The sequence below is a fragment of the Jaculus jaculus genome, chromosome 1 (genome assembly GCF_020740685.1).
Source record: "Jaculus jaculus isolate mJacJac1 chromosome 1, mJacJac1.mat.Y.cur, whole genome shotgun sequence".
Lineage (NCBI taxonomy): Eukaryota > Metazoa > Chordata > Mammalia > Rodentia > Dipodidae > Jaculus > Jaculus jaculus.
In genome coordinates, this window is record NC_059102.1 from 279,675,692 (window position 1) to 279,819,870 (window position 144,179).

Consider the following 144,179-nt stretch of genomic DNA (forward strand, 5'->3'; position numbering starts at 1 on the left):
CACACACACACACAGTCACACTCATACACATATACATACATACACACATGAAAATAATTAAATAGATAACCAGTCTTATGTCAGGACATCACTTGACCACATGTCAATAGGCAGATAGCATTAAACTCATTTCTTTCTTTTTTTTTTTTTGAGAGTCATTTTTTTATTTTTTCTCAATTTTTATTAACATTTTCCATGATTATAAAACATATCCCATGGTAGTACCCTCTCCCCCCCCACTTTCCCCTTTGAAATTCCATTCTCTATAATATCCCCTTCCCATCTCAATCTAAACTCATTTCTTTATCCAATACTATTCTGTATTTAGCAAATTTATTTGTGTCTTGGCTTACTCACAGTTTAGACCTGCAAGATTTTTTGAAATCATGGGTAAATTAAAAAAAAAAAAAAAGCTTGAATGAGGCAGAGAAATATGGGTAAGGAGAATTTATTTAATGGGAAAGTGAAGACTAGAAATTTCATGATATTTTAAAATTACTGTAATGTAATACTTATTTTTACAGAATTTCTGAAATGCTTACTTCCAAATCCCAAGTTGCGTTTCATCCTTGCTTTAAAGCAGAATTCAGTATGATACCAGTATGTTATTAAAGTATTATTATACTGAATTTTCTGTTTGGCACATCCCCAAAAGGAAAGTCCTTTTCGCTCTTTGTACATGTGCCTCAGGAATGTGACATTTATGGTACTACATCAGGAGTTTCTCAGTTTGGAGCAGTAGTTTTGATGAAAGGGATCAATTGATAGAAGATTTGGAGTAATTGGTAGAAGATCAGAAGTGGGGAATGAAAGATCTGGCTGTTTCCTGCCGACCTTTCCAGTTTGGAGCCAGGTTTCTAACAGTGGATAGATCTTCAGGCTTGTAGCTTCTACCTTTTTGTTCTTACTTTACACACTAAAGTTCACTGGGTTCTGGTAATACAAGGTTAACCTTTTAGACCAGGAGATGATTAAGTCTTCTCACATTTATAAATCTTGTTGCTTCAACATACTTTGTTGATTATTTAGTTCACTCCAAACTGTTCATCAGAGTATCTTAAAATCTCATGTTTTATTTCATTTCCAGAATATTTCTGCTCTGCTTACTGGTTTCAAGATTATCTAAGGCTGATATAAACTTTCACCAAAATGCACTGGCAATTTATCTCCTTGCTCCCATAAGAGAGATAATTTTAATGTATTTAATTTATTTATGATCTGTGCAGAAATGTTAATAAGAATGAAGCCATAATCATTTATAGCATTTCTGAAATTATAATGACATCTTTCCTGAGACAAGCAAAAAATATGTGAGAGCATTTAAAAAAATGAATCATAATTTTAGCATAAATTTGTGCTTCCTACATTGCTTTTTCAGTGTTTAATTATAATATATTACATATGAGCATGAAAAGAAGACTCCACATACATTATTATCACTGTTCATATTCTAAAAATGTAAGTGATAATGTGAAATGCAAGCATTATCTATTATCTTAAAAACGATCCAAATTTGGTCTTCCTCCTCCTTCCCTTTCTTAGTCCTAAGGTTCAAACTCAGGACCTCAGACATGCCATGCAGGCAAGCATTCTTACAGTTGTGCTCTTCCTTTATCTCCTAGTAACAAACTCATAGAACATCTTGTGAAATGAAAGGAGTTACAAATAAGGAAAAATTTTCACCAAAGAAATGAAAATATTAATAGTAGAAATGAAAATTGCACTTCATGTTTCCAGATCTATGATGAAGTTTAGCATTAACATGTGAGTAGATAAAATGAGTAAATTGGGCAACTGAAGTCACATTCAGATTGACTGAGCATGTTGGTATACACCTGTGAGGCTAGTACTCAAAATCCAATGACAAAGGTCGTGGACTTTTGAAGCAGCCTGAACAAGATTGCAAAAGTTTGCTTGAAAATTATACCTGTGAAGATATCAAAGTGGGTAATATGCTTACTACACAGCATGAATAACTAAGTTCATGTCCTGAGACCCACAGAAAAAAGTGAGCACTGTAGCATGGGTCTGTAAATCCAGAACTCCTGCAGCAAAATGGAAGGCAGAGACAGGAGAATCTCTGAAAACCTGTGGGCCAAGCACATGGGGGATGCAATGGAGAACAGCAAAGAGATCCTGCCTCCTGTAAGATGGAAGGCAAGAATCAGAACTCATGGTAGTCCTCCAAACCCCACACATGTGCTATGGCTCACACACACACAGACAAACACACAAGGAACAGTTGGCGTACATATGCAAATAAATGTTGAAAATGAAATCATGTTCCATCTCATGCAACTGAATTCTTTACTAGTTAAACATTAAATGTGTAAAAATAATTTTAATATCTAACTATTAGGTATAAGTATATTGTATATTAACTGTGGTCAGTGACAGAATTTAAAATCTAGACAAGTACTAAATGAAACCTCAAAGGTAAGTATACAAAGCATCAAATCAAAGAACAGATGTTGTAATGTGATTTTTATTGACAGGAATACACAGTATTTTATAATTCCTATGGTGTAGAAAGATGCTATTGCCTGAAGTATATAATTGCTGACATGTGAAAAAGGATCAAAATAAGTCAAGAGAAGAAGAAAGAGTCTTTTCAATAAGATGTTCAAGAAGATCCCTCCAAGAAGCTAAAATTTAAACTGAAAAATGAAAGTAAGAAAGGACCGGCCTTCAATATAAAGAGCATTCTGCACAAGGACACCTGAACAAATAAAATCACCACAGGGAAATTTTAGCTCATTTGTGACTATGAAAGGTCAGTTGTCTAGACAGTAATAAGTAGGAGGGAAAGTGGCATAAGATGAACAGACAAATTCAGTCATGGACTTGAACATAAAGAACTCTTGAAGTCACAGATCTTATTATAGGTGCAAATGGAAGCCCTTCAAGTGCTATGATAAAGAGAAAACTGTGAATTGATTTACATTCAGGCCCTTAACTACGAAGTTTTGCGGGGAAGATATATAAAAAGCATGTCTGTCGTGAGGGAAGAAAGCTCAGTGGAGTCAACCAGGATGAGAGATTCACTGTGGCAAATGTTAAGTTTAATATTCCAGTGTGAGTTTAGTATAAGAAAACACTATCATTATCTGGCCACTGAATTAAATACTTATGCTTGACTTTGGGCCTGACACAGGTGTACTAAGTACAGTTTTCTTCCTAGCTAGAAGGGAAGACTACTCAGTTATTGAGTCCATCGACATAAGTGCAACTGACCATAGTTTATCCAATTTGTTCTCTACCACTTATAGTCTATTAGGCACTCTAGTTACATATTTTAATCATAACTTTGGCCTGTTTTTGCACTCATGTATGGATAGATCAAGCTTATTAAGCCTTAAAGCCTGATACTTCTCCTAGGTTAAGCCCACATATTGGGTCATATTTATTCCAACCATAGACCCTTAACTCTTTAGTCCTTTCTATTTTTCTAAGCTATATCCTGAGAGCAGAATTCTCATGTTTTCTACATCCATATAGAAGTGACTTGATAACACATTCAGAGTTTATCATTGAATTCTGAGCCAAATTTTGTGTTGTTGCAAGCTATACTCCCACGTAGGAAAACATGTACCTTAGCCTTGCACATCTTTGTATAGGTCAGCCTCTACTTCTCTGATTTCTCAAGTGCTCAAAGATTGTCTTTATCTTTTTTGTGGCTTTGAATGCCACCTAAATAAAGATTTATCTTTTTTTTTTTTTCTAGCCAGCAATTCTTCTGAGTGCCAGACTCATGGATCTCACTGGAATATCTCATAAATGCCTCATAAGCATCTAAAAATTCACACATTCATGTTTGATCTTACTTTCCTTCCAGCCCTGAACTAAAAAATAAATAAATAAATAAATAAATAAAAATGTCCTCCTCACTGAATCATTTGCTTCAGAAAATGACACCAGTACCACTGTGCAAAAGCCACTCTGACTCCTTTCTCAGGACCAGCTATCCTTTGAGTGAGTCCCCCATAAACGCCACATTTTGAACCTTAATCCTTCAATTAGAGAGTATTGTCAAATGGGCCAAGAAAGAAATATTTGGATTATAGGAGCAGGATCTTCATGAAAGGAATAATGTCTTCCTTACAGGAATTGGTTATCTATTGAGGAAGTTGTGACCCCTTTCAGTCTCACTTCTCATGCCTGTCCTTTCTCCTGTTCTAAATTCCATGTTACAGAGTAGCATGAAGCCTACCCACACTAGACATGGACACCCAGTTTTGAACCTCCCAGCTCCTAGCACTGGAGTTGAGTAGATATTTTTTCCTTTATAAATTATACAGTCTTGGATTTTTCAGTGGTTGTTACAGAAAATTAACTGAGATACTTCCTAAGTACAACTGGATAATTCTTTTGACAGTATTATGAGACATTATCTAGAATGTACACATCTTTACCCACACTCTGCTTTCCTTTTAAGTTATGCTTGCTTCTTTGCTACTACAATAACTTACTAATGGATTTACCTAATTATCCCACTACACCCCTCCACTTCATTGAAAGAAGAGAGTGAGCTCATGGTGCCTTATCTCCAGAGGCATAAGCAATTAAACACAGCGGGATTTCTGTTTACATGTGAACTTCTCTTCAGTTGATTCAGAATTTGTTTAATCCCCCAACTAATTCAGAGTGGACAGTACCATAAGTTTGAAATTTCCACCAAAGAGACAGGAACCTGTGGTCCTGTTTACATGTGACCACTTCAACTCTTATTTTTATTGCTTACTTGAAATCATGCAATTCTGCTTCCATCAGCTTCTAATTAAAGCATTAATAAACATTTCACAGGCTAGAGTGACGGCTCTTTGGTGAAAGGCACAATTCTCTAGTACACAAGTAAAGCCAGATGCAAAAGGTGATATATGCATCTGGAGTTTGTTTGTAGGGGCAAGAGACCCTGGCCACCCAGTCTAATTCTTCCTTCCTTCCTTTGCTCATTTCTTTCTTTCTTTTATCCTTCTTTCTTTCTTTCTTTCTTTCTTTCTTTCTTTCTTTCTTTCTTTCTTTCTTTCTTTCTTCCTTCCTCCCTCCCTCCCTCCCTCCCTCCCTCCCTCCCTCCCTCCCTCCCTCCCTTCCTTCCTTCCTTCCTTCCTTCCTTTCTCTCTCTTTCTTTCTTTTCCTCTCTAATTTCAAATTAATAAGTATTGAAAATGAAAATAAACTTTTATAATTAATCAATCTTCAAATTCCTTAAATGTTTATGTATTTTGGTAGAAGGAAGTGACAGAATATAGCCACTTCCTATTTCTGCTTCATTACACTGTGAAACAAGAATTTATATGAATTTCTATTGACAAAGAAGAGGATAAAATGTACATGAGGTCCTCTTTTGCAAAGATACAAAAAAATTTATATATTCCTTAGATGATCAGCCATAATCTCACAGCTTAGTATATTTAAAATTTCATCAACAAAGCTAAAATGCTATAAGTAAAAATTTACAGGGCAAATTTTATTTGGCTAAAAAGATATGAGGAAAGATGTGTTAGATGGAACCATATTATCATGTATTAAAATCAAATATCTTCGGGTATACTCTCCCCCAAAAAACAACTTAAGATGTTTTGAGGGAAATATGAAACATTGAAGTTTTTGTTAATATTTAAACCACAAATGCTAGGGTCCAACATGCATTACCACTAGGTAACTGGGTTTACATTAATTTTAGAACCGATTGTATTTACAAGTATTCACAAGTGTTTGAAAATTTCAAACATTAAAATTGCTATGACATTTTGAGGACCAGTGATTTGGCCTGTGAGCTACCGGGCAGATCCACATCCCAGCCTAATGCCTCCTATAGCTTAGCTCTTACATCATGGAAGGTAAGCTGTCACTCAGTGCTCCCTCTGACAAGTTTGCTCCAACCTAGTTTATAAGGGTTCTTTCCTATTTGTGTAATTCTTTATCCTTGTTCAACCTCTTCCAAGAATTCATTTATCACTGATATTTGGAATTCATGTCAAGTTTTCTAGTTTATAGCTTCAACAACATTTTCATTATTTGCCTTTCATAAAAATTTGAGTTATCATGTCTTTGCATTTGTTGGAAAACATTTCTGCTCTCCCTAAATTTCCCCCAGGTTTCTGGAGTCACAGTGAAGAACTGTTTCAGTGTCTTTATGTATAATTCTTTTGATCATAAAAGTTTGAATTCATTTAAACCAAGAAGAAATTCCTTTCATTTTGTCATAATACAATGAGAGATCCAATTTTCATTTTTCCCTAGAATTAAATTTTATTTCATACTGAAACATTCATATTGAAAAACATTTACATTTTCCCATGTTACAGCACAATTCAGTGGAGTATTTCTTGCTATAAATAAATACTTACTTATTTGCATAACTGAAAAATGTTTATGTTCTTCAAGATAAAACAAAGTGATTTATTAAATTATTTCCATTGTCAATTAGCTCCCATTCATAAAGATGCATTCTTAACATTGCTTTGGTCAGTTGAAATACAGCAAGAAAATTAACACAGTTAAACATCATCAACTGTTTCTGTTACCTATTATACCATGTGATAACTATTGTATTACGGTTCTGATTAATCTTTTTGTTGTTGTTGTTGTTTTGAGGTAGGGCCTCATTGTAGCCGAGGTTGACATGGAATTCACTATGCAGTCTTGAGATGACCTTGAACTTATGGTGATCCTCCTACCTCTGCCTCCCAAGTTCAGTTTTCTTTTCTTTAAGCAAAATATACAAAGATTATGTTCTCTTTCTTTCTTTCTTTCTTTCTTTCTTTCTTTCTTTCTTTCTTTCTTTCTTTCTTTCTTTCCTTCTTTCTTTCTTCATTTCTTTTTATGCTCAAAACCTCCTAAAAACAAAAACCTCTCAAACCAAATTCAACAACACATCCAAAACATTATCCACCTCGATTAAGTAGGCTTATCTCAGGAATGCAAGGTTCATTAAGCATATGGCAATCTGTCAATGTAATGTACCACATAAATAAGCTTAAATACAAAAACCACATGATCATTTCAATAGATGCCAAAAAAAGGCCTTTGACACAATACATCATCACTTCATCATCAAAACATTGGAAAAAATAGGCATGGTTTTTATCTCAATATAATAAAGTCTATATATAAAGTTCCTAAAACCCAAATCATATTTAATGGCTAGAGACTGAAAGAATTTCCACTGAGATCAGGAACAAGTCAGGGGTATTCACTCCCACCTCTGCTCTCCGACATAGTAATGGAAGTCCTAGCTCAAGCAATAAGATAGGAGAAAGAAATAAAGGGGATACAAATAGGAAAGGATAAAGTTAAGTTATCCCTATTCAAAGACAACATGATTCTATACATAAAAGATCCCAAAACCTCCATCTCAAAATACTTAGAGTTGATTAATTCCTTTATCAAAGTAGCAGGATACAAAAACAATCCACAAAAATCAGAAAATCAGTAGACTTTCTATATGCAAAGGACAAAGATACAGAGAAATAAATTAGTAACATTTTCCCTTTTTCGGTAGCAATGGAAAGAAAAAAAAATACCTTGAAATACCATTAACTAAGGATGTGAAAGACTTCTATAATGAAATCATAAAAACACTCAAGAAAGTAATTGAGGAGGACTAGAGAAAATGGAAAGACCTCCTATGCTTTTGGATAGGCAGAATTAATATTGTGAAAATGGCAATCTTACCAAAGGCAATACACAGATTTAATGAAACACCAACAAATATACCAACATTTTTCTTCACAGAGATAGAAAAATGATCTCAAAATTCATATGTAATGCCAGAAGGCCTCAGATATCCAAGCATATCCTCATCAAAAGAAACACATCTGAAGGCTCTGGAGACATTACTATATCTGATCTAAAGCTGGAAAAAAAGCCATAGTAATAGTAATAAAAACAACATGGTACTGGCATGAAAACAGGATTATAGAAATTGGACTTTGGGTCAAGTAACTACAGCTACTTGATGTTCAACCAAGGCCTTAACAATGAAGACTGGAAAAAACAACATTTTCAACAAATAGGGCTGGGAAAACTGGATAACTCTATGTAGGAAAATAAAACTAGATTCACACATTTTGTCATGCAGAAAAATCGAGTCCAAATGGATCAAAGATCTCAATATAAGACCAGAAACTCTTCTACTACTGGAAGAAAAAAGAAAACAGGAGGAACTTTCCATGATATAGGAGTGGGAAAAGACTTCCTGATCAAAACCCCAGCAGCTCAGGAACTTAAACAATCACTTAACCATTGGGATTTCATGAAATTGAAAAGTTTTTTTTTCACAGATAAACATATAATAAGCAGAGCCAATAGATTACCCACAGAATGGGAGAAAATTTTTGCAGGCTATACAACTGACAGAGCTCTATTTTCTAGAATTCACAAAGAACTCAAAAACCTAAACAATAAAAAATCAAATAACTCACAAAATGGGGCAGAGAACTCAACAAGGAATTCTCAGAGGAAGAAACACAAATGGCAAACACACACTTAAGAAAATATTCAACATACCTGACAATCAGGGAAATGAAAAGTAAAACAACTTTGAGATTTCACCTTATCCCAGTAAGGATGGCAAACATTAAAAAATAAAATGAGAACAAATCTTAGCAAGGATGTGGAGAAATAGAAACCCTCATTCACTGTTGGTGGGAATGTAAGATGGTACAACCACTACAGAAAGCAATTTTCTCTTAATGATATCCGTCAGCCCTTTCCAGATTAAAGATAAATGGAATTGGATAAGTATCAAATTCATTCAATTGAAAAAAAAAAAGCCTTTTATCAAAGTCTCTGTTTGAGTATTTTTTGCCCAGTTGAAATTTGAAATATCTTAATGACTTTTTACTATAATCTTATAAGATGCTTTCTTTGCTCATGTGCTCTTCATGGAAATTATTTAATACCACTGTATTCCAAGTAAAGATGACTCTTATCGTATATTGTTTTCCCCCAGAAATAAATATCTGATTTCATATATAAATTTTTGAAATTAATCTATGTTTACATGGCTTCAACTGTATACCACTAACAGAAAAAGGGAACACAGTATATATTCTACTCTTTAATGTGTGATTCTTTCCCATCCCCCACATAATGAGATCAGAAGAATTATATTCTTACAAGCTTATAAGAAGCAAGGCAAGTGGCACTGGGGAAGGGAAGGCTTGCAGTGAATGTTTCATAGCACTGGTTAGCAATGCTTCATGTTAAATTTAGCCACCTCATCTTCTTGGTACACTTACTACATGATAGAGTTTCAACAGCTCTTTTTATTTTTTTAACTTCTCTCTACTCATTACGGAGCAGATATTACAAGGGCTAAAAGGGGTCGTACATTAACTGGATGAGATCCAATTATGGGAAAAAGCAGAGCAGTACTCTTGGGCAAACTGAAAGCTGTACTGAAGTGATCACATGACTACACATTAAGAAGCCTGAAATATGTTCACTTTTTCAAGATAATTTAATTTATGTATGTCAGTAAATCTATGATTAAAGTCTGTACTCATCAGATATAGATACTAAGTGACTTCAATTTGTATAAAAATACATAATTTCTTCCACGATAAAAGCTATTTGATATTGGATATTTGCTAGTGTAATTATTATTTAAATTGCTATGTAAGAGTACAGTTGGGAAATGTGTAATTGAATTATTTATTTGAAAAATTCAAGGATTTTTTTTTTTTTGGCTCTCCACTTATATTTAATGTATGTTTGTATGTGAAGTTCCTGTCACTAGAATATCAGAGAGCCATGGTCTCACATAAGTTGTTGAGCAACCTGAATTCATAGACATTGGAGATTATAAAATTCAACTCACTTGGAAAGCTCATTATGTGAGTAGTTGTTTCATCTTCTTTGCTCCTTGCAGTGACCAAATGTTTGAATGAAACATGGGGCTAGTGGGAATGATAAGTAGGATTCTGACAAAACACTAAGGAAGTTAGTAGCTAAAAATGTGTCTGGTTGATATGCTGTTGAACCACAAATTCATAAAATAGTAGTCATGTGTGATGAATATATTTGCTTATAAACAAAATCAAAGTTAGTTTACAGAGTATTGTGTATCTAATATTTAGCCAGGTACATTTAGGGATTCATGTAAACTTGCAGATAGGATAATGCAGCTCCATTCAGACTTGGTTGATTTTGAGCAAATTGAGATTTTTGGGGTATGGATTTTCTTGTCTACTTGTCAGTTGGGCATAAATTTGTATGCATGTAAAGGGCATAATATATTTTATATAATTTGATGTTATGTAATGATAAAAATCAAGCTAATTTATAAATCATAACTTCATATAGTTGTGTGAGAACAAGGGGGATGTGTGGAGGGGCAATGAAAATTCTAAAGACTTATTCTCAGCAAATTTGAATATGTCACACATTTTTATAAAGGCATGCTCTCCAGAGCTTACTCATTTTTAAAAATTTTATTTATTTATTTATTTGAGAGCGACAGACACAGAGAGAAAGATAGATAGAGGGAGAAAAAGAGAATGGGCGCGGCAGGTCTTCCAGCCTCTGCAAACGAATTCCAGATACGTGAGCCCCCCTGTGCCTCTGGGTAACATGGGTCCTGGGGAATCAAGCCTCGAACAGGGGTCCTTAAGCTTCACAGGCAAGCGCTTAACCGTTAAGCCATCTCTCCAGCCCAGCTTACTCATTTTTATCTGGAAGTTTGCACCTCTTTCCAATGTCTCCTCCCATCCCCACCATGGGCCCATATCCAAACATAAGCCCACTCTCCATTATCAAGATACCACCAATCATGTTCTACAAGAGGGCCTACACCTGTTAAATTCTCTATAAAAAAAGTAAGGGTTATCCCATGTGCCTGGTGTTAACTTACTCTCAGTTGGAGAATCTGCTTCTCTTTTTCGGATAGATGTAGATCCTAAGGACAGAGCCACCCCGTCATACCTCAAAAGGACCCAGCTGAAAATAAGAATAATTGGTGAAACAAGCAAGGGTGCTGTTTTCTTGGTGAATTGGGTACCAGCACAAGGGTGAAGGAGATCAACACAGAGGAAAATCAACTTCTACCAAATCAGAGTGCCAGAGACCCAGAGGCCCCCAACACTTCATCACTGAAAATGCACCCAACATTGGTCAGGGAAATTTTGTGGAAGAGGGGGCCGAAAGAATGTCAGAGCCACATGTTGGGTCATGATATGCAGAGACATTTCTCCTACCCATAACTGTGGGCTAACTCCACAATGCATGACCCATATACCTCAACAAGGAGGACCCAGGGGGAGGGGATAGGACATGGGTGAGCTTAACAATGGTACCAAATTGACTGTATTCACTGAGTACAAAACTATTTAATAAAAAAATAAATAAAAATTTAAAAAGAGATGCTTCTTTTGCTAAAAATATATTTGGATATCTGAGGCCTTCTGCCTTTCCATATGAATTTTGAGAACATTTTAAAAAAATTTTGTTTATTTTTTATTTATTTACTTGAAAGTGACAGACAGAGAGAAGAAAAGGTAGATAGAAAGAGAGAGAGATAATGGGCACGCCAGGGCCTCCAGCCACTGCCAATGAACTCCAGACGTGTGCATGTGGTTGAGTCCTAAGGAATTGAGCCTCGAACCAGGGTCCTTAGGCTTCATAGGCAAGTGCTTAACTGCTAAGCCATCTCTCCAGCCCTTGAGATCATTTTTTTCCTATCTCTATGAAGAAAAATGTTGGGATATTTATTAGTATTGCATTAAATTTTGCCTTTGGTAAGATTGCCATTTTCACAATGTCAATTCTGTCTGTCCAGGAGCATGAAGGTCTTTCCAGTTTCTCAAGACCTCCTCAATTTCTTTTATGAGTTTTTTATGTTTTCATTGTATAGGTCTTTCACATCCTTGGTTAATGTTATTCCAAGATATTTTGCTGCTGTAATTGTTGTTGTTGGTATTAAAAATGGGAAGTCACTTATTTCTTTCTCTATATCTTTGACTTTTGCATATAGAAAGTCTAATGATTTTTGTACATTGATTATGTATCCTGCTACTATGCTGAAGGAGTTATTCAACTTTAAGTATTTTGAGATGGAGGTTCTTGGGTCTCTTATGTATGGAATCCTGTCATCTGAATAGGGCTAAATTAACTTCTTCCTTTCTAATTTGTATCCCTTTTATTTCTTTCTCCTGTCTCATTGCTTGAGTTAGGACTTCCAGTATTATATTGAAGAGCAGATGTGAGGGTGGACACCCCTGTCTTGTTCCTGATCTCAATGGGAATTCTTTTAGGCTCTTCCCATTATGTAATATTTGGGTTTTAGGAGCTTTATATATAGTCTTTATTATATTGAGATATAAACCATGCCTTTTTTATCCAATGTTTTGATCATGAAGTGATATTGTATTTTTTCAAAGGCCTTTTCAGCATCTATTGAAATGATCATGTGTTTTTTGTGTTTAAGCTTATTTGTTTCATGTATTACACTGACAGATTTCTGTATGTTGAACCATCCCTGCATTCCTGGGATGAGGCTTATTTGGTCAAGGTGGATAATGCTTTTGATTTGTTGTTGAATTTGGTTTGCGAGGACTTTCATTAGGATCTTTGTGTCTATATTCATCAGGGAAATAGGCCTATAGTTTTCTTTTCTTATGGCATCTCAGCCTGGTTTTGTTATGAGGGTGATGTTAGCATCATAGAAGGAGTTGGGCAGCCTTTTCTGTTCTCTGATTATGTGGCACAGTTTGAGAAAAATTGGTTTCACTTCTTCCATGAAGGTTTCATAGAATTCAGCTGAGAAGCTATCTGGTCCTTGACTCTTCTTTTGGGGGTGGATTTTCATTACATTTGCAATCTTGATGGGTGTGATAGGTTTGTTTAGGAGATTAATCTGCCCTGAGTTTAGCTTTGGTAGGTAGTATGTGTCCAGGAATTCATCCATTTCCTCCATATTACCCAGTTTTGTAGAGTAGAGGATTTTGAAATAACTCCCAGTTTCACTTATGTCTGTTTGGATCCCTCATTTTTCATTGCTAATTTTGTTAATTTGAAGTCTCTATCTCTCTCTCTCTCTCTCTCTCTCTTTTTTTTTTTTTTTTTTTTTTGCTTGATCAAATTGGCCAGGGGTTTCCCAATATTGTTTATTTTTTCAAGGAACCACCTCTTTGTTTCAACAATTTTCTTAGTTTCCAATTCATTAATTTCTGCTCTGATCAGAATTATTTCTTTCTATTTCGAGCTTTTTTGGTAGGATTCTTCTTGTTTTTTTCAGTGTCTTTAGGTGGGTGGTTAGGTTATTGATTTGGGATCTCTCTGTCATTTTTATGAAGTCACTTAGTGCTATGTATTTTCCGCTGAAGACTGCCTTCATTGCGCCCCATAAGTTTTTTTTTTTTTTTTTTTAAAGCTGGTCATGGTGGTGCATGCTTTTTTTTAAAATTTTTATTTATTTATTTATTTGAGTGCAACAGACACAGAGAGAAAGACAGATAGAGGGAGAGAGAGAGAATGGGTGCGCCAGGGCCTCCAGCCTCTGCAAACAAACTCCAGATGCGTGCGCCCCCTTGTGCATCTGGCTAACGTGGGACCTGGGGAACCGAGCCTTGAACTGGGGTCCTTAGGCTTCACAGGCAAGCGCTTAACCGCTAAGCCATCTCTCCAGCCCTCCCATAAGTTTTAGTATGCTGTGTTCTTATTGTCTGTCATACAGTTCTAGAAATTTTGCAATTTCATTTTTTTTTTATTTTGTCCACTACCCATTTATCGTTGAAAAGTGTGTTGTTCAGTTTCCAGGAGCTGATGGAATTCCTAGTATATCTTTTGTTATTAATTTCTAGCAATTCAACATTGTGATCTGATATCATGCAGGAAATTATGTCAATCTTCCTAAATATATGGAAGCATGCTTTATGTCCCAATATATGATCTATTTTAGAGAAGGTCCCATGGGCTGCTGAGAAGAATTTGTAGTCTGTGAATTTTGCGTAGAATGTTCTGTAGATGTCCATTAGGTCTAAGTGCTCTATGGTTTTGTTCAGCTCTCTCACTTCCCTGTTAATTTTCTGTTTGGATTTTCTATCTATTACTGATAATGGTATTTAAGTCCCCATCTATTATGGTGTTCATGCATGGTTATTTCTGTTTTGTTGTCAAGAGGGTTTTGTTTTATAAATTGTGTTGTCCTTGTGTTTGGTGCATAAAAATTGATAATTGTGGGCTGGAGAGATGGCTTAGCAGTTAAGCGCTTGCCTGTGAAGCCTAAGGACCCCAGATTGAGTCTCAATTCTCCAGGACCCACGTTAGCCAGATACACAAGGCATGAGTCTGGAATTCGTTTACAGTGGCTGGAGGCCCTGGTGTGCCCATTCTCTCTCACTCTCTGACTCTTTCTTTCTCTGTCACTGTCAAATAAGTAATAAAAATAAACAAAAAATTAAAATGATAATTGTGATATCCTCTTGTTGGATCATCCCTTGATAAGAAGTAGTCATCTTTGTTTTTTTTCATCACTTTTGGTTTGAAGTCTGTTTTATCCAATATCAGTATAACTACATCTGCTGATTTCTTATTTCTGTTTGCTTGGAATATCATTTTCCAACTTTTCACCCTGAGAAGGTATCTGTCTTTAGTTGTGAGGTGAAGACAGCAGATTGAGGGGGGTCTAATTTTCTGATCCTCCCTGTTAGCTTATGTCTCTTTATGGTTGAATTAAGGCCATTAATATTTAGGGTAATGACTGTGAGGTTTGATTTAATCCCTGCCATATTCTAGTGGCTTATGTAGTTTGGTTTTCACATAGAGGTTCCATGGCAGAATGCTAGTCTGCTGGCCTGCTCAAGGGGATGGGGAGGGTTGGCAGCAAGTGGGATGGTGTCCCCACATGAAGGTACCCTGGGGGAACACTAGCATGCTGACTTGAGTCCATGCACAGAGGTGAGTGGCAGCAAGAGGACATGTGAAGGTCCCCTGGGGAAATGCTAGCCTGCTGGTCTGGGTCCGCAAATGGGAGTGGGGGGTTCAGCAAGTGGGATCCTGTTCACGTCTTGAGCTCTTCAGTGGCAGGGCACCCTAGAGCAGGGGAGGGAGGAACTCTAGCTTGCTGGATAGGGTCTGCACACCATGGATGGGGTGGGGGGTTGCAGCGGCAAGTGGGAATGCATTCACGGGAGGAGCTATGGTAACCTGTGAGTCTGAATCCACTTAGCCTGTGGTGTCCAGGCAGAACCTGGGGCTGGGACTGCAACTAGGACAGCTGCTTGAGGGGACCGGAGGATTGGTGTTCTATCCACTATCCGGGAGGGGTGTGGGGGCAGGACGAGGGCATGGGATGGGGGGATAGATAGTATCTGATTGTGCATCTAATGTATATGGTAATGTATACTGTGAATATGCCATTATGAATAATGCTTTAATAAATAAGAGGGTGTGTTTGTCTAAGCTATTGATCATTTTTTCTATTACAAATTTATTCATATAAGTGTGTGTGTATGTGTTGTGTGGGTGTATGTGTGTGTAGTACAACAAATGGGACAGAAATGGAAATTTTGTATATTGATAGAAGAAATGTCAATTTGGATAGAAGTTCTGGAAAATAACATGTTTATTCATTCAAAAATTAAAAATAGATCTGACATGGCTAGAAATGTTGCTCAGTCATTAAGGTGCTTGCCTACAAAGCCCGGTGTACCCATACTCTCTATGCATCTTTATCTATGTGTCTGAATTTCTCTCCTTGCAAGTAGATAAACAAATTACTAAGAAAAAGATCTGATATATGATGCAACAATCCCTTTTGTATGTGTGTGAGAGAGAGAGAAAGAGAGAAAGAGAGAGAAAGAGAGAGAGAGAGAGAGAGATCTTGGCCATGTACCAATATGCCCATTTGTGGTACACAAGTGCTTTCATGTGCATGTGTGTACATGTCAGGAGCATCATCCACATCTTTTGAGATGAAGTCTCTGATTGGCCTGGAGCTAATCAATTACACTACATGTGCTGGCCATTATATCCTAGGGATCATCATCACTTTGGCTTGAATTACAAATGCACACAACCACACCATACCAGCATTTTTATTTTTTTATGGGCTCAGGTGATTGAATTCTGGTCCTCATTCTTGCAATGCCAGCACTTTACAGAGCTATCTTCCAGTCCTGTTCTTAATATTTTTTGTTGATATGATTACAGTGGAATGTTACATTTATTTTGATAAATTGTTGTTATTGTACAAAATGTGATTGCTTTTTATTTTTGTGTGGTGATTTTATATTGTGCAATTTTGCTAAATGTTCCTTGTTACCATTCTTGATGCAGGCTTTAGGTTTTCTACATAAGAACATGCCAGTTTCAGACAAATGTCAGTTTTCTGTAGTTGTTAAAATTGATGGAACACATTTTCTCACAAATCTGTAGGTCAGAAACTTACAATCAGAACTATCGGGCCAAGAGGCCACACAGCCCTGAAGTCAGCCTCAGGAAGCCCATTGCTGGTCTGTCTCTGTGGTTGCTGGACCCTTAATGTGTCCTTGTGTATTTCCAATCTCTACTGTCTTCACATTCAGTTCCTCTGTGGGTATCATCTCTTCTGTCTGGGTCAAATATCCCTGTGACACTCATATCTAAGGACACTTGTTATTATGTTGGATCCACATGGATAATCCAGGATTATCTTCTCATCTCAAAATCCTTTACCACATCTTTTACCAGAGAAGGAACTGTTCACAGGTTCCAGGTGTTATATCTCAAAATCAGTCCAATGCATCACATATCACCTTTAATAATAGTCCAAATATTTATAAAAATCTATCCTAAAAAATTTTAGGCATTTCAGCCCTCTTTTGGACATGGGAACAAAGCTTCTCAGTATTGCTAAGCAACCTCCAAAAACAGCTGCGAAGAAGATACAAAACAGCTTTCTTATTAATATTTATAGGTCATTTTGTGTATTTTTCAATTACACTTTATGTATCTATCATTTTAAAGTTTGATGCATACAAATGTCTTGTCTTTTCTTTAGGAATCTATAATACAATAAACTATTTTTTTTTGAACTGAGCTATTTATTCACGGACCATTTTTTCAGTACTCATTGTGAGTTGGGCACTTTCATTTTTTTTTACCTGAATGTTTTACAACAGATGTTCCCAATTATGTGCATTTTCATAAATTTCAGTATAAATGAATCAAATTGATTTGCCCAAATTCCTTACAGCTATGGTTTGAATTAGCACATCTCTACTGAAAATGTTTTATACCATGCTAAGTATGTCTTCAGTATTTTACTATTTTCTTTGAAAAATAAGTAAGCATAAAGTGTTGTTGATGAATTGAGAGATTTAAGGAAAGGGAGAGAAGTGATCTAGTTGGAACAGCCATGGAGTTTCAGCCAGCACAGCCAGTTTAAAGCAAAACATGCAGTCATGTGGTTCATATTATCGTGTCCTGCCAGTGTTTCATGTTTGCTCCCACATTCAATACATAGAATTCAACATGCAATGGAGAAATTACCCATACAACATAAGCAGCCTAACGGGGGTGAGGAGGCATGCACAACTGGTCTCTTGACAATGGCATCTATGTTATAGTAAACAAATCCTTGGCTTTGTATGTTATTTTTATCATGGGTATGCATAGAAAGTCTTTAGATATGTAATAATAGCTATAATAAATAAAGTAACCATAAGTAGAAAAATGTAAATGAAGCCTATGCTATGTGTTAGAAGCTGTGTGTATCTGTATGTGTTGGGAATTTTTAAATATGTCAAGAACTTATGTTTTTGAGAGTTTAGAGAAGTATTGAGAATAATTGGTCCTCAGTCATTAAAAATACAGAAAGAGGATTAATGAGAATGAAAGACATCACACAGACATATATCCAAGGTAGATAAGAAAGAGGGACAGGACGAATAAATATAACTACAGTGAATGAGACCAGCCTGCTACTTTTATATTATTAGCAGGGGAACTCCTGATTACACTGAAAAGAATATTATAAAAGACTAGAAAATAATATTGTATGTGTGGAGGAGGGCACCAAATCAAAGATGTTAAAAGTCATGTAAACTGGTTGTATGCAATATGGCAGGGGATAGGGATTTATGGAAGGACTTTAAGCAGAAGAGTGATCTGATAGCAGTTGTTGACAATTTGTAAATATTATGAAGGAGTTTAAAGGATATTCATTAATTAAAATTAGAAGCTGAAATTGTGAGTTTGGAAATAGACAATTTAATGAAAAATTCCAACAGTGAACAACTAAATGAAATAACAAGAAAAGTCTTTACAGAACACCAATCTAATATCTCAAACCTGTATTTCTTTGCACCTTTGGCAGCTTATCTACTTACTTTCCTCCAAAAGACAAGCACAGTCTTTACAAGAGCTGTTTGCTTATGATGTAAAGTATTTAACAGTATGATATACTGCAACGGAGATAATTCAGCACTTTTAGGAGTTAGGTATTCTTGAATATGCTATGGGTTGGAATATCATGAATAAAAATGACTGAAATTAAATTCAGACCAACAGCAGATAGCTTCCATCATCATCATTTGTTGAAAACTTATCACTGCCAAAGAAATCACTTCAACATGCACAAAAGTTTGTAAATTGCAATTTGACCCTATTGTATAAATTTCAATAGTCATCTGAAACATAGACAGAAGCCATTTAAAATAATTATGAGGATTCTAAATTGTGCAATCAAATGATATGTTCAGTTGAGTTTGGGCATATGACAAGAACATATGCCCAAAAACAAGATGGAAATTGAAGTTCATTATCTTGTTAATTTTAAGATGTAGGTAAAGAAATTTTACCTTTTTAAAAGCACTAAATTTTTAAGACGGAAATGATGTGATTATAGTACTATATTAGGTGTAAACTTAACCTACATTACAATGAAAGCCCTGTGGAACTCTTTTAGGATAAAGAAATAAATGTCATTTTCCATTAAAATGAAGCAAATGCCTAATTTGGGCAAGCAGCATGCATAATTTAATTAGATGCCCTAGTATTCTGGAAAATGGCATGAAAGGGCAACTCAAATGTGTTTAGTAGTTCTGGAATTTAGAGGCACGATCATTAAATGCTGTATTCTTATAGCATGATTCATGATCTCATTGCTTCTACTCATGACTACAAAAAGATCTCAGCAAATTTTTGTTCCTCTAACTGTAAAGCTCAATATATCAGGGGAACTATTAAGATGAGAGTTGAGAGACAGATGGTAAGATCCTATTGCTGAAGACTCCATATACTTGGCCTACAAAGTCACTGAGATATCCTGTTGGAACTGAGCTGAAAACCTCCCAGTAGAACAGCAGACACAAAGCTGGGAAAAGCCATACTGCATGCAGTTAAATGGGAAAGAAAGGGAAATCACCAGTGAAGATACACAAAAGTGGACACTGCAAGCCTTAGATTTGGCCAGCCAGGCCAAATGAGGGTGCAATAGTGCCACATCTGTTATGGGGAAAACCAACTGCCAACTAATTTGACTGGAGGCCTGTTCCATGGGAAGGAATACACCCCTGATACTGCAAACCTACAACAGGGGTAATTAGGAGCCCTAGGGGTATAACATCTGCTGCTGTCTGACTAAATATTGTATATACTATGCTCATCAAACTGTCAGGTAAGCACATGTCTTAATGTGCATACCCATATATTAATAATACTCTCATTTTTGGTTAGAGAACCTTCTCTTTTCAGTTGACAGTAACCTTGGGATGACTCAGAAAGCATCATGGTGCTGAGAAGAAGTGACAGAGGGGTGCTCAGCACTGAAATATCTCTATCAAAACTTCAAAGGCTCGGGGTCCATTGAGGAAGAGGTGGCAGAAGAAATGTAAGAGCCAAAGGAAGGGTTGGACTCCTTACAATGTTCTCCTGATACAAAATGGCCTGGGTATCCATGACTTCACAGTGCCTGATAGTGTCTACACAAGACCATCATAATAGGAGGAAAAAGATACTGACATCAAAATAAAAGATACTGATTGAGAGGGGGAGGGGATATGATGGAGATTGGGGTTTCAAAGGGGAAAATGGGGGAGGAAGAGGCAATTACCATGCGATATTATTTACAATCATGGAAGTTATCAATTAAAATAAATTAATTTAAAAAAAGAACAGATATGAGGATTCCAGAACTTGCAGTGATCTGGAAGTGGAATAGCTTTAAGGTGTGGCTTTAGGAAAGAATAGTGGTCTTGGTAATTGAGAGTCTTTTTGGGGGTGAGGATGAGAATTTTGAGCTCACTTTTGTCTTCAAAGACAATAGCAAGTAAGAAAAGCCCCTTATCCAAGGGTGGACACGAGAAGCAAATGAACTGTATGGAGATCCTTTGAGTTTCCCTCTCTTCTTTGGAAATTGATGTGACATTAGCTCAAGGAGAGAATTTGGATGGGGAATGATGTAAAAGAATGATGAAGACTGATTAGCAAGGTGACAGAAGGAACTTAATGAATATCAGTCTATTTTTGGCTGCTAGAAAACATAAAAGATCAAAGGGGAATAGTTTTAAGAAATAGTACTGGAGCAATGTTCTAGATAGCTGAGGTAATTAGTCTTGGCTAGATTTTTTGAAGATGCATAACAAAGTCTTCACTTTTAAATGGTTATCAGTATACCAAATAACATGTAACAAGCTCATCAATCCATCAATCATCTAGTAGTTTTGATTAAAATAAAGTAACAGCAGCCCAAACAAGTATATTAGCATTCATTACTTTAACCTGGTACTGGAACTACCTCCTTAAGGTTGTTGTTTCACATAAGTTACAAATAATTACTTAGTACTGTTTCATAAAACCCCTGACCTTTAAAAAAGTATAAGGGTGAAATTTAATCCCTGTAATTCTTCAAAGAATTGGAACATTTTTTTCCTATTAGATCAAAAAGAAAAAGTCAACATGGATATATTACTGAAATGAAAACACATATGATGACAGACAACATATACTTATTAGATTTCTATACTGCAGGTCAAATTATGAGATCATGAATGTGTGCTAACTGCACAGAGTTAACTTTTCTGCAAAAAACAGAAGGGATCTATTAGTGCATAGGGGCACAGTTTAATGTTTTACATGGGAACAGACTTTAGGAACTTCCAGCTCCTATCCATTTATGTGGGTACTTTTCATGGACTTCTGTCTGGATACCACACAGAAAGGCTGACAGATTATTCAGGACTCAGTTCCTGTTGGACTAGAAGTAGGTCAAGAGGATTGTCATCATCTCCTAGGTCTCCTCCACCTCGGTGTTGTGGCTACAGTGAAATGCCAGGACTGTAGTTTCCTTGACCCGCAAATGGACATCCCTCCACAGCAGGTGCTCTTCATTCTTAGCTTGGGATGCTTCACTGGCTTACCTCAGCCCTTCATTATCCCATTTGTAGGGTCTGGATGCTTTCTTGGTGGTCTGCTTCTCTGTAAGGCATGGAGTCCAAGGCCAGAAAATGGCTTAAGTCCACATTGTAGACCCTCAGTTCAGGCCATGCTCTTGACTAGATTCCCCCACGCCCCATTTGAAGAGATTATTTTCTTTTTTTTTTAATGTGCTCATATACACAGTATACTATATGGTGATACCACATAGTTATGACATGTGTAATCTAATATGCCAGAGCCCAGGCCTAGGTGCGATATTTGTCATTTTGATGATTATGTAAAAGATTTGCTATAGTAGACTTAGCTATTTCTCATTATGTCATTTCAACTCTTGCAGTTGATGATGGTGCTGGAAACAATACATTCCTAGTGTTACTTGATGAATGACTGATTCAATCTTGTTATACTTATTACAAATGAAAAAAAAATAGGACTCATAAGATAAAAAAAAAAAAAAAAAAACTTGAGAAAAACTTCACCCTATTCCAGAAAGCTTGGAATGACACTTATCAAATGATTTTTCTCACTTTCTATTAAATTTTACTATATTAAATAATTTAGGGAAACTAGTGACATGAAGGAAAGATGAGAAATGGTATCAAACCCTATCTCGTCTGTATATCTTTCTCTGAAGCCAGCCTATGTCATCTCAGTCCTGGAAAACTGGGTCTTTGGCCTTGCAGAACAGCTGACAGATCACCCAAACTCCAAAACATAATTTGTTGCTAAATTGAAGTCTGAGGAAACTTATAAAATACATGATGAACTTTTCCTTGGTGAATACAGGATTTGTTCTTACTGAAAATTGACATTTTCTGTGTTTTGTCTATAGACTGTACCCAAATCTCTTAGTTACAACTTTTAATTCCTAGGAAAAGGTATTGGATGGAGTGTAAATCAAGTCCCAGGCTTCAGTCATGGTCAGTAGTTACAAATGTGACTGGGGACACCGTGATAGTATTCCTAGAAGAATGGCCTCAAAAAGGATCCAGAAAGCATCCAGGGTGTTCCTTGGTCTTGAGATAATGGCAGAAGTTGTTCTCAAATACAAAAGAAATAATTTCTTGCATGACTAAATGCCTTTCATCCGGCCATATCCCTGTGTCTTTCAATATGCTCCTGGCTAGATGAAACAGATCTCATACACTCTGATTTACAAACTAATCCTATGGTCACCTTAGTATTCACATTTCTTCTATTCACCTCTCCCTACCCAGACCTGAGGCTCGGGTTCTGGCACACCTCGTTTCTGGTTCTGCTTTCTGTAGTTCCTCTCATCCCTAGTGAGTAACAATCATATTGCTATCACCTCATTGTCATCATCTGAACCCATCTGTTATGCTAAACCTTAAGTGAGCACAAGTGCGCGCGCACACACACACAAACACACACATTGGCATGTACTCCGTAAACTCAAGGCTGGCCTCGAACTCATGGCGATCCTCCTACCTCAGACTCCCAAGTGCTGGGATTAAAGGAGTGCGCCACCACTCACAGAAGAAAAGTATTTTAAACAAAACATTCATCTTGTAAGGTATACAATAAGTTTCCTCTCCCCCATTTCCATTAATTTTGTGTGTGTTCTTGAGTGTGTATGTGCATGTAGTCTGTGAGTGTGTGTGTGTGTGTGTGTGTGTGTGTGTGTGTGTGTGTGTGTGTACAGATGCACACAGCCCATTGACAAGTGTACAGAAGAGGATGTTACTTGCCCTCCTCTATATGTCTTCTGCCATATTCCCATGACATAACGAAATAAGGCAGTTCTCTCACTGAACCTAGCGTTCACATTTTTGGGGTTATACTGGCTGATCAGCAAGCACCAGAAAGCCTCCCCCCTCTTTCCTCCATCTCCATCAATATTGACATCAGTGTTATGTATGGCCACGTCTGCTTTCTGCATGAATGCTAGGGGTTAAACTCTCAGCCTTACACAGCAAGTGATTTTATCTACTATGCCAACTTCCCAGCCCCATCCCCTACTTTCAAATGCAATGTGACTCATGCAATGACTAAGATATACTGGGGGAGGGGGATTGATTTAGACTTTATGTGTGTTTGTGGAATGGGAGTAGCTATTTTCTTCTTAACAGCTGCCTGAATTTCATTTTCCCCATGTGTTACACTTAGACAAGTCCCAGGAAGGATTTCATTCAACTTTGAAGATACTATATGACCAGTAACACATTTTATAACAGTTATATTCACTGCTTATCCTAAAGGTTTAAAATTTTCAGCTTCACTAGTAGAACTTTTCTACTTAAATTATTAATTCAATTTAATTTAAATTTTAATTAGTTATTAAAGAAGATTCCATGTGAGTGGCTTATTTTCAAATTTGGCAAGTTCTAATTCAAGACAGTGCTAATGTACAGCCTGTGGGTGCTAAGTTCCCGTAAGCATGAAATCATTTATTCTCATCTTAGACAAAATGTGGATGGCAGATGCTTTCAACAAGGTTTAATTACTTGTCTCAACTTTAGACCACCCAAGAGTTAGTAGCAGAGTTGGAATTGAATCTATAGTTGCAGTTCAAAATCATTGTGGAATCTGGTGAGCTGAATAAATTTCATAATTGAAAACTTTAATAAATATTTGGTATGCCATGAAAGTATGTATTTATCCAAATTATGACACTAGAGATGTAGAATAATACATTATGTCTTGTGCCTTCTAAATTTGAGTTTTGCAGAGTCAGTAAGCTATTTTCTTTAAATTATTTGACTGTAACATGCATGTTTTCATTAAAGTGTCATATCTGTTGTTATGATGGTCCCAAGGATATATTTAAAGAGTAAGAAATATAAAACAAACCATTGCAAAATGAAGACCCAGAAAGATTAAAGGAATGCTTTGTATAAGTTTTCATAAATACAGAGAATTATTACACCTAAGTTAGTCTTGACATTCACCGTGGCACAAAGAGATGGAAATTTAACTGGCTCAGTTGACAGTGAAGAAGCTGGTTCAGCTTTTCAGCCATGCTGTAGTGTTAGAGATATGTAAATACACAAACTAGAATGCAGTAAATGAGGGCTTATGGAGTTGTCTGAGAATTAAAAAATAATCTTACTTCTTATCAAAATGTTTTCTCTCCAGGTATTTGCACTACCTAAAATTTTCAGACGAGGTACCAAAATGGGTAAACATCTTATCTAATTACACTTATTCATGAGGGTGCTAACTAGAAAGAAATGCTTTTCAAAAATAAACTTTAACCAAATTTGTCTAGCAGAACACTGAAGTAATTTTTTAATAGAAGGTTAATTTCAAATTCATTTTGGCAAAAATAATCCAATAAAAAGCAAACAAAAATAAATCAAGACAAAAGCATTTTCATTCTGCAAGTATACAAGACTGAAAGCCAGCAATAACAGACAAAATGCATGATCTTGGGTGACGACTGACACACCAAGTGCCTGGAGGAGAGCACTACCAGCAGGTCAGTTATGCTTGACGGATTCAGCTGTGCTGGTATGTGTCTAAGGAAGAGACGAAGAGTTTTCAGCTTGGCTTACTGGTATCACCTGGACCAAGCAAGTGAACCGTGTGTCAGATAATATTCCATGATAGCAAGGTATCATAAAATGCAGCTGGGGAGAGCTGGACATGGCAAACTGGGAGGGGAGAGAGAAAACCAGGGAGGGTGGAGAAGACTTTCTCCTTGGATGGTTATCCATCCACCTGTGACTTGATTATCTCTAATGTTATGTTCTAATTGAAGACATGTAAATAGTGCTCAGGTTCACTGCTCCATGTGTGCAGCAGAGATCAGACACACACTCAGGGTCTATCCCATGTGAAGTCTGGGGCCATGCTTCAGACCTGTAGAAAACAACAATCCATATAGAAGCAAGACCCTGAGTTATTCATGGGCATAGTTAGTATCTAGCTATTGAAGCTCAGTATAGCTACCATGAAAATCAAACTCTAGCAGTCATTATTCTTTTATGTCAATATATAATTCTATTATTTTAAAGGATTTTGTTATTTTAAACATTATTAGGTGATAACAATACATGATTTGGATAAAATTAATTTTAAATATTAGCACACCTACTCATTGGATACAGGCTACCCACAGAGTTGTGTTCTTAAGATTAGAAGTACCCTTCACTTCATAGTTGAGGCGCTTCAGAAATTAGGAGATTTAACATGTTAGTTGAACAGCTTACTTGCCTTATCTTTTCCACATGATGCCAAAACAGCCACTTTCAAAGTAAAAAACAAAATGTTGAGTTATTGGACTTGCTCAACATGAATCACATGCATATCTCACAAATCTTCTATTTCTTTTAGCTTTTTTGGTTTTTTGACATAGAGTTTCCCTCTGGCCCAGGCTGACCTGGAATTCACTATGTAGTCTCAGGGTGGCCTCAAACTCGTGGCGATCCTCCTACCTCCCAAGTGGTGGAATTAAAGGTGTGTGCCACCACACCAGGCTAAAGTTTTTATTTCTGAATTGCTTACATGTGACGTACTTGTCAGAAATGGTCATTACACTCCAGGGAGAATAATGACATTAAAAACATAATTTTTTCAACTTCATAAAAAGATTATGTCTTTCAGAGCTCAACAAAATAAAAGGTTATGTATTTAACATGTTTGACTCTGTTTCTCTGTGATTTGGCCACACACACACACACACACACACACACACACACACACAAATTTCTGCTCATTATAAGTTAAGAATGATTGAGAAATGAGTTTAGATAGGTCTTATTTTTCATCTGATCCTAGTTTTCTTACCCAAGGTTCAGATCACTCATGGCAAACAAACACTATTATTAGTAATAGCTAACTTTATAATGAGAACAGTTGGGACATAAATTCACAAACATTTCTGTGACTCTTCTGCTTTAAAATACATGTTTGAGATCATGGAAGATGTGTTAATTGAATAATTTGTTTGTATTGTAGTTTTAAATACTTTGTCTACTGAGACATATTTCTGTTATTATATTGTGACTTTGCAGATGTAATAGAATTATCCATCCATGTATCAGCTTTCCTGTATGTTTGAACAGTATAAGATGCTTCTATAAATGCTTCTTTATTTTGTTGTTATGATTATAATATATTCATATGTGTACATACATACACATACACATGCATATATACATATATGAGTGGTTGTTAAAGAGCTTTGGAATGTGAGGAGAGCTGCATAAATATAGTAGATTTTTATTAGTGGTGTTTTCTTAGAGACATTTTTGGACTTATAACATTGTCTGTATCCAAGCTTATTTAGTAGCATGTAATTTAGGCTGTACAATTCTGCCATTAAAAACATTTTTTATTCCAGGGCTGGAGAGATGGCTTAGTGGTTAAGTGCTTGCCTGTGAAGCCTGAGGACCCCGGTTCAAGGCTCGATTCCTCAGAACCCACATTAGCCAGATGCACAAGGGGGCACATGCATCTGGAGTTCATTTGCAGTGGCTGGAGTCCCTGGCATGCCCATTCTCTCTCTCTCTCTATCTGCCTCTCTCTCTCTGTCACTCTCAAATAAATAAATAAAAATGAACAAAAAAATACCATTTTATATTCCAATTGATTTCCTCATGAATGTTGAAAGAAGACATTGCCATTTTTAACATAGAAGGCAATACATTTATGGGGAAAGACATAGACTTTCTAAATATGCTTGAGTACGTACATTTAAGAAGTACATATGCCAATTTTAAAAATTGAGGCAAACAATTATAAAAATATCTTTACTGGTGATGTTTCTAATTTCTTTGCTGCTGGAAGATAAGGGAGTAAGGGTCAGCAAAGCTGGAGAAAAGGGAACACATAATCCTAACCACTCTGCATATTGAAGCATAATCTCTGGGAATGAGATGGAACACGATAAGAGATCCATGGTGTGGCTAATTAGCTGATTAGTTGGGTATGAAAGCTCAAGTAGAGAATGATTTAATCTTACTCCCTAGCTACCATTCCTGCCTAGCATATGGCTGTGCTATTACTGAGATAGTTATACAATTTGAGGAAGAATATGTTGGTTTCAAGGTATTAACATTGAGACACTCAGAGGGAAGGAGCCATGAAGCACAGTTTTGGTGTTCAGAAGTAATCTTGGGCTGAAAACAAGGATGTGTACTTCATCAGTATCAGGTTATAACTGACACCCTTGGAGGGAACAGGATGACTAAGAGATGTCATTCTTCTTCATTGCAAGGCCTCACCATACCATGCTTAGTTAGGTGTTCACATGGACAATTCATGCATACTCTAATAACTGTGGGGTAAAATGAGGTGATTCTGGAAAAGCCAAACTATACATGCAGGGAAAACTCAATTCACAAAACAAAACACCAAAGAAACAATGACAATAAAAATAGCATTAAATGATATTAAGAAAATAAGGAATGCACAAAGCCAATAGAAATGAATACTTCCAAAAAGACTGAATCTATAAATGAGAATATGCAGCATAGACACACTTGGTGGTCCTCTCAAAATACCATATTTTGGGGCTGGAGAGATGGCTTAGTGGTTAAGATACTTAATTGCAAAGCCAAAGGACTGAGGTTTGATTCCCCAGGCTCCACATAAGCCAGATGTACAAGGTTGTACATGTGTCTGGAGATTGTTTGCAGTGGCTAGAGGCCTTAGCATGCCCATTTTCTTTCTCTCTGTCTCTCTCTATGCCTCAAATAAATAAAAAAATAATATATTTTAAATGCGTTATAAGAATAACAGTTAATGTAGCTAGTATAAAAAATGAGAACTAAAGACAAAAAAAAAAAGAAACATTGACTATCACAAAGATTTGACCAAGAAACCTACCATAAGAGGGAGGACCTGATTGGTATTGACATTTAAATATTTAAGAGATAAACTGGATTTATTGAACTCTAGCACTGAGTGCAAAATTGAGAAGGTGATAGGCAGGGAAAAACTGAAAATTGAGAAAAATAGAAATGTGAGGGAAAAAAAGTTTTGGGTCTGTAGGAGGCATTGGTATCCATATAACCAGTAACTGATCTATTTTGGATGAGAAACAACTTTTTCTTTGTACTGAGAAGGCATGAGAAGAAAGAAGAAAATACTGGATAGCAATGAGAGAGGGACAGTGACCCTGCATGAGGAAACACAATGCAGCACTGGGTATCTAGTCCAAGCGGGGGATATCAGTTTATACCATGTTCATCACAGACTTGTGGAGATTCACCTACTTGTTTTAGAAAGTCCAGAATAACCTAAATTACTCACTCTATCATTTTAATTGCGTCAAGGCTAGCTTTTGACATGTGGGCTGGAAAAAGAGGACATATATCTGAAGGAATGAAAATAATGAAGATTTTGGGCAGATACTACATGAAATCATGAACTTCAAGCTGAATAGAGCAAGAATTATATAGTCAAGAAAGAACCTAAAGAAAGTGGGTACTGCATATAAATAAATAGATAAAGCAAGCACAGTGACAGAAGTGGAGGCATTGGTAGAGATTGTGTGTCTCTATTTCACAGGTTCCAAGGTAAAATTTCCCCTATGCTAAAGGATGGGTGTGAATGAATTTTCGTGGGAGCTGAGGTGAATGTCTTCAGAATCAAGGAATGAACCCGAAGTGTGAGTGGATTGCCTCTGTGAATGCTGCACTAAAGCAGTGTGGCAAGACTGAGACCTGAGAATCAGATACCTGGTAGGATAGTAAATCTCAGTTGTCAATTTGACAAAATTTAGAATCAACATGGAAGTAAGTCTCCAGGCAAGTCTCTGATGGATTTCTAGATTAAGATAATTGAGGTGGGAAAACCCGCCTTAAATTCGATGGCACCATTCAATGGGCTGGACCTAGTACTGCATTACAAAGGGAAAACTATCTAACCATCAGCTATCCTTACTCTTTGCTTTCTGACCTTGGATGAAGCTACTTCATGCTCTTGCCTTCCCCTCTGTTGTGGATTGCATCCTGTCAAACAGTGAGTTGAAATGTACCCTTCTTTCTTTCTTTTTTAATTTTTTTTTTATTAATTAGTTTTGTATTCAGCAAATACAGTCAGTTTGGTACCATTATTAGGCTCATCCATGACCTACTCCTCCCCATTGGCCCCTGCTTGTAGAGGTATATGGGTCATGCATTATGGAGTTAGCCCACATTTATGGGTAAGATAAATTAGACACAGCAAAGAAAGCATAACTAATGCACCTGCTTGTTAGTGATTAACAATGACTAAACTTAACATTTGCAAATGATACCAGGAAGAGCTGAGAGAAATGTGTGTCAAATCTATGACCATAGGTGAAATCAGGACAAATGCTGTCTGGAATGGACTTGGACCAATCCTGGGGAGAATCTGCGCTGTCATGGCAATTTCTCTCTCTCTCTCTCTTTTTTTTTTCCCACTATACAATCAATTTAATTGGACTTTCTTTAAATTGGTAGTTTTTTTTTTTAAACACACTACTTTTATCTCAACAGATTAGTTTATGATATTAAAGATACTAGTGAATAAATCATGTAAGACAAAAATTTTCAAAAATAATCATTTCATCTTTCATATGCTATGCATTCTGAAAGATTTTTAATAGATGATCAAAAGATTAGTCCTTGAAATATTTATCTTTTAGTAGAGAATATTGTTAAATAAAATAATGATATCATGATATTATCAAACTCAGAAGCATTTTAGACAAAATGAGGTGATTGGATATGTTCATAAACTAAGCTATACAATGGGAAGAAAACAGTTCCCAACAGAAGACTAAAAACTAGCTTAATCTATCACCTGCATCTCCAACTCCAGATCCATGAAATGTTGAGGGCAATGTATGTTCTTCAGAAGGACAGTAACTTTCAGAAGTCACTTCCCATTTGCAAAGGAACCATGTGAGTAGACAGTGAATAAAAAACTGTAACTTGTGTGACTCAGGCTGCAGTAGATCCACTCCCAGAAAAGAAGTGTAGTGTTAAGGTCTTGATATTTCCAGAGCTGAGATGGCATTTTTGACACCATCTTGAAAAGCTATCTTATCTCCTAGTTGATGTGCTTCAAGCTGTAGTAGGACTCCTGGTCTACAAAGTTCTGTTAAGGGAGAGTGTTCCTCCAAGCTTCTGTACTTGAGATATCTTGATTGAGTCATCATGTGGGAGCCTAGAAGTAAATATGGTTCCTCAGTTGTCCCATAATGCCAATCTTCAGCTCCATTAAATGGATGATATAGTGTTACAATGTGATTGTAATCAAGATTGGAATAAAATATAGCTATATCACCACAGTGAATATTTTATATATGTATGCTTATATATTCAAATATGTTACAAGGGTAGGAAACAAGCAAGACAAAAAATAACACATTTAATGCCGAACATTGTGGTGTCTATTTTAATGCATGAGTGTTGGTTTGAATTACATGCCATCAACTATCAACTATATGACCCTAAGTAGCCTGAGCCTCATTTCTTCTTCTTTGAAATGGGAACAACTTTAAAAACTAATTCACCACCAATCATGAGTATGTAATAAGGAGATTCAAATTCCTGGCATGCAGCAGAAACGTACACACAGGTGATCATCATTATTATTATTCCAAAGGTAGTGTGACTATTTGAAAAGGGGGCATGCTTCAAATCCAAACGATACCACAATGGTAAGACAGGAGTCAGCTGCCACTGAAAATCTGAAGTGGTAAAAGTGACTCTTTGGGTTGTTATGAATGAGAGAGAAAGAGAGAGAGCGAGGCAGATAGGTAGAGAGAACAGGAACAACTAGGCCTCCAGCCACTGCAAATGAAGTCCAGATGTATGCACCACCTTGTGCATCTGGCTTATGTGGGCACTGGGGAATCAAACCTGGATACTTAGGCTGTGTAGGCAATCACCTTAAACAATATGTCATCTCTCCAGCCTTTTTTTTTTTTTTTATACTCATTTATTTATTTGAGAGAAAGGGAGAGAGAGAGAGGCAGATGGAGAGAAGGTTTTAAAATGTTTAAGGGATCTTAACCTCTACATCTTTACAGATATGGGGTGTGTTTTAAGATTTCAGGTGAGTTAAATTACCTTGGAATGACTGAAAAATATTTCTTGACTCCAGGTTTTATGGACATTTTGTATAACCTAAAAAAATCAAAGAATATCTTTGAGTTGTAGGAAAATGGATTTCTTCTTAATCCCCACTTAACTTGAGTGCTTGCTTTGATGTCTTTAATATTTTGCATTTTGATATTTTCTAGTTAGTTTTGTTCTCCTATTTTCTCTAAAATGGAGTTAAATCCATAATAATTCTCCCAGTGCCACTAATGAATTATTTAGTCTGTTAGTTTTAAGCTGCAATAAAGCCCCTTCAAATATCAAAATAAAATATGGGCTGGAGACAAGACTTAGTGTTTAAGATGTTTGCCTGTGAAGCTTAAGAACCCAGGTTCTAGTCCCCAGGAACCACGTAAGCCAGGTGAACAAGGTGATGCTTGAGTCTGGCATTCATTTGCAGTAGCTGGAGGTCCTGCCCTGCCAATTCTCTCTATCTGCCCCTTTCCTCTTTTCAATCAATCAATCAATCAATCAATCAATAAAATATAAAATCTGAAAACATCACTGGAAATTTTTGGTTTTATGCTTTGAGACATGACTGAATTCTGAAAAGCAATGCAATAATAATGCACTTCCTGTCACTTCCACATCTAAATAAGGGAAGAAAAGACAACAATAACATTTTGTAAAGGAAAACAGGCAAATCACAGACAAAGCTTCAGGGCAGGGAATAAAAAGGGAAAATAAATCTTGAAGAAGCTGAGCTTCTAATCTCCTCCCACCAATTTCTATAAAGGATGACTTCAGTCTCGTCCTTAACTAATTCTGTCACTGTAAAACCCTACAGTCATTCTTCCACACATAAAGGCTCAAGAGGAGGACCTTGATGCTTTCAGTTTTAACTATTCACCAATAGTGGAAAAGGCAGAATGCCTAAGCTATGGTTTTGTGGCCAATAGGATGGCTGTGTGTCTCTCACATGACTGCCTGCCCCTGTCTTTCACATGGGCTCTCATTTAGTTCAATTCAGAACTGCAGATAGTACAGCTTCCACAGGAGCAGGGTTGCCTGAGCACAAGTGTCTGAGTTCGGAGTGACTTTCCGAAGCGCTTCTCCGCCTTCTTCAGCGTGCCAACAGGGATTCTGCACATGCACCACACACTGCCTGAGAAAGCTTCTCTCTGCCTCGGGGAACAAGGAACTAGAGGAAAAAGAAACACTTTGAAATTGTAAGTATACATTTTTTGTTCTATCAAGTGTACTGATTAAAATAGTTTTCTGTCATAAGTATGGAATTTTTGAGCATTTGCCATGGCACTCTTGTATGTGTGGATGCAAGGTCAGAGCAGTGGACAGGAAGATAGTTCAGGGGCCATGGCTGTATGCTTTCTAATGTTAAAGATAAAGAATTAGAAATTAAAGTCAGGCTTTCCAAAGAGTGGCTGCAGGAGGCTGTACACGGGGACAGCGCGCCAGTGAGCTGCTTTGTTCACAAGGAAAAATGAAGGCACACGCATATGTCTGTACTTCACTTCTTTTTGCTTTTTATGTCTAATCAGATCTGAGCTGTCCCCAGGAAAATAAAAGGCAAACTTTGCTGACTCCACTGACAAGGGTACCGCAGACTTCCCAGACATCTGACAGTTATTATCATTAGCCATGAAAGACTGCTCAGGCACTCGGAGGCAAATAGCTCTGAAATTCTGAACAATGGCTTCAAGCCAGGGCTTTCTTTTTATTCAGTTTTAAGCACTTTTAATTTCATAATAATGAGAAAGACTGGGTTCAGGGGTTTTGTCCAAAAAATGTAAGAGGAGATCCCAGCACAAGTGAAGGCAACTGAAAGTGGCCAGTGTGAAGAGGGAAGGAAAAGACAGCTTTCAGTCTCAGGATCCAGCCTTCCATGTATAAAGATTTTTTTTTTTTTTTGAAATTCTTAATAGGGTGGGGTGAGGATGTGGGGGTGGGGAAGAAGCATGCGGAAGCTCCTTTATAGAAGAATGCTCAAAGAATAAAATAATGTGGGATTTCTTCCTGCTGGAGGGCAAAAGATATGGTTAGCATCTAAGTTGCATTCCTAGTAAGATTTTGTTGATGGAGTTTCAAATAGAAGCAACATACAAAACAGTTTTTATTTTTATTTATGTAATAATTGGAAACAAATAGGAGAGGAGAATGTTCCTTGTATGACTGCCTTTATTTTATATTCACTTAGAGTAATCTAGCAATGCATTATGCTTTTACTTCTAGAATCATTCAAATCCTTAAAAAGTTATAAGCTTAGTCTCATAAGAAATTAAAAGGCAAATCAAGTCAACGTGATTATGAGTGATGAGGAATTTGAACAACAAAGCCTCCAGCAGGAAGAGTTTGTAAGAACAAACATTGCCCTCCCCATTTTTAAGAGAGAATATTAACTCCATCAATTATTGAAAGAAATTATTCAAAGGCTCCAGACATAACTAATTATGGCTTAGAGAGCTGCCAGGGCAAAGCTTGTGTTGTAATTATAAAAGTCCAAGACGTTAGCAATCATCTTTTAAGGAGAACTTGTACACATATTTTCATATAATCTTTTTAAAAATACACCATTTTTTTCTTTGTCTGCTCTCATGTTCTCCACACCTCCCCCACCGCCGCCCACTGTGCGCTGAGACACCTGAAGACTAGACATAATGATCAACAGAGCTCCAGCCTGTCTGGACTCCAGCCAGGTTCCCCCCCACCCCTCCTTTCCACAATCAAGGAGCTTGCACGCAATGCATACTGAGCCTATTCCACTGCTGTGTGCAGATCCGGGATGGAAGTCTCACACATACTGCGGAAAGATTAAAGACAACAATATCCCCTTTCTCTTACCCCAGACAGACTCGATTTTTAACCCTTTCATTCCCTTTAAAACCAAGACGTCTTATCCACTCAAAGGCAGGTCTCCTGGGAACCTGCAACTCCTGCACCATATTACCCAGATGCACACGCCTCATTGACTGTAGCAGCCTCATCTCCGCAGCTCCCTGTCAGAATATTTTAGGATTAACACTGTGTTCACTAAACGAGATAGAATTTGCCTGTTTGGGGAATGCATTTTGGATTGATTTCAAACTGTATGAGATTTTAAAAAAGTCAACAGTCAGTGGGAATCTTCTTGCAAGCCCTGAAGAAGGGCATATAGCATTTCTTCTGCACTTAAGCATTTTTATTTTTCTCTCTGTGCATCTGTCTCTTTCTCTCCTTCTCTCACACACGTTCAAGACATATGCAGCCATACAAGTATTTCATTCTATCACAGAGAAACCCAAGTTAGCTGGTGATGTCATCTCAGATAAAATTCCGCCTTTGTGGGAAACATTTTCAATCAACTAATCACCAGTGTCTGTTGGGTGTGTGCCCATAGGAAGTTCAAGTGTTCGTGGGGTTAACCGACACCCACAGGAAAGGACTCCTTTATTCATAGCTTGCTCTCTCTCTCTCTCTCTCTCACACACACACACACACACTCTCTCTCTCTCTCTCTCATTCTCTCTTAAAGATATGTTTATGGGGCAGTATGGCTATGTCTACTAAGATGTATGTAGTCAGGCAGAGGACTCTAGATCTGGAGGCCTTATTAATCTGCTGGTTGAACATTTCAGAGCTAGATGAATTTCAATATGAACAGGATGTTGAGATGAGGAACATTTTAAAATCATTTGAATTAAATATTGATATTTCTTCTGGATCAGTATTTATTTGCTATTGAATTTGTTAACTGGTAAATAATATTTACTGTTAAAATTTCTCAGGGAAAATGTAATTTATACAAATCAATAGAGGTAAAACTCATTTTTTATGCGTTTGTAGGGTAGTATTGAGTTAAAATTTTGTGCATTGGCACATTGCATTTAATTTTCATTTCTACTTTATAGCCCTGCACTAAAGAGTCACTCACCAAACACGTGTTCAGATTTTTATTATCACAATTATGTACATTATTTTATTTTCATTAAAGACTAATGCTTTTACCAAAATATACTGGTTAATTTGAGATGCAAATATATAATAATCATAAATACATATTTCCTCTTAGCTATCAAATGTTGATATATAATTTATAATTAATCTTCATTAATATATTACTAGGGATACTTACCAGCTTTTTCATATGAGGCACTTTATATACAGTTTTGTAAGGATTGAAATACATTCTTCATACCTCTTCCAATGTAGAAGGATGCCCAAGTCTGTGTGCATGGACAACACCATTAAAATAACACAAACATTAATGATTTATTGCTGCAATTTATTTATTGTGTGATCGTTTTCAAACAAGTAAAACACCTTATTCTCCTTTGCTTTCACATAATCACTGTTGAGAAATACATATAACTTAAAGAGCTAAAAGCTTTTTACACAGAAATGCAAGTTAAGAGACATTTCAGTGGACTAACACTTCACTAATAACTTTTTAAAGAAATGCTTTGGCCTGACTACATTTTCCTATATGTAGTTCTTCCAACATATGATGGAGTTCTGGCCTGATGATGAATTTGTTTTTCAAAGGTAAAACCTCAATAAAGAGATGGATTTAAATTTCACCTACTTTATATTAAAAAAAAAAAAAGACACAACTTTGCCCTCTGGGGATACAGGTTACTAGAAAGGCATCTTTCAAAGACAAGAAGATAATGGACTTGATTGAAATAGTTGAACTACGTAACGCCAATTCAAGAACAAATGGTTTTTCAGAGCATAACGAAGAAAGAACAATTTAGTACAGTGCAGTTTATTCTTCTTACACAATGGTCATGATTTATTTGAAATGACAGAACAAATACTAGATGTACCAAAACAACCAATAGGATCTTATATTCGAGATGTATAAAGATTTTTTTAATAGAATATTCTTAGTCCAAGTTTTTAAGTGAGGACTCAGTTAAGGCCTGGGATCTGTAATATCTACTGGTGTGATGACCATGGGTATCTTGTACATGACCATACTATATTTAACATAAAAGTTAAGTATAATCTTCTTACTCCAACTATTTTTTTTTATTTTATCAAGGATTTATAAAATGTTTTAGCATATGAACATATTTTAATATAATAAAATTGGGGTGGCATCATCAACCAGCTACATCCCTTCTAAAAGAGGGGTTTGCTCTCATCTTTGATAAATTAGTTCATTAATGTTATAACTACTGTGGGTGAATTATATAAAATATTTTAATTGAATCAAAAGAGATGATCCTAATTTGAGAAACTATACAATATGACAAAAACCACCTCCTTATTTCTGACCACTCTGATGATGATTTTGGAAAGTAGACTCAGCAGTTATAATCTCTCCTTCTGTAACAAGAGATTGGTTTTTTAAGCTTAGCCTTTAGGCAGAGAGCCTGGAATTATAGTGCACAGATGCCAGAGTACTGTGCAGCGAATGCACCGGAAACTCCAGGGGTAGCGAGCAAAGAAGGGAAACTGGTTTGGCTGCTTCATGTTCCACATCGAATACCTTCAACTCTAGATGCACACACAACACCCAGACTGAATCTGAGTGAAGGGTATCAAAGTTCTTTCCACAACTTTCAAAAGAGCCACAGTCATGCTGGAGATTCCATGAAGAAAAAGAGTTTTCAAAGTGATTGACTGTCCCACCGCTGAAACAAGTCAGGCTCAGTGAGGTGCTGGGGTCAAATGGGCTCATGAATCACAGATAGGAAGTGAACTGTGTATTGCATATTCGGAGTTTTAAAAAGAAACATTTGGAATATTTTACCGTAAACAGATTTGGAGTTGATTTTTGGCACATCTTTTAAACACCAGGCCTGCAGTTCAGCTGAAATAACTTTTTATATGTATAGCGAAAAGACCAGATGGCCACGTGCTCCTTTCTTATTTAGATGAGACTTTTCCTTTCAATAACATCTTTCTTCCTGACCTGCTTAAAAATTCCAGCAAATGAAATGAGCACAGGATTTTCAATTCTAATTGCCCATGTGCAGAGGAAGGGCCAGGGCAGCAATCAGTGGAGGCATTGTGAGGCGCTATGCCTCACTGTTGTCTGTGCGCTTTACTCTTGCTGGCCAATCTAAACTAATTGAAAAATATTTAATTTTTATCAAGATTAATACAGCTGCAAGGTTACTTTTCAGTGAGAATTATTTGAGTGAGATGATTCTGTCATTTCATCCTAGAAAATCAAAACACGCCCAGTACATTCACAACCTTGTAAGCCATTTACTGGTTAAAAAACATACATGGAAATATTAGCTTAAAGATTGAATTGAGATGAAAGACTTATACAGAAATGTATTTTCTCATCCCTTATATATAAATCATCATTAGTAAAAGACATGCATTCATTTTCAATTTTCTAAGAAAATATACATCAACAAAATTTTTGGTTTATTATAGTAGTTATATAAAGAACATACTTTCCTGGAACTTTTATTGAGAAATGTGTGTGTGTGTGTGTGTGTGTGTGTAGAGAGAGAGAGAGAGAGAAAGAGAGAGAGGGAGAGAGAGGGGGCATTATATGTACTCTAAAAGTGGGCTTATACTTAGGAAAACATCCAGTTTTGGGGGGTTATCTTTTCTTTTTCCTTGTCATATTCTTTTTTTCATGAGTTAGTTCTGGAACTTGAACTCAAAGCCATGCACATGCTGAGCACACACTCCACCACTTACTGACATCTGAATTGTGCTTTTTGATAAATTCTTGACTTAAATAATTATAAAATACTTATTACTGTAGTTAAAATGTTCTCTTTAAAAATGTTTTAGATGTAAGTAGTGACATTAGTTTGACCTGTAATATTTGAGGAAAGATGCACTGAAGATGTATATTTTCAAAATATATAGAAACAAGAAAAATCCAAATTAATTACCAGTGTCATTAAAAATTCTGATAATTATTGCCCATTATTTTTCAGGTCATCAAATCCCAAGCTAATGTACTAGTTGTTTAAAAACTGATGCTTCAACAAAAGCCATACTAATAACAGTTGTTTAAGAATTTATGTCTTATGAATGACAATACTAAACAATTTTTGCATCAAAGATATGCAAAATTATATTTCAAATAAAATTTACAATTCTGAAGTTGGTTTCTAAGCCACTAGGATATGAAGTCAATTCTTTATGAACTTCATGAGTTTCCTGTGTCAATTTGCCTTCCAATATATAAGAATTATCATTCTGTCTTTAAACATTTTTGTTAATTGCTACTACTCAAATGATTTTCCCAGTGATGTAGAATTTCAAAATTCCATTACAAAAATGAATCCATGGCACCAATTCAGCAAAGTCTTGTCATACTCTAGGCTAATAAAATGCTTAGAAACTTAAGAAATGAAATGTATGAACAAAAAAATTAATAATCTAGCATCTAAGGTTTTGGAATACAAATTTCTGTAAGTCAGCTTTGCTAAGAAAGTTTAATGTGCCTTCAGTCTAACCAGGTATGTAGGAGATTATAGACAAAGGGATCTTGAAGAGAATTACTGAAATTACATTTTAGTGTAATTCAGATGGTAGATGTTAAGATGATTAGAAATATAGATTTAAATAAAGAATGCGGCTCAAAGTCACTGCTACCTTCTCCTTTGCTGTGGGAGATACTGTGGAAAAGCAGGCAGGGGTTGATTCTGCTGGATCATGGCTGGTCATAGTGTGCAATAGAATAGATGACACCATGGATATCATTGAAATGAGTTTTGGCAGTTTTCCTCTGTATAGCTCCATGGCTGAGATTTCCTACTTTGTCTTCATGGATTTTGATTTTTCTGGTGAAAACTCCAGGAAAAAAAATATGATCAGCGATGGATTCATTGCAGCTGTGCAAAATGTCTGTCAGTACTATGCCCTCTTTTCTGATCTTTTAAAGCTATGATGACCCTTTTGAACAAAGATTCATGAGAAACCCTAGGCCACTGTTAGCTCTCCAGGAGCACCTTTATGTTTGTTTTTCATGCTCCTTCCTAGCATCCCCACCCCAGACTATGGCACCTTTCTGAACCATTGATGCGTCCCATCCACTTTGCTGTGCATTCAGCCAGTTGTTCTTGGTTAGGATTTTGCCTCAACCTCAATTGTGGGACATGGGGTTTACATACATAGTAATGTGTTCCTGTGTCATTTTCTAATTTTATATGTTAACTGCAAAGAAAGTGGAGTTAACTGGGTAGGCAAGAGCACAAGTGTAGGGGCAAAGGCAGATGTCTTTGGCATTCTAAATCTGCAGCATTATAAATGGAGTAATCAAATGAGAGTGAATTAGCCTGAGGAGCTCTTAGTCCTAGTTCATAAAATGAACCCACTCCCATGTAGAAGAATATCTTAAACTAATATGGACTCTGTTCATTCTTGTGTTTCATCACTATTTTGAAGAGGCTGCCTTGTCTTTCAGCAAAGATTGAAGGGGAGAACCAAAGCAAAAATGTGAAATAAGAAATTATGTCAATAGAATATGAGGATAAACTATCAACTAATCTTAAGCTAGAACAATGTCAAATTTGTCACAAGGATATTTTTATCAACCATATGTATATCTTGAACCATGTAAATGTAACTGTGTGATAGAAAATAAAAAAATTTAAAAAATCCTTCTTAAGTTTTCTAGTCATTTAAATCTACTACTATAAAGACGGTTATATAAAAGACATGTTACACTGCTTGTATAATTGTTTGATTGCATTATTATCATTAGTCAATTTATTTTGAATTATTCAAAATATATTAGGAGAAAATGAAACACTCCACCAGTTTTCTGGTTATTAGGAGATACTTAACTGTTCTTGCTCTGGAAGTAGTTAAGGACTTAATAGAGATGATAAAGAAATGCTTTGGCTAGACTGAAAACAGAAAAGGGTTAATTTTTAAAATCTTTGTAAGGGAGGGGAGCTCTGGAAAATAAAAACCAAAGCAAAGTCTAAGCTGCTAGTGATTTGGTAGTATTTATGGATTATACTACACATTGAAAAGAGGAAAATCAGAGCTGCAAGATGACTCTGCAGGGGTCGTCTGGACTTTTCACTGAGTCTAAAGTCTGTTTAGTAGATGCTTATTAAGGCCTGTTTTTGACCTTTGCCCTCCTCGCTCGTCCCTGGTCCAGGTGCAACACTGGCAGGGTTCTGCCATTCCAAGACTCTGTGCAGCGCCCCTCCCTAACTGAGCAGAGGCTGCTGAACTTGAAAGAAAAAAAAAACAGAGTAGTTTAGATTGCCACTTCCTTCAAAATTAATAAACAGTAACTGTAGCTCTACATTAAATATAACTCAAACTTCCCAAGTACAACTGATATCTAAAACACATTGTTACATTAGTTGCTATATAATACATCTTTAGAAGAATGTCTAAAATATTAATTTCTATATAACTTTAAGTCTTTTTATAGTGTACATTAAAAATATACAATTATTTCTTTTAAATTCTCATACTTTGGTATCCTGAGAAATTTATGTTGCTTTTATATCACAGTCATTTTTTTTTAAAGAATAATTTTATTTTAACAAGTATAATTGGGAAGAAAACACACAACACCATGTTTTATTTTTTTCTAAAGCTTTAGCAAACTTCACTAATTAGCTATTATTATATATTTACAATATGTTTTGATAAATATGAAGAAAATGCACCTATATATGTACATATATATTAGCTTTTTGTGTAAAATAATCATATTTATACCTCTAAAATCTAGCAATGATAACATATACAGAGCATAAGATGCCCTAAAAATAACCATATAATAACCATATGAACAATAATGAGAAATAAAGTGAGACAGGTATTGAGCTACATTCAAAAGATTTAGAATTGTGAGTAATTTTTCTGCCTAATGCTGGGATTCCCTATCAATTTTCTAAATTACATAAGTTCACTAATTTCAATTTCTTAAGGAATATATAATTTCTAATTTTTCAAAAAACTTATTAATTTATTATATTTATTGAGGAAGTAGAGCCAAGGAAAGGCCTCCATATGGCTAGAGATCCTACTTGGAGGATCTGGGGAAAAAAGCATGGAAAGAAAAGAGAAAATAAAAATTCAAGGAGCTTCTGCTGTGTGGTTTGATTAAAAAAAAAGACTTTAAAATTCCACTGCTGAAAAACAAACATTTCTTATAATCATATAAAAGGTAAGATATAAACCCTTCTTATAATTAGAAAAAAGTAAGATAAATGTCATTTTTGACTTTAAGATAGTGCAAATGAACAGAAAAGTAACAGCAATATAACATGCAGATTTTTAATATTTTGGTCTTTTTACCCCAATTTAAAAAAATAAATGCATGTAAAGTTGAAAATCCTAATCCTGATTTCCCTCTGGCTATGGAATTCAGGTGTATCTTAGTACTTTAAGTCATCTTTCATTTCAGTATGTTTATGTTTTGATCACATATATCAAAAACAAAAGAGAATGAGGGATCAACGATGAATGTCTTCATTATGTGGCTGAAAAGTTATCTTGAAATGATTACTACCAGATGTTTGTTTAATTATATACTTCTGGTGAAACGTTGTATTGATTAAATTTAAAGATTTAAATTAAAAGATTTTTTCCTTGCCTCAACTTACCTCTGTGACTGCAGAAATTGAAAACAAAGTGCCTCCTGCTTTCCTTTTATTCAAATTCTTTAGATGTGAGTATTTCAATCTGTTACATAAGTGCTTGGTAATATGGCCAAATATTGTACTTTAATGTTATAACTGTCTATCATATTTTCTCATTTTTAATAAGTCTTTGTGAGAAAAATTACATCAAATATCAATACTGCCATGTTTCTTACTCTCCAAGTATATTATAATGAAGCCCCCCAAAAGTTTGCCCAGTTTTATTTGCTAAGGAAATGCAATGATGTCTCAAGTAATTTTAGAAATAACACAAGCATTAATGTTATTTTTGGCCTCTTTATTTGGAATCAAATTTTCTTCTTTAGAAAAAAAAATGAATTCTTGAAAAGGTGTACTGAATCACGACCCTCATTTGCATATGTCATTATTATCGATAGACATGAACAATGAGGTGTTGCATTCTAATAGACACTGCTCAGTAATTCTGTCTCTACCCAAGCACTGAACTACAAACCTCCATCAATACCTTAACTGTCATTCGTTAACTTAAACATAGCTGAAGAAAGAAAATTTCACATATATTGGTAAGTTTAAATATATTATTCCACCCATTACTTCCTCAGTAATTAAATTACTTGAATAAAAATATGTAAAGACTAAGTCAAAACTAAGTCAAAAATCTCAGTCCTTACAGGGAAGAGATATAACTGAAGTACCTTGTTGAATACTTGAAATCTATGTCAGTATTAATTATTTGCAATTTAGAATTATGACCTGCATATTATTTCAAAATTCAGTAAGGAGTGCTCAGTAATAAACATTTTGTCAGGTCAACATTTGTGCTAAGTGTTCTAATGACAAAGACTAATGAGTACAGAAGTCTTCAAGGGTTTTTATTTTTATTTTTATTTTTTTAGGTTTTATTCTGAGTTTGTTATCACCCTCAGTAAAGACTATCTTTGAACTTTTATACCAGCTGTTCATTTAAAAGAAAACTAATGATTTTATCTGGAGTATATCTTAAATGGTCATATTGCTACATACTAAATTTAAATTATTTTCGATATATTTTGTTCACTAAATAATTTACTCAGACATCATTTTTTTTCGTTAAAAATGAGTTCAAATTGTATGGAAACCTGTTCTAAAAAGACGTTTGTCTTACAATTAAACCATAAGAAATAGAAATATATAAGGTAATATTTTAGTGAATATTTTATTCTGTATGTCTCTATTAACTACTGCCATTCATTAGCCTTTAACCAATATTCTTTCCATAGAGATGATTATAGTCATTGTCACTTACCTGGGTTATATTATTAGTTTTTTGTTTTTTTTTTTTCCCAAAAACTCTGGTCAATCTTTTGCAATCTTTGAATATTCTTCCATCTGTTTCTCAGTATTGCTACTCAATAAATAAGAAAAATCATGAGTAAGGAGTGAGAAGATGCATTTCTGAATAGTTGGATGACTTTCTGTTTCCTTAAAGTATCCCCAAGGTCCTCAGGTATATGTCTGTATCAATGGATAAAATTTGGCCACTCACTGATTGATGAATTTGAGGCCTAAAATAAGCTTTGTATAAGTATTCTAGACTTTTCTAAATGTAGGTCACACTTATTTAAGACTATCTCCTTCAATCTAATTTGCCCTTCACAAACTTCTTCATAGCTGAACTTTTAACTTATGCGTATTTTCTGAAGCATGGTCTCCATCCGATCCTGCTGCCTTTCTGCATGAAGCATCCCTAAGTAAAAACATATGGCTTAAGGACATCTTAGAAAATTCTGGCAATGAATTTTACCCATAGGCAAGTGAAGTGAGGAAATACTGTCATTTATTTCTAAATATCCTTTTAAGTTGGAGTCATCCTCCACAAACTCTGCTAATCAGGAGATATTGTCAAATGCAGCAATGTAAGATTGTGGAATATATCTCAACTGTTATTACTGAAAAAAACATGCCATGGATAGAAAGGGGTCTAGGAGGCTGACTTAGACATTAATAGAAACAAAGCAAAAAAATTGACTCTCAATGTACTACTAAATGTATTAGGTCTTAACAGCACTACCACTATTTTTATTATAAGAAAATTGATACTTAAGTGACTGCTGAGGAACTTTGCCAACACTTTTACTTGGAAATTTAGCAATGCAAACTTGCTCAGATTTCTCATTTGGGAAAAAGAAGTTATAAATTCTCTTGCAAATTAAGACTAGGATCGAGACTTAAGCTAGTTTGTAACTGTGACGTATATGCACTGCCTTCCACTGGAAATGAATATAAGAAATTGTATTTATAGCTCAAAATGTAAGCTATAGAAATAATATTCAAATTCAAAAAAAGGACTGCAGCATGAAAAATGGGAGCTCATAAGGGAATATATTATAACAACTGAATAAAATACTAGGTATGACATGAATTTAGAAAGTACTAGAGATATAAAAAAGTTGTAAATTATTGAGAAAGTTTTTCTGGTGAAGTCTATAAGATGTTTAATTTCTTCATTTAGAATATTGTAATCAACAACCATTCACCATATGCCATGAAGCAGATGGAAACAAACTTCATAAACCTATTTTCCTACCCAAACTATCTCTTCTAAAATATTAAACAGATATAGACCATATATATATATATATATAGCTTTTATAAGAATTACTAGCATATAAGACTCAGGAATGACTGATCATCATTTATTTAAAAGTATATAAGCTTAATACACTTTTGTTTAGGTATATAAATATAATGTTTAGGTCAAGGAAAATTAAGGAGAAAAATGTGCAAAACCAGATTATTTTAACTTTATAAAACATGTATTTGAAAGTGTGATAAAGTAATGAGACTTGGTCTGGGGAGATGGCTCAGCGAATTAAATGCTTGATCTTCTAGTGTGAAGAATAGAATTTGAATGTTGAGCACCACAGTAGATGCTAAGTGGATGTGGTGGTCCATCTGCAATCCGTGTACACAGGAGGCAGAGATGGGATCCTGGGACAAGATAGACTAAACATATCTTTGATTTGTGAGTTCAAGTGAAAGACTCTGTTTTGTTAAACAGAATGAGGAACCATCAAGGAAATCACCTGATATCCACCTCTTGTCTCCACATGCACATGAGCACACATATGCTCATGCACACACACACTCAGATGCACAGACCACACATGCATACAAAGGCTAAATAAAATCATGTAGAATTTCAATTGTATTTATTTATAATCAATGTTCATAGTCATCATGTGAGGTTTTCATGCACTATGTCTACCATATGCTCATGATGCATTGCTATAATTGCATTTGAACTTGATAAAAAAAAAACAAAACTTGGATTCTAAAGTTCCTGTTATTGCTTAATTTATCAAATTACCCTCAAAATATGTTTTGAAATGGGCATGTGATATTAGTGTTTACTAAATATGTATAAAATAAAATATTTTATGACCAAAAAAAGGCTTTTTTTTTCCTTTATTTTCCTTTCATTTAAGTTCATTTATTTAGAGTAAAACTCAGAGTTCAAGATATGGTGAATCTTAGTTTATAGTGGTAAAGGATGATAGAAATTACTGAAAGATAAAGGAACTGAAGCTTGAAAATAGAAACAATCTAAATTCATGAAATAAGTGGTACAGAATTATGGGCATGATTCTTTCAACTTCTTGGGTGTCTTCTTTAAAAAATGGTGTTTGGTCATATTTTCTATGGGCCATCATTTTTCTGTTCTATTCCCTTGACCTACTGATGTTATAACATGGTGGTTAACTAGAAGTAATGTCTCATAAAGTACATAAGAAATTTTCACAGTTTTAAAATGTAATCTCACAACATTTAAAAAAATGTACTGAGAGCTAGAAAGATGGCTGAGCAACTTAAGCATTTGCCTGTGAAACCTAAGGACTCAGGTGCAATTGCCCAGTACTCATGTAAGCCAGATACACAATGTGGTGCAGACATCTGAAATTTGTTTGTAGTGGCTAGAAACCCTCTCTCTCTTTCTCTCTCTTCCCCCTCTCTCATAAATAAATAAAAAACAAAATATTTTTTTAAAGGGCTAGAGTGATGGCTTACCAGTTAAGGCATTTGCCTGCAAAACCTAAGGACCAAGGTTCAATTCACCAGTACTTACATAAATCAGATGCACATGGGAGCACATGAGTCTGGAGTTCATTTTCAGTGGCTAGAGGCCCTGGCATGCCTATTCTCCCTCCCTTTCTCTGTCTCTGTCTCTCTCTCTCATAAATAAATACATAATATAAAATAAAATTTAAAATGTATTGAGCTTCTTTGCAAGTCATTCAAAGTCATCTGGTGGTCCAGTCTTTAATAGCTTCCATCAAAATGAAAGAAGCCACTAATAGTCCTTACAAATGGACCAAAATGAATCTAGGAGGTGTGATCAGTCTCAATTGTTTATTGAATATGAATTTAGAGGATGACAATGGATATTCATGTAACTCATGGTCTCATGGTTTAAAAAGAAAAATTTGGGCTAGAGAGATGGCTTAGCAGTTAAGGTGCTTGCCTGTGGAGCTGAAGAACTCATATTCAAATCTCTAGATCCCATGTAAGCCAACATACAGTGACGTAAACATGCAATGCTGCACATGCACACAATGGGGAACACACATCTGGAGTTCATTTGCAATGGCTGAAGATCCTGTAGGGCCAGTTCTCTCTCTCTTTACCTCTTTCTCTCAAATAAATAAAATAAAAAATATAAAAATCTATCATCTTACTTTACAGATTTTGTTTTTAACAGATTAATGATAAGAACTAACAGACATAACAATCTCACAATTTTTGAATTCCTTTTGTAGTTTTGATTTAGGTCAGGTAGTGAAGCATACTACAGATTTTTAAGCCATTCACTGAATTGTGCTATCATGGGATTCTTTGATGTTATAAAGAGTAACATATATGGTCATTTCTGCGAAGAAGAGAAATCAAAAATAGAGATGCTGAGCAGATTGCATGGTCTACTGTCAAAGTGAAAAGACGGAGACTATGGCACTGTGTGGCTTTACTTCCACACTTCTCTCTATTTCCCCTGGAGCCCTAACACTGAGCTACATAGACACGAGGTTAACCATAGCATGAGAAAAATCTGTTTTCTGCACTCTCAAGCTCATAGCTAATCCAGTTGACACAAAATTAAAATATATACCTCTAATCAACTCATTCACAATTCATGCTTAGGTTTCAGAAAAATGAAATATCTTCTCTGTGTATATAACAGTATATTGTAAAAAAAAAAAAAACCTTAATTTTGAAGACATCAAATTTTCTCACCTGTATAATCCTAATTGAGCAGAGACTTATATTCTCAAGATGGTTCTTAATCAACAGTTGCAATATACTTGAAATTTATAATCATGAGTAGGAGAAAAAAATACCTTAAAATCTTATAATTATGAAAACAAACTCAGAATTATGCCCCTAGTTTTTGAAATAATACTTTGTAATATTTTAAAATTTTATTTATTTGAGACAGAAGAAAAGGCTGAAAGAGAGAGATAATGGTTACACCAGAGCCTCTAGCCACTGCAAATGAACTTCTGACACATATACCACCTTGTGCATCTTAATTTACATGTGTTGTGGGGACTAAACTTAGGTTCTTAAGCTTTACAGGCAAGTCCCTTAACCACTGAACCATCTAAATATCTCAATAATTTTTTTTTTAAATCAGGATTTCTGTATTAATAATTCTTGTTTTTATAATGACAGAAATCTCTTAATAAACAGAGCAATTCCTAGTGGTTTTGATGGTGTATAAAAGCTGGTGTCACTGTCTCAAAATCATTTTTTTTCCTAGGGCTTGAAGGCATTCGTCTATAAATAATGATGAGAAAGAAAACATTTGCAGGAATATCTTTTGTGTGATCAAAAGGTATATCATCTGTGAGGGCTGGAGAGATGTCTTAGCAGTTAAGGTTCTTGCCTGTGAAGCCTAAGGATGCAGACTGATTCCACACTACCCACAGAAACAGGATGCATAAGGTGGATCATGTGTCTGGAATTTATTTTAGTGCCTCAAGGCCCTGGTGCACCCATTCTCTCTCCCTCTCTCTGTCTTTTTCTTTATCTCTCTCCTGTCCTCTTTCTCTTTAAGTAAATTAAAAAAAAAAAACTTATAAAATGTATCTTCTGTGGTAGCATAGTTGGTTCAGTTAATCCCCAGATGGTTGAAAGAGCTCAGATATACTACAGATAATAATATAGATCCAAAATTAACCTCTTCCTTCCTTCCTTCCTTCTTTCCTTCCTTCCTTTTTTTCCTTCCTTTCTTCTTTCTTTCATTTGTTTTTCTCTTTTTTTCTTTCTGGATCTGTCTTCAAAAACTCATAATGGAGAACTATATAAACAAGAAGCATGATTAGAGAAAAGCACAGATCATTCAAACATCACTTGTTACTTGTTTTTTGTTACTGCTGTGGCTTGGGACTTAGCTCAATACACGAGTGCTTCCCTAGCAAGCACGAGGCTCTGGGTTCTGGAAAAAAATAAATATTAATACTGCCTCCTTTTTGAGCTCAAGCATTATAGCAAATATTTTTTCATTAGATTTTAGACCAAAAATAAATGGTCTCAGAATCATAACAAAACAGCAGAAGAGATAGAATGCTATGGAGCTAGGTGAATAGAGACAAAGATGCCCCTCATCACATTGTGACTTACGTAAAGAACTAGATTCTGTGAGCAATTGTAGCTCATGAAACTACAGATTTGGGGGAACTCTCTCTCTAGCTGATAAATGAGTTTCTGCCTCTTGTCATGATAAAACTGATTTTCTTGCTTTTACTATTCTGCTGTCATGTGAATTGCATCAATATCAGCCTCTTTCCTCTTTTCTTCTATGTACTTATACATGAGAAGTGGTTTCTTTTGATCTTTACTGATCCACAAATAACCTTAATGATGTGGGAGTCAGATGGAAAGAGTCATGCTACCTAGAAATTGTTCATATCATTGCCTAGGACTTTGTGGTTTTTTTGGGGGAAGAACTTGGGAGTAGATGTGGCAATAAATTGCAGAAAAAATAAGATTAATATAGTTTCCAAGAAAAAATAGATGAGATTGTTTTATCAAGAAAAAGAATCTTCAGGGATATAGACAATAAGTACACTGTCAGGCCTACATGGAGGTCAAGAATGTGGCACCCTGACCTAAGCATCTAGAAGAAGCCATTGAGGCACTTATATACAAATACCATATTTCTAGGTGGGTCGTAGAAAGAATTTGGTGTGTAATGCTGGCTGTATAGAACTTTTAAGTGTCATAAAAGCATCCCCTGCCATTTTGAACTATTCTGCCATTTTTGTGACAATAACCGCTCAGTAGAGCTCTCACAAGTGCTCATGGCAATGACCACAATGCTCCCACTGGAGTGTATTGCCCTTCCTCCTAACATACTTGATTTTCCCTTAAGAACCTGGTGTGGTATCAATGTAGGTTTTTAACGGCCACCTCAGAAATACTGCTTGCCAATATATCAATATATATTATGTCATATATATATATATGTATATATATATATGTATATATATATATGTATATATATATGTATGTATATATATATATATATATATATATACATATATATATATATATACATATAATTTGCCTTCAATACAGCCAATTATAGATGTTTTGACTTCTTGGCTATAGTTTTATATGTAGTTAAGTGAAGTAAATGCTGGCATTGTATGGGAACTTTGATGACTGAGGGAGGAAATGAAAACCCAGGGACTTGTACATGAGTTATAACCAATGCAAGAAGTTCATTTTTTTTCATCTGTTCTTGGTTTTCATGTTTTGTTTTTTTTTTTTTCTTTTTCTTATTGGAGAGAAAAACCACCTCTGAATGAATGGGAACATTCAAGAAAGGAAAAAGAAATTATCACACAGGTCCAGGGCAAGAATCATTGACCTTTATACCTCTATTACTGTGTGTTTTATAAGGATTAAAAGTTGTGGTGTGGCAGCATACGCCAATTCTATAAATTTTCACAATCTAGTAAAATATAAGAGAAAGTTTTTAAAGATGTTTGATTTGTTATTGGTTAAATGAAATTTTCTACTAGACCAAGGGAAAATAAAATTAGAGGTGTCTGAGATCCAAAGTGTTAATGCACAATTATTTCACCTAATATGTTGTTTGGCACATGTCATCATTTATTTCAGCATGTAGGCTGAAACAAGAATCATACTGTGGACTTTGTCCTCTGAGAACTCATGCAAGGAATTGGACACAGAAATGGAAGATGGAGAGAGACACATAGACAGATAATGGAGAGAGAAAGGACATACAGAGATAGGCAGGATTGCATGTCTAGTTTTGTCTTACAAACTTCCTTATTTCACTTCCATTCACATTCACTTCACTTCATTAATTCTGTGAAGCATAGAAATATTTTTGCTAAGGAATATTCTTTCATGTTTTTCTACTTTTATGTTCATGGCTCTTTCTTTAGAATGATCCCTTTGCTATGCAGGGAAGCTAATGGCAATTTTGCCATAGTATACAGCAGAAATAAGTTTCAACCTGACTACTTTTTAGACTGTTCTAGATGTAGGATTAACTACAGGAAAGCCAGTCCTAAAAGTTGTGCTAATTTTAATGCAATGATGAAGCTGGTGCATACAATGGACTTCTACTGAACTGCTCTCAAATAATTCTAAGAGATCATGTTGGCCGGATTTATATGAATAGCAGAGTTACTTACTTCCCAATGACCATCAGGATTCAGATAGCCATTTCAAAACATATAGCCATCCCTTATTAGGATTCTTTAGGGAAACAGAATCAACAGAAATCAAATTGTGTGTGTGTGTGTGTGTGTGTGTGTGTGCGCAAAAGAGATAACTGATTTTTAAGGAATTGATTGACAGGACTGTTGTACCAGAAACTATAATCTATGCTGGAAACCAAGAAAATCTGAACTTCGAGTGGAAAGGCATATTGCTGGCAGAAATTTTATATAATATTGTGTAATTTCAGAGTACTTACCCAGCATGCCATCCTAAGAATGTGACTCAACAAATGTATACATCATTTTCTTCTGTGAATTCCATTTAAGTCTGCTATGGGCACATGAGTCTTTTACACACCAAGTATGCCGAGCACTTGTTATGTATCAGACTGTTGACAGCCATGTGAGGATTACAAACACAAGTATGAAAGGATCAAGATTGCCTTTCAGAATGGTAATTGAGGCAGTAATCCAGATTAGGCAATTTATCATTGCCAAAACTGGAATAATAGCATTCAAGTGTGAAATGTAAATTTGTTACTCTCTGAACACAAACTAAACACAAGCAGCCATATTTCCTCCATATCCCTGCCCTCAGTGACACATTAGTCAGCATAGTTTCACACAAAATTTACTTTTATTATTTGAAAGCATAGAATGAAAATGCAGCTTATACAGAAGGAAATCTTAATTGTCAAACCCCATCTTCCTTTGAGCATTTACTCCAAGGGCCTGATGTTACCTCGAATTCCTAAACCTCACATAAATCCGCTATCTGTGTGTGTGTGTGTGTGTGTGTGTGTGTGTGTGTATGTGTGTGTGTATACAACAATATGGAGTATAATATGCACTGTGCTGGTATTCTTACTGGAAATAGCATCCCTTCTTTTAATTTTGTTTTTAAATTTATTTATTTGAGAGCGACAGACACAGAGGGAGAGAGAGAGAATGGGTGCGCCAGGGCTTCCAGCCTCTGCAAACGAACTCCAGACGCATGCGCCCCCTTGTGCATCTGGCTAACGTGGGACCTGGGGAACCGAGCCTCGAACCGGGGTCCTTAGGCTTCACAGGCAAGCGCTTAACCGCTAAGCCATCTCTTCAGCCCGCATCCCTTCTTTTGACATATATTAAAGCTGATCATAAAACTTATAGTGAAGTCATGAGATGCATATGGGATATAAAATGTTGAATCTCACTGAAAATGCAAAAATGGAAGAGCAGTGTTGCTTCATGGTTCTTTAGCAAGTTCTATGGGATTCACTCACTGTGCATGCAAAACTCTTTACATATATCAATGGGAACACATAGGCATGTATCTCACAGTACAGGCAAAGTATTGATAACTTTATCACATTTTCACATTGAAAGAATGTGGCTCAGGTCCTGAGTACACTGAATATAAAGAATGATTTGAATAGTTATAATTTCTTTAAAAAAAACTTTATTTTATTTATTTGAGAGACAGAGAGAGAGAGAGAAAAAAAAAAAGGCAGAGAGAAGGAGAGAGAGAATAGGCTTGCCAGGACCCCCAGCCACTGCAAAGAAAAACTCCAGACAAATTCATTCCCTTGCTCATCTTGCTTACATAGGTCCTGGGGAATCAAACCGAGGTCCTTTGGCTTTGCCAGGAAACGCTTTAACTGCTAAGCCATCTTTCCAACCCTGAATAGTATATAATTTCTATCTGTAAAGGCTCAAACCTAGATATAAGTTCAATGCTTGCAATGATACACAACTATTACTTAGTGACATTGTTAATGTACCTTGATCATTTAGAATTACTCTTGGTTAAGTTATAAAAGAAGCAATACATTTAAAATTTTCTATAATTTCTATCTATCATTCCTATCACATCTTCAAAGTGTATCTAAATGTATTTAGTTCATGTTAAGTTATAACCCTCTTATAAGAAGAACCTCAGTGTATAAACATTGTAGTCCAAGATTTCCTACTATTATAACAACCTATTCTACTGTTTTGCTCTTTGTATACGACCCAAGTTTGTTGATGCTATTTCCTTCTATTGAAATTATCTTTCCTTACTGTTTTAAAAATATCAAAGTCTAGTGAAAACAATCTTCTCCAGTAAACCTCCCTCATCAGTCAGTCATTTATGAATGAAATCTTTGCTTTAACACCCACTAGTTTCAGAACTCTCTCCCCTTTAGGGTACTTATCACTTTTCTGTGTAATTATATTTTAATCATTAGAGACCATTTTATAAAGGCAGCATGTTAATCATTCAACATAATGCCTTTGTGCTAAAATTCCAACTGTACATTTGTTGAAGTATTGAAATAATGGATAACAGTTAAGAAAAAATCCCTACAGAAGTGTAATAGACAGTTCTAGAACTGAAATATGTCCAGAAAATTTGAGATTATCAAGTTATTTCTGCCAAAATTGTCTGATTCAATTTTCATACAAAAGTTTCTCTAATTGAGGAAAATAATATAGGAATTACTTCATTTTTACAATAAAGATTATTTTCTCAAGAAATAGCCAGTGTTGAAGACAATGGAAAGAATAGCAGAAGTATACTCTATGAGGAATATACTCTAAATATAAGCTATTGAAAAATATAAATATTGAGCTTTTTAAAGAATAAACAATGGGAAAAATGGACTATATAAAATAAATACAGCATACAAGTAGGATAAGAACTATGGGGTAAAGACACAGACATAATCCTAGAAACCTTGCAGTTTATATACTTCTCAGACTGATTATTAATCTTTTAAAACATATTTTGAAAACCTATTTAAATTTTTTCTTGTAAACGAGGAGACTAGTTCCCTTCTTATAGTAAGTGCAAACAAATATAACACATATATACAGACATACAGAATCAAGCTGGTGTCCATTAATATACTAAGAAAAATCAATGATGGTAATGACATATGAAAGTTTATAGGCTATCAGGTAAGATATATATGACTGCACTTGAGCTGAGCCTTGAATGAAAGGGTGGTAGGAGAAATGGAGGTATCAAAAGAGTTTTCTATACCAATAACACAGAAATTCCAAATGTGTTGATTCAGTAATGTGACTAGGGTGTTGGAGGAGTAGGGCCTCTACAGTGAAATCAGAATGGATAAAGATCACTATATGTAGAACATATAGTGAAGAAGTGAGGCGGGTGGACTGTCATGGAGGGTGTTTTCAAGCCACAGTTAAGTTGTGAAATTATACTTATACCGGGTATGAATTAACTCTCACTGAGTGGGTCTCATATCCAATTAAAGGGCAGTTGAGCATACATAACCCCACAGTGGTTCTTCATACCCTCCCAAGACTACACTGTTCTGAGACCACCAACATTTTGACATGAAGGAAGAAGGCGGACAAAGGGAATGAGACAAATATATAGAAGAAAGAGTACTTGGAAAGAGGAGAGTCCTCAGGAATGAGGGTGGAAAAAGGAGAGAAAAAAGAGAATAATGATATAATTATAGGATCAAATTATAGTATGTTAATATGTTAAAGGTCTCAATAAAAGATTTTTGGCTAAAGGGATTCAATTTAAGGGGGAAATGTTTTGAGATTGCAGCTATTGGAAAGTTTGAAAATTAGCTATGTCTTCTGGGTGAAGAATAAATTGGTCTGGAGTGGAGGCACTTGATTATGATAACCCAGGGGGACAGTATAGTGAAAATGTGGGTGCCTACAAAGGGAGATAGCAATGGAAATGGTGAGACATGGATGGATAAACATCAGAGAGGTATCATCTTTTCTTGACTCTTAAGATTCTACTGGCTGTAGTTTGAAGAAGTCTCTTTTTGAGAAAATTCCATTGTATGATATTCGTAGAATAATTATTCCCAAACTTACTCTCTAGGGAACTCTATGGTTGGATCAAGTCCTGATCCTAGTTTGTTGAGAGGTCTGAGGGATGTGCATTGTGTTATATGTCAAGCCAGATCCCAGGGCTCCAAGGCTACTGTTTGTTCCACTAACTTTCACATGTGCCAAGTATTTTTTTATTTTATTTTTCATATCCAAGGGGAGATTTGATTTTAAATGAATAAAGTGTTTTGACATTAGGAAAAAATCCTAAATACTGACTAAATGGCTAGTTTCATTAAAAATTATTGGCTTTATTTTTTTAAAAGATGGACATAGTGATTTCTGCTGTGTTTTGGATTCTGTAGTCTGAAGACAGATATGTAGTGCTTTACTCTGAATTTTTGTGCCAACCACGATTAATGGAACCATGCTTATAGTCTATTAGAATTATTTTCTACGTTGCTTTAGTTTTAAATATTTGTGTTTAAAGTGCACAAGTTCTTAAAAGCCTAAAAATATCATTTGCCAAAGTGTTTCTAAGTGTTAAAAAATATAAGGGCATTTCTGGTCCTGACCATTCAGATACTTTTTTTATTTGCAAAATTTTAATTTATTTTCTATCTTTGACCATTAAATGCATGGATACTATGTGTTTTGGCTGTATTCTCTCCAATTACTCTCTTATCTCCCTCTCCTCCACCCTTCTTCCCCATTAATTCCCATCTTACTTTCATGACTTGTTGATTTCACCACCAATGGGGAGGGGATAGAAGCAACTACAATCCTGCTGGGGTACTTAATGACATCTAATCATTTCTGGGAGAGGGGGAGTCAGGTTCATCAATTGGTGTAGCCACTCGTAAGTTCTTCACTCCACAGCAAATAACCTTGCAATAATATTTTTATATAGAAATATTTCTCAATCAACTATGTGTTTCTTTGAACATGTTAACAAATCCACTAAGAGATTTACTTACAATGATGGTTTTGTGCTATAGAATGCATATTATTATGATATTAGAATTCTCCCTTGCTTTTTCCTTAGTATTCTGGAATAAAGTTTTCAAGATTTTTAGAAACTTTTATATTTAGCGTGCTAGAACACAGTCCAAATGGCCAGATTTCCATCAAGAAATATGGATACCTGCTTTAAGTCTTCCTTTCACATATTGATGAGTCGTGTTTCCCCTACTATATTTATTTTGCATATTTCTACTTGTGACACACCTGACTCAAGGTCATTCAACCCAAATACTTCATTCTTTTACCTCACCTCTTTCTCTGGAAACTCAGTGAATACAATGTATCATGTGCTTTTCACAGTCCACAAATTCTTGATATTCTGGTGAAGGTAGGAAGAAAAACAAATAATTGGATACAACCAATACTTTCTGAGAATCCTATTTCTAAATAATCATCAATGTTCAATATAACTAAGCAAAAAGCTTGAGAAGCTAAATAATTATCTATTGTGACTACCAATGCCTTATTCTTAAAGAAAAAATATGTTTTAGGCATTCAAACTGAATTTTGAAATGCTTAAATTTAATTTTTGGTTAGAACAGATTTCATATGGATATATCATGCGTTGGTACCATCTTTTCCTCCTCCCTGCCCCCATTCCACAGGGGCCCTTCCTCAGTGGGGTTGCTGCTATTCCCCATGGGCTTGTGAGTTGTGTTCTATGTGCAATAGTCAGTTATTAGGGGTGGGCAATGCCTTTGGGCATGACATCCCAACCTGTAGCTCTTACAATCTTTCTGCCCCCCTCTACCAAAAATTCCCCTGAACCTTGGTGGGCATGTTTTAATTCTACTTTAGTGATAAGCTCTTAGGAGTTTCTGGATTTCCGCTTTGGTATGTGTTGAATATCAGCATCTGCCTCCTTCGCCCTGGCGCCGACTGTCAGGCTCAGCGTGGAACCTGAACTCTGGCTCATCTCCCCACTTCCTCAGTGGTCGCACCTGGGCCTTCTCTGAAATGCAAGGTGTGGTTTATCTCCTCTGTTCTCACTGCCTTCTGAAGAAGACAGATTCTCCAATAGAAAGTGAAGTCAGCACAGGTTTGATAGGATAAACATTATTAATTTACAGGGATTTTGTTGGATGTAGCCCCTCTTTTCACAAAGACTGGTAGGAACTTGACATTGGATAACATAGTCTTTGTTTCCATAGGATTCTGGCCTGGTTCCAAGTTCCAGATATGGGTTCCTTTTCTTTCCACAGAGCAGATCTCTCAGCCAATCAGAAAGTCACTGGTTACCCACCAAGGCTGTTTGTTACCACTGCAGGGTGTGTACTTCTTGTCAGGCTAGCTACTTGCTTATACTGTTGTTGGCCACTTTCCCCCAGTAGCTCCTGTACTGCTTTCTAGCACTAGATGGAATAACAGGTAACTGGCTCACTTCTGGATTCAAGCCAGGTCTCTCAGTGTTCTGTGTCAGCAGCATATGGTGTCTTCAGCAATAGGGTTATACCTTTTACCTCAGGCGGGTAATCAAGTGCTTTGTCAGAAACCTGTATTGTATTAGAGACCTCCTAGGTCTCTCCAATCAACAGCTCAATGTGGGCAGCACTGATTTCTGGTACTGGAAGGTACAGGTTAGAGCCATTTTTTTTTTTTTTTTTTAAGATTAGGTTTCATCCCACACTCTTCAGAATCCTTCCGTTCAGACACTGTTTCCTGTATGCCAGTTGAAAGTTAAATCTTTTAGTCTACCTTCAAGGAGAAAGGTTTCTGTAGTTCCAGTTCATTCTGGGTTTAGTTTTGTGTTTATTTTCCCCCAACCTCCCCTTCCATCTCCTAAAACCTTTTCACCCCTCTTGTCTGGCCCTCAAGTTGCCTATCCAGTATGCAAGCCACTCAAGCTGATCCAGGTTAGGAACCACAGATGAGTGAGAACATGTGGCATTTGTCTTTCTGTGGTTGTGTATTTGCTGAATATGATTTGTTCTAACTCCATACAATTTCCTACAAAGGATGGCAAGCATTAAAATAATCAAGGAAAACAAATGTTGGTGAGGATGTAAGGAAAGAGCAACTCTTATTCACTCTGTGGAAATGCAAACTTGTATAACTATTATGAAAAGAAATATGGAAATTCCTGAAAAAGATGAACATAGGAGTACCAACAGATCCAGTTATTACTTTACTGGACATTTGCCCTGAATGGTCCAAGCTTCACTAAAGAGGTATTTCCTCAACCATGTTTTTAGCTTCTCCATTCATAATAGCCAAGAACTGGAATCAACCCAGTTTCCCATCATTGGAAGAATGTATTTTGAAGTTGTGATGCATTTACACAATGGAATCCTACTCAGGAGTAAGAGAAAACAGTACAATAAACTATTTTTCTGCTTCATTAGTGATAAATTCTATCATTTCTTTCAAACACTTTCCTACTGGATCTTTATTTATCATTTCATTTTTTTTTTTTTTTTTGGTTTTTGGATTTCAAACATAAAGGGAATGTACATGGATAGATAAGAGACCAAAGGATGGATGCAGTAGGAGGTGCTTAAGTTCTCTTATCTAGGGTTATTTTTGTTGACTAAATTTGGGGTGAACTTCATTGAAATAAGAGTCATCTCTGAAAATTCATTGTTACTCAGGGCAACTAAGATGGTACTAAAGTAGTTTGGCAGCAATATCCTCAGTTAAATGGTATCTTAATCTCCTTCCAGTGAAAATACAGCTTATGATTTATATTGCTATGTTTAATTGAAGATAAACAAGTAAGTTTCTTGTCTTAGAAGACATATAGTGAATATTTATTAGGTTGTTGAAAAATAAATTATAATAGCATATTCTGACAGAGAAATGAATACTTAATTGGGTGATTAAATTCACTGAAAGTCAGGCATGCTTAAATCCTGAATTGAAAGTTTTAGATATTTAAAAAAAAACATTTGTATACAAAGAAATGTGAGTGTTTTTTTCCAATTTTCTATTATGCATTGTTCTGTCCCACTTACAATGAAAACAGTAATCACGGTGAGAGAATGTAGTGGCACAGGAATTTAGTTTTATTGGGTTCCAGGGACCTGAATTTTCTAATCTAATTAATGAAAAAATATTCTCCTTCTCAGGATGATAATTATCTCAAATATTTAAGTTTACTAAGCTTATAATTAGCACTGGAGATATTTTCTCATAGAACTAAGAGACCACAGCCAAATAATTCTTGAAATTACAGAATGGAAATCTAGTAACATGTGAAAATAAATGTTGTTTAAGTAATGTACTCTTAATCAATTCCCTAATTTAATGTGTTCACTGAGAAAAAGTTAATTGTGTTTAAGGAGATATTGCTGCATGGTGAATAACAAAATAGTTGCTAAAGTAGGGGATGGCGAGATGAGCCAATGGTTAAGGGTATTCACCAAACAAGCATGAGGATCTGAGTTTGATCCCCAGCATCCATACAAAAAGGTCAAGTGTGGCCATACGTGCCTTAACCCCAGTACTGAATGAGGCAGACAAAGAAGGATCACTGTGGCTCACTGCTCAGCCAATCTAACCAAAACCACATTAGATGTAGGGTCAGTGAAAGACATCTCAAGGAAATGAGGAAAGAGAACCATAAAGGAGGACACATGAGCTTCTCCTTAGACCTTCCAGCCACGTGTGCACACAAGGCATGTACACTTGCACATGGCTGTGCATACTCTACACACACATGCCACCCTCCCCCCAGTTTTTACTTGTATGAGAAGAAAAACAATTTTTTTTTTTTAATTTTATTTATTTATTTATTTGAGAGCGACAGACACAGAGAGAAAGACAGATAGAGGGAGAGAGAGAGAATGGGCGCGCCAGGGCTTCCAGCCTCTGCAAACGAACTCCAGATGCGTGCGCCCCCTTGTGCATCAGGCTAACGTGGGATCTGGGGAACCGAACCTCGAACCGGGGTCCTTAGGCTTCACAGGCAAGCGCTTAACTGCTAAGCCATCTCTCCAGCCCGAAAAACAAATTTTGAATGATTTTTCTTAGGAAACATTTCTAAAGGAAAATTTCTTATTATTGGAAATTATGTTTTAGGTTTGTTACTTTACCCTCATTAGTATTTTTTGTCAAAGAACTTCAAAGAAAATGTTTATAATATATTAGAAAGAAAAAGTTTATGCCTTTTCCATTCAACACATCTTTCTTCCTGGAGCTAAATGACAAGTGATTTAAATCTGTTCCTAGCTTAGAAAATGTAACGTAATAAGCAATGAGAATTTCCAAATAAATAGGAACATCACCTGCTTTCATGAGTAACTAGTATTTATTTATGGATGAGGAGACCCCAGAAACAGGCTGAGATGACTGTTGTGCAATGGATACATATGATTTGCATACCATTTTATTGCACTGAAAATTGGCTGACAAGTTCATAGCTATTCTGTCTTGCATAAAATAAAAGAAAATCAGTTAAAAAAAAAAGCTGCATGACCATTTTCTATTTTTCTTCCATGGAGAATGCTTGACTGATAACTTAATTTTGCAACATTTTATATAATGAGATAAAAAAATATTTGAAAAACTGAATCACGTGTCATTGTAATTTGTAAAAGTCTTTTAAGTGATTCCACAAATAATTAAAAATTATTTTTTTCTCAAAATAGTTCATTACATTTTCTAACATTTAGATTAGATTAGATTTTTGTTTTGATGAAAATTATCTTCTGATAAGTCTACAGATTTTATAAACCAGAAACTAATTAGTTTTTAAACATATCATGGATAAGTGATATTAGAAATATTTGCTAAACCACATACTTTGATTTTACTTTCTAATATTAGAATTTATAAACATAATTTCCCTGCAAAACAGATTGGATTACTCTTTGTCAGTGGTGGGAAAGAGGAAAGAATATTGCTGATTGATGGTAGTTATTGTCACTATTTGGCTTTGACTACGAGGCACATATTGACCATGTTCTGTTGTTCATCACAAATAATTAAGTTTTTCTCATATTTATAGGCACCATACATGTCCATTTCTAACCTATAATTACACTATAAAGAAAATTGTAATTGTTACTTCAATGTAGAGACATTATAACCATAGCTTATTTGTGATGGAAGAGACCTCACAGCTCTTCTTTAATCTTAATAGTTTCTGCTAATAGCACATTATGAAAAAAAGTAAGCTGTTTTCCTCCTGTGGGCTCAGTATGTTTTACAAGTAGCAGTGTTTGGAGAGATGACAATGGCAGGAAATGTATGGGGATGTGCTAACTAAAGAACACAGAAATGCAAAACTAAACGATCTTCAGAACTCTGAGTTAAATTTGAAAGAACATTCCTGTTTGGCAAAGTATGGTATAGTGTTACTGTTTATTTGGTGGCAAGGAATCAGAAGAAGGGGCAGGATGGGATGTCAAAGCTACTAAATTATCTGTGAGAGAGCTTTAATGCTCCAATGGGTTCCTTGCTCTTCCTTGAGCTCTTTTGGTGAGGAATGCTAGTTTGCAGTTGAGGTCTCAACAGAAACCTTACATCTTGTATTACAAATCCCCTCGGCAACAACTCAGAGGATGAGCAAACAGAGGAGTCAAACCACTATCATACAAAAACTACTTGAGAGACCTAACAGAACATTTCTACAGGTCCAACTTGGATGTTTGCTTTATTCATTCTTGCTTTTCATTAACTCTTTTACCAGTGCTTGGAGTCCAAACCCAAGGCCTTCTACATTCTAAGCCACATCCTCCTACTGAGCTATGCCCAGATATTCTCCTAAACCCAGTAGCATATATAATTAATAAAATTCATGTCTCTATAGTTTAAATCGTTTTTGTTTCATTTGTATATTTTTTGCATTCTAAGAAAAGGTCATATGCTCTAACTCAGGCTGCCCTGTCCTCTGGGTAATTCTTCTGCCTTTGCCTCCCATGTGGCAAAATTGCACCCTGAGGCACCACTAAAATTTTAGTACTTTGCTACAACACACACACACACACACACACACACACACACACACACACACACACAGAGAGAGAGAGAGAGAGAGAGAGAGAGAGAGAGTTTGTTGGCTGTGACAATATACTCAGAGGTCATTGTTCTATTTCCAAAAGTACACCAAATACTTCTGAGTAGTTTCTTCTAAGGACTACTAGAATGAGATCTGATGGAACCTAAAAGAGCAAGGGAAATTTTCTTCCTCCTGTCTGGTATTGGCGATGTTATGCACCACACTATTGAGTAAATTTAATGGATAGAAGTGGCTCTGGCATCTTCACCCAGATTACAGAGTACACAATCCTTAGCAAAACTCATTTCCACCAACAGTTTCAAATATTAGAATATAAGTACACTAGAATATACACCTTCCTGTGAGAATAATCTACTTTGTTTCCTCTCTCTCTCTCTCTCTCTCTCTCTCTCTCTCTCTCTCTCTCTCTGTCGTCAAAGCTATCATCTTACTCATAGTAGAAAAGAACTCTAGCATTTAGGTACATCTACAACTCTCAATTGTTTTAATGTAAATTTAACATTAATAGTTAAAGTAATAAACTTTATTGTTTATACTTAAAAGTCTCCCAAGAAGATCTAAAATTTGAGGATATATTTAATGTTTTCCAAAATATTAACCTATAAATATCATGAGATAACATGACTCTGCCTTTTATATTTATTTCTATAGGATGGTAGAACTGAAGAGAATGTAACTATTGACTTTTTTTGTATTTTTGATTGATTAACACATTATATTTTCAAACATATTTAATTTTTAAAATATTTTAACTTTTAATACATTTGAGAGGTAGATCAAAAGAGAGAGAGAGGGCTGGAGAGATGGCTTAGCGATTAAGCGCTTGCCTGTGAAGCCTCAGGACCCAGGTTCAAGGCTCGATTCCCCAGGACCCACGTTAGCCAGATGCACAAGGTGGCGCACGCATCTGGAGTTCGTTTGCAGTGGCTGGAGGCCCTGGCGCGCCCATTCTCTCTCTCTCTCTCTCTCTCTCTCTCTCTCTCTCTGCCTCTTTGTCTGTCGCTCTCAAATAAATAAATAAAAATAACAAAAAAAAAGAGAGAGAGAGCGAAAGAAAGGGGTGCTCTTTGGCCTCCAGCCACTGCAGACGAACTCCAGACTCATGTGCCCCCTTGTGCAACTCGTTTACATGGGTCCTGGGGAATCAAATATGTGTCCCCTGGCTTTGCAGACAAGTGCCATAACCACTAAGCCATCTCTGCAGCCCTTTCAACAATATTTGTAATAACTAGAATGTTGCTTATAGTTAATAGCACATAGTGTTCATTTAATGCTTAATAAAGTACAAGAAATTTTATAATTTGGAATTTTTACATAGTTTTCTTACCTATAAGCTCTAAAATTGAAAAACCTAGTAAAATATTTTAATCACTTACAATTAACATAGCTACATTTTGATTTGTATCCCACTTCAGTGGTTCATTTGAAGACATTTATTTCATTGGTTAAATTTGTCACAATGAGGGGATGGAGAGATGGCTTAGTGGTTAAGGCACTTGTCTGCAAAGACCAAAGACCTCGGTTTAATTCCCCAGAAGTCACATAAGCCATATGCACAAGGTGGCATATGCATCTGGAGTTCATTTGCAATGGCTGGAGTCCCTGGTGCCCTGGTGTGCCCATTCTCTATTCTTTCTCTCTCTCTCTTGTTTACTCTCAAATAAATAAAATGAAAATATTGTTTAAATGTCACTGTGAATATAAGATGCTAAAATATAAAGTATGTCTCATTTATTTTTCTTCATTCATATATGAAGACAATATTAAATAATTGTATTGATTTTTTTTTTTTTTTCCTTGTGAGTGATCAAGAGAGAATTGACTGGCCAGGGCCTAAGCAACTGCAAAGAACTCCAGATGCATGCGCCACCTTGTGTGCATGTACCACCTGTGCACATGTATCACCTCATGCACCTGGCTTATGTGGGTTCTGGGGAGTCAAGCCTGGATGCTTAGATTTTGCAGGCAAGTGATTTAGCCACGAAGCCATCTCTTCTGTATGGGTATTGATTTGCAATTGAACTCTATGAACACTGAGTATACCTTTTTGCCTTTAATTCAAAGACACTGATGGTTTGGCTAAGAAAAAATAAAGTAAGTGTTTTTAACTCCTCTGTCAATTATGTGGAGGTATATTGCACATGATCATAGGGAACTGCCTGCTTTGTAGGACACTGTCTATTCTCATCCATCTAGGGTTAAGACATGATTAACTAAGAACTCCCACAAAAGCATGTAACTCTAGCTATGAAGCACAGTGTAGATGTGTTTTTGTTATGCTTGAATAGTCAAAACACATTCTTAATGCACAATGTAGTACACAGTGAAACAAAAGCATTTCCTTGCTTTTGTCATCATTTCTTGTCCTGCTATTCATCCTATTAAACCAGAAATAAACATTTGTTGAACCAGTTTTATAGTTAACAGTTTCAGGGTAAGTATTTGTAATATACAGTGTTTTTTTTTGAAATCACTTATGAGACAAAGCAATTCATTTTACAAATTAGGTATAAATTAAATTTCTAATTCCACTTTGAAGGTCCAAGACTTGAAATTGAACTCAGTGTTTCTAAGACATGGAGACACCATGTATTACCCCAGTTTGTTACTTTCAAGGTCAGTCAGTCCCCACTTTATGATACATATAGAAGATAAAGACACCACATTTCCCAGAGAGTTTTGTCCAGGGAGCTTTAGGCAGAAAGTAGGTCAATTGCCCAGCAATCTGCCTAATTAATGATTGTGTATTTCGTTTGAAACTTCATGAATATACTCACTCCCTCAAAATATCTTATATCCACCAGAGCTATCCTATTAGATATTCTTATTTCCAGAAGTGTTATATAAAAATGGACCTTAAACATCTTATATATTTTTAAATATATTGCCTTCCTTCATATTTATTTGCCAAAAATCTCTTTTCTAAAAAGAAATGATTTTCTTCCCAAATTTTAAACATCATTTTAGTTTGAATTTACATGAGGATATTTTGCACTGAGAGAAATGACTTCACTCTATAAGCATGCGATTAAGTGTTCAGAAATGTAAAATCTAATCATTTCCCCTGAAGTGTTATGTGAGTACATGTGGCATGTGAATGTCTGCAAGGAGCCCCTCAGTGTTACCCCACAGTGCTGTGATGTGTCTGCCTGTATTTCTGTGCGCTACTGTTTCAGTTTCATTTGTCAGCAAGACTTTGTTTACCCTGCTTCCTGTTATTAATTATGAGAAGCAGGTTTTCTTGAACTATAGGAGAGACTCTTTTAACTCTTGTCCAGACACTTCAAGGCAAGATATGGATGGTTCCTTTAACGTTTGTACAAAGCCGGAAACTGAATTATAAAACATAGTTTCTTCTCACAGCTTACAAGTTCTTATCTCTCACAAAAATAAAAAGACAGCAATAATAAAAAGAAAGTCACAGTCCATCCTGGTGACCAGACACTGGGATTGCGGAGTTGTTTCCTTGTTCATCTGCAGGTCACAGTATGTGTTCTGAACCACACAACTAACTTGTAAAGTGGCACAGACATAATCAACTGCTAGAAGTCAAGACAATAGAGTTTGATGTAGAGTTGTCCATAAAGAGACAAAAATACTGATCTCCTCTAGTTTTGGGTGGATTACAAAGATTTTTCTTACAGAAACATCTGGTCATTCTATCTAGTGCTCGCTCTCTGTTTCTCTACCCCCACCACCTCTCTCTGAAATAGAAGCAAATATATTTGCATGTATTAAAAACATAAAGAAGCCAAAACATCTGGAAATTTTAGATGAAAGGCAAAATAGTTATGGGGGAAAATCCCGATTACAAAATGCAGATGTTTAATTTGGCTGTCAGTTTTGTTTCAAGAAAATAAGAGCAGAAATAACCAGAAGCCACTGGTGGAAAATTAAAATACTTGCATGAGTCCTTGCCAAGGTAGAAGCAATGAAATTGGTAACACAATAATATGGACAGGGCCTTTCTAAACTGAGGTCTGAAAATGTTAGCCTGTGCAATTTAGTAAATTAGCCATTTCCAAAAAAGGAAAAAAAAATCTTTTCCATTAAAGCACAATAAAAGTTCTTCATATTCTGTTCTTTCTTTGGTCACTAACATTGACCAGCTATTCCAGGTTTGGCTTTCATCAGTGACAAGATCTTTCCCCCACCCTTGTAGTCCCTAATACTGCTGAGTGGCCAGAAATTACAGATGCAAGCAAGCTGACAAATGCCGGCCAGGCCCCTCCCCCAGTGCCTCGACAGTCAAAGCCCCTGCCAGAATGTGCCTGAAAGCAGCGCGCCTTGAAGACAAAGACACAAAGATTTCATTTGCTCAGGGAAAATAGATTTCATGTGTAAAACACTAGTGAGAAAATTGAAAGCTGACACATCTGTGTAATTTCAGAGGCGAGGCTGCATTCTCAAAACGACTCAGATTGAATTCAAATGCACCAAAAAGCCTAACAAATGTTATTTTTTAAAATAAAATCTCCCGGTCTGTTAAAAAAATAAAATAAAAGGACACCCAATAGCTATGGCAAAATATTTTATTTGTTTAAGCACATGGTTAAAAAGGAAAAAGAATATTGAGCTCAGTAGAGAGATACTGATTATGCACAAGCATTGGATAAAAAATTAATACTGGCTCCCATCATAGAGTCTGCAAAATAAGAAAGTTTTCATTTAATACAAAACCATATTGAATTAAAGGTTTCTGAAAGATAGTTTTAACTCCTATGAGTTTGTTTCCTGTGCAGAGAAATCTCCTCCCAGCAGCCCCAGGGTATCATTACTGGAGAGACCTCATGCTTTATTAGAGATGCAGACCTTGGCATCTGAGCCTTGCCAATCATGCAAGTTTCAGCTTGTGTGCCCAAAGCACTGCTTCCACAGTGAAGGCTGTCTGTTTGGTTTCCTCAACATGCCAGGTGATGAGTAGGTGCAAAGGCCAGGGTTGAGACACAAAGAAAGATAATCTACTGGGAAAGATTATTCCATTCTTCCTGTCTCCCTACATCCCTACCCAACTGACTCGGTAGTTGAGCTCAGTGTATGCAGAAAGCTTGGTACAGGGTGCTTTTGAAAGTACACTATTAACAGGTTAAAATATAATTAATAATAGCTGTCATGGGTAATAGACCAAGAAATTGCACTGGGGATATTTTAATTAAAAAAGTTTTATAACAAATTCAAAAAAAATCAAGAACACATTTTGTACTTTTCTGTACCCTACCAAATTCCTGAAATTCTTAAATTTCATTATCCAATAGAAATGAGAAGAGGGATGCAATTATTTCATAATCCAAAAAGAGACACCTTGAGATATCTTAAAGGATAATGGGAAAATTGGGCAAAATCTATGAGTATTAAAATATTTTATGACTATTATTTCTAAAATATTCATGCTGTTATACATTGGAAGTATCAGTCTTGATCTAAGAAGAATACTAGATAACATTCGTTGACATGTATTTATGACATTAGCTAGATAAATTGATATATCATTTGTGATATTAAAATATTCTAATGGATCTCAAACTATCCCTTCATGTCATAAAAAGAATAGTAGTTTGGTTGCTAATGAGCATATCTCTTTTTTAAATCCAATTCAGAATACTATAGTCTTCCTTAAACTACAGTTCTGTCTATCTGTAATATAAAGAAGGTCCTCAGTTGTAGGAAATGGAAAAATAAATTTCCAAAGGTAGCATTCATTCCAAAAAGGTCATTTGTTGGAGTGAGGAGAAAAGCTGTGAATTATTTCTTGTTTTAAAACATAATAGTATGATATGCATAGAAACTCTATATCATTAATGGAGATAGGAAGTCCCTAACATTTCTTACTATAAATCTGCCAAAAGCAATACAGTTACCACACCACAGATGAGATGAGTTGCCAGATACTTGTTTCCCTTTTGTAATGTTTCACCATTCTGTAACCTCGAATATGGCACTCTCATTTAAAAATATCTGGAAGTGTAACTGACATATGACTTCCATGGATTGATTCTCCCTGTACTTTTTTTTTGTTGTTGTTATTTTTCTAAGTGCACAGAGTCTCTGAATGTTGTGGTGTCAGCTAGAAAGGAGGGCTCTTCAAAGGAGCCCTCTGCCTTCCCCCGGGGCTGGAATCTCAGTGGAGGACACATTGAGTTATTAGAACCTTTCTTCATATTTTCAGCCAACAGGGTCATGCTTGCCTCTCGACTATGCTTCCTAAGCAGTCCCTGGAGTCTCAGCCCAGGTGCCAGCAAACACAGACTATCATAGGCAGAAGACAGGTTGTGATATGAAAAAAGTTAAAAAATATTTTTAATATGAAAATAACAAATATGCTCAGGAAGGGAGAATGCCTAACCTAAGAAAATGAACAAACTTTGATATTAGAAAACATTTTGTAACATCATAGTTGTTCTTTTTTCCAAAACTACCTGAATTCTCCAGTTCAATAATAAAAAGGTATGCATTTGCTTGTCTTCATTTAGCCTGATTAAAAGATGAACAAATGACATTCAATATTGTCTTATCTGAATACTTGAAAATTCAATCATATTAAAGACTTGAATGACATAAAGATAACATGGTATTAATAAATAAATTAGTCTCTTATGAGAAATGAGACAATATGAACAAGGCTAATATATGTAAGATGTTTCCAAATAAAAGCTAGATTTCATTAATAATTGAGATAGTATTTAATATTTTAAAAGGTATGGGAAATTTATTCAAAGAAAAACTGAACATTATAATTAATTATCAGGTTGGAAGTAGCTAAAATTATTAGCTTATTTTTCAGGGGTCTCTCATTAGACAAGGCTTAGTTAGGGAAAATGGAACCTCAGTGTGCTCTGGTGCCAAATTAATAGTCCTAGAAAAGGTTCAAGATGCCAAAAGTGGGCCATCTCTATGGATTGTGGACTGGAAAACATCCCCAAAAGGACAAAAATCAACTTCATCTGGTTTGCTTAACTTGGCCTCCATTAATACAATATTGTTTGTTTCTTTCTTTCTTTCTTTCTTTCTTTCTTTCTTTCTTTCTTTCTTTCTTTTTTCTTTTTTTTTTTTTTCTTTTTTGCAGAGGAATCTTCCCCAAATGATCAGCTAATTTATGAAGGAAACTGAAGGGAGTTTGCTCTACAACTCCAATGACAACTCTGCAGAAACTGAGAAATATGGATATCTCCAGAAGACTATAGAGTTTGGTGAGTTGTACCCTAAAATTAAGTTGTGTTGAAGGCACGTTGTTTCTTTCAGCTCAGTTAAAACCTTTGTTCTTTCTGTGGCAGAGAATTTTCTTTCTTTTTGTTTCTCAGTCTTTTCTTTTTTCTTTCCCCTGTTTCTCTCCCCAGACCCCCTTCCCTTCCTCTTTTCTTCTTCCTCTCATTAGCAGCTGTCTTTTATAATTGATGTTGTTTACTGTCCTTCTTCACATATGTGCCACATCACTTAGGCAAACCAGCAGACAGGGTACCTAAGTACACAGTAGAAGAGAATGGTATGCATGAGATGCTACACTGTCTCATCAGGGCAGTTATAATAAGCATCTTGGTGCCACTGAATGCAATGCTGTATTCAAATAATAGCTTTCATCTTCACTCTTTTTAAATATAAAAGTAAACCTTAAAGCCCTTTGAAGGACCTAACCAAACAACATACACATTAAAATAGATCAGTGTGGCTTTGAAAAACATGCTTATGTAAAATCTATGAAACATCTTATCTTTTCAAGAATGACCTCCAGGTAAATGATGGCTTTTAATAAGCCCCATGACAATCTCAATTATGAGAATCATCTTCCATGCTCCGTGTGCCATTTTATGTTCCTAGCAGGGAACTGTTTTTACACAGCAATAATTTCCAGGGCTATCTGCTGTTCTCTGTGTGTAAAGTACATTTGAGTATTTCCTAATTTTTCTTAAAAAAGCAAAACAAGCAAACAAAAATAAAACAAAACCTTTGTTAAGTGGTCAGACAGACTGGAACTAGACGATTATAGGTGAGAGGGGTAAAATGATGGGTTAGAAGCTGTAATTTCTATTTCTGTGGTGGCAACAGAACCAGCAGCTGGAGTCAGGCGATTAAGATATGACGACTGAAGCCCAGAGCCTGGATGTGCAGACTGCCCAGGCTGGAGGTAAGCCAGACCCGGGTTTGGAGATGTTGTTCATAGTGAAGATTCCTTGCTGGGTGCTTTCTCAGTTAGTTTCCATCTCCCACACCTTGGACCCACTTCCCAGTTGCTTCATTGTTTTTGAAAATGCCATGTTTGATTTTTCTTCTTCACAATTTCTTACCTTAAAGTAAAATAAAACAAAATAAAAACATCAGTGGCTGGACTCCTGGCTACTGTTCCATGTTGGCAGCTCCTAGCAAAAGTCAAACAATATATTTGCAAATGATACACAGTATCTCAAAGACTATCCTCAACTGACCAGGAACTAACACACTGTTGTACATTCTACGGCTGTAGATTTCTGGTTCAAGCATCTCCTCAGGAATGGAAGGGTCTTAAAGGTGATAAAATCTAGGATCCTATCTAGCTTATGTATTCCATTAAGTTCTATTTATAAATTATTCTTGTTTTTACATTGGATTGAACAGAATTTTAGAATCAATAGAAGGCATAGAAATTGTACAATGTGACTTTCATATTCAGATGAAAATAATCAACTCTAGGAAGTAATCTGTCTTGTCATTCCAATTACTTCAAACAGCCATTTGCTGAATTATAGTTTTGCATATGTTAGTTAGGAAAATATTCACTCAGAAATACTCACTATGAGAAATGGTAGGGGAGATATATAATTTTCAAAATATAGACATACTAAAATGTAACTATGATTCAACATAAGTAAGTGCTCATATTAAATTGCTTGAGGATAATATTCATAGAGTAAAATTTACTTTATATATTTTGTGAAATCTATATATGTATGATGTACAACTAAGTTCTGTACATTGATGAAAATATATTTTATATATTATCCTTATTTGGCACTTTTTTGTATGCTGATTATAATTCTCAGGCCTGCATGCTTAACTAGAAAAAAGAGGTTACTATGAAGAAAAGAAGGCAAGCTATTGCATAAGTTATATAGGAAATTCAGTCCCCATTATTAGCATTATGCTCTTCATGGAGAGGAAATGGAGAGGAAAAGCTTATATCCTCATTTATGAATATTTCTTAGAATTACAGAGGTAGGAGTAGGAAGGAGAAGCATGGCAGATAAATAGCTGGATTCTACCATTAGAGGAATTGGTAGTAGGAAAATAAATAATAGTTGCTGTATGAAATGTGGCTTACTCATGATGATATAGTAAACATAATGGTCAGAAAAGCAAGATATCAAAAATACCAATGAAGGCCTGGAGAGATGACTTAGCAGTTAAGTGCTTGCTGTGAAGCCTGGTTCAAGGCTGGATTCCCCAAGACCAGATGCACAAGGGGGCGCACACATCTGGAGTTCTATTGCAGTGGCTGGAGGCCCTGGCAAGCCCATTCTCTCTCTCTATCTGCTTCTTTCTCTGTCATTGTCAAATAAATAAATAAATAAATAAAAATATTTTTAAAAATATAAATAAATATTATAGTTGTATATTTCAAAGTTTTTAAAATGTGAGGATTTTGTGTTGTTTTGCTTTGTTTTTGCTAAGATCATGTCTTACTCTGTAGCCCAGACTGGCCAAAGAATCATGGTAATCATCCTGACTCAGCCTACCAAGTCCTTGTATTATCCATGCAAGCCATCATACCTAGCTTAAAATTGTAATTACACCGCAAACCAGGTTCCTAGCTTTTCTAGGAAATCAGTTTTACAATATTTACTTAGATTAATATTCGAAACATTGCACTTACATATTACTGGAAATGAGTATTTTTTTGGAAATCCCACCATAGAATGTTTTTGCTTCCACAAGCTTGCCACACTGCCTATGATTAACAAGGAAGTCCTTGCGATGTATTTGAGAAACTCTGATGCTCCAGTGCAAGGCATGTTTGAATTAGTTATTTAGAAGATGGTTGTCTATTCTGTGAAGGATGAACATTTGGAAGAAACAATAATACAGTTGTGAGTGGTATGAGATCGCTATTCAGGGTGTATGTCCAAAAACATGGAAACTGCATTAAGTAAAATACTATAATTACACTTGACAGAAGGAATTTGACTGCAATTATATATGAGATTATCATTTTAATTCATCTTCCAAGTGTTTCCAATTCAGCTGAGATTTCAAGATCTACCTTCTCTCCGTGGCTGTCATATTTAAATAACAGCAAAAGTATAAGGTATGATAATGATATCTGAATTCAGACATGGAAAATCATATTTTCTTGACAAAAATTAAATCAGCACAAATAAATATAAGTAATTTCTCTGGTATCAGCTGGCTTTGGTATTTGTTGACTTGATGTTACATGAAGAGATTCAAGGATACAGAGATGGCTCAGTGTTAAGAGTGCTTTCTGTGGAAGCATGGGACTTGAACTCACCTGAGTCTGATTTCCCAGCATTCATGTAAATACTTGGGTGTGGCCATACATATCTGAAACACCAGATTAGTAAGGAGCAGAAACTGGAAACTCACTGAGGGCATCAAAACTAATAAGCTACAGAATCAGTGAGGGGCTAGTTCTCAGAATACCTCACAGATGAGCAATGGAGTAGGTAAACCCAATGTTCTCTTCTAGTCTCCACACATGCATGCATAGAGTGTTCAAATCTGTGTGCATATGCACCCACACATATGCATTCTGCATGCACATGCACATATGGTGCTCCACACAATGACACACTATACTACACATGCAAAAAATAGATTCGTAGTTAGTATCAGATTTGTAAGTTCATGGTGTCTGAATTCTTCATAAAGATATCTATAATCAAATGTTGCAGAGACAATTGTCTACAAACTACCTGTCTTAGAATCTACAGGACAGAGAGAATAATTGTGTCTCTCTTGCTTATTTCACATAGTATGGGGGTCTCAACTCAAAGTAAATTCAAATTTGGCATTATTGAAATCCACATTATCAACTTGCTATTTCAAAGTTCCAAATAAATTTTGATTTCACAGCTGGGCATGGTGGTGCATCCCTTAATCCCAGCACTTGGGAGGCAGAGGTAGGAGGATCGCCATAGGTTCAAGCATATGCTCAGGCATATGAAGTCTTCAGCAATAGGGTCTTACCATCTCTTTCTCAAGGGAAACCAAGGTCCTTGGTAATAGCCTATGTTTTAGAGGCAACAGGGATGTCTCTGGCCCAAAACTCACTGGAAGATATCCCATCCCTAGCACAATCAATTGCTTCTGGATGTACCAGAAGTAGATTTTAACATGTCTTATTCAGAATATCTTGAATTTTGATTGAGCCCTCACCTACACTTCTTTTATACAATCTCTTCCCCTGACCTTGTTTAGGCCTTTCCCGTCCCTATAATATGTTCTTCCACTTACATATATAAAATACCATCCCCTTAAGAGCTTCCCTTTCCTCCCTCCCTTATTTATTTATTTAATATCAATATTTATTTAATATCAATAGCCTCAATGACACAACAAAATGACACAAACTTACAGACTGGATTAGAAGGCAGGATTCTGCTGTATGTTGTCTCCAGGACACTCATCTCAATAAAAGACACCTTCTTCAGGTGAAGGACAGAAAACAGTATTTTAAGAAAATGAGCGTAGGAAATAAGCAGGTTGCTATCCTAATATCTGACAGGATAGACTTCAAACTAACATTAGTGAGGAAAGATAAAAGAGATCACTTTATACTGATTAAAGGAACACTCCAACAGGAAGACATTACAATCCTAAATGTATATGCACCTAACATGGGGGTTGCCAATTTCATCAAACACACACTATTAAACTTAAGGTCACAGATAACACCAAAACAAACACAACTGTTGTGGGTAAATTCAATATCCCACTCTCATCAGTTGACAGTCATCCTAGCAAAAAAAAAAAAACAAAAAACAAAAAACAGAGAGACATCTTGATTAAATGATGTCATGGAACAAATGGAACCAACAAATATGTATACAACATTCCATTTCAATGCTGCAGAATAAACATGAAATATTCTCCAAAATAGATCATATACTAGGACACAAAGGAAATCTTAACAAATACAGGAAAATCGCAATAATCCCTTCTACCCTATCTAACCACAATGGGATTAAACTACAAATCAGCAACAAGAGACACTATAGCTCATACAGAAACTCATGGAGACTTAACAGTACACGACTGAATGATGGGTGAATGGGTCACTGAAGAAACTGGAAAGGAAATCAATACAATCATAGAGTCAAATGAGGAGGAGAACACAATATGCCAGTACTTTTGGGACACAATGAAGGCAGTCCTCAGAGGGAAATATATAACTCTAAGTACCTATATTAAGAAATTAGAAAGTTAAACCAGGCGTGGTGGCACACACCTTTAATCCCAGCACTTGGGAGACAGAGGTAGGAGGATTACTGTGAGGCCACCCTGAGACTACACAGTGAATTCCAGGTCAGTCTGAGCTAGAATGAGATACTACCTGGGGTGGGTGGGGGGGGACATAAAAAAAAGAAATTAGAAAGTTCACAAGTAAATAATTTAGTGCTTCACATTAATACCATGGAAAAAGAACACAAAGGCCAAGCAAAAATCAGTACATGGGAAGAAATAATAAAAATCAGGGCAGAAATTAATAAAGTAGAAATAAAAGAATCAATGAAACAAAGAGGTAGTTCTTTGAAAGTATAGGTAAGACTGATAAACCCTTAGCAAATCTGACCAGAAGAAAGAGAGAAGAGACAAAACTTTAAAAACTTAGAGATGAAAAAGGCTCTATTATAACAGACACCAAAGAAATACAGAAAAATCATAAGGACATACTTTAAGAATATATTGAAGGGGTGGGAAACACAATCTAGACCCAAGCGGCAAAGGTACCATAAAACTCTACTTCCTAAAAGCCAGACCAAATGGCTGAACCTTCACCAGGCCCTTACAGGAAACACCTGAACCACAAGACACTGGAGAGGATAAGATCAAGTTTGACTTGACTTTCTTAAAAGAGTACATGAACAATTCAGATCTATTAACGGATGGAGATTTCCTTTTAGTGTAAGTTCATGTAATGTCTGATGAGTGAGTGTATGTAAATATGTGTGTTTGCATCAGGATAAATGTGTATACATGTGTGTGTGTGTGCATGCGTGTGCATGTGCGTATGTATATACATGCATGTATGCATATGGCTTCCTTACTGAGCACTTAGTATTAAGCACATTTGCCCTTCATTCTTTGTAGGTTTCATAGATTGTTCTGAATTCTCCCATACATATCCCTTTTATGACCCTTTCCCAGGTAAGGTGGAAGAACCAAATCTTAACATACTATATTTCTTTGTTACCACGTAAGATTTGAGACATAATAAGTGGTCCTGATTCTTGAATGGTGAGGCCACTGATTTTCCTTTTGTGGACACTGAGTTGTATACTAAGGCTAGAAATAAGTTCTTTACCATTTGGTCATTCACTGTAATATGTCTGAACATATCTATAAGATTTTGAGATAAAACCCAGAAAATTTTACAGCTCCACTTTGTAGTAACATCTTTTAAATATCCAGTAGGGCTCTTCTAACTCAAACTTTAATTTAAAATGTGCAATTATCTTTTAAACTAAAGGCAGTAATAAACTAGAGGACACAATGCATTGCATAAGTTAGTCAGGACTCAAAGACACATTTTCAAAAAGAGTCAGGCTAATGATGGCAGCACACCTCCAACTTGTACTCTCGGGATGGATGATGTTAGTGTAACTGTTTGGAAATATGTTTGTGGGCTCATGGTTTGTGCCTTATCTGATAGTATGCAATGCAAACCAGTTATACTGTGGTGTTCCCCATGGCAAACGTAATAATCAAGGATTCATAAAAAGTCATCGTGTTCTAATTCTAACTCCAAATTCAATGCAGTTAGACACATGACATGAAAATAAGCCAGCAATATCATGCAGATGCCCGTAAAAACTATGAAACACTTATTTCTTTAGGTAAAGCATAGGAAAGCTACAATGAAGATGAGAAGAACTTTCTTTCTTTCTTTTTTTTGAAGTAAGGTCTCACTCTAGCTCAGGCTGACCTAGAATTCACTATGTAGTTTCAGGGTGGCCTCAAACTCACGATGATCCACATACCTCGGCCTCCTGAGTGCTGGGATTAAAGGCCTGAGCCACCACGCCTGGCTGAGAAGAACTTTCTTGAAAGAACAAATCCAAAACTGAATCATAACACTCACACCAAAACAAGGCACCAGTGATTCTACTCATTCGAAAAATAAATACTATAGATTCTTAGGAGCAAAGACATTTTCAAGTTGAATTCATATTGATATTCTATGAACAAATATGTATTACTTTTGACAGAGAAATATGTCTCAACAGCAGTGCACTTTTTAAAGGTTCCATAGAAGAATAGGGTTCCATATTTCTACATTCTCAATGAAAGGTTATTAGGCTTTTCATATTTTGATGGTTTTTGAATAGCAAGGGAAACTAGAGTGTGATCATTCTTTGTTAAATGCTGGAAAATCATCACCTTTTCTCTTCTATTCATTCATTTCTACCCAAAGACAGTCTAAAACAGAAGTGCTGTTTCATTTTGTATTATTTATTTATTTCCACCTATTTTATACTCTCTTGATGCAAATGGTAAGCTATAGTGTGAAAGGACTTACAATTAAACTTCATTACTTACTTTCCAGTTTTATAGCACTACCATTTGCTAATCCCTACCTACATGTAGTTTACAAATCCAATAATTTCACTTGGAGATCCCCTACTTGTTTGTTTTCAAAATGTTACAATCCTGCCCTGCCGTTTTCCAACAGAGGCAAATGTCACACTTGATCACAAAGACCTCCAGCTCATCATGTGCATATCCAAAGCACATAGTGCTGTCATTAATGTCGGATACGAGATTTTCCAATGGGAGTATAATCTGTGAGAATAAAATCGTATCCCCTCTTCCTACAATTACCTCGCTCTTTTAGAGCTTTGACATCTGGAAGCCTCCAGCTACTGCTGCAGCTGTGATTCCTTGACCATAGCAGGAGGTTAAGTGCACATTCCAAAGAGCACTTTTTGTTTTGATATTTTCCGAGAGTTCCAAAACTTTCGTCGTTGAGGGGAACTTTATTTACTACCAAATACATGTGGGTTTTTTTGTTTTGTTTTGTTTTTCGAGGTAGGGTCTCACTCTAGCCCAGGCTGACCTGGAATTGGAGTCTCAGGGTGGCCTCAAACTCATGGCAATCCTCCTACCTCTGCCTCCCGAGTGCTGGGATTAAAGGTGTGGTCCACCACGCCTGGCTCCAGATACATTTTTGAACCAGACACTCAAATGTGAACCATCTCAATCTGAACCACCTAATGGTGTTATAGGTTGCCTTTTTCTTAGTAATATAGACAAAGGAGGTTAGATAGATGATAGGTAGGTAGGTAAGTAGATGATATAGATGGATGGTACATAGACTGTGGAAATATTGCAAATTTAAACATGTTCAATATAATGTATGTTAGATAATGAAGCCTCATTCAACCCAGATTAATAGAGCTTTTGTTTGTGTGGGTACAGTAGTTCTGCTAACATTTTCCCAAAAGGATCAACACAGAGGAGTCTTGCCCAAATATACACCTATTTCAACTGTTGAGAGAAAATGAAAACAGTGTCGTGAGGATAATGTTCTTTCTTCACATTATCACTTCAGATAACAGAAAGTGTCAAATATTTCAGAATGCTCTCAAAATTAAAATACTTTCAAGAAAGATAACAAATTCCTAAATATTGAGAAGCCAGCTATATTTGGGCCTCACAAAATATCTAAAATAACTATTTATTTTAAAACTGATAAAATTTATGAATTTTTTATTAATATGGCTTTTATTCTTTTGAAATGACCAAAAGGAATGATAGTTGGATTGACTTACTATTGATTTATCTTTGAAATGGCTGTAATTATTAACATTCCTTAAGAGCATTAGTGGAGTTTGTTCATAAATTAAGAGGGAAATGGATTTTAGTAATGCTCTACCATTACTTTGTTAATCAAAATAATTACCAACAACCTTAGGAAACTAAATTGCTTTGCTCCAGAACATATTGAGGATTGCTCTGATTCATAGCTCTCCTTGGGAAAATACATAATTACATATGATTTTATTTAACTCAGTAATTTTACTTTTAGTTTTACTTATCCATCTTTACTGCATTTCTTCTAAATATGCCAGGATTCTCCAAAATATATTATTTGCCATAATTTGTACTTAGTTTAATATTTCTCTTTGCTTGATTATTTTTTAAATTAAACTAAGTGATTTAATACCTATCTCTCATAATTTAACAGTTGATTTCACATGATTAAAACAGGCTTATACCATTCACTCAGTGACTACAAAATCTAATATACTTCTATTTAGATGTTTTGTTATTGTATTTATAATATATTAATATGACACTTTTTATATATAAGCACTGTGTTAGTTTTACCCCACTGTTCTCTGATAGTAGAAGTTATTTGGCATTTTTCTAATATTTTAATATTCCATTGCAAACTGGAGTCTTAAATCATCATGGAGGGGCAAAACACATGTACATAGATCAAGGCTAGTTTTTTTTTTTTACTTTCACTGCTCCAGAAAGAAAATCTCGCTGGAATTCTGCCTGGGGCTCATCCTTGTTACCATGAGCAATTATAAATTGCATAAAGATGTTGATATGAATTGTTAAAATCTATTTCAAAATCAAATACAAAATATCATACATCTTGTACAATTGTATCTCTTACACTTTTTGCTATTGTTTTTTGTTTCTTACCATAATGACAATTCAGTGTTCATCATCATTCAGTAGTGAGAGCAAATTTAGTATCAAGATTGCATTGTTCTTAAGCATGCATGGACACCTGAATTGTTTACAAATTCAGCAGAATTGTTTTATATAATTCTGTGTTAACAGATTGCAGAGGTTGGTATAAAATATTACCTTCTGTTACCAAATGTTTCACTTATACCCAAGTAGTGTAAGGCACACCATTCTTCAGCCAGAACTTTCATAATTATGTTGGTATGTATGAAAAGTACAAAGAACACGCCTGGGACTCTGCTCTCAAAGACACATTCTCTAGGTTTCCCCACAGCAGCATCAGGTAAGTGAGGAGGATTAGTTAATAGAAGCATCTCTAATAGCCTACCTTTGGGGCAAAACACAGAAGTACCTCTGTTTCTGTGTGGCTTCAAACCACTCACAAAGGTTTAGGATACCTTATTAAAGAAGAGTCAATCAGAGACTCAAGGTTAGTCTTGGTTGTGTGCTTGCTGAGTCTTTTGTAAAAATACCCATTGATTATGAATTGTCTTATATTGGGCATGATTTGCCAGAGAACTAACACTTAATATTTCCTCTTTCTCTTTTGTCTCACACTTTAAAAATCATTTTTAAATTTCTAAAGACCTCTCAGTCAAAAAGTTGACTTTTAGACTTTTATACAATGGTATAAAGTATATCAGGTAAAAAGGAGGGAAAAGCAATGATTAAATTATGTACAAGACATTATGACTTTAAGAAATTCAAGCATAACTTAGTAGTTTATTACTGAGATTTCCCCACCTAATAACATAAAATTTGACAACAGAACATATTTCTTCTTGAGCAGTGGAGTTTTAGGCCAGATCTTTATACTTGCTAAGCTAGGCTTGCCACTAAGCATTATGTGCAGCCCAGAATTTTTCTTGTTGACCACTAAATATTCTTTTTTCAAACATCTCCAAGTTCTACCTAGAAAAGAAAGATAATTCTTGCATATAACAATAAGCATAAAATTATATTTGTAATAACAGCCTAAACCTTGGAAAATATTCCTACCCAAGTAGATACTTTTAAATAGACTGTTACTCAACTTACTTTTTAATACAAAGTATACTCATCATACAGATGATGAAACCTAAGGTATACTAAGATCTGGAAACTTCATCAACATGTTTTCATCAAAAGTTTCTGACATAAAGTTAGCTGTGCATAAGTTAATTTAATATGCATAAATCGCGATGACATTTTTCTACTGTCTGGTTCTACAAAGAAGTGAACTCATTGTGGAAATAACCATAGCATTCTTTCCCTTTAAAAGTTAGCATATATTTATTTTTTTTTATTTTTGTTTTGCTTTGTTTTTTTTGATTTTTAGAGGTAGGGTCTCACTCTAGCCCAGGCTGACCTGAAATTCACTATGTAGTCTCAGGGTGCCTTGAACTCATGGCGATCCTCCTACCTCTGCCTCCAGAGTGCTGGGATTAAAGGTGTGCGCCACCATGCCCGGCTTAATTTTTTTTAATTTAAAGCAAACAGAGTATGAACTTTTTGCAAATTTTCCAGTGACTTGGAGACTATCTAGAGAGCACTATGTATGATTTCACATCTGGTGGGGCATATATTTTATTACAGCTTATTAGTTCTTGAACTTCTTTGGTGAGGTTACAACTGTGTTTATGTTCTTACTCATATGAGCAAAATATCACCCCACTATTTCAAAATAAAAGAGTGAAAAGCTGAGTTGAAAACTAAAATCTACTTTCTTCCATGCAGATAAATATTCAAGTGGTCTTCTTCAAAATATAAGCATTTAGTCAACTCACTTTGAATACAAATGCCAATATTTGGGGGACATTTTTTTTGAGCTATATTAACAATGGAGGGTAGCTCGATACTGCTTGATGAAATGTGTTATACTTTTTATGTGGTGTGAACAAAACTACTTGGATGGGCAATGAAATCTGTCTTAGTTTAATACAGAAGCACAAAGACATTTCCCTTCTGTACAACAGATTTCAACCTTGCAAGATCAAAGGAACAATTTTAACTGCATTGTGACTACAGAACCAGAGATTCCACAGGGTTTTTTTGTCTCCATGGTAGAGTTTATGTGTCTTTAATGGCATTTAAACTGCAGATCTCTGTAGTTATGAAGTCAAAATACCACATCCTCTGATGGGACACCACATTATAGTCTATCAGTAAGTCTTACTTAAAAATCTACTGTACTGTTCTTGCCCTCATCTTTCTCTTTTGAGGAAAGAAATGAAAAAAAAATTTTTTAAGCTATCTTTATGAGTTAAACTAATCAAGATGTACAAAACGTGTGCTTTCATTGATATTACTTTAACTTAATTGAAAGATTTATTTTCTTTCCTTTTTGTACAACATACTATACCATATTGTTCTTTTTTTGACATTTTTTCCTATGTCATGTATCACATGCATATTATAAACCTGTATATTACATGAAAATTAGACATTAGACATGAAGCATAGTTCATTTTTATCATTCTCAAAATGTGATCTTGTATATTAAGCTGATTTATGATATAGTGCTTGAATATATCTATATATTTATATTTATATCTATATCTATAACTATCTATATAGATAGACAGATTAGATATAGATTAAAATATGTATTTTTAGCATATTGTTTATTGTAGTGACTTCATAGTAAAACCTTTCCAAAAAATTAGTATTTTATTCAAAATATCCCAGTACATATAAAAATAAGATGTAACATTTTTGATAAAACAACTCAAATTTTTATCAAAAATAACCAGAAATACTTGTCAGCTATACCTTCATATTATCTAATGTTGACTCTAATGGGAAATAGTTATCATAGGTATTTATAAAGTGCAATTAACTTTTATGGGAAAATATGTCATATTAGTAACTGGTGAATGACTTTGATTTTTTATTTGCATGTATAACATGGGCTTATGAATATTCAAATAACTTTAAATAATTAAAAATATATCTAAATTTTATGGAACTTGTGTTCATTTTATACTTAACATGCAATCCCATTGAAGAAAAGTTATTTTAAAATACCCATGGGGGGCTGGAGAGATGGCTTAATGGTTAAGGCACTTGCCTACAAAACCAAAGGATCCCGGTTTGACACTGCATGACCCATGTAAGCCAGATGCATAAGGGAGTACATGCATCTGGAGTTCATTTGCAGTGGCTAGAGGCCCTGACATGCCCATTTTCTCTCTCTCTTTCCCTCTCTCTCTCTCATAAATAAATAGAATATAATTTAAAGTACCCATGGGAAACTTTTATAAAATTTATATGTCACTACTTAGGTAAACTTCAACTGAGAATATTTATAGTAAAATGTCCAAAATCCTTGTCTCTGTTTTGGAAAAAAAAAAAGCCAACCACTACAAGAAATTTAATTCATATTACATTGTGCCTAGAAAATCAACTTTTAATGATACATGCAAAATAGAAATAAAAAGGACTACAGGCATTTAGTAATATGGGGAAAAATATTTTTCTCTACCTGGAAATTATAAGGATCCAAAACATTTCACTTAACTACAAAGCCAGGAAACAAATACAGAGACATGTAGTGGAAACAGAGACAAATTGGTGTGCCATTTTTCTCAATGAATAAGGGTTAAATGTCTCCACATTTAATAAATTTTGACAAGACATTGCAACATTATTATAGACAGGATTTGTTGTAGCTAAATAGAGCCATGTAGTGACTACTTTTGTTAAATCATGCTTCTTTTTTGTTTCTATTATTAGAAACATAGAAAAAGAAGGAATCCCAGATTTTAGAGGTAAAATTGTAGAAGGAAATATTCTCCATGAGCAGAAAACAGTTGATGATTATGCCTAGGTATCTAGCATTTGACTAAAAAAATACAACTACTAAGTGTGTATTCCATGTAATGGACACTTGTGAATCTCTGACTTAAAGACTAGAACAACACTATGTAATGAAGCATCTTCTGACTTCTCCAATGGCCACTCACATCTCCAGAACTCTCAGTTACCAGGGCTGTGCAGCATATTCACTTTACATACTTAAAGGAATGCTGACCACTGTGTCCATGCCTGATATGAATGATGCCTCTTGCTGTGTACACCCTGTCACCTATATGATATATCCTCCCCATGTCTCAGCCATTTTCCTGAGCTCTGGCATTGTCTTCTTCTACATGATAGTCTTTCTGGTTTGTAAGCTATACACAGCAATAACATCTTGTTTATAGCCTTTGTTCTAACTATAATTCATGTTACATTTATTTACAGGTTTACTTCACTGCTAAATTACATTATGTAATTTCTCTTACTCTTTTTATTAAATCACTTTGTGACATTTAAGTCATTACTTGGGGGGAGGCAAGGGCACATACCACATACCATTGCTATTCACACACGCACATATATATGATGTTGTAAAGATTAAAACTTAATAGGATAGTTCTGCCATATATATATATATATATATATATATATATATATATATATATATATATATAATTAAATCAACCTTTTGTCCAAATTCATTATCTACTATATCATGTCAACACTAGTAGAATTGTACTTAATGTGAAAAAATTGTTGAATAGTTGAACAGTGTTAAAGCTGTCTATCCTTATAGGATGAAATAATTTTTAAAGTAATTCTTTTTTAAAACAATAAGATTTAGAGAGAGCTGTTCTGTCTTTGAAGCCAACAAATCTTCATTATCTTGATTTTGATTAAGCCTATTTGTCTTAAACTTGGGAAATTGTAATTAAAATGAAAGGATTCAACCAAAATGAAAATGACCAGCTTTACTCTACTTCCTGTGCCTCTTCAAAATAGCTTTGGCTTGTGCTGGAGAGATGGCTTAGCAGTTAAATGCTTGCCTGTGAAGCCTAAGGACCCTAGTTCGAGGCTCAATTCCCCAGGATCCACGTTAGCCAGAAGCACAAGGGGGCGCATGTGTCTGGAGTTCGTGTGCCCCGACTGGAGGCCCTGGCATGCCCATTCTCTCTCTCTGTCTGCCTCTAGCAGTTATACTCAGAACATGATTTCAGTCCCAAGCAGGGCTTTTCTGAACATATAATTTTGTTAAGTAATCAGTCATTGAAATAGGCATGATTTCCTGTTACTAGCTGTTTATGGTAAACTGTTGTTTGATCTCACAAGCACACCAAAAGGTAAGCAGCCCGGTCATTCCATATCTTCAAAATGTCTTCCTTTGGTACAGATATTGTACAATAGGTGATAATTTCAGTCCAAAGGCTATTATGCATTCTAATACTCATCCTAAGGTGAGTGACAAAATAAAATTTTATCACACACCTTTCTGACAAGGATGCCCTATAATGACACTTTTCCACACTCAACATATCCCTAGTTTTTAATAAATATGATGAAACTTCTGGAGATAGAATGTTCAAGTCATCTAGACACTCATTGCAAAGTGAAAGGCAAAACAAGTACATTTGCTCTATCAAAACACTCAAGAGGGCTGGAGAGATGGCTTAGCAGTTAAGCACTTGCCTGTGAAGCCTAAGGACCCCGGTTCAAGGCTCGATTCCCCAGGACCCACGTTAGCCAGATTCACAGGGGGGCGCACGCGTCTGGAGTTTGTTTGCAGTGGCTGGAGGCGCTGGCACTCCCATTCTCTCTCTCTCTCTCTTTCTTTGTCTGTCACTCTCAAATAAATAAATAAAAATGAACAACAACAACAAAAAAAAATCCTTAAAAAAACACTCAAGATCCGAATCTTAGGGGTTTTCAAGCTAGAGGCCTTGATTGTACATCATTACTTCAGCCTTCACGAAAGGAGTGAGCAGTTAATGCATATAGCAGATGTTATTTGTCAAGTAAAAGGCATGTGCTATATTTAGTTCCAAAAAAGTTACAGAAATCGACTGAAAAAAAAATCATCTAGAGCTCATAGAACACGTAGGCTTTTAATTATTTTCCTTGTCCAAAGGGCACAGCAATTGGGCAGACTGCCTACTATACATTAAGAATTAAATCCATTCATTCCAGAGACTCTTCCATTATTCCCTCTCTGAATTTTGGCTGGCCTAATTAAACGCTGTTATATAATTCAGACCCAGAACTCCCTCTGCAAGGGCTGCATTTCCTAATCACCCTTAGCAAAGACCTGGTGCGCAGACAACGGCTTCTGCAGCTTTCTGAAGCACCTCTGACTCCCCCGCCTGAAACATGCTTCTCTGTTTGATTTATGGGGAGTTCTGGAGAGACTGTAATTTATGGGGAGTCTTCCTGGGGAGAAACCCCCTCCTGGGTCGAGACAATGCACAGCCTGTGGCAGGCATCAGTCCTCAGCCACATGGCCTGGAGGGCTTCCCTGGAGCAAGCTGAGCTCCGAGAGGCCCTGAAGTGGGCAGACAGAAGCCCTCAGCTGCTCAGGTCCCTTCCCAGCTCTGTGGGGTGGGAACCCAGGAATCCTGCCTTCCACATCCAGCCTCCTCAGCCACAGAGGCATTCCTGCAAATTGCTACAGGAGACAAGCAGGCCTTCTCTGTTTCCAAGTAAGGGAAAAGTTGGTCTCTTCATTTCAAATGAAAATAATATATCTATTTTGACTATTTCTAATTACTTTCCTTTTAGTGCAAATAGTGATGCAGAAAAAATATTTTCAAAAAATTATATATACCCAAAAAGCAACAAACCCTCTGCGCACGTATGCACACACACACACACACACACACACACACACACACACACACACACACACTTTACCTCCTGGGGGGATAAACAAAAACTTGTTGCCTAGAAATTCATTTATTTCTGGAATATCCCCAAATCATCTTATCAAGCAATCAGACATAACAAGCCAGCACTTGTCTGGTAATTATGGCAAGAAAGGAACCCTGACTACTCCAGATGCCAGTGGGCACTCAGAACCATCTTGCTGTCTGCTGAAACCCAGACTTCAGAGATTTTCAAACCTACAGAATGAGATTTATGGCTGGCCAGACAAATACTTGAAAATGTGTTTCCTGTGTACTTCTCATTTGTTTTCTAATGTTCTATAGTCTTGTGATACTCTTGGTGATCTGTATGCTGGTATACATAGATTGAGTTTGAGGCTTAAGTAAAAGGCATAAAATAAAATTAAACTTAGTGTAATAACACATTATTTAAGTCTTTATTTACCCTTCTATACTTCAAAAAAAAAATTAAGTAACAGTTTCAAACACTGAGGTGGGAGGAAATATTTTCAGTGGTTTAGAGGAAGATTATAATTTCCAAAATTTACTTCAAAGTACAGTCATACAGCTCTTTGTCCCAGAAGAAAAATAACAACAAAACTCCATTAAGCAATTGTGTTCTTCAGAATATGGAAAAACAAGTGGACATTTATATTGGATGACAGTTTGGGATCAAGAGTATTTCTTGTGGCTCTCTGGGAGCTGGCAAGGAAAGTCTGGCAGGAGATGTGAGCTCCATGTGTGACAGTGGTAGGAGGAAGTGAACGAAAAGAAGTCTAAAGATTTAGGTTCTTAAATGCATGGAGTGGGGGAGACAAAGATAAAAGTGGGGAAAAAAGCAGTAAATATGTCCTGTTACACTGACACATGAGAGAATTCTCAGTGTCATCTCTGTATGGAAATTGCATGCAAACAAATTCATATGAAGAATGAAGAAGTGGAATAAGTACTGAACTAAGAGAACACACAACCTCCAAATCTAGAGAGACTTTTAGCTTTATCCATGAACTTCACTGGACACCCGTGAGCACAAGTACAGATCATCTGAAGTTATTCTGGTGTTGGAGAGATGGCTCCTTGGGCAATGTGCAAGCATAAGGCTTGAGTTGAGATCCACAGCATTTGCACAAAAGCTAGGCAAGGCAGTGCCCATAATCCCAGCACTGGAGAGATCGAGGATCTCTTCTTTCAGAGGCCCTGTCTCCAAAATAAACAAGGAAGATATCTGATTTTGACCTGGACCTCCACACTTATGCTCACCCATACATATGCATACATACAGACAAGTAAAGATGCAAATAAATAAATAAATAAATAAATAAATAAATAAATAAATAAATAAAAGAAAGGAGAGGAAAGAAGGAAGGAAGGAAGGAAGGAAAAGGAAGGAAGAAATAAAGGGAGAAATTGCAGATAACCAAATAACATGGTGGTTCCTGGCCCCCTTTCTTTATTTTTATGGAATTTTGGGCAAGCCAGTTACAAGTCTCCATTTTATCTTTTTGAAAACAGTGACTAAATTAGAGTACATGGTAAAAATGGAAATAACTGGAAAATTTTCAAACAATAATCTCCATTCAAGGTGGTCATCGTATGTGTCTAAAACAATCCACATGATGCCAGCAGCCCAGTGTGGTTATGAATGCAGTTATGAAACTATAAATTAGTTAAATTATGTAAGCTTTTTGGTATTAGTTTTACACTCAGTGTATACAGTCAAGTTGGTACCGTCATTAGCCTCTCCCTGTCCTCCCCCCTCTGTAGGGACCCTCCTCATTGAGGAATATGGGTCGTGCATTGTGGGGTTAGCCATCAGTTAAGCTTTTTAGCAAGTCTGTTTATAACTAAAGTGTAGTTCTCAAGCATGAATTGGTGTCTCACAATGTCAAGCAAACTTCCAGCATAATATCTTCCCAGCACAGAGAGTCAAATTGACACCATCTGACATTTCATGTACTCCTCATGTCTTGACGTATGAAATTCAGTGACTATCAATGTTTTAACTTACTGTCACAATTGAGAAGTGATTAATGTTATTTAAAAGACATGAGAGTGTCCTTATTTGATTAAAGGTATTTTTAAAACTTGACTACACTTTCTAATTGGCCGTCTGGTTGGCACTGCATGAGCAGCATAAATGTGAAAGGCCCTAAACCTTGCTTTCTAGAGTCCTGTCAATTTTCATAACAGCTAAGTAAGGTCCCTCGGCTATGATTGCTTTATAATCCAACTTTGGTTTCAGCTCAAAAGAAAACAAAATCCCACCAAAAGTAAAAAACAAAATGAATAAAGATTATTCATTGGAAGATGGATAAATGACTAATTTTTTAATTTAAATTTTATTGATAACTTTAATATATGAGCATATTAAAAATTGGTCATATTCCTTTTGGGCTAACCTCTTATGTCCCCTCTCTCCCAACCTACACACCTGAAGGCCCTCTTCAATAGGTCATCAGTAGTTACTGTGGGGCATGAATGCACCAGTCAGTTCCTGTGGGGATACAATGCCTCACAGGAAGCCTTCCTACCTTGTGGCTCTTACATTATTGTGACTCCTCTTCCACAATGTTCCATGGGCTTTGGAGGGCATGTTGCAAGTCTATTTTAGGGTTGAGCTCTCAGAACCCTCAAATTTTATGCTTTAATAATATTTGGGTCTTCTTCTTGTCTACCAACATCTCCCTGGAGAAGGTTCTCTGACTAATCTGTCACTTCATCTATAATATTTCCAGGACCCTGTCAGGTGTGAAAAAAATGACTGGTCTCCTTCTAGGCATTTACCTTCCCCTTTTTGTCATTGTGATGAGTCTTAGGTTTCTCTAGTATTCCCTGCTGTCTGTAAAAAGCAAGTTTTCTAACCATGAGTAAGAGCAGCATTCATCAAAGGTGATAAACATAGACAATTAGAAGATTTTTTGATGGACCCAATCTTTCTACTTAGTCAGTGAAAAATGACTACATTTTGTTCAGGAAAATCATCATACTGCTTGGTATAGAGGGGATTTCCATTAAGATTTTAAAGACTGTAATTTGAAAATGTTTTATGCTATGAAAATGCTGCCAAAATAGGTATATATCAAGGATTATAAAATTAAGGAAATATTAGTGAACCTGGAAAAAGGTATATGGTAGCATACTCCATAGCAAAAGTATCAAAACCATTTACTGACAGTGAGTTTAATAAGGAATGTCTCGATAATGTGGCAGATGGAATATGCCCTGAAAGAAGGAAGTATAATTCTAAACTTAATTTGACTCACCAGATTGTAGCTAGATGACATGAAGAACTTGAAAAATCTATGGGAATAAATTTGGTGAGTAGAGCCACTAATTTTAATGCTATTCTTTGGCAACGGATGACAACATCGATGCTTTAAAGGTAGCTCAAGTTGCCATCTTATCAGAGGAACAGTTGACAATTTTCCTAGTCTGTTGTCAACATATCTGATATAATTACTGATAGTGCTTCCCCAGCAATAAGAGGTAAAAAGAGACTTATGAAGATGATGCCATTGCCAACTCAAACTCATCTGTAATAAAATATCATTGCATGTTAATCAAGAAAATGTATGTGCAAAAATTAATTGGATAGTGTCATGCAAATCATGCTAAAGACTGAAATTTTTAAGGGCTGAGGAATTAACTCATCATTAATTCCTAGAGTTCTTTAAATATTGATGCTGACTATGTTTACTTTGTGGAGTAAGATGAATAAGTCAAGGAAAAATTGTTGATAATATCTTATTATCTATGACATGGTATCAAGCTGTTTATGGTATGAAAAAATAAAACTTTTGTGTCAGAACTTGATAATGAAAACTAGTTTACAAATTTAGCAGTTTTAGGATTTATACACTCATTTAAATAAATTAAACATGATTCTTCCAGGTGAAATCAACTTATAAATAACATGTTTTAGATCATAACACTGGTCTGAATGAAACTAAAATAAGATAAAGTTCAAAATAAGGCAAGCAATTTTATGTATTTTGACACATTCGCTAAACAGAGTCCTGTGAACAGTGAAAAATACGTAATTGTGATTTTCAGATTGATTAAAAAATTTATAAACAGATTTCTAGATTTTGTGAAAATAATCAATATATTTTGGTATATTTAAATCACTTTTAAATTAACATGACTATATTAGTTGTCCAATTTTGAAAGAAATGCATAGAGCTGTGTTGCAGTCCGGTTCGCATTGCTGATAGAAATCACCCAACCAAGAGCAGCTTCTGGGAAAAAGAGATTTATTTTGGCTTACAGGCTTAAGGGGAAGCTCCACGATGGCAGGGGAAAACGATGGCATGAGCAGAGGGTGGACATCACCCCCTGGCCAACAGAAGGTGGACCACAGCAACAGGAGGGTGTGCCAAACACTGGCATGGGGAAACTGACTATAAAGCCCATAAGCCCGCCCCCAACAATACACTCCCTCCAGGAGGCATTAATTCCCAAATCTCCATCAGCTGGGAACCTAGCATTCAGAACACCTAAGTTTATGGGGGACACCTGAATCAAACCACCACAAGCTGTAATCTGACATACAACCTAATAGAAAACTTTGCTCATGTCTCTTATCTAGACTTGGATAGGTCATCTTCTCAGAAACAAATATTCCTGGTTTCAGAATTATACTCTACTCATGTCATTATTTTTCAGGAGCACAACAGAATTGGGATTAATGAGAGATATTTTTGCTTATTTGTGGGAATTACTAAGAAATTATACATAAATCTTTTTCTTTTGACTCATCAGCTTTTGTCAGTATTTGTGTAGTAAATGTGTGGCTCCATACAATTCTCCTTAGCCAATGGGCCAAACAAGCCAAGTATTTGGACACCCTTGGTCTAAAGTATATAGGCTTTGCTATCTCTACTCATTAAAGTTACAGTTTCTAAAACTGAATAATACACTGGTATAATTTTTAGTCTCACAAATGAAAATGTTGTAAAATTAGTTTTCATTTTTTTTTAATTTTTATTTTTTTTTAAATTTGATTTATTAGTTTTCTTTTCATCAAATACAGGCAGTTTGGTACCATTGTTTAGGCTCATCTAAAATCTACCCCCTCCCATTAGACCCTCCTTGTTGATGTAAATGGGTCGTGCACTCTGGGGTTAGTCCCCAGTTATTGGTATGCTAAATGTCTCTGCAAATCATGACCCAATAATAGAGCTGCAATTATATGCTATGCATTTACTTAGAAATGTTATCTGTGAGCTTATGGGATATCTGAAACCCAATTGTCCAAATATACATTGTACAATGAGATGAAGAAAACTTAGTTTAGGTATAAAATCTCCAGAGTACTCTGAGATTAAAGAGCAAGAGAAAGGGTTCACTCAATGAAAAGGTCTTTTTATATTTAACATGAGCATCTTAGTATAGTAGACCAAGTATTCTTTCAGCTCACATAGGAATTGAGTCTCAGCAAAGGTTGAGGTACTTGAATATCCTTCCTTCCTCCAGTCCTCTTGCCCCTTAATACAATGCTTTATCTTTATTTTTATCTTTGCAGGGGGCAGGGGTGCCAGTGGCAGGTTCTCAGTATGCTATCAGTCTGACCTACAACCCATGATCCTTCTGTCTCAGCTTCCTCGAGGGCTTTGTCCCCTTGCCCTGCTTCCCTGATGCTCACGGACATTTCCTCACTGGATGCAATGTCCTCATCTAGTACAGTTGCATCAAACCCACTTAAAAACTTTTACTTACAGCAGGGCGTGGTGGTGTGCACCTTTAATCCCAGCACTTGGGAGGCAGAGGTAAGAGGATTGCCATTAATTCGAGCGACCCTGAGACGAAATAGTGAATTCCACTAGGCTCTACCTCAAATACCAAAACCCAAAAACCAAAAACCAATCCAAAACAAAACAAAACAAAAACCACCTTTTTCTTTAACTTCTTTCTCTCTCTTCTGCTCTCCTTCCCTTCTGTTCCCTTTTCTTTACTTCCTTCCCACCTTTCTTTAAGTCTTTCGAGTAAAACCTTTTTTTTGTTGTTGGTGTTGTTTTTGTATTTTTTTTTTTTTTTTCGAGGTAGGGTCTCACTCTGGTCCAGGATCTACCTCAAATACCAAAACCCAAAAACCAATCTAAAACAAAACAAAAAACAAAAAAAAAAAGAACACCCTTTTCTTTAACTTCTTTCTCTCTCTTCTGCTCTTCTTCCCTTCTGTTCCCTTTTCTTTACTTCCCACCTTTCTTTAAGTCTTTTGATTAAAACTCTTTTTTTGTTGTTTTTGTTTTGTTTTTTCGAGGTAGGGTCTCACTCTGGTCCAGGCTGACCTGGAATTAACTATGTAGTCTCAGGGTGGCCTCAAACTCTCAGTGATCCTCCTACCTCTGCCTCCTGAGTGCTGGGATTAAAGGCGTTTGCTACCACAACTAGCCTCTATTAAAACATTTAAGGAAGAGAACATTTATATTGAAGATGAGTTGATCATATTTTACTCTTTTATTTTGGAGACTAATATGGCATTTCTAAATTAATAAGAATAGAAGCTTTCATATATGCTTCTGAAACTTTACAAAAATGATCTATTCCTTTTTGGAAATTTGAGCTTCAGATTCCTAAAAACATCCCATGTATTTCCAAGGTTTTGTGACAACTGTTCGCACATAGCAAAGTAAGTACCCAAAAGCAAACTATGAAGACATAAAGTAACCTTAAAATGTCGCCTCCAAAGTCAGCTCTTTTCCTGCAGAGAATTCATCTTCAAACAGCTGTTTTGACATATCCATCTCCAACATCTTCAAAAATATAAAAACTACAGACTGAGGTTTCAGCAAGTACTCCACAGCACATACACAAAAAAATGAAAATAAGTCATTTAGAAGCAAATCATCAAACTTTATTCACTCATACTTTTCTTAAAATAGAAGCATTCTACCACTTTTGGAATAAATCTAAAGATATAGGCTTATGTCATTTCAGCCAATATGGAACATTGCATAAATGCTATTCTTTTCCCATTCCCATCATTCAAAAGACATGCCCAACTGTTGTGAAGAAGAAATGTCATGTTTTGGAAACATATGCTATTTACCATTATGAAAATATACTGAATTTTAGAAGACATCTGTTTTGTATTTCTAAGTATGTTTTGAGTATATTAATTCCATTATTTTCCCCAAAGTATTCCAAAATTGTAATAATGGATGTCTATCTAATTTTAAATTTTTCTGTCAATTCCAATAGGATATCTTTAGTAACTATTGAGGCTTACAGAAATCCTGCTTTCAATATAATCTAGCATTTACTAAAGTAAAGAGCTGTATTTGGAGGCATAGGAAAAAACGAGCCCCTTTCCAGCTCTTTGCCATCTGCCTCAAGCTATTTCCATAATAGAAACAGGGCTTATGTGCTCATACCCATCACTCCAACAGACATTTTTAGCTTTCTGATCTTAATTACCTAGCCTCAGAGAAATGATATGGAATGCCCTCAAATGTTTCTAGCATTGTACGAGAGAATTGAGCTGGAGAGATGGATCAGCTGTTGGGCACTTGCTTGCAAAAGCTAATGATCAGGGTTCAATTCCCCAGTGCCCACATGAAGCCATATGAAGAGCTACACATGTATCTGGAATTTGTTTGCAGTGGGTGAGGGCTCATAGCATGCTCATATTCTTATTCTCTCCCTCTCTCTCTTTCTCTCTGTCTTTTCTCGCAAATAAATGAACTATTAAAAACAAAACAACAACAGGGCATGGTGGTGCACGCCTTTAATCCCAGCATTTAGGAGGCAGAGGTGGGAGGATTGCCATGAGTTCAAGGCCACCCTGACACTCCATAGTGAGTTCCAGATTAGCCTGGACCAGAGTGAGACCCCGCTTCAAAAAACAAAAACAAACAACAACAACAACAACAAAAAAAAGAAATATATATATATATGTAGAAGACGTCTAATTAATTTTGCTTACTAGCCAAACAATCTGACATTATTGATCTATGAAATTGTGTGCTTTGTGGAAGTTGAAAATCAGTATCATTTTCTAAATTTTTAGTTAATTCAAAAAATCTGTATTTTGCCATAATTCATGTGAAAAATGTTGAATTGATAATATAAAATAATTTATGAATGGATATTTATGTCAAAAATCTCCCACTAAAATAAAAGAATTTTTGAAATGGTATTTTGAATTTTTAAAAATATTTATTTATATATTTATTTGAGAGAGGGAGAATGAAAGAGAAATATGATAGAGAGAAAGAGAGAGAGAGAGAGAATAAAACATTATGAATTTGTATAGGTCTTCCTCAAGGATGGCAATTTCTCTGTAAATCTCATTTGGTAAATAACTTCTCTTTAGTTAGAAAATAATATTTGAAGCAATGTTGGAAATGTTATCTTTTGGTGATTAAATAGGCTTATTAATAAGAATTTTTACCTTTAAACAATAAGTAAAGAAAAAAAAAAAACATTAAGAAATTCAATTTTAAGCCAGGCCTGTTTGTGCATGCCTTTAATCCCAGCACCTGGGAGGCAGAGGTAGGAGGATTACTATGAGTTCAAGGCAATTCTGAAACTACATGTTGAATTCCACGTTAGCCTGGGCCAAAGTGAAACCCTACCTCATTAAACAAAAACATAAATAAACCAGAAAAAGGAATGCAATTTCAGAAAAAATATTTTTACCACACAATTCAATGTAAATAGGTGTCTCAAAGAGAAATATGGATTGTATAGATTGAAGGAAGAAATGAGATTATATTACAGTGGAATGATTATTAACTTTTTGGATATTTATATAAACTGAATTTTAAAAATATAAAATAAGTGATGATGAAAGGGATAGTCTAAAATAAGTTATTTTATATTATGTTTTCATGCTTTCTTCTGGTATCTTTTGGGGAAAATATATAATTTCTAAAATTCACTTAAAGAAAATAATCCTATAGTACATTTTCCCTTAAGGATATTGTAATAGACAAGACAATATCTTAACTACATTAACAAAGCTTTGGTATTCTTTAATTTGATAATTGAACACATTTTCCAGTTGGGAAGATTATTTTCTAAGTGTCAGTATCTATGTTAATGTGATTGTCTTTAGAATAAACTATCTATAGACAGAGATCTGAACATTGGTGTCATCTTAGAGTCAAGTTCCTTTCCTTAGAGGCTAATATCATAAGAATAGGAATCTACTTCTGATCAATTTTTTGTTGAAATTGTCTTAAATCTGACCACTAAATTTTTAGTGTTGTGCACTAAAAATATTCAAATAAGATAACTTTCCATACTTTCAAAATAATTCAGTTTTCAAGAATAGCTGTATATCAATGTTACAATTATTATTATTATTATTGTTATTATTATTATTATATTTTTGTAAAAAATAGTTGACCAGTTCTGTTTACAAAGACTGGAATTGAATTTTTCAGAATACTTTTTCTCTCTGTGTATAATGAAATAAAGTGTGTTTAAAATCTCTGTGCTTAGGAAGCAGAAGTAGAAGGATCATATGTTAAAGCCAGACCGAACTACAGACCAAGATCCTGGTTAGTCTGTGCTATATGAAACACGAGAGAGGCAGAGAAAGAGAAAAAGACAGAGAGAAAGAAGCAGGGTAAATAGAAATAGAATAGCAGGAGGCAGGTCAAAGAGGGATGGAGGAATAAAGAGAAGGAAGGAGGAAGGGAGAGAAAGAGTATTAGATTATCTCATTTTAAAACACAACTTCCATTCAGCCAAAACATTTCAGACTCTAAAGCTCTAAACTTTAGAGATTTCTTTGCTCTCTTTTCATTTTTCACTAAATAAAAACTGGAACAATTAATGAATGTTTTTCATTGGTACCATATTGTAATACCTTTCTTAACACCCACATGCCTTGCTCAATTGAAACAGTATGGAAATGTTTTAGCAAATGAAAAGATCATTGGAAGATGTATTTAGTTGTTCCAATAGGCCCTAAGAACAATAATAATTTAATGGTACAAATTTTTAAAATGTGATCATTTTGTTTATATTATTAAGAGAAAATATATGGTCCATTTACATAAGAGAGAAAATTTCTAATTTTCATGAGTCATTTTATGAAGGAACAAAGTAGAATTATTTGTCTGAAATTCTTATCTATGTTTTGCTTTGTATTAATAATTATGAAAATGTCTAAAATTTCAAGTAAGTGTTAATCTTGCTTAAACTCTTCCATGTCTGAACTTTGGAGAATGAATATTAACAAATGTGGCTCAAATTCCTGAGTCTAGTGCATCTAAGAGGCCAGAGACCCAATATGTAAGTGCCTATTTCCAGAGTGTTTGATATGAAGCCATATAGATGGGGATGGAGGAAAAATAGAATAGTTCTAATTGAACATCTAGATGTGCAGAGAATCAAAGAAGAAGCAACAAATACATGTTGAGCTCCTACTGTATTCTGGGAGCTCTGTTAAATCCTCAAAACACATTGTGGATTAAGGAGTGATCTCTGACCTTAAGATCTTAAAGCCTAGTAAGAGAGCACACTTAAAAAAAAAAAAAAAAGAATCTTAGGTAAGGTTCTTGATGCACTTCTGTTTTTAGAAGAACATTTCACAAAAATTAATGAAATACACATTAGAATTTGACGTCATTTGGTGCTTATATCATTATTCTGTTACAAGATTCTAGTCTTACCCCATACAAAAGATCAACTGAAAATATTGAAAGGCCCCTAGGTCAGGGTATATATATGAGATATCATTTACAGTGGTGTTTCATACAGTTTGGGGAAAGATATTTAGCTAAAAGTTATAATGTAATTTTATTTTATATACAATATTATTAAAAATGAAGCATGTTCAATTTTTTTAATATCTTAGAGTAAATACCAGTATAAGTGTGTAATGAGTAATTTTAGAATAAATATTTATCTTCATTTTGTGATTGTATGATGCTTTGTTTATTTGTATAACTGCCATAATTTATTTCATGAAATATTATATACGTGTGGGTATAATTATGTTGTTAATTTTTGAACTTTTTATAGCTAAGGTTATTTTTTTCAAATCAATCCATGCATAGCCCTTTTTCCAGAAGAAATCTGTCTTTGCATTTGTGTGATTCATTCATGGATAAAAAGCATTGCCTCATGGTTGGAATGTTGCAGCTGTTTAACAGCTTCCAGGCAATACTAAAATCAAGTTTTAAGACAGGAAACTGGGAAGAGTAGACTGTTTGGAGATTCAGAAGGATATAAAAAAGTACCTAAGTTGTCTCAGATCCATAATTATCTAGTTAATGATCTTGCTGTTCTAAAGGATATGCTATTTATTTAATTTATAATTTCCATCTTTATTAATAAGGACAAATATATTGCTAAAAATAGTTCTGCAGTGGGTCAGTGGTACCAGGGTTCTTCTGCATTGATCTCCAAAAACAAGTTAGTAGATACAGTAGAAGTGTTGCATATAAATTAAATCCAAAAAATATCCTACAAATAGTGTGAAATGCTAGAAATGAGAATATCCTATGTTAATTTGTACTGGTTGGAGGGTGTAATGCTTTATGTAATATTGACAAATCTATTTTGAACAAATATTATCTAATATTTTTTGCTTCTGTTGCTGATATAGTTTCATCTATCATAGATAGTTTTTGAAAATTTAAGACTCCAATTTTATGCCAATATATAAATACAAAAAAGAAAGCATTTCAACAAAGATTTGAAAATTTGGAAGATGGAAAATTTCTTACTATGAAGAAACTTTCTGATTTACATCTCTTTTTCTGTCCATTGACCTACCTATCTGAAAATATTTCAAATAATAATTTTCAATATCTTTGAAGGAGAAGCAATTTTAAAGAAATATTAAAATTATTAAACTATCTGAATTATGTTTAATACAGATCGTCATATTGGTAGATACAAAAAGTTATCTTATAAAGACTTTTTCTGTCTTCAATTATAACAATGAACTCATTACATAATTTGATTGTTCAAGGAAAAAATGACCTAATTAATATGTTTAAAAGCAAAACAAACTACAAAGTATAACCAAAGGACTATCTTTGTTCCTATATTCTATTATGAAATGTAGAGTGGAGGCATTAAAATTAAATCCTCTAGAATTATTCTCCATACTAATAAATTTAGGAAAGCAACTACAAAAATTTTAGAATCTTTGGAGAAGAGGTCATTTATCAGAGAAAAATCTGAGCTCATAAATGCTTTAAGGGGTATACCAACAATGGCATCATGGTATATATTTGATGTATAACTTGAGCCAAGGTATTTAATTTTTTTAAGGTTCATAGGGAAAGATAAACATTTAATATAACTGGAGTCTTGATTTTTGGCTGAAATCCTTCCTCAACCCACAGGACATCTATGGAGAGAATACATCAACCATCTATTTACATTAGGGAAGGTTTATAAGATTTTACATATTCATGCCTATTTAGATAATTCATTATTAACAAACATTCTTACCAAGGCAACGAATGAACCCTATCTATGCAGGGTGTATCAGAAATCAATAAAGGAATTCAAAATGGATATATGTCAAATAATGTGTTAAATAATATTAATGCCATAATAAATATTGTATAGAAATGCATATTGAACTTTGACTGTGTCACATTCTCCTAATAAGTTTAAATAATTCTATATAAAATAGTGATAAGCAATGGTTTCATAACTAATATAGTAGAGTATAATTTTAAAATTAACCCAGATTTTACTTTGAAATATATATATATATTTTTTTTAATTCTTCTTCCACCAGCTCAATCATTCAAGCACTTTTGTATATAAACTCTTTGCTAAGTAAAACCTTATGGGAGATAAAATAGTATTATATACATTGTTTCACACAGATTGATTTGAAAAAAACATTTGTTACCCTGTTGATTGATTGAACAGATGCTTGGACATTTTATGAAGCCAGAAATGCATCCACAATATCTTCCAAAAATAGTAAGGTACTTTAATCACATAGTGGGGAATATAGCTACAATCTGGAGAAATTACAGACAGAATTTTGAATGCAGTACAGAAAAGCTGAAGAATGTTACCAATATTCAAAAGAAAAATAAAATAACTAGTACTGTAATGTAACATGGAAGAATAAGAAAATAATAGTTAATTAATTCACATGAAAATTTCTTTAAAGGCTAGCTTGTTACTTTTGTTTTGCTTCTTGTTTTGATTATATATGTCCGGTCTCCACTGGCAAATTTTAACAGTTTGTATAAATAAAAAAGATACCTCTTTTAAAGAAATGACTTATAATCTTTAATTCATATATGAATCTTAATTTTCAAAGATTAATTTGTTCTATGAGTAATATATCTATTTTCGTATTATGATAGTGTTTAGATGGGATAAATTTTCAGTTTACTTCAATCATGTTACATGTGTATCCTTTGAAATTGACAGCATAATCAACCAAGTCCACGTCTTTGATGAAGAACATTTCTTTGCTAACATAAACAATGCCCACCACAGCAGTACCATAGTTTGTAGAAGTCATAGGACCATCTTACTGACATGATGGACCTCCATTTTGAGGTGAAAGTCCTAGCTTCAAATGTGATTAGAACTGTGTATTACAACCAGGCATGGCAGCACATGCCTTTAATCACAGCAGTCGGGATGCAGAGGTAGGAGGATCACACTGTTTTCAAGGCCTCCCTGAGACTACACAGTGAATTCCAGGTCAGCCTGGGCTCGAGCGAAACCCTACCTCTCAAAACAAAAACAAACAAGAGCTGTGTATTCCATTTAGTTTATTCCAAATTTCATACTGTCATTGTTCCTGAACATGGTGGTGCATCCTTTTAATCTTAGCACTCAGAAGGCAGAGGTAGGTAGGAGAATTGTGAATTCAAAGCAAGCCTGAAACTACAGAGTGAATTCCAGGTCACCCTAGGGCTACAGTGAGTCCTTGAAAAACCAAAACTAAAAATTCTCTAAACAATTTTTCTTGCAAATGAATTTATTAAATCATTCATTTTTAAAAGTGTTTAGGATATTACCATCTAAATTATCTACAGTACAAACTGTAGTGAATTTTGGAAAACATGAAGATATATATATATATATATATATATATATATATATATATATATATATATTTATTTATTTAATTTAATATATAAATTTAAAATATATTTTCTTTAATTATTTATTTGAGAAAGAGAGAGAATGGGCATTCCAGGACCACCAGTCACCGCAAATGAGCTCCAGATGCATGTGCCCCCTTTTACATCTGGCTTATATGGGTCCTGGAGAGTCAAACCGGGATCCTTTGACTTTGTAGGCAAGTACCTTAACCACTAAGCCATGTCTCCAGCCCAGTAACATATATTTTTATCTCTTGCTCCCTGCATCTTTCCAGTGTTTCTTTCCTCCATTCCTTTCCGTTTTTGCTTCAAGGAGAAGTATAAACTTCATAGCCACCATCATAAAAAAAAAAAAAAAAAACTGAAATGGGTGTCCAGTAGTTTTTAAATGAAGATTGGATAAAGTTCTTAAAACAAAGCAATATTTAAACATTTTTATCATGCTATGTGGTACATTGTTTTGATTTAAAACAACTTAGAAAAGAAGACCAAAACCAAGAAACTATTTTGAATTATTTCAAATAATCCCTTGAGTTTTTTATGACCTTCACACTGTGAGCTAATATAGAAAGACAAGGACAGGAATATGTTAGGTTAGTCACGGGCTCCTGTCTTTGGGAAAGTTTAAGAGGACTTGTAACTTTTAAGCAGACCTCAATCGTCTTCAGAACTACCTGTGTCAGATGCGCCCCCCGCCTGTCGGTCACCACCACCTACCGACCGGGTAAAGAAACCACGCACAGAATGCTGTGTCTTACTGTGAATGCTGTTCTGCCTTAAAAAAATCACGTATGTTGAGGCCAGTTATGAAAATTACATATGTGTGTGTGTGTTGAGCTTTTAGAACTTGGAAAGCACCCGTTTTTGAAGTGAAGAATCATTAGATTCTTAGGTAAGCAGGATCTTAATCTTCCCTTTGTATATATAATGAGTAGAATGCTATGCCTTGCAGAGTATCTATTATGCAGTGTTATAGAGAAACTGAACTAGTCTATATGAGAATGACTTAATCATGCAGATGTTACACTCTGGAGGTTATATAACCAAGTTACTGAGTGACAGGTTCCACCTCCATTGCCCAAGTTACATTGCTGTTGTTGTGTATATATCGTCTACTTAAAAGTTTTAAAGTTCGGCATGTTATCATAAATAATTATAAGGAAAGAAGGGTAAGCTAAAATAGCAATTATAGGCTATTATTGAAATTTTTATTCATCAGGCACAGGGGTGCAAACACGTAATCCCAATGCTCACGAAGCTGAGGGAGGAAGAGCAGGACATGGAGGCCAGCCTGGTGACACAGATCCTAAAAAAGATAAGTAATTTGAAGTTCATGTTGGAGTTATGCTGGTTCATTTTTAAGCCTTTTCTATTATACTAAAAACATGTCAGCTGGTACATAGTTGTTATATAAACCACATAAAAGCATTTGTGGTTTATATTTATTGCAGTAAATGTGTGTGGGGAGGATTCTTATAAGTGAATCTAGCTGATATGCACATTAAAAATAATTATTTTTAATCACTTGTGATTTTACTAATACTTTCAAGACTCTTCTTGGAAATAGAGCTTTGTTTCAATGAAAATCCATAAAACCTTTTATAGAGTGAGAAGGTAGAATCATTTACACAACTTTCTGGAAAAGGAGGCCAGAAACTTACAGACCCTTCTGGGGTGTCAACATCTTAGTAAGAAAAGATATCTGATCTAAGCCAACCTCCTGCATGTCTTGTCATGATTTTTCCTCTTGCTCAGTGGAAACCCAGATTCAAGTTCTCAGCTTGGATCTGAATGATTTTAGTCAGTTTTGACCTCTTTGATATATTTTCTCCTTCTATTGACATATCCAGAAGCCCCAATAATGACAATTTTAATTCCCCAAGATAAGATTTCCTGAGTTGGGAATGTTTGCTGTCTCACTGAGAAGATTAAAGTGCTAGTGTTGAAACATTTCATAATATTTCCTGAACAGAGGGATAGCACCTTTAAAGAAATAGAAATGGGCAAGATAAAGAGCCCTTCGGGCCATCAATGACAGTTTAGCTGAAATCTCCTTTCTGGAGAGTATTATTTCCTTGTAGTATTATTTCCTTGGAGGAGAGGTGAGAGTAATCTTATACATCATTAAATACAACATACTTTTAACTTCTTACATTTTGAAGAGTCCATTCATGAGAGAAAGGAAACTTATTAATAGATAAATTTATTCATGGGTATATGTCACCCCCATCAAGTAATTTTTAGCTACGTGGAATGAAGGATAAAATGTATGTGGTAGCAAATTCTCATTTCCTTTCATTTGTACAGATCAATGCCCACACACCCAATTTAGGTCAAGGCATCAGGCAGAGGGGAGGGCTGCAGACTGGCACTGAGATGCTCTATTTCACACACTTGCCCTCTGGAAGGTTTGCAGAGGCAGTCACTTAAATTAACTACAGGTCATCAAACACGATATATAATCTATTTCTAAAACAGACAACTTCAGCATCCCAAATCCCTATGGCCTTTTACTGAGGCACATGGTAGTACTTCTTCATGTTCCTCTGTCAATTCATGTTAAAGTTTGCTTTGTTTAAAAGTGGTATTTCATGTATTTCTGTGACCCTCTTGCTCAAAGCAAGGAAATTGCTTTGGTTTATTTATGATCCACTAACCTTAAGCAAAACTGAAATGTTTTGTGCTCTCAAAGCCTAGGGAGCAGAAATAAAAGCTAAAATAAATTTGGTCTTGGTGGATATCAGTCTTATCCTGTCCACAGGATCCTTTAGCATCATGAAGAGGACCATAAGTGGAAATTTATCCATAGACCTCTTTTGGTAACTTCTTTCATTCAAGAAAAACTTTGCAAAAATATTGTTGCCAGTTCAGAATTCTATAATTATAGCATTTTCTAAAAAAACTACACACTTTTTTAAAATCAGAGAATGGAAATCCTTAGCAGTATTGAATCTCAATATTTTCTAAAGACAGCCAAGGACAGGTCAGGAAAATAAAAATGTATGAGAGATAGATTGATGGATATAACATAGTGATTGAGATTGCTATCAGATGATATGGTGTAAAACTGAGTTGGCTAAACATAAAACAATTATTCTGATGAGGAAAAAATAATATAGAATGTGGAATCTTCAGACTACTATGTCATCTGACACTAGAGTAAGATGCAGCAAGAACAACCATCCTACCTCACTGTGGAAAGTGTAAACCATTAGGAGGTTTATACCTTCAACAAAGTATAGCTACGTGAGACAAGAATCTGGCTTATTCCAGCTGAATAAGAGCTAAATATTATTACATTACTCTACTTCATGTATAAATGATATGCTATTTATCTTTCTTTGTACTAGAAATGAAATATTAATACAACTTCTAGGGATAGAGAAATGTGACTCAGTGCTGAAATGTGCTTTCCATACAAATGTTGGAGCCAGATGTGACATAAGACCACCCAAGATCATTTTGAAAGTACCCATATAAACAGTTGGACGTGGCCACACGTGTCTATAACCTCAAATGGATGAGAAGCAAAAACCAGAGAATCACTAGAGCTGGTGAAAAGTCGGAAGCTCTGGAGTCAACAAGTGACTCTGTCTCAAGGAAAAACATGAAGGTGAGTGATGAGGCAGGGACCTGCAATGTTCTCTGTGTTCTCTGCAGCCAAGTGCATGGAGCATCACATTAGTGTATAACACACACACACACACACACACACACACACACACACACACACACATCACCACACCACCAACAACAACAACAATCACCCACCACCACCACTAACACTACCACACATACTATGCATGCAAAAAATATTTGGAGAATTTTAAAATGATTATATTCAAGGATTTGAGAATTAATTTAGAACATTTTTTTGCAAATAGTTTTGGGAAGACTGTTTTGGAAAATCAACAACATGGTTTTGAATCACAATTAGCTGTCATGATCCTAGAGCCTTGCTTCAATATGTTACACATACATTTTTTTATTACAGCAAAGCATGTGGCCCAGAGTTTTTATCACAGTATTTCTATTATATAAAGGTTAGCAGATATAGAAAGAGATGAACAAATACAATTGAAAATGATGTTATACTAAGCTGAAAAAAATATGCCTCATCAAGTATGCAAAAGTATTAGAGTGATATGTATTTAAGTATAAATAACTAATAATGCAAACAAATGAAACCTTACCCCCATGGTACATTCTTTCCTACAGCAAACCAAAGTTATACTTGGTAGGCAAAGTTGCTCATTTCAAAAAAATCAACCACTACAAAATTCAGGTTACTGTTGTATGTTCAATGATTATTTGTTATTTAAATATATGAGTAGATTTCAATCTTACTTCACTCAAAAATATCAACTGGACATAGTTAACATCTACAAATTTTGTCTACAAGAACTAAGTGACTATATGCTTTAACATAAAGTCTTCCAAGTGAATAAAATATCAGAATGTAAAAAATTTGTGAATACACATTTCACTAATATTTCAAGAACAACCAGTTTACTTAAGAGAGGCTGTGGAACATCTCCAAAGCCAGATTTTATTTATTATATTTTTTGCATTTTCTTACTGGTAAAATAAATATAAAGAGTTTCTATAGTTGTATAGCAAATAGTGACTTTCTGTCCTGGTTTGGATACATAGAAAGGGATTTTTGTTTCAAATGATAACAGAAATTTATTGAAAGTGGCTATTTAGACACATTCAATAGTGTTCACTTTAACTTAAAATAAGCATTACCCATAAAGCTCCATGAGAAGGTATAAAAATGAATTTATCATAAAACAATATTAGAAGTTTATCCCAAAATGACCTGAATTGAGAAATTTTGCTGTATGCATGTATTATAGTTATCATTGTCATTTTATAACATCTGTGTTATAAGCTAAGAAAAATTGGCTGAATTGGTTTTTTGATTTATAATATCTTTTATTTTATAAATAAGCATACATTTGTGGAAATTATAACAATTTAAAAACCCTATTTTATACTAAAACTTGCAGATCTATAGTGTACACCTGAAGAAAGTTATTGATAGTAATTTAATCAGAGAAAAATGTCTAAAACTATCCTATTCACATTTATGTAGTCTACATGTATCCGGTGTGCATGTAATAAGCATACCAATATTTAAATTTAAATATTGTTTTGATTTGGTAACTGAAATCATTTGGAATAACAAATTCTCCTTTTAACATCTGGAATTAAGTCAAACTGCGCATTTTTTTAAGCTTAAAAAAAGAAGAAAAGATCTTTTTCTTTCTTGCAGCATGAAGTGGAGACTTGTCAAACCTTGGGATGCAAAAATTCCATTACCCCTCTTTCCTGTTCTTTTAAAATGGCTTCAAATGCCTGCGCCGCTTGATTAAAAGGACTGTGATTTGCTCCTCCCGCAACTTCATACATGTGCAGGTACTAGAAAGTCAGCAGAACTCTGGCTTCGAGGTTGCTTCAGTGAACATTCAACGCTGTCGGTGAGTTTGGAATTAAAATCAAAACCATCGACCGTTGATTGTACCCTATGGCTACCCATGATCTCCGAGAGGGCTGCCAGCACTTGCTGGACAGAACAGCGCTGCACGACAGGCACCAGGTCGTGCCCTCGCCTGAGCACAGATGACCTTCCAAAGGTCACAATCAACATTCATTGCTGTCGGTGGGTTGAACTGTGTAGACAAGCTCACTGAACAATGAATGCAACTGTGGCCCCGCTTTTTGCAGCCAAGGTCAACAGATATTCCATCTCGGAAAGACGGACTCCATGTTGTAACACTGTTGTTCGCTTTGACCTTTCCTGTCTGCCCAAATCTTCACTTGGTACTTAGTGGATAGCATAGGATCATAATTCATTGAGAAAGGCATAATTAATGAATATTAATCAAGAATGCTGCTTCTTGATGTGACCAGTGTTTGATGCACAGAATCGATAACACAACCATCTAGGTTGACACACCTTATTTCTGCTGTGGTGTGGGGGAAGAGAAGACATCTACCTTCCCTGTCACTGTCACCTAAGTCTTTACAACACTTGAAAATATCCCTTCTCCACACCCTTTGTTAGATTTCATAATTTTATCTCTCTGATTCTGGTTGGGGGTTCAGTGAAATACATTCTCTTGCTAAGAAGATACCAGAGGGAAAATGTAAATTGCTAAGCAGCTATCAGAACACTTGGAGTAATCAAGTAGAAGATTTATTCCCCTCATGTTCCAATGAAATTTTATCCACATTTTATTTCTCCTTCCAAGAACCTAATCTGAATCTTAACACTATGGCCCTTTAATTGAATTACACTTACCTACCTGAATTTTCAAGTAAAGTGTCATATAAATATACATACACATATGTACATTTATAAACAAATAAAAATATAATATAAATAAATATAATATATGTCACGTAAGGATAAATTAATCAGTTTGGTTCTATATTTTAACACAACATTTGTTACTGTTTCATTATAAAGTTTTACTTAGTATTTGTAATAAATATAAGAGTTATGCTATTATTTATAGCAATACAATACATCTATGATATCTATGTTTAGGAAACCTAGAAGGCTATAATATTCATTTTAAAAATCTAACAAATATGTTGTCCTTTCTGCTCATTCATCTCTTCAACCTCATTTACCATAAAAAAACCTTAGTCCTGGGATCTTGCTCTGATTTTTGTCACCAGAATAATAAAAAGTTATATCCAATGATGACATAATGTAATATACTGTTATTTGCCTATTGTTTCCTACCAGTTTGGTTTCTCACTCTCTTTTCCTTGGAGTGACCATCCTTTCAGCTTAGTTGTTGGTTAAAAAAAAAAAAAAATTAAAACTAATCACACTATTGTATTAAACGTATTAGTGCATATCCATTATATTCACATTTAAAGCCTCCAAATGCATTGTCTCCTAACATTTCTTGCACACTACTTCCTAGAGCTGATCCCAACTGCTGACCCCTTATAGCTGCCGCTGCTCTCCACCATCCTGTTCCATCAGAGGAGCTGACCTCACCTTTTCATGCACTATCAGATTGCTCCCTGCTTATCCTTGTTGACCGCCCACACACCGCCAGCGTCAGCCCGGCATCTAACATCCCCCAGTTCTGCCAGAGCATCTCTGCTTCTGGAGTCATCCTCCCCCCACCCCACCTCCACAGGATGGCTCTTTCCATTTCTTATGGGACAGGTTCGGTTTCTCTCAAACTGTAAACAAGAAATTTAAGAAAATTCTGTGCTCTTGCCTCATTCACTACATAATTCACTTATTTTCTTTTAAAGCTCAATGAAAACTGTGTGGACCTGAAGCACAATCTGTTTGATGACTTGTCATTCTACCTCGCCTGTCTGTAATTTGGAATCTGTGAACATTCATCTCTTCTGCTTAAAAAAATTATCATTTTACAGAAGCTGTTCTTCACCAAGTTGCCAAGAAGTCTCTCGATATTTCCAGATGAATAAACTAGGTCTGGTTCAAAAACTTTCAGGTCCAGGACTCCTTTTTCTAGCTTACTTGGCCCTGCATTTTGATGTTTATTGTGAAGGTTTATATAAATTTTTAAATGCCTAAAAATGAATCCCACTGCAGATAAGAGTACTTGGTTAGATAAGACTATTCTTTTTTTTCCGAATCATGGAGTAGTCATAAAAGAATAAAGTAATATAAACTCCATTAAATGATCTGTCACTATTTACTATTGACCCAGATTAAAAAAAAAAAAAACCTGAAAACTTTCAATCAATTATTTCATTTCTAGGGAATTGTTATTATGTTATTTAACAAATGATAGTTACGCATATGAGGATCCATGTGAGGTCTGACACACATACCACTGTGGAAAACATACCTTGGGTATCTTTACCTTATCAATTTACAGTTGCTGTGATGTTGACACAAATATCTATACCTTTAGCTATTTCAAAATAAGGCAACACTTTATTATGAACTGTGCTCTCCATGTAATGAAATAAAGCCCTAAAACATATTCCTCTTTATAACCAAATTTTTTTACCTTTTAATTAACAACTCCCTTTCCTATCTCTGTCTCCCCACTTAGCCTGTAGTAACCAGCTTCCTAATCTGTTTCAAAAAAAACTTGCATCTTTAAGTTCTATATAAATGCAGTAGATAATACAGCATTTGTCCCTCTGTCCCTGGCTTGTTTTATTGAACATACTTCAGCCATTTTCAAAATTTCCATGACATACACAGACATATTACCTTTACTACTCATCTGTTAATGGACACTTACTTAGGTTGCATCAATATTCTGGCTATTAGTAATAATGCTAAAATGAAAGAGTTCAGATCCCTCTTTCATATGCCTATTCCAATTCCTTTGGAAACATATGCCAAGAAACAGGACTGCTGCATCATATGGAAGTTTTATTTTCAGTCTTCTGAGAAACTTGATACTGTTTTCCAAAACAGCTGCACTAATTTGCATCCTGTCCCCTTTGCCATGTACAATGGTGCTCTTTGCTCTACACCCTCAACACCATTTCCATTCTTGCCACTTGTGGGCAGTTGTCTTTTTGATGACAACCATTCTGACAGGTGTGGAGTGATAGCACATTTTTTTTTGATAGGTAAAGATGGCAAGCATATGCTCCATCAGCTAATATTTCTATTTTTATGCAAGAGCCATGATTATTGGGTTATATTATCTCTCTCTCTCTCTTATTAAATATATATATATTATATATAATATATATATAATATATATATCTCTTATTAAATATATATATATTTAATAAATTTGTTAATATATATGCATATATATGAAGAAATTGAGAAAAAAATAAAAAATGCTTAACAATGTGAAAGTGCTACATACCCCAAAATGGGTAGTGGAGCAGTGAATTATCAAACATATGTAACAGGAACTATATCCCAAAGATATTTTAGTGAGAGAAGAGGCTGATTAAAAGTTTCAGGAGCTGGCACTGATTAGTAAATCTCAGTGTACTTGATGGACAAACATAAGGAAAGTCATGCACGTTTGAAAGGCCCAGAGTTCTCAACTATTGGTGTGATATTTCCTACCTAATCACATTGCTTTTTAGGAAAAATGCAATGAATTTAACACAGGACCTATCACTTAACATTCACAGCAGTAAACTCATCCTATTATGTAACTTACCATTATTTTTCTTAATGCATACATAGTGCCTGAAATTTAGTAATTGTTTTCCATCTCATATTAACTATATCTTCTTATTTAAAGTAGAAATATATTGCTTGCACTACTAGAAAATGACAAGCCATTATTTTTTTAAATGTATGTATTTATTTATTTTTAATTTAATTTATTAGTTTTCTTTTCAGCAAATACAGGCAGTTTGGTACCATTGTTTAGGCTCATCCATGATCTACCCCCTCTCATTGGACCCTCCTTGTTGATGTAAATGGGTCATGCATTGTGGAGTTAGCCCACAGTTATTGGTACGATAAATATCTTTAATATTAGCTTCCAAATACTTTACTTATTAGAATAGGATTAACACCCTGCCGGTATTCAAGTACCCTAAGATGGCACTGGTAACTTGAAGCTATTTAATGTTAATAAGGAAAGAACTTACTCTGACTTAAATGCACATACACACACACAAATAGCATGAGACTCTTTTGCATTTGTGTGTAGTAGGTGTTACTTGGTGTGGTTGTGGATGCCTCCCTCCATTGCCTATCTACTTGTATGCTTGAGACTTTCACTGATTCTGAATCTCCTTCTTCTTCTTTATTCTTTTTTTGAGCCTCACAGATTCTTACATTTCTGCTCCCCACAGGTCTGGGGTTACAAACTTACATAATCATATTTTTACCTGGTTGTTTGTGGGTTCTAGGGAATCAAATCAAATTAAGCAGTTCCAGTCCCCCTCACCCTTCTTGCTTGCACAGGAAGCACTGTTACACTGCTCTAGCCTAGCAAGAGATTTTTATAATAATACTGAATTTTATTTCATCCTAGTCCTAAACATGATGATTAGTTAAGACCTGCAACCTTTTACTATAAGTAAAAAATAGGAATGTACTATTGTGAAATTAAGTTAAGTATTTATGATTTGTATATTCTTCAAAGGAGTATGAATACTTAATATGAAATTATATTTTATATAATATAAATTCATGATTTTTATAATATCCTTAATAAGATGATGGAATCAAAATTGGCCTATTATTTGCCATACCCATGCCTCAGCCTCCTTAGTACTGAGACCACAAACGTGTGAATACACTAGTCAATGCTGGACAGTCATGGAACAACTGATAACACGGAGATATTACAAAGAAAATATTTGAAAATTAAAATGCATTTCAAAATTCAAAAGAATTATTACCCTGTGAGTGGTTATTTTTTTTAAGTAATATTGCTACTTCAGACAATTTATAAATAAGAGACTACTTTGTTTACTTTTGAAATTGTCTCTCAAGCCCAATCATTACCAAAATCATTTTGTTAATTACTCAGTTAGATTTTCGACCAGATTGTATCTTTTGAACGTATACTCTCACTTTTTTTTTTGCTTACTTTTGTTTGATTTCAAGGTAAATGCACTTATTTTTGTCAGAAAAAAAAACACTAAGGGACTTTTAAAAAAAATAATAAATGTTTTACTTTACTTCTGATGTATTTATGAGTTTCATGGATTAGTTTATTTATTAAATACACAGAAAAACAAGTATATTGTCTCTAATCTTCACAAAACCTTTAAAGATATTACTATTTTAAGGAAAGGACAAGAAAAACATATGTGAATTCTAGTGTCACACACATATGGTGATATATCTAAACTATTCAGCCTAGATCATATTCAAATTTTTAGGGTTAAGAATCCAGTAAATAATTACTTTTAAAGATAAGTAATAATTATCATACTTACCTTTGGGTTGCTGGGATAAAGGAGCAGGTGAGAGAAAAATTTTTATTTTATTTTTGGGTTAGACTCAAGGTGAAGTTTCATGATGGCAGAGGAAAGCAAATAATAATATATTCCTCCTAAAGCAATAACTCCACCTGGCTTGACTTTCATTGAAATTTAAGTAAATTTCAATGCTGGAAGTCAAGTGCCATGTTGGGACACTAGACTAGAATTAAGTGAGTTAAGATCTGGATTTACTGGATCACAAGTGAAAATAATTTTCTCATATTGGGAGGGGGGCTTTACCTGTTGTTTACTTTTCATTTTCTATTGTAAATTTCAGTACCACAGAAAAGTAAAACATGTGATGGAAGCTAAACAATATCAGTTGAAAAAATAAGTTAACACATACTAATTCAGCAATCAGTATCTTCAATGCATACCTCATATGAGCCAATATTCTGAGCCAGCTGCTACAATTTAAAATTGAGTTGAGAATGTCTGAGAGCACTACCTACACACCAGTCACCTTCACTCCCCATTGTGGATGTCTGAGAACACTCCCTACACACCAGTCACCGTCACTCCCTGTTGTGGATATTGAGAACACTCCCTACACACCAGTCACCCTCACTCACTGTTGTGGATGTCTAAGAACACTCCCTACAGACCAGTCACCCTCACTTCCTGTTGTGGATGTCTGAGAACACTCCCTACACACCAGTCACCTTCACTCCCTGTTGTGGATGTCTGAGAACACTTCCTACACACCAGTCACCTTCACTCCCTGTTGTGAATGTCGGAGAACACAACCTGCACACCAGTCACCTTCACTCCCTGTTGTGGATGTCTGAGAACACAACCTGCACACCAGTCACCCTCACTCCCTGTTGTGGATGTCTGAGAACACAACCTGCACACCAGTCACCTTCACTCCCTGTTGTGGATGTCTGAGAACACAACCTGCACACCAGTCACCCTCACTCCCTGTTGTGGATTTCTGAGAACACAACCTACACACCAGTCACCTTCACTCCCTGTTGTGGATGTCTGAGAACACTCCCTACACACCAGTCACCTTCACTCCCCGTTGTGGATGTCTGAGAACACAACCTACACACCAGTCACCTTCACTCCCTGTTATGGATGTCTGAGAACACAACCTGCACACCAGTCACCCTCACTCCCTGTTGTGGATTTCTGAGAACACAACCTATACACCAGTCACCTTCACTCCCTGTTGTGGATGTCTGAGAACACTCCCTACACACCAGTCACCTTCACTCCCTGTTGTGGATGTCTGAGAACACTTCCTACACACCAGTCACCTTCACTCCCTGTTGTGGATGTCTGAGAACACTCCCTACACACCAGTCACCTTCACTCCCTGTTGTGGATGTCTGAGAACACTCCCTACACACCAGTCACCTTCACGCCCTGTTGTGGATGTCTGAGAACACTACCTGCACACCAGTCACCTTCACTCCCTGTTGTGGATGTCTGAGAACACTCCCTACACACCAGTCACCTTCACTCCCTGTTGTGGATGTCTGAGAACACTCCCTACACACCAGTCACCTTCACTCCCCGTTGTGGATGTCTGAGAACACAACCTACACACCAGTCACCTTCACTCCCTGTTGTGGATGTCTGAGAACACTCCCTACACACCAGTCACCTTCACTCCCTGTTGTGAATGTCTGAGAACACAACCTGCACACCAGTCCCCCTCACTCCCCGTTGTGGATGTCTGAGAACACAACCTACACACCAGTCACCTTCACTCCCTGTTGTGGATGTCTGAGAACACTCCCTACACACCAGTCACCTTCACTCCCTGTTGTGGATGTCTGAGAACACAACCTACACACCAGTCACCTTCACTCCCTGTTGTGGATGTCTGAGAACACTCCCTACACACCAGTCACCTTCACTCCCTGTTGTGGATTTCTGAGAACACAACCTACACACCAGTCACCTTCACTCCCTGTTGTGGATGTCTGAGAACACTCCCTACACACCAGTCACCTTCACTCCCCGTTGCTGATGTCTGAGAACACTTCCTACACACCAGTCACTCTCACTCCCTGTTGTGGATGTCTGAGAACACTACCTACACACCAGTCACCTTTACTCCATTGTGGAAACCTTAACATTTATTTATATGTTTAGTAATAAATGTGCATTTCTCCAAATCTAATAAAGTATAGGTTGAAAAAGACACCGTCTTTTCCTATCTATAGGAGGGAAGGAATGAAGGAAGGGAGAAATGAAGGGAGGAAGGCAGAGAGGGAGGGAGGGGTAAAGGGAGGAAGCAAGGGGGAGAGAGGGAAGGCGAAGGAAATAGATCTATTATAATTTCAAAATGTCATTCATTAATACACTTTCAGAGATGATAAAAAAGAAGGAAGTTGCACAGAGCTTACATTTAGAACTTCTCTCTTAAAACTTAAGCAGGTCTGAAGCGATGGCTTAGCAGTTAATGCACTATCCTATAAAGCCAAAGGACCTCAGTTTGATTCCCCAGGACCCACATAAGCCAGATGTACAAGATGGCACATGTGTCTTGAGTTCATTTCCAGTGGCTGGAGGCCCTGGTGAGCCCATTCTCTCTCTCTCTCCCCCACCTCCTTCTTTATCTCTCTCAAATAAATAAATAAAAATATTTAAAATTAATGTGAACAAGTAATACAAATAAAATCATGGAAACATTTGGAAATGATTATAATTTTCAATTGTTTACTTTTAGGAATACTTAAGAATCTTTGAGGGTTATTTTAGGTTTACATTTTTATCTCAAGTGCTAGCTTGAAACTGCAACATTTCCCATTTCCTTAAAGGTAAAGTTATGTCTAGGTATAAGCTGATTTTTCTCCATCTCAAAGATGTAGATGAAGAGGCAGCAGTTAGTGGCAGTCAAATTTCCATTTCTACAAATCTGGTCTAACTTTATGTCATCACAATCTAATACAATTTGGATAGATTATCATATTTTCCAATCACTACTCTGCCTTAGTTAGACAAATTCACTCATTTTTCTTGCTCCTTTTAAGAAAGCAGATTGTGAATATGTTGAGTTCTTTAACCAGCCTCTTGCTATGCAAAAATATCCCAAAACATCAACACCAAGTAATAGAAATAAGAGATTCCACTGGGCTTACAGCCTGACTCTCTCTAAGCCTCTGACAGACAGCTTGGACCCGTGAACCTAAAGCCTAAGCTATTGGCGCCAAATCACACAAAGCCATTTTTAAGACGCCTGGTCTATGCTATCAATCCTCTTACCTTAGGCAACCCCTCTTCTGGTTAAGTGCTAACACATGCTTTACAACTACAGGGAGGGATGTGGTATATGCATTAAATTAGAGGCAGAATTAAATTGCTTGAACACAGCAGAACAGAAGGGAAGAAATGGGCAGAGGCAGTAGAGTAGAAGAGACAATCTGAGGGTGCCAATACTCACACACACAATTCCAAATCATGGACTTCCACGAATTTCCATTAGAAGTTTTAGGTTTAGGTTCTGCTTTCATTTTCAGAGCAGTAACACAGAATTTGTCAAAGAATACAGAGCCCTGGGAAAATGTAGGCTCAAATTGTAGAATTTACAGCCATGAGAGAGTCAAGCAGCAGAGCTCTACTTTGAAAGCTAAACTGAGTAATTTAATGACGACTAATGACATTTGTAACTTTTCAGGCTATTATAATGGTAAGAAAAATCAGATCTGAGGCTTTGGGCTGTAACCTGATCACCTGAGCTTTTCAGAAAGGAATGTCTATACACAGCTGGCCCAGCACATTATTAGTAATGTCAGAAGGAAGAGGGGGAGATCATTTTTCTCTCAATCACTAAATGGCTTTTTCAACTGGTAAACATAAACTAATGTAGCAGCTAAGATTAATGCACCTTCATTAAGTGAAAAACTGTCATGCATTGCCAGACAATCTAGTACCTAAGTCACTATGAAAGAAAGAAGTGTGGGTGCAATGTGCACTTTCTTGGTTTTGGACATGAGACCATGATATCAGGACTTATTCATTCTTTCAACAAGTGTTTGCTAAGAACCCATTTATTTACTCACTTTTTGCTATTTTTTGGGGAATGCACCAGAGAAAGCAGACATGCTCATTACCTCCTGGGACCCTGAAGTCAACAAGTAGAGCAAGTTCACAATGACAGGTACATAATTAGAGTGTTCTGAAGGAGTGAATAGTAGACCAGTGGAAGAAAAAAAAAACCATGAGACAAAGCTTAGTCTTATTAACTTGCAAAGAACCCACCCAGAGGAAGAAATTCACCCAGACTTAGTTCACAAAAAGAAATACATAGTTTTTTTCTTTTCTGGGTGTGTGTATGTGGGGTTGTGTAGGGTCGGCTGTGGCAGTAGTGTGTGTGCCTGTGTGGTTTGGTGTGTATGTGTGTATAGTGTCTGTGTATACGTGAGCAGGTGTGCATACTCCATGCACACCATGTAGGCAGGATGAGTGTCAGTTAGCCTCCTCTATTGCTCTTCCTCTTTGTTTCCTTGAGGCTGATTCTGTCACCTAGAGCAAGGCTGCAAAAAAATGCCTTCTTCCCTTTTCTCTACTCCTGGGTCACTCTGTATGAGTCACTGGCTGGCAGCCATGTGGCACAGAAAGCCTGTGAAGAGGGCCTGGAGCCTGTCAACAGTCCTAAGAGTGAGCTTCCAAAGGAATCCACTCCAGCTCAGATGTTGTGTGACTGAAGTCCAACCCCCACACCCTCAAAATGATTACGGCCAGACTGATGAGAGACCCTGAGCCAAGAAGGACTCCACCAAACCCTATCAGATTTGTGACTGAGTTACTTTGCTACTACTGGGACAAAAAAATCCTGAGATTTAAAAAAAAAAAAAAATTACTAAGAAACCAAAATTTTGTTTGCTTGATGGTTTCAGGCCTAGTTGTTTGACCCTATTGCTCCAGGGCCTGTAGTGAGGCAGTCTGTCAATCAGGGAGCAGTGGAAGCAGAGGCTGCTGTCCTCGTGGCAACAGTGAACACACCCTTCTGCGTAACCTAACTTTTCCCCATTGTGCCTCCACATATAAATACCTACCACCTCCCAGTAGTGCTATGAGTTTGGGATCAGGCCTTCACCATATGAGCCTTTGAAACTACAACCCCTGACTCACAGAAATTGCAAGGTAAGGAGTCTTTGCATTATTGTGCTGCCAAACTTGGTTGTTTTGTTACACAGCATTGAAAGACTCATATAGAGAGTCGCTGGTTAAACAAGCAGTATTCTCTCATTATGCCACATTCTGCACACTATGTATACTTTTTGCTACTTTATTCATTTCCCCCACTTTTTTAACTATAGCATTTACCTGAATATAATTATGTAGTATCAACATAGATACAGATATAATAGTAAGTTTAAATTATTTCATTTCATTAATTTACAGACCAATTAAAGAAAAAGAAGTGGAAAATAAACTCCACTGACATTCTCTATGATAGTATGCTGTGGTAAATGTGGAACTTTAAGATAAAAAATAAGCTCAAAGGGGTTTATGTGTGTTTCTGTTTTCTGTGCTTCATGTATTATTACTAAAGTATCTGGGTAGCTTAAGTGAAAATATCTCCTTGCAGTGATGCTTCATGATGGGAGAAGAAACTGTTTAAAATTCCATTCATGACATATGGATACAACAAAATAAGAATAGACTTGGGCATAGAAAACTTCAAGATGTTGCCAGGAAAACCTTCCCCAGTGGATACAGCAGAGGCAGTCTTGGCAATGTGTCCCCAACTTCACCCCTATCTCAAATGTTACTGAACTATAACAGGAGATTTCAAAGCCATAGTCCAGCTCATATCCCCTTTCTGTGGAGTTGTAAACTTTCCAGTCAGTATTTCTGCTCTGTTAGCTGTCTGTGGGCACACCCAGCAGGCTCTGTTTCTCCTGCTACCAGAGTAATTGCATCCGTTATCACTAAGGGGGCAGTTGAGTCTTGCCACTCCTAGGTTCCACCATTCCCTTGAGTGCTGATCCAAACTGCCTGGGCTTCTCCACATAGGGAAACTGGAAATGGTTTCTTTTCATTTTTGGTATAACACTATGGTAAAATTATACTAAAGAATTACATTACCCCAATGGAGAAAGCTTGAATAACTGTGTTTGTTCAAGATATCAAATATAAATCCATGAGGCAGAGCCACCAAACCCATTAGCATGTCAAGCAGCCCTGAACTGCCTCTCATGATAAGAATAACTTTTAAATATGGGCTAAACCTAACATCCCACCTTTAAACAAATCTCCTTAGATGAGGTTGTTTGGAGGGTACCTTCCCAATACTTCCTACAGGAGACTACTGAAAGGCTAAGTTTAAAATCAGTCAAGTCATAGCAAAAGCAATTATTTGTCCTAAAATTAGCTCCACAAAACTCCAAAGAAGAATAATTCTCACTCGTTTCTTTCATATGACAACAAATGTTAATAAATGTGTCATGATTTTGTGGTTTAAAGTTTTGAATTAAGAAATTGTGAAATTTATGTTTCAGCCCAGTCCTACAATGACCCAATTCTTTATAAACAAGTCAGGCTAATATTCATCCATAATCTTCTCTGCCAAGGTTCAGGCTGACAGCCTCACATTTTGCTGATGGGAATGCAAAGATGTCAAACTCCAGTGAAGTAGAATTTGGCAGCAGTTAACAAAATGATGTATGAATTACCTCTAAGTTTTAGCAATCTGACTTCTAGGATTCTACTTTAAAGGTCTGAAAAGTAAATCAAATGGTACATACAATGTATTTCTAGAAATACTGAACAGTGATATATTAGGAAATTGCTCAAATGGCCACAAATAGAGCACTTCATAATGAAACTGTGGATATAAAACAAGGAGAAAATCACTCATTAATGTCAAAATCATTAAAATAGCTAATCATTGTGTGGGGTCTTGAATGTTTGTTAGGTAAAAGCAATTAGATATGGGAAATCCTATCCTATATACCACCATTTGTGTAAGAAAGGGGAAAAAAATACTGAAATGGAGGGATATTCCAAAACCGAAAAAGTCACCTAAAAGTGAGTGAGAGCAGGACAAGGTGAGTTTCTCCTAATTTATCTTCTCAATATATTTTGAAGGAAGTAAACATATGTGTTTTGGGCATGTACAAAAAATTAAATTAAATATAGTTGAAAGGCAGTACAGAAAATGAAAAATGACCTAAAATAGGTGAAAGTAACTGCTTATCCAAATTAGTATATGTGGAAAAGTACCTCAAATGACCTTATATAATATATGATTACTATCCTAATTTTGACAATATATTATTGGATACATAAAAATAAATAGTAAGATACTCTTTGAGTGAAGAAAGAAACAGCAGTTTCAGATTATGGGAAACTTAAAGATTACAAAAGACAGCCTGGCATGGTGGTGCACATCTTTAATCCCAGCACTTGGGAGGCAGAGGTAGGAGAATCATTATGAGTTCAAGGCCACCCTGAGACTACATAGTGAATTTCAGGTCAGCCTAAGCTAGAGCTAGAGTGAGACCCTACCTTGAAAAACCAATAAATAAATAAATAAATAAATAAATAAATAAATAAATAAATAAAAATACAAAAGAGAAGATATATAATAAAAGGCTAGAATAAATTGGAACAATGAGAACAATAAAATATATATTATTCCAAAAGTAAATAAATGTAAGTAGCTACTAAACTATGTTTTTTGACAATATAGAACTTAAAAATAAACTTATTTTTAAGTTGAAAATGACCATTAAACATGGTCAGTTGTGAGAAGTGAAACTAGGAGAAGAGTTTAAATTTCTGAAGAACCATTCCATTCAAATGTATCTTTTAAAAGCATAATTATGTATAATTTAAACTATAAGATAAATCATGATACTGTAATCTGTCACATTAATGTGTCACATTAACTTCAGTAACCTATGCTGTAGAGTGTTCACATTAATTCAAAGCAGCTTTCCAGTCTACTGCCCTCTATCCCAAAACTTCACAAAACTCATCCTGGAAACCCTACGGTATTTAACATGATCCTATAACAATGGACTTCTGTATAACCCAGGTAAGGGAGCTTCTCTTTGGGAATCATGTAGTTTCAGGTGTCCTTCCAGTGGTTTTGTGTGTAAACCACCAATGGTTTGGCAGTCTGGATCAATAGCTGCTGGGCAGAAGCTGGTAATCTCAGGAATTAAGTACAGAGGTCACTTCCTCATCCTCTCACCATCATAACAGTGAAAAGTCTCGAAGTTTTCCTTCAGCTTCTTCCCTCAGTCTTCAAATATCCTTAGTCAGGCATAAGAATTAAGTATCTAAGGAGCAAGGATGAGATTACAAGACTGCTGTGGCCATGCACTGTCCTATAAGATATTGAAGGTAACACCATGGCAGGGACTGGATGGCTGCCAGATCCAGGGCTTCCATCATTTCAGCCTTTTTTTTTTTTTTTTTTTCCAGAGACAAATTCTGTGCATGACACTGTGAACTCCTGGTAACCAAAGCACATATCACCCAACTTTCCAAACAATAAAATTAAGTATGACTTAGAATAGCCCAAATTCCAAAGCTTAGAAAAGGCTTCTGGTTTAATATGGTTAGTTGTGAAATCAGTAATCAGAATCTAATGGCTAAGAAAATGGAGTCATGTCAACCAATTTCAGTTCCTGTTAAAACCGTGAAGTTCAGAGTGCAGAAAGGCTCACTTTCTGCAAGAAAGACAGAGAGAAGGTGTGTAAGCTTGCTGCAGATAATAAATGTTTAGATATAGCCAACATTCCATTTGCAATGTCCAGGAATAGACTCTTAGGGGATGTAAGATGAGTAATTTGTAAGTAGAGTGCATTTAGAAGGCAAACTTCATCATAAAATAGCAGAGGATTTTTGCACAGATGGTGTAATTTGAGCTTGATGAAGTCAGGCCTATATTCACCCATAAGATTATTATGGAGATTAAATTTTTCATAGTGATTTAGTGTTTGGGTTAGACAAATGTAATGCAGAGGTTAGTGCAAAGTACAGGAGCTTCAAGTTGTCCATTAAAATCTTTGAACAACTTCCCTCACATCAGTCTCTTGAGTTAGTCCTATAGTTAAGGAAGGGCTTTGATGGGAAGAGATTATACAGCAAAGACATTTTAATGTTGATTTTTATGATGTCATGTCTACAGAAAATACAATAAAAGCACTGAAAATACAATAAAAGCACAAAACCCAGTAGGAACTAAGCTATTATCATTGGAAACGAATATATCAGAAAGTATTAGATGCACTGGAAACCTGAAAGCCTGTCAATATTCCCCATGGTTTTGGTCATCATTTGCCATATTTCAGAGTGACATCACCAGGTGAAAAATCTAGTAATGTGATTTCAAACAAGTTATTTCCCCTCAGGCTCCATTCCCTCATATCTAAGCCATAAGTTATTTTAAAAATTAACCTGCAAGTTTACTTTGAATTTATAAAGGAGTATTTGGGTCTTTTGTAGTATTGCCTATCAATCTATTATAGTATTGAGTATTACCTATCACACAAGACACATGAAGAGTAGCTATATGATAAGCAGCAATCTTGGGTATTCCTACTTAGTAAGTTTCTCGATATCACGGTGTGAAGAACTTTAAGAGGCCAAAGCTGTTTCAACAGTGATGTTCAAGTTCAACAGACCATTACTGTGGCTATTACTACTAATGATGAAATTGGTATAGGTGCCCAGAGCTTCATAGATAATTTTGAGATTTTGGTCATGATTTTGTGTGTTGGAGCTGAGTAGAGGGGAAGAGATTAATGCCTTATTAGACACATAGTGAAGTCCTAGTTGGATACATTTTTTTTTCTTCTTGAGTTTGCTCAATAACTGATTTTAATTAAAATGTTCATAGCTTTATCTAGTCAATAAAGGAAAATTTTATAATGCATCCTTTATTTGTAAATTTCTTTACAAGTTTTTACAGTACTTTGGATTAAACCTATGGTCTCATATATGCTTTGCAAAAGCTCTAATGCTGAGGGATATCCAAAGCTTTGATATGCATCTTTTTCATTTTCATATTTTATTTATTTATTTGAGGGGTATAGAGAGAGGGGCAAAAGAATGAGGACATCAGGGCCTCCATCCACTGCAAAGGAACTCCAGATGCATGAGCCCCTTTGTCCAACTGTATTTATGTTAGCTCCGAGGAATCTAACCTGGGTCCTTTGATTTTGCAGGCAAGTACCTTAAATGCTAAGCCATCTTTCCAGTCCTGGTATGCATCTTTGAAGAGGTGGAAAAGATACAGTACTTTACCACTCTCATGCTATGAAATATGACTCTCTCTTTCCTCTCAGAATCACACAATTAATATCTATTTCTATCACAGTTATTAACAGACTTTTCCCTTTGAAACTTATCATGTGCAGAGCCCCCAGAGTCCACATTTCTCTCAGCCTTCTGGTCTTTCACACCTATACCAGAATGGCCCATTAAATGCTGCAACCAGCATTATAAGTCTTCTCTACTCTGAAGTTACAAATCCTTCCATATGCTTCCCACAAACCACTTTCAAAAGACTAAGGACCACATGGTCTGTTTTATGGCTGCAACAACCCCACTTCTCAGTGCTAATTTTCTGTATCACTGGACAGCAAGTAACTCATGTGGGAATAGAGATGAATTTGGCAAATAGTTTCAAAGAGCAGAAACCATCATGATTGGAAAAGCATGTCAAGTGCAGGAAAGCAGCATCACATTGTCACATTAGCAGAAGTAAACTAGAGAAAGAATAACAAGCAGACCAGCTATAACAGTTCAAGGTTTGCCACCCATAAAATATTTCCTCTATCAGGGTTCTACCTCTTAAAGGTTCTACAACCTTCCCAAACATCTATAGACCAAGTATTCAAACTCATTAGCCTATGGTGGACATTTTATACTCAAATAAACACACATGTGTACATAATAAATAATGGAAAATATATAGTAGAATCTTGGAATTCAGATCTTCCCACTATTCTTGGTGGCTGAGAAGTCTCTGGGGTACATTCACATAAACATGAACCAGAAGACTCCCAAGACCTTATGTTATGAGCCAAGTATGTCAATCATGGCTTATTAAAATATATTCTTAAAAAATTCATAATTTAAAGTAGAATAATTAATGAACAACTACAAAGAAACCATTTCAAAGTATAATATAAGCACAAAGTTGTGCATATGAACGAATGGATCAGTCATGGTAACTGGATGACTCATTTATTTCTGGCTTAAAATTAATCTAAAATTCTTATTTTACTTCTTGTACCTCAGGCTTTATATTTTATATCTTATTACATTTATAACAGCTATGTGTTATATGGCTATCATATTTTGAGGATACAACCTGGTTATTAACTAAAAAGAAGCAATGTTAGTCATAATTTCTACCTTTGTTAGTATTATTAATTTAGAATATCTACTAAAAAATTGCTAAATATAACCAAAGTATTATAACTTTTGGGCACATAGGTAACTAAACTATGTCTGTGTATCCTACTGACTTTTTAAAAAATTTTTTATTTATTTATTTGAGAGCGACAGACACAGAGAAAAAGACAGATAGAGGGAGAGAGAGAGAATGGGCCCACCAGGTCTTCCAGCCTCTGCAAACGAACTCCAGACACATGCGCCCCCTTGTGCATCTGGCTAACATGGGACCTGGGGAATCAAGTCTTGAACCAGAGTCCTTAGGCTTCACAGGCAAGCGCTTAACTGCTAAGCCATCTCTCCAGCCCCCTACTGACTTTTGATCATCTTAGTGGCTTATTGTTTACCTCCTTTCAATCCTTCCAACTTTCTCAATTTTTCTATTCTTCTTCCTGAACTTTTGATATTACATTGTCCCAGATCCTGGATCTTGGTCATTTTTTCTTCTTTATTTGTATACATTTCTACACATTATAAATCTCAACATATCCAAAGTCTTTCTGTTCCTCCAAAGTCAATTCCATATGCAACCTTTATCATCTTGACTATGATAGCATCATCTTAAAAGTGGTATAAACCATGTGTTCATCCTTTTCATCTGGAAAGTGAAGTCAGTGAGGCCATCTTATTGGACAATTCTGACCAAAGCCACCACTCCACCACACTTCAGCCTTAACTTCTGCTGTTTCCTCTTTGCTATAATCTGTACTCTTTCATTGGCTCTGTACAATTTCTTCTTTTTAAGTCTGAACTGTAAATTACATTATGACACTCCTTTACTCAAATGGTAGCAACAGGGAATGATTTTATTCAGAGAAAGAGATGAGGAACCACCCCTGACCTACAATGCACTACATGACAATGGCTTCATCTCTAGCTGCTCTTCACATTCTGATTCCAGTTCAGCCACATTGTCCATCTTCCCTGTATAAATTACATTTTAATATTTAGAAGTATTTATGAGGCATGATATAATTTTTTACTCCATTATTGAGTATTGATCAACTCAGAATAATTAACATTTGCAACAACTTGCACTGTTATGATTTCTTCATGGTGAATACATTCAAATCCTCCTTTAAGTATTTGAAATTGTTTCTCTTCACCCTGGCATGCTGTAAAACAGTAGAACTTATTCTCATTACCTATCAAATTGTTCCTGTTGGCTGACATCTTTCCATTTTCTGCTTTGGTTACTACCATTCTTCTCATGAATTCTATGAAAGTGAATTTTTTAGTTGCTAGATTTTCCAACAGGTGAGTTAAAGTACTGATTTAGGATCTATAAATGAGACATGTCCTATACATGGAATACCTACCTTCAAAAAGATATCTGCCTAACTACTTTCCTTATTCTTTTTAAAACTTTGGCCAAATGTGTATTTCTCAATAGCAATTTTATTGAAAATGCCATTTTATTAGACAATTACTCTCCATTCTCTCCTCTAAATTTCTCATGCTTTATTCTATAACATCTAGTCCCTTCCCTTCTATGATATATTTAATATACATATATATTGCAGATTCTCACTTACATTTAGAATGGAAAATTCTTGTACACAGAAATGTATGCTTTCTTCACTGGTACATGTCAAGTATTCATAGTACCACCAAATACTTGGTGCATAACAAGTAGCCAAAGAAATTTTCTAGGTTGTTTGACTGAATTAATGCGTAAAAACATATTTTGTTATACATAACTAAAATAATCTCTCCCACACCACTTAACACAGTGCCTAACATAGAAGAAATGATGATCTGATTTTTTAAATTTATTATTTGTTTTTAACAGCGTCTCATGTAGACCATGCTGTCCTGCAACTTGCTATGTGGCACATGACTACTTTAAACTCCTATTCTTCCTACCTCCAACTTCTAAGTGCTAACAAGCATCACCACCATCTTGCCTTACTTCTGTCTATAAGCTATTTTCTAAGAATAAACTCTAGAGACACACAAATCACTGAATATAACATTTTCCCCATGTTGAAGAAATTTCTTATATAAAGTTATCTAATTGTGTTATAACAAAGAAACAATTTGACAGATATTTGTTTATCAAAACCTATCCTAATTTACAGAAGACAAACTTCATTGTAAAAAGACTTTTCATGAGCTGGTAAGATGAGCTGTGCTTTATGTTTTCTGCTTTGTACTCAGCTTCAAATCACCTTACTTGACTTGCAGCTTGTCATTTTGGACTTATTTAACAGACAGTCTCTCTAGAGTAATCTATATTTTAGTTTGAAAACCCTTAAGAAGTAGCTGTCACACACTTCTCAAGTGCATTTCATTTAAAGAACTAACAAAAAAAAGATCCACATTTTACAGCTTAACACAATTTTTTTTTCTAAAAATTGAGGTAGCTATTCAGTTCTTGAATGCTTGTGTTGGGAGATATTTTCAACTCACATGAATATAAAGGTCTGTCTAGAATGATTGGTTCCCTGGTTTGTATGTTAAAAAAAAATATTGTTAGCTTATTTAGCATATGTAAAACTTAGAAGTAAATCAAGACCACATGCTTATTTTGGAATCAACATGATACGAGCAGAACAAAGAAAGAGATTCAGAGGTTCCAAGACAGAGAGCTTCAAAAAGAAGACACAGACTGAGATTGGCAGCACATGCCTTTAATCCCAGCCCATGAAAGGCATAGGTAAGAGGATATTCATTAGGCTACTCTGATACTACATAGTGAATTCCAGGTAAGGTTGGGCTAGATAGAGACCCTACCTTGAAAACAAAGCAAACAAACAAAACAGGCACATGAGCAATCATTATTCCTTTTCTATCTTATAGATATTTGCAGTTGACAGGAGAGAGAGTCAAAACACAGAAAACAAGGTTCTAATCTATCTAAAAGAGTTGATTAAGACAGCAACGCTCACTATCAGTTAAAAGGGCAGCAGTGAACACTATCTACCTTAACTGTAGTGTGGAAGGTTTGTAGCAGTAGCACTTTCAGCTGCCAGCAGGTACTGCTCCAGGTGTCAATTCATGAAATTCTTCTACTCAGTACTGTTCCTTTTGACAAGCAAAACAAGAAGGAACAGTTTGCCTGTTATATTTAACCCATTAAACTTAACACTGAACTTAAAAGTTAACCTTAGCCATTTAAGAAAGAAATGAAAAAGGCAATTGCAAATCTGAACAATAAAACTGCCAAAGCACTTACAGGCTGAGATCCAAGGAATATATATATATATATATATATATATATATATATATATATATATATATATATATATCTGTGCATATGGTAAAAAGATGAATCTACAAATTCCTCTGTGTAGGTGATTCCAGAGTTGACACCATCTATTCTCCACAGCATTCAGACATGTTTACACCTGCTTGGCAGCTTGCTAAAGTACCTTACCAAGAGAAGGCTAACCTGAGTGTTCAGTAAAAAGATAGTGTAAAGGAAGGGCTACTTCACCAGAGTCTTCATCACTAGGATCAATTGTGATCTTATATCAGATTATTTCCTGATCAGGCCTGAAGAATCCATAGGTATCCATAGAAGAGAGAGGCTTTTGAATAGAGATAAGAGATATATGATAAGAGGTATATTTTTTACTAGATCAGACAGAAAGATGAAAATTACTACTCTGAAAGACATGATATAGCACAGAGCATGGAAAGGAGACTTCAAGTCTCAGATCTTTAGAAAAATGAGGCTTTGGTATAATGGGGCTTCACCTTATGCTGTTGTTCTCATAAAGCACTGGGACAGGAGGGTGAGTTTTCATAGAAAAAGCAATGTCCTACTATACCCAAGGTTTTGCTGGCTACAATAGATTATTGTATAAGTTCCTTTCTATATTCTATAGGAATTAATGGGGTGAAGATGGGGGCATGAGAAGAGACTTATGTTGAGAACAAAAATCCAAAATGCCTTTCCCAGTAGTAGCTTTGGATAGTTCCCAACAAATTGCCCTCTTGTCCTACTAAGGAAGTCACTGGTAGAAAGAAAAAGAAGAGTAAGACAGGGAGAAGAAGGAGGAACAAATGCTGAGAAAAGTGTACTTTACCAAGAAGTAAATGTTGACCAGAAATAAAGGTTATTAAATTCTAAAATTCACCTATAAACTTTTGTGGCTATTACAGGCTACTGGATTTTCTGGTAATACCACCATTGATAGTAAATGGATGCTGTATAGAGTAGCTATATTCTGTTATGAACTGAATTATAGGAAGGATGCTGTGTTCAATATGGGGTAAGGTGGTGAGCAGTAAAGGAGAGTAGAAGATTGGGATCCAGAAGAAGCAATGAAGGGTGCTTGAAAGAGTCTCCTCAAAATATTTTATGTGGTCTGTGACAATTTAAGATAGACTTCCTATGGAAATAGTGAAATGCCACTATGGTGGATCTGTGCTATTGCCTAAACAGTGATTGAGGGATGTTAATAAGGCGATTTGTCAGCTTAGTCTAATCTACTTACAGGAGAATTTCAATACTAGCTTCTTTCAGTTATTAGTAAAGGAAAAAGTTAGAGAAATTTGAATAGTAAAAGGAATTTGACATTAGGTAGGTTGAAGCAGTAAGCGAAAAAACCTAGAAGCAGATTTATTTGAGTGATACTGATATTCCTTTCTCTCTCTCTCATATATATATGTATGTATGCATGTATGTGTATATATATATATATATATATATACACATACATGCATACATACATACATACATAGAGTGTGTGTGATTATGTGTAGCTGCATGTGTGTGGATATACATGTGTATGTCCATATGTACAGGTAGAGAACAAAGATCAGTTTCAAGTGATTTCCTCACCTAATGTGCTTGCTGACTAAGGCAAACCTATTCCTGAGCAACTGTCATTTCTGTGAAGGATAATTTTCAATTTAGGTATCCTTAACATCTCTGTTGAGGTTCCTTTAAACTGCATTACAGTCTAGAAGCTTCTACACAATCTCTTCCATTTCCTCTTCATGGGGCTTAGACATATGCACCCTGGCTTTACTCTTTTCCCTGGCTAATTCCCCCTGTGCAGCCCTTCACATAAGCACTTCCCCCAATAAAGTCCTTGCAAGTTTGATCCTGTCTTTCAGTCTGCCTTTCAGAGGACTTGGCTCAGCACAACTGGGCTGTCTTTCCTTTGACGAAATCCTTCCTTCCATATGATAAGTGCTGGTGACACAATGAAATACAATATCACCACCTGAATCTCTGTGCCTGAGACAGTATAATGTAAGTTAGGCAGTACCTCACCAAAGGCCACTTGACCTCAGTTACATTGAACCCATGTTGTCTCAGAGGCCAGAGACCACAGCAACCTGCCAACCTAAGCTTGAATGTCCAATTCCATCTTTGCCACAGGAGACACAGTGAGTCCAAGTGTCTCCACCAAAGCCAGAGGACAGAAAGAAGGAAATGAGGTGTTTGCTCTCCCAGTTGGGGCTCATTTGATAGTAATTCTGGTCTAGAACCCAAATGAGTCAGAAAGATAACACCCAAGGGGCAAGAAAGTGACTACATGACTCTTTTGTCTAGACTACTTCAGCTATTAGTCTGGTTATTGGAAGGAAGAAATCAGAAGAGCTGTCATTCTTAATTCCTACTGAGAATATGAGCAATCTATAACCTAGAAAATGAACTATCTATTATGGTGATGCATTAGGGAGGAAGATAGTGGAGAATGGAACACAAAATAAAGCTGGAACACTCCCCTGGAATCAGCATCTGGTTAGAGGTATCCTATATATAGGCTGTAATGATTTCTACTGGTGCATTAGAAGATAGGAATTTTGTAAAGCCCCATCCTGTTCTGGCAATCTATTAAAGCCTTATTTATGGATGAGACATTTGCATGAAATTTAACTAACAGGTAGACATCAGCAGAATTGTGTAGGACACCGGGAAATGAGCAGCTATCAGAGGATAACATACTACTGGACACATAGAACTCACTCACCCTGGGAAGATCTCAGCAAAGAAAAGTAAAAATTGTAAAGGAAAAATGTCCTACAGTAGAAGACATGGGCTGAAATGAGGGTTATATAAATCATACATATATTAAGAAATAAGGTGATTTCCTGCTCTCCTACACATAAATTGAGTAATACTGGTAGGCATAAATGTACACATCTGCTCATAAATATATTTCAACTTCATCATTCCCACATTTGAAGACAAACTTTCAATATACTTCCAAACACATCCTTTCCAATTCAACTTAGCTATGTCTAGCAAAGCATTATCCTTGAATAAGAAGTGCAAAGGTGTGATATGTCCCTTTTGTTGTTGTTTGTTTTGGATTTTTGGTTTAGACTTCATATAATTCAGTCTTTTTTCTCAAACATATTAATTCCCATGTGTTCTAATAATGTATATTACTTAAAATTTTATTTCACCATTGCTATCATTTTACAGAGTCACAACTACACTTCACACAAATATTTCCAAATGATAATTATTTTTGGAAGGTGCGGAAAGAATTTCAAAGGTGCCTAGCTAGCTCAGTTGGAAGAGAGTGAGACTCAAAGTATATCCCCAACTGTAGTATTTTGAATAGATGCCCCCCAATATATTCAGTGTTTTATTACAATTTGTAATTTAGGTCTGTAGCCACCTGGCTGGAGAAGGTGTCACTGGGCTGGATCTTAAAATCCAACCCTAACCTAAGGTGTGGTGGTAGATTTGAAATTCCATTCATTATAAAGATATGCAAAGTGCCTGGAGTTCCTGAAGTGTGCTGTGGATTTTGGCTTTTGTCTCCCCCCACCTCTCTGTGTGTGAGTGTGTGTGTACATGTGTGTATGTGTGTGTGTGCTTGGACCTGTGAAAGCAGGGCCACTTATTCTGCCATTATGGAACTTCCCCTGGATCTGTAAGCTTAAATAAATCCCTTCCTCCATAGCTGTACCTGGTCTGGAAATTAATCTCAGCCACCTGAAGCTATCTGCTAGACCAACTCTTTTTTCAAAAATTTTACTATGCTGAATGGACTTTGTCTGTTGGATTTATTATAGCAAAATAGATTATCTGAGAGGCTCACAGGCAGAATAAATGTATTTCTCACAGTTCTGGAGGCTGAGGCACCTTATTGAAGACCAGAATCCTCATAGTGTCAATAGTAAACCAAATCCTGTGTGATGAAAGGGGTAAATGAGTTTTCTAGGGCTGTGTGTTATTTATTTTTATTACTTTAAATATTTCATTAATGCATTTTTTTCTTTCAATTAGCTTATGGGAGAAATAGTCAAACATTTAGAAACAATTTTTGTTTTAATTTTTGTGTCAGTTTCTCAGTATATAGCCCAGGCTGGCCAAAAAATTATGATCCTTTTTATTCATCCTCGCAAAGTGCTAAGATTATAAGTATGTAACACCATGCCAGGTTGATTTAAGTATATTCCACAAGGCTTTTTAAGTGTTTTAATTTTATTGTCACTGTGACCAAGCTCCTGAGGAAACAAAACTCACATTGTGCATTACACAAGCCCTAAATGTATAAACAATTTTTATAGCAAGCCAAATGTGATAATTTAAGCAAAGAAATTTCTTCTAGAATTTTAGATATCAGAGACCTGTTCAATAATTTTAAAAAAAGTTGAAAATGTTTATGAAGCTCAGTTTGATCTGGCAGAAGTCTGTGTATTCAGAACTTACCAGATTTTATTCTGTCTATTGCAGAGAAATCTAAAGGGCTTAACCTTTCTCATAGTACTATGTTCTTAAGCATAAGAAGAAAACCCTTTGAATAGAGTATGCTGTTGTTTTGTCATAAACTCATTTTAGAGATTTCCTTACCCCTTTCTTTTGGGTATGTTTAAAAAATGTTTACTGATTGCACAACTCTGGGAAGTGCTCAACTGTTGTTCACAGGTAAAGCTCTACAGTGCAGCAAAAATTTCAGGAAACTTGGAGAATCTTGCACTGCCTTCTTACCCATCACTGCTGTTGCAATGGGTGAAGGACCACTCTGCTGAATCTGTTACTCATTAAAGTCTCCACTGGACTACTAAGTATCACCAAGTACTCAGAAAGCCATGCAGACACAGAACAATACTTGAACTACTAGAAGTGTGGGAGGTGTGAGGAGGTGTTGCCCACCCAGACATAGTTTCTCAGTTAACAGGATCCTCCACAGTCATCAAATTAAACTCAGGAGTCAGTCTCCTTCCAAGTGTTCTCTTTCTCCTTCTAACCACTATGAGAGTTTTGGTAATGAAGCTCAATAGGTATTTTGTGGGAGACCCTAAGCAGGATTAAGAATTTTTCTTACATTACAGTTCTAGCAAACCCCTAACAATCCATAACAGGTAGAACTTTTAATACATCATAAAAATATAATGATGTATTGAAATTATGATGACCTTTATACACAAACATGATTTACAGTGAGCTTGCATTTAGTCATATATTGATTTAAAAGGAGATTTGTGGTTAGTCTAAAGTTAGAACATAATTTCTAAAGGATTAGTGGCAAATCTCACTTCCACAGTTTATATTATATAATATTATAGTATAAGGTGAATGCTGACCTATACATGCACTGTAGGGGCTGACCTATACATGCACTGATCAGCTACATCCCCTCTACTCCACTTTGCCTCTGTGGGCTTCCAGAAACTCATAGAAATCATTATAGTTTGACAGCACTTCCAGGGAACCAATGCAGTGTGATTTGTAGATGTGGCTATTCATGTTTTCAAATGATTTTCAAGTAGAGATTCCACCAAGAAGAAATCATGTGCCACATATTTTGAGGCTGCAATGGCTCCCCAAATTAGGAGCTCAATGGTTTGAACTGCAAGGACTAAGAAATATCTAGCTAGTACATAATCGGAATGATTTCTAATACATCATTAATTATCTAACAGAGAAGAAAGTATACCCCATAGTTGGACATACTGAAGAGCATATCTAGTATCTACTATAACTCAATGACATTTATGTGGAGGAGACAATTAACTAGCTTAGTATTTTAATTATATGGCAGCCAAAGTCATACCTTATTGCAAAATATCTTTTCCCTCTGGACCTAATGTGTCATGCAAATTCCTTACATTATACATTTTACCTAATTCACAGTATTATAATTTGTGTTTTTGTTTTTTTAAATTTTTATTTATTTATTTGAGAGCAGTAGACAGAGAGGGAAAAAGGCAGATAGATAGAGAATGGGTGCTGAAGGGCCTCCAGCCACTGCAAATGAACTCCACATGCATGTGCCGCCTTTTGCATCTGGCTTATGTGGGTACTAGGGAATGGAATCAAGCCTCAAATCAGGGTCGGGTCCTTAGGCTTCACAGGCAAGCGCTTAACTGCTAACCCATCTTTCTAGACCTGTGTTTTTATTTTAATAGTGGATGGAATTACACATTCTATTATAGCACTAACGCTCCTACTAAAATGAAAACATGAAGAGGTGACATTCTATGGCTTAACGGAAACTTTCATGTTAGCTGTAATATTTGGAGAAAAAAATACAGAATGTTTATGCTTTTAGAAGACTAGATGAAGGATACATTTTGGAGTAAAACTGAAGTAGTAAATTCCTGCACTGGCACTTCCTCTTGGTGAAAGAACATGTTAAGATCACCCTATCTGAAAGTAAAGTCACTTGTTTCTTCACCAAACCTGAATATCTTATTTAGAACTGACTGCCATCCCAGTCATCTAAGTTAGAAACCTCAGGGTTGTCTCTAGTTGTTTTTTTTTTTTTTTTTTTTAATGATTTTATTATTAACAATATATTCTGAATGGATACATCATGTGTTGGAACTTTCTTATCCCTCATCCCTGCCCCCATTCCACTGGGGTACTCCTCAGTGGGATTGCAGTTATTCCCCATGGGGTTGTTTTTATGCTTTGTGGTAGCAGCAGTCAGTTACTATTGGGTGGGGGGGGAGGCAATGCCTCAGGCAAAATGTCTCAACCTGTGGCTCTTATTATTGTTCCTCCCCCTTTTCTACAAAATTCCTTGAGCTGTGGTGGGTGAGTCGTAAGTCTACTTCAGCGATGAACTCTTAGGAGCCTCTGGATTTCGGCTTTTGTAGGTGTTCAGTGTCCTTATTGTCTGTCTCCTTCACCACGGTGCCGATTATGTCCCCAATTCCTCTGTGGTTTCAGCTGTGGTTTGTCTGTGGTGCGAGATATAGTTTACCCCCTCTGGTTTCACTACCTTCTGAAAAAGAACAGATTCTCCAATGGAGAGTGAAGCCAGCATAGTTTAAATGGAATAAGCATCTATTAATCTATTAATAAGCATCTGTGATCTATTCCAAATCTGTTCATATTTCTACAAATTTCATTGTATCATTTTTTTCTTACTGCTGAGTAGAATTCCATTGTGTACATGTACCATAATTTCATTATCCATTCATCCAATGATGGGCACCTGGGTTGATTCCAGTTCTTAGTTATAATGAATAGAGCAGGTATAACATGGTTGAGAAAATATGTCCATATTGATGCATGGAGCATTTAGGATAAATACTCAGTAAGGGAATAACTGGGTCTGTTGGCAGCTCTATGTTTATCCTTTTCAGAAATGTCCACGTTGATATTCATAATGGTTGTACAAGTTTGCATTCTCACCACCAGTGGATGATGGTTCTTCTGTTCCCACATCCTTGAAAACATTTGTCATTGTTAAGATTTTTTTTAAATGATTTCCATCTTTACTGGAGTAAGGCAGAATCTCACGGTTGTTTTAATTTGCATTTCCCTAACGGTTAGGGATATTGAACATTTTCTTTTTTTTTTCTCAATTTTTATTAACATTTTCCATGATTATAAAAAATATCCTATGGTAATACCCTCCCTCCCCCCCACTTTCCCCTCTAAAATTCCATTCTCCATCATGTCCCCTCCCAATCTCAATCAGTCTCTCTTTTATTTTGATGTCATGACCTCCTCTTATGATGGTCTTGTGTAGGCAGTGTCAGGCATGGTGAGGTCATGGATTGCAGGCCATTTTGTGTCTGGAGGAGCATGTTGTAAGGAGTCCTACCCTTCCTTTGGCTCTTACGCTTTTTCCGCCACTTCTTCCGCATTAGACTCTGAGCCTTGGAAGGTGTGATTGAGATATTACTCAGTACTCCAGTCACTTCTTTCCAGCACTATGATACCTTCTGAGTCATCCCAAGGTCACTGTGATCTGAAAAGAGAAGATTCTCTACCAAAAGTGAGAGTAGCATTAATACAAGGGTATGAACATTAAGAAAAGTGCTTACTGGGCAGTGTGATGAGCATAGTATATGCATTTAGCCAGACAGCAGCAGACGTTACACCCCTAGGGCTCATGACTACACCTGTTGTAGGTTTTCAGTATCAGGGATGTATTCCCTCCCATGGAGCGGGCCTCCAGTCCAAGTGGAGGGCAGTTGGTTTCCACCATGACAGACGTGCCACTATTGCACCCGTTGGCTCATTTGGCCTGGCTGGCCAATTATAAGGCTTGCAGTGTCCACCATTGAGTATCTTCATTGGTGTTATCTCTTTCTCCCATTGAACTACATGTAGAACGGCTTCTTCCAACTTTTTGTCACCTGGTCTACATGGAGGAGCTTATCAGCTCAGTTCCAGCAGGATTTTTCAGTGGCCTTGCAGCCCAAGTATGTGGAATCTTTAGCAATAGGGTCTTACCATTGATTCCTGGTGGGAAACCAAGAGCCTCAGCAATGGCCTATAATGTTTTGGGTGCATCAGGGACCTCCCTGGCCAACAACTCACTGGAAGGTATCCAATCCCTGGCACTGAAAATTTTCTAACAATGATCTATGGCTCCTCAGTGTTCCATTGTCTGAAACCAGAGGATTCCATAAGATTTATTTTCATCCTTTTAGATTTTGATTAGCCCTCCCTCCACCTTTCCTTTACTCAATCACTTCCCCTGAACTCATTTTGGGCCTTTTTGCCCCCATTAATCTATTCTTGTACTTACATATATACAATACCAACCTGTTAAGTACCCTCCTCCCTTCCTTTCTCTTCCCTTTATATCTCCTTTTTAACTTACTGGTCTCTACTACTGAGTTTTTTCCTTCTCACACAGAAGCCCAATCATCTGTAGCTAGGATCCACATATGAAGGAGAATATGCAGCGCTTGGCTTTCTGGGCCTGGGTTACCTCACTTAGTATAATCCTTTCCAGATCCATCCATTTTCCTGCAAATTTCATAACTTCATTTTTCTTTACTGCTGAGTAGAACTCCATTGGATAAATGTGCCACATCTTCATTATATACTCATCAGTTTAGGGACATCTAGGCTGGTTCCATTTCCCAGTTATTATGAATTGAACATTTTCTTAAGTGTGTGTTAGCTATTTGTAATCCTTCCTCTGAGAACTCTCCATTCAGTTTTCTGTCATATTTTTGGAGTGGGTTTGATTTTTTTTATTGCTTTGTTTTTTTGAGATGATGTGTGTGTGTGTGTGTGTGTGTGTGTGTGTGTGTGTGTGTGTGTGTGTATTCTAGATATTAGCCTTCTTTCAGTAGTATAGCTAGTGAAGATTTTCTCCCATTCAGTGGTAATCTATTGGCTCTGCTTATGGTATATTTGTCTTTGCAAAAGCATTTTAGCTTCATGAGATCGCATTGCTTGAGTGATTCTTTAATTTCCTGGGCTACTGGGGTTTTGTTCAGGAAGTCTTTTCCCACTCTTGTATTGTGGATAGTTACTCCTATTTTTTCTTCCAATAAGAGAAGAGTTTCAAGTCTTATACTGAGGTATTTAATCCATTTGGACTTGATTTTTGTGTACACAAAGATAAGTAGGTCTAGTTTCACTTTTCAACATGTGGTTATCCAATTCAATCAGCAACATTTGTTGAAGATACTGTCTTTTCTCCAGTGTACATTATTGGCATCTTTGAAGATCAAGTAGCTGTGGTTACTTGACCTGAGGTCCACGTCTTAATTCTGTTCCATTGATTTATATTTCTATTTTTATGCCACTACCATGTTACTATGGCTTTGTAATATAGCTTTAAATTGGGCATGGTGATACCTCCAGAAGTTTGTGTTTGTTTTGGTTGAAAATATATTTGAATATCTGAGGCCTGCTGTCATTCTTTATGATTTTTGAGATTTTACTATCTTTGTGAAGAACAATTCTGGAATTTTTATTGGTATTACATGAAATCAGTATATTGCTGTTGCTGAATGGCCATTTTTACAATTTTAATTCTACCTATTCAGGAACATGGGAGGTCATTCCATCTTCTCAAGTCTTCCACAATTTCTGTCTTAGGGCTTTTTGTATGTTTTCATTATACAGGTCTTTCACATCCTTGGTTAATGTTATTCCAAGGTATTTAATTTTTTGTTGCAATTAAAAATGGGACAGCCTCAGTGATTCTCTGTATATCTCTCCTTTGAATATAGGATGGCTACTGGTTTTTGCATGTTGATTTTGTGTCCTGACACTTTACTAAAAGAGTTAATATCCTTTAGAAGTTTTGAGATGGAGACTTTCAAATCATTTATGTGCAGCATCATGTCATCTGCAAATAGAGCTGACTTGACTTCTTCCTCTCCATTCTGTGTCGCTTTTGTTTCTTTCTACTGTCTTATTGCTTGGGCTAGAAACTCTAGTTTTATTTTGAAGACTGGTAGTGAGAGTGGGCACCACTGTCTTATACCCAATCTCAGTGGAAGCTCCTTGAGTCTTTCCCTATTAAGTATAATTTGGCCTTGGGTACTTTAGATATGGCCTTTATTGCATTGAGATATAAACCCTGCATGCCTATTCTTTTCAGTGTTTGGATTATGAAGGGGTGTTGTATTTTGTTAAAGACCTTCTCTGCATCAATTGATCACATGGTTCTTATGGTTATGTTTATTTATGTGGGCGTATGTTTACTGATTTCCATATGTTAAATGACCCCTGCATCCCTGGAATAAAGCCTACAAGAGCAAGGTGGATAATGCTTTTGATGAGTTGTTGAATTTGTTTTGCGAGGATTTTGTTCAGGATATTTGCATCTAAACTCATCAGGGATATAGGACTACAGTTTTCTTTTTAGTCACATCTCTGTCTAGTTTTGGTATAACGATGATACTAGATTCATAAAAGGAGTTGGTGAGGATTCTGTGGTCTCCAATTAGTGAAACAGTTTGAGGAAAAAAATGACATCAGTTTTTCAATGAAGATTTGATAGAATTTGGCCAAGAAGATACCCGGTCCTGGATGTTTCTTTGTGTGGAGGTTTTTGATTACCTTTTCAATCTCTATTGATGTGATAGGTTTGTTTAGGAGATTAAACTGCTCTGAGATTAGTTTTGGTAGGTGGTATATGGCTAGGAATTCATCCAAATTCTTCCATATTCTCCACTTTTGTGGAGTAGAAGTTTAGGAAGTATGTCCTGATGATTCTTCCAATTTCATTGATGTCTATTGTAACATCTTCTTTTTCATTTCTGGTTTTGTCAAGTTGAGGCTTCTCTTTTTGTTGTGCTTGATCAAACTGCCCAGGAATTTATCAATTTATCAATTGATAAATTTATCAATTTATCAATCTTGTTTATTTTTTTCAAAGAACCAGCTCTTCTTTTAATTGCTATTAAATTTGTCTTCTTAGTTTCAAATTCATTAATTTATGTTCTCATCTTGATTATAACTTTCCATCTGGAGCTCTTCAGATTGAATTCTTGTTTTTCCACTGCCTGTAAGTGGACAGTTAGGTTATTAATTTGGGATCTCTCTGTCTTTGTAATAAAGGCATTTAGTGCTATGAATTTTCACCTTAGGACTGCCTTCATTTTGTCCCATAAGTTTTCTTAAGTTGTGTTTTCATTATCATTCAATTCTAGGAATTTTACTTTTTTTTTTAAATTTCTTCCACAACCTATTCATTGTTTAAAAGTGTGTTGTTCAGTCTCCTAGAGCTGATGAAGTTCTTGTTGTTAATTTCTAGTTTGAAAGCATTGTGATCTGATATAATGCAGGAAGTTACTTCAATTTTCCTGAATTTATGGAGGTACACATTATGGTCTCATGTACAGTCCATTTTGGAGAAGGTTCTATGGGCTGCTGAGAAGAATGTGTTTTCTATAGAGTTGGGGTGGAAAGTTCTGTAGATATCTCTTAGTTCTGATTGAGCTAGGTTATTATATGCTCATTGATTTTCTGCTTGAATGATCTGTCTGTTGATAATAATGGAGTATTGAAGTCTCTAACTATGATGTTTTTGGTGTTTATTTCTGTTTTGTTGTCTAGTAGGTTTTGTTTTATAAACTGTGGTGCATCTGTGTTTGGCACATATACATTTATGATTCTGATGTTCTCATGCTGGAGCATTCCCTTGATGAGTAAAAAGTGGCCTTCTTTGTCGTTTTTGATTACTTTGGGTTTGAAGTCTATTTTAGCACATATTAATATAGAAGCACCTACTTTTTTCTTATTTCCATTTGCTTGGAATATCATTTTCCATCCTTTCACTTTTATGGAGGTGACTGTCTTTAGTGGTGAGGTGGGTTTCTTGAAGACAGCAGATAGATGAGTCCATTGTTTTGATCCACCCTGTTAACTTGTATCTTTTGTTGAGTGAGTTAATACCATTAATATTTAAGGTTATAACTGTGAGGTTTGATTTAATCCCTGTCATGATGAGGTGTTTTATGGGGTTTAGTGCTTTCCAGGGGTTTGTGCTTCTTGAGCTTGCTCTAGTTGTGGTTCTGCTGATCTTCTTCTTATTGGCTCTTGAAATTGGTTGTTTGACTCCTTTTTGTGGAATATACAGTATTCTCTGTATATTTGTCTTTGTCTTCATATGCTCATAGAGTTGACTTTTTTAGTGGAAAGTTTCCCTTTCACCATCTATTATGAGGGATACTTTTGCTGGGTTGGAAGCCATAGTTTTTTAGACTTTGAAGTGTGCCATTCCAGGCACTTCTTGCCTTCAGAGTTACTATTGAGATGTCTGAGATTATTTTGATGGGATTGTTTTGTATGTAGTGAGTTGTATCTCTCACTGCTTTCAGCACTCTCTCTTTGTTTATATTGCTAAGAGTTTCAACTGTGATGTGCTTTGGAGTTTCTTCTTTGGTTCTGCCTGTTTGGTGTTCTGTTGGCTTCTTGTGTCTGGATTGGCCTCTCTTTTTAGACATTGGGAAAATTTTCTTCAATAATTTTGTGTAAGATGTTCTCTATGCCTCTGGCCTGGCTTTACTCTCCTTCTGGTATACCAATGATCCACATGTTTGTTTGTTTTAGGATATCCCACAGTTTCCTCATATTCTGTTCACTTGATTTACTGAACTTAAAAAAAATTTTAGACCCCTGATCAATTTCTTCTGTCTTGTCGTCCAGGTCAGAGGATCTGTCTTCTACATGAGTAACTCTACTAGTGAGGGGTTCTAATGAGGTTTTTATAATTTCTATTTGATTTTTGTTTTCTCTTGTGTTATTTTGTATCATGTCTATTTTTGAGGTACAATTTCAGATTGAGTTCTGACTTTCTTGATGCTTCCTGGAATTCATTCTTGCATTTGATCAAGGCCTTATTAAGCATAATCAATTAGCTATTGAAATCTTCCAATTGTTGTTTCACCTTCATTTCATTTATATCTCTTTTGAGGGCTCTACAGAAAAAAGAATTTTATTCTGGAATTTTGAGAGAACAGAATCAAACAAATTGTTTCCCCCAAATCTCAAAGCCTATTACCTGTTACACATGTTATTCAATCAATCCTGTGGTCTTTGAAGTGTAAATACCATGTTATTCAGCACAGGTTGGGGACTGATTTAAGCCATGTCCCTAGGGAGCTAAGTATCCGAGAGATTTAAATGAAAGAAGCATGGCAGTTGCAGATTTATCAAACTTTACAGGAATATAGACATGACTAGGATGCTTGACCAGTCAATGATTACCATGAACATCTGTTTTAACATAAGTGCCATTTTATCTATTTCCTTATCTTGCCACTGGTATTAATGAGCAAACTCAGGGCTTTACACATCTTATGTAAATATTCTGCTACTAACTATAACTTCAAAATCTATAAATCTCTACATTTTTGTGCCTTATTTTCCTTTTGTGTCATGTGGAAAAAATGGCATCTATGAATTGTTATGATACTCAACTCACAGAAAACTGTTGCTATAATTATTATTGTCCTTCCTTTAAAACTCTAAAAAGATAAATTAGGCAACAAAGCTTTCTCAGTAGTTATATTTCAAGATATGATTGACACTATAGTACAAGTAATCTGTGTAAGTTATCACTTTCCATTGCATTGCCTAAAAGATAGAATTACTGCTGTACTTTGAATATATAACATTAAAACAGTTAAGGGGAATTTAACAAGAATGCTTTTATAAACTATTATAAGGAGGCAGTAATCTACTGTAATTTATATGACATTTAAATTTCCTAACATCTTTCTACATGTATTACTTTATGTTTACCATAATCCTGTCATATTAGAAATCTAAATATAACTAATTTTATGTACATGAGTAGAAAATGAGCTTGAAAGTAAAGTCTTAGAAAACAAACTCATACATGGAACATGGGTCTTTGTTTAACCCATCCCAGGAAAACCTCTTCTGTAGTGAGGAAGAGAACTCCAGAAGAATGAGCCACCATTAAAGCTTTGATGTGATTTGATTTTCCCTTTGATGTGAAGGTCTTTTAAAAGCTTCTAAAGCAATCACAAAATCAATCAGTTGTGGCAGTAAGACTATTATTCCTACTTATTTACTATAGACAGTTTTAACAAATGTCTCCTTTCTCCTGTAGAGTTCATATGGTTAGGCCAATGAGTATAGCATCAAATAACATAAATATGTAACTAGTTAGGTGTTTTCCCGTACCTCAAAGCTACGGCTCCAGTATAGTACCCATATAAGGTAAACAGAAGGGTCTAGTGGATTTTGCCAAGAAACCTTATTAAAAAAAAAAAAAACATTCTATAGCATTTACTTTTCTTTCTATTTACTCAAAAGCCAACATGATTACTGGAGGTGACATAAAAAATGAGGCGAAGTTCAAAAGAATATGAGAGTCTGTTGTTATGAAACCTTTGAGTTATTATACCATCCTTGAATTGCCTGTTTCTGGGCTTTTTTATTTGTTATTTGTATAAAAGAAATGAATACATGAATTTGTGAATATGTTGTAGAATGAATGAATTTTGATTTTTTTAAAAATTAAATCTACTACTACTTGTGATTTACACAATACTACTGACCCTACTAAACAACTGACTGAAACAATATTCTCTGAAAATGTGAATTATAGGTATTTAAACAGTATCATAAAGCAGTGAGATAATTTTTCACATATATGCTTACTTTCCTACCAAGACATCTTCAAAACAAACCTGTAGAAAACTATTTAATTCATGAAAACTGATGAGTTAAATACATATGTACTATAGAATTTTAAAAATGTATTTATATTCACGATTAATAGCATTTGCTAATTCCACATTTCATTACACTATACTATAATTTGAATCTTAAGAGTCTGTGGAGGCCTGTGGTTCTATTGGCAGATAGAGGTACCTTTAGAATATGTGCTCTAGTGAAAGAATTTGGGTTGGCAGAGGGGTTGAAGTGGATAAGGGGACCCTCTCTTTTCTCCTTGCCATCCAGCTATCATGAGGTGAGCAGCTTGCTTCTCCACTGTCTCCCAACTATGAATGGCACCTTGCCACAAGCCCCAAAGCAAAAGGGCCAACCAGCAATGGAGTGAAGACTCCAATACTTTTACAGCCAGTATGAGAGTCTCCTCTTTAAAAGTTGTGTATTTCAGGCATTATATTACAGCAAGAGAATTCAGATTTCCACACACTGAAAAAACTTTTACTGTAGGTCTTAAAATTTAAATGACACCACAAAACCTAATTTATCTTTATTCTTTTATCATCTCCATTCCCTTTACAACCCACTAAATAGCCATGTGAAATAAATTAGGTAGAGCTAAAGGTCTGAAATAACCTACCGAGTTTGTGAAGACACAGTCTATAGACATAGCTAGTGGCTAGGCATCTGCACACAGGTGATGGTTAAGATTGTGGATTTCTCAGGGAAGCCAGCAGTTTATGTTACTGCTGAACCTCAACCAGGTTTCATGACAGCATCTGGAGTGAATGAGGTATAGAAACTTACCAGACATGTCCCAGCTATTTATCAGACTGTCGGCCTACCAGTAATTACCACCTTATAATCTATACAGAATCCAAAAAGAGCTCTGTGACCTTAGTTACTCATTTAGAAGAAATACTTAAAAATGTAAATCTTCTTTTCCTCAAGAAGCATGCTCTAGAATGTGTATGCACATGATTAAAAGAACTTACTTGGGAAGGCTAGAAAGATGGTTCCAAGGATAAGATGCTTGTTGTACAAGCATGATTACCTGAGTTTGGATTCCAGGACCCAGATAAAGCTAGGCATGGTAACACAAGTATCTATACTCCCTGCATAGCTCCAAAAACATGGGAGGTGGAGACAGGAAATTTCCTCAAGCATGGGAGCCAGCTCACCTGGGAAACACAGCAAAGAACAAGCAATCCTGTACCAAACAAGTAGAAATATCAAGACAAGCCCTGAAGGTTATCATCTGATCCCTACATACCCACCATGGCACAAATGCCCAACCTTATACACATTACTATGCACAACACACTCCACACACACACACACACACACACACACACACATATATATACACAGACCTCACACACACACACACACACACACACACTCATGGTAGTGGTTTGATTTAGGTTCCACCACAAACATGAGTTTTATTTCAATTCTGCAGCTCTCCTGAGGCATTAATAAAGAATATTCACTCAATATATTTTATTTACTTGAAGAAATTGACAGTATATATCCATCTTGTGAAGGCTTAATGACAGAGCTATGGTCAAATGAATTAAGAGTCATTGTGATTATCTTAATCTCATGAACATGATGTAAAGTTATTAGGCAGATGGGAAATTGAAAACATATGAGATCATTTCTCTGCTCCAGATTAATTGTGAATGGTCTAAAAGCATTACTTAGTTGGTTGTACTTCTTCAATTATCTTATTAGACTCTTAAATGAACAAGCACAGTCCCTCAAGTAGCAAGTCCCAGATGAGGTCAACCTTTTACATACGGAGTGCTGAGATTTGAGAAGGTCTGGAATGTGCTTAAATCCTAATAGAAGAGCTCCTATGTAGTTTCATTGAAAATGAACAATGGCATTAACATTGGAAATTTGTGATATGGATAATGGAAAGTAGGTAAACTTATGATAGGTAAGTGTATAGAAGATAGGTAGGTAGAGATAGATGGTAGATAACCTGCTGGGGCATAATCAGTGTTCTGAGTTGTAGGAACGAAAACAATCTGAGGAACTTTGATATAAAGGAATGAGGAGAAGTTGACTTATCTATCAACTCCTCTATTATCAAAAATTTAGCTTTGCATCTATTCAGACTGCCATTGCTGTCTAATAATTTTTTATCATTCTTTGTACATACTTTTTTCTCTTACTTGACAATAATTTGAGATAACATAGGAAGATTGATTTTAAAAGTGGACATGTTAAACTTTGAGCGCATTTCTTACAAAGTCAGTAATTTTGATTATAATACTTACAATTTTAAAATCTCAATTTTTTTCATTTTTAAACATGCATGGTAATACCTTCCTGAAGAGTCAATGTGAGACAAAATGAGAGGTGTTAGCCAGTATACTTGTGGGTAGAATCTTCTTTATTCAGTCATGGCTTTTTAAATTTTTTTGTTTATTTTTATATATTTGAGAATGCCAGACAGAGAGAGAAAGAGGCAGAGAGAGAGAGAGAGAATGGGCACATCAAGACCTCCAGCCACCACAAATGAACTCCAGATGCATGCGCCCACTTGTGCATCTGGCTTATGTGGGTACTGGGGATTCGAGCCCTGAACTGTGATCCTTAGGCTTCACAAGCAAGTGCTTAACCACTAAGCCATCTCTCCAGCCATCAACCATGGCTTTTTCAGGGCTCCGGTGCCTCGAGTTGTCTGCTTCATTGTCATATGAGGCATTGTTTTCTTTCTAAGTGAACAAGGTTTGTGTGAATTTGGAAGCCACAGTATCTGACAGCACCTCAATATTATTAACAAACCAGGAATGCTGATATCAATTTGTTATTGTTATCAGATTTTCCCTTTGAAATACTGGTAAACATACATATATACTAAAGTTTTTCTTCATGTCTTTCATACTCTGAAATTCCACTGATCAGGTTATTTGAAAATACATATCTATGTAGTAGGAAAACAATATAAAATTAATTATGATGATAATAATATTAATTGTATTTACAGAAATAATTTTTAAAATGGCTGGTTTACTAAATATAATTGAGAGTTAAAACAAAGAAGATAACTGTTAATAGATAAGTCCTCCACTTGTAAGAGCTGGTACTCCACTCAGTTAAAAACTAGCCACTGCCATACAAGTAAAGGTATCTTGAACTAAGGAGCCTTGAGGGTCCACCTAAAGCTCCCGCATCCCTTGTGCTCTAGGACATGTCCAACCCAGAGCAGTAGACTTCTGAATGAAAGAAATTCTTGGGGTTTAGTCATTGAGGCAATATATGCTTGATATGAAAATTGTTACTTGGAGTAATATCCAAAACAAGATCTAACTGTGGTGTCTTTGGAAATAGATATCAGGAGGAAGGTGCCCCAAACAGCAAGCCAACTGTTAGCAAAACTGGAAAAAAAAAAAAAAAACTGTGAAAGCAATTATTATTAGGATTGAGATTAAAGATGAGTGATAAGTTGGTGGAAACATTGTTTAACAAATCTAAAAGAATTAAAACTGGAGAGGACTTCTAGTATAATATTGACTATGTCCACTGGTTTCTTCTGGCTGAGGATAATAAAAGCAAGAGGAAGTAAGCTAAAGATAATCAATTAGTTTTCAAGAATAATTAGATGAAATGTAGAAAAGAAAGAATTTAGAAGGTTAAAAATATTTATCCTGAGCATATCTTGCCAGCAGAATATTAGAAAAATAAAACTTATGAAAGACATTTTTAAAAAATATAAACTTGTATATATTTTATAACAATTCTGGAAAAATAAATGTGGTTTCCCTAGAAAATTAAAAGTAGCAATAACGTGATCAAGAAATTCTACTAGTGAGAAATGGAACCATTATTACAAAGAAACATCTGAACCCAAAGAACTTTTCAGCCCAATTTTATTAGAAACAAAGTAAGTGTTCATCAAATGGTAAGTGCAAAGAAAACATGGCATACATAGATAGTAAAATGCTATTCATCCATCAAAAGAATGGCATCTCTGTTGGGCAGGGAGGACAATGAGGCCCCCAAAACAATGCAGGCTATTGCCAAAGCACTTGGCTACCCACCAAATCTAAATGTTAAGACCCTCTTGCTAGAGACACAACAGACTGTGGTCAGAGGATATCAAGAGATCATGCCTATAATGAGACTAGTCACCCCTATCACATCTGTCAGGCCTCTGGAGACATGATAGAGGAAGTATCAGATTTGATATGAGTACTTATCTCACAGCTAACCTGAAAACCTTCTCCAGGAAAATGGCAGCAGATGCCAAGGAGACTCAAAATTCACTCAAGGGGCTGGAGATATGGTTTATCTGTTAAGGTGCATGCCTGCGAAGCCACAGGACCCAGGTTTGATTTTCTGGAGTTGATATGTAGTGGCTAGAGGCCCTGGTGTTCCTATTTTCTCACTCTCACTTGAATAAAAATACAATATTTAAAAAAAAATTAATCCAAGCAGAAAACCAGAGACTACTGGGAGCTAAATACTAAAGGAGACTTATACTATGGTCCATCAAGGCACAGTGAAGATTGCAGAAGAGGAAATAGAAA

The 144,179-nt window shown here is 35.7% G+C and overlaps 1 long non-coding RNA gene across 4 annotated transcripts; it reads left to right on the forward strand.

Annotated features, from left to right (window-relative positions):
- The first annotated feature begins 32,360 nt into the window (after positions 1-32,360).
- On the forward strand, positions 32,361-106,531 carry LOC123457659. Of its 4 annotated transcripts, none has more exons than XR_006635102.1 (6): positions 32,361-32,572; positions 68,481-68,604; positions 69,458-69,536; positions 100,264-102,657; positions 104,323-104,527; positions 106,332-106,531. It is a non-coding gene; the product is annotated as an uncharacterized LOC123457659 (long non-coding RNA). The 4 variants fall into 4 exon arrangements; XR_006635104.1 differs by having other exon boundaries at positions 104,323-104,465; XR_006635101.1 differs by lacking the exon at positions 104,323-104,527.
- The last annotated feature ends 37,648 nt before the right edge of the window (positions 106,532-144,179 follow it).